At 35.0% G+C, this 132,387-nt stretch overlaps 2 protein-coding genes across 2 annotated transcripts; one reads left to right on the top strand and one right to left on the bottom strand.

Moving 5' to 3' along the window:
• Window positions 1–2,583: 2,583 nt before the first annotated feature.
• LOC129220653 (A disintegrin and metalloproteinase with thrombospondin motifs 7-like) lies at window positions 2,584–94,823 on the top strand. Its single transcript, XM_054855082.1, has 23 exons — window positions 2,584–2,628; window positions 3,420–3,509; window positions 15,268–15,398; window positions 19,749–19,898; window positions 24,334–24,480; window positions 25,223–25,367; window positions 29,785–29,877; window positions 42,105–42,250; window positions 48,616–48,679; window positions 52,764–52,869; window positions 55,045–55,172; window positions 56,135–56,255; window positions 59,936–60,177; window positions 68,198–68,327; window positions 69,210–69,336; window positions 70,940–71,162; window positions 71,958–72,107; window positions 72,976–73,228; window positions 73,355–73,563; window positions 74,755–74,925; window positions 75,778–75,924; window positions 77,012–77,162; window positions 92,867–94,823. The coding sequence occupies exons 1-23, from the start codon at window positions 2,584–2,586 to the stop codon at window positions 93,025–93,027; spliced, it is 3,330 nt and encodes a 1,109-aa protein (XP_054711057.1). The 3' UTR covers window positions 93,028–94,823.
• A 309-nt stretch (window positions 94,824–95,132) lies between these two features.
• Window positions 95,133–106,193, bottom strand: LOC129220654 (protein trunk-like). The gene is made up of 4 exons (XM_054855083.1): window positions 106,156–106,193; window positions 101,783–101,976; window positions 98,041–98,441; window positions 95,133–95,297 (listed from the first exon to the last, which is right to left on the bottom strand). The coding sequence occupies exons 1-3, from the start codon at window positions 106,191–106,193 to the stop codon at window positions 98,059–98,061; spliced, it is 615 nt and encodes a 204-aa protein (XP_054711058.1). The 3' UTR covers window positions 95,133–95,297; window positions 98,041–98,058.
• Window positions 106,194–132,387: the final 26,194 nt, after the last annotated feature.

Below are 132,387 nucleotides of genomic sequence, written 5' to 3' on the forward strand. Positions count from 1 at the left end.
ACAGCAATACTTGATCAATACTTACGTTTCACGGTGGTGTCAAGCTCACGCATAAAGGGTTAAACTGCATGCCGGGCTGACGCATAGTGCCAGACATTTCCCGGCGTGAAGGCACTTCCGTGGGTGATTAACCGTCTCCAAACTAGTGATGTGCCGGATCGTTAAAAAGGTAGATCCACGGATACGGATCATTAGTGTCAAGATCTACGGATACGGATCTCAACTTTTTTTTTTTACTCAATTCAACTATTCAAGTGTAAAATTTATTACAGAAGGTATTCCCGTCGGAATAATGGCACTGTTTCTTCAAAAAATGTCATCTACGGCGAAAATATAGTGAAGACTATGATTTACTCTTTAAAGAAATCTCCGTAAAAATTGAGGGGAGAGCTGGAAGGAATGGATCAGCATAAATGCAGTGCTGACCCATTCCACCCAACTTACTCTGACCGACGAAATAACAGAGCCAGGAACACCTTTACAAACAGTAAATAGAGTATTTAGTCTCACTTTTTTTGAAGGATGCCGAGAAAAACCAAAATGAATCATAACAGAAACCCCAAATCAATAACAAAAACTAATATTAAATTAAACATTATAAAAAGAACCTCATATGGAGATATTTAAGAATTTTTAGAATTGAAAAGATCCGTTTAAGATCCGTCAAAAAAAGTAACGGATACGGATACAGATCTTTATTTTCCCTCGGATATCCGCGGATACGGATACGGATATTCGGAACATCACTACTCCAAACTAAAGAAGTTAAAAACATAGACTTCCTTGGGAATGTGGAGAGCAGAAACGCGATAAGCAAATCAAGATTTCCTGGAAGTTAGGCGCCAGTTTTCATTTTAAATTTATTTCTCAGAGAGAAACAAACAACGCCACTTCTCCACTTGGTGAGTTTTTTACTAGTGAGAGTGAGAAATGAAAGATTGAAAATAATAGAAAGATGGATAATTTTCATCCTTAAACGTAAGAAAGACAAACTAAAAATTAAATTACTTTAACTCATAAATTGTTTGAATTTCATCTAAATTGTGAAAATTTACAAATGATTGAAAACAAGTTCAGGAACTGAGCTCCTATAAGCTCTGATATAATGATGTGTGATTGTGAGAAATATCGATGAAAATCATCGCTCTATAATGACCTTCATCAACCTTCTCGCGATGTTATTTGTTTTCTTACTGCGGGGACATCATCACCCCCGTTAATTAAAAAAGAAATGGCTTATTTTGTTTCGGTGTTAACCGATATACTGGGTAGAATTAATCGAATTAAAGATAACTAATAATTTAAATTTCGTGATTTTTTTTCCCATTAAAAAGATTATACAGTACTCTTCGACTCTGATTCATAAAAAAATCGAAACCGCAAATAAGAATGATTGCTAATGATGAATCGTGATTATTCCTTGAATAAATATAGGGTTCTCAGTTTTACAAGATCATTTTTTACCTCGCTAATAAGACTTGCCATTGTTTTTCGGTTTATAATATTTCAAGCAATCAAGGCCAGAGGCACAAAGGGTATTTTAAATAACAAGGTCAGTTTATGCAAAATTACGATTGTATGAATAACTAATTTAAAAATGTTCTGCGTCGGTAATGTAACATATAATTAACATGAGTTTCAAACTATACTGAGTGCAGTTACAAGCTTTTCGTTTTCTTTAGACGCATTACTATCAAAGTATATATATTTTTTCTTTTTAGTAATTTATTAAGTTGAATGGAATATCTTTGGCGTAGGTAGTACTAGAGCAAGATTTCGAAGTTAATTTTTTTTTCTTGAAGGGAATTATAAATTCCGGCTCTGAGTTCTATTTTGTCCTGATTCTTTGTTAATTTGCTATTTTTTTTTTTATTTAAGTTGTCTGCTGCTCTTTCTCGTTGCTTTTACAGAATATCTTTACATCCAAAAGCTTACTATTTTGATTTAAAAAGATGTTCATTGGAACTCCGAAACACGTGTCTGCAATAATCTAATTTTGTTCTACAAATCGTTGGTTATTTCCTTTTATTTGTCCGGTATTTTTATTCCGACAATCGCGTTGAAGCAATAGTCTATGTACCAAAACGGCATCTTTAAAAACTTTGATGCGTTGCTTGGTTGATGTTTGACGGTTTTAGTGGGAAAGAGCACAGCAGATATCATTTTCTTATTTTAGATTACATACAGAACATAAACTTTAATTATTAAAATAGTTCCATGTTCCATGAAATTTAAGTTAAAATAACAAAGCACTGATTGCACGAGGATATTTTTTTGCTACGTCACCCACTTACGGCAGCGATAAAAAGTTAGTCGTGGACTTTACTGTGTATACGTGGTTGGTTATTTTATTATTTTAGAATTTACAGAGAAAAATTTTAACAATTAAAATAGCTCCATGTTCCATGAAACTTAACTTAAAACAACAACTCGATGGTATGCACGAGGCTCTTTTTTTGCTACGTCACCCACTTGCAGCAGAGATAAAAAGGTTCTTCTCGGACTTTTCTGCGCACGTGATTGTTTTAGCATAACTTAATGAACTCGTCCATGGACATAAAACATGGCCATAGAACATAGAACATGGCTCAAGTCATGAGACCGGCAGCTGGGCCTGATAAATACATGGTTATCCTGCAAGCCCATGAACCTGGGCACTACAATTGTAGGGGCACCAAAATGGGGTACATTTCCATCCTTCTCTTTTTCTTTTTAGAAACTACTGCTTCGAAAATGTGGGGATTTTCTTGCGAGAGGGGGCACCAAATTTTTCCAGGATCTGTGCATCACCTTGGCTTTTTTCTTGATTAGACAATGGTTGTAATATGAAAATACACATTATTTTAATAGTATTGTTTAACAATTTGTTTTTAAACGATGGTTTCACTGTGTTCTCGCTGAAAAGGAAAACTATTGGGTGCATCACTTCCGGTGATAGAAATATGTTCTCAATTTCAAGTTGTTTCATAGATGTAAATATTTCTCTAATAAAGAAAGAATGGGAGGGATTGTGCGAAAAGAAAATGGCTATCCTTCAGTTTCGGAATGGATGTACTCAGAGAACAGGAGTCTCGATGGGAGATCACGTTATGTCACTGTGACTTTCAAAAATTTCCTTATTCAGAAATTTTTGTCTGACGATTTGGTAAAATTATGATCATTTGGGAAAATTTTGAGCTCTATTCGGAAAAACTATAATCATTCGGCCAATGTTGGAGTATTTTAAAGATCTTTAACAGTATAAATGATGTTTTGTGTGTGAAGGGGGGGGGGGGGGGTTGAGTCTAACTTAAATCTGGAAACAATAATTTTCCTAATCAAGTCTCCTATCTTTTTTAAACAAAAACTCCATGTGTGTTAATTAATACATAAACAAAATTTATTGCCATAATGCAGTGTAAATTATAATTTACTTTCAGGTATCATCTTTGTATCATGATGCAAGTATTGGAAACGCTATTAACATCGTCCTGGTCAGACTTATTCTTTTAGAAACGGAAGATCAAGAAGTAAGAATTTTTTGACTCTATCCCACAATTTCTCATCTTTGTCTGAAATAATGGTTGAAAATGTTCAAGCCGAAAAACAAGTTTAAAATTCTTTTTCATGAAGTTGAACTTTTGGTGCCATGTCGTAGCACCTTGTGAGGTGCAATGTCCCCACCTGATTTTTTTATTTTTTTTAACCTGGTGGGAGACGGGCTACCACCTTTTGCGATGTTACGGGATCGATCTTGGCGTTCTCGTTGGTACGAAAATTTATCGGTATCATTAGGTGACATAGGTTTAAAGCTGTAAACTTGAGCCATAAGAAACATTTCTCCCCAAGCAAACAATAAATAGCATTCTAGTTACTAGTATGAAGTACTGCCATATAACGATGGCAGAAAAATCAGTTTAATTTTTGAGACTGGAATACCCCTAGTGGTAAACTTTTGACTACTAGATCTCTGCTCTATGGGTAATTCTAAAGATTTATGCTAAACGATGTGAAATTTGGAAGAAAATAAAACTTCGTTGAAGCTCCCAAGCTGTTAAAACGAAACAAATAAATAAATCAAATAATTACAAGTTGTTCTCCATTCAAAAAAAAAAAAAAAACCTAGAGCGAAATAGTTCAATTTTGGTGAAAATTCATATCAAACGAATTGTAAAATATAACTTCTGATTGTTATAAGTAGGGGAGACTGGGGATACTTGATCCCCACTTTAGTTTTCAATTTTTTCCTCTGCTGCAAATTGTCAGTTTTTTTTTTTTTTTTTAAGTACATGAACAAAGGTGATTTTTTCCTGTATCTGACAGTATTTTTTTTTAGTTGAAATTAAACAGATAGTTTTGGTAAAATAATTTTTTTCAAAAATTTCATAAAGGGATCATGTATCTCCACATCAATGGATAAATGGTCCCTTCATGGGGGATACTTGATCCCACTGAGAAAATATATAGAATTTTTATTAGATCGGCAATTTATTGATGAATTTTAGTTTTCTATACAATGTTTCTAAAAAAATAACACCATTTCTAATTTTCTTTATTAAATTATAATAAAGTGAACACAAAATAGTATAGTTTCAAATTTCACTAGACATTAGTAAAAAAAAAATGTACACAACTTTCATGAACTTATGATGCTTTTAATCAGTTAATTATTATCCAATAGTTGTGGCCAAAAAAAAAAAAAAAACTATATTTTATTAATAAAACTAACAATTTTTTTAAAGTAGCGTAAGAAAGCTAAAATTAAAACAAATTAAACTAGTATGTTGTGGCCATCACGAAACTTTCTTCTATATTTTTCCTTTTTCTGATCCCTCCCCATGCTTGACGAGGAAGCAATATTCCCAACAAAAGCAAAATTACACATGCAAAAACTTGACGACCATCCCGATGTCTGAATTATTGCAAAAGCAAAGCAAAGAGCGAAAATTGAAAGTTATTTTAAAAGCCTTGCTTGAATTAATTACAAATATTTTATTTGTTAACAAACATAAGATGGCAACAGTTAAAAATTTTAAATCATTGAGATAATATTTCCGATCATTTCCATACAATTAAAATCACGAGAAATACGCAGACGACAATCTATTACGATTTATCTTTCTTATTGTTGCATTAATAAAGCTATTTTTATTCGCAAAAAAAAAAAAAAAAAATCAACACCTCTTGGAGCGATTGGCGTCAAAATTGAACCAAAGCCTGTTTACATATGGATTAACATATATTCCAAATTTCAACCAGAACGTAGCATTGCTTCTTGAGATAGGGCACTCACAATGGAAAAAAAGAACGGGCGATTGCGCTACCCCCTTTTTAGCTGTTGACACCAAAATAAAATCAGCTCTTATACCCACTAAGGGCTACTTGTCGATAAATTTTTCTTTCATTCCGTTCATTATTTCTTGAGATACAGCAGTCACAATTGACGACAAAAAAAAACGTTCTATAGCTCAACCCCCCTTTGAGTTATTGACACCAAAATTGAATCAGCACCTGCTCCTGTTAATGGCAACATATGGACCAAATTTTGTTTGATTCCGCCAGTTACTTACTGAGGAATAGCAAGCACGCGTAACTCAAAAAACGTCCCATTGCTCCACCCCCCTTGGAGGAATTCGCGCCAAAAACCAATGGGCACAAGTTCACATAGGGGCACATATGTGTACCAAATTTCGTTCGATTTCATGCGGTAGTATTTGCTGTAGAGCGGCCACAAAAAACTGGTCACACACAGACGTGACACACATACACACACACATACACACACACATACATACACACATACACACACACAGACAGACAGACATTTTCCAAAAATAGTCGAAATGGACTCAGCACACCTCAAAACGTTCGAATCCGTCAAAATTCGAAATTCGAAAATTTGCACGAATCCAATACTTTCTTCTACAGTGGTGGACAAAATTATAGACTCAATTTTTTTTTCTTTTGTTTCAATTATAACATGACTCAGTTTAAATTATCTTTATTGAATTTAAGATAAATAGTTGAAGAAATAGTTCTAAAATTAGTAAATCTTATCAATTAAATTAAATAATTCATGAAATTAGAAAATTTGCAAATTTAATATTTTATCATTACGTGAAACCTGGACAAACGTATAAACTCAAAGGTAAAAAATCCAGGATTACGAGAAAGCTTCGTTCGAAAATGTTAATTTAACGGCATAGAATGAATAAATGTTGCTATCAGTGATTGCTAAAAGTTTAGGCTTTGGAAATTAATGAGAAACATATAAATGCACCGCTGGACAAAATTATAAACTCATTTTTTTTCTCTCCATTTTTTCAATCATAATTTAACTCAGTTTTTTTTTTTTTTTTTTTTTGTTCCTGTTAAGATAAATAACTGACTTAATAGTCCTAAACTCAGTATAACTCATAAACTTTATAAAATAAATAATTTAATTAAAACAATTCTTAACTTTAATATCTTCATAGCACATAAAGCCTGGACAAAAGTATTAACTCAAAAGTAAGAAACTCTGAAGTTTGGTAGAATTTTATTCAAATACTTAATAATTTACTATCCAAAAATGAACCAATGCTGAATTACAAAATTATAAACTTACGATACTGCGTAAACACAATTATAAGCTGACAAAATAAAATTATTTGAGTTTAATTAAGTTACATTTGCAATTACTTTAGCAATACAAAGCAGAGATTTAGGAAAATGTAATTTTGCTATTAACAAGGACAAATTGAAAAAAAAAATCAATATTTGAAATGTTTTAAAAATTAACACTGCATTAAATCTAGCCATCAGTGTAAACTACTAACTTTTAAAAACGATTTGGGCCACCATTTTTCTGAATTACCTGGAATATGCGGCTAAGCATAGATTTCACGAGAGTTTCCAACAGCTGCAGTGGCATATGGTTCCATGCTGAAAGTATTGCCCTTTTTAATTCCTCTGTGGCTTGGTACTGGTGCCCATCATGATAAACTTTGCGAACCATGGTCCCCCAAAGATTCTGAATCGGAATAAGATCCGGACTACGAGCTGGCCCATTTGATAACTGATACCCCAGCGCTTAACCATTCTTTTGTACATTTCGCTGTGTGTACACTCGCGTTATCTTGCTGAAATAACTAGTTACTTACGGGAATCAGATGAGCAAAAGGTAATAGATGATCTTCCAGTATTAATTGGTAATCTTCAGCGTTCTGTCTTCCATTGAGAAACGCCAATCCTGCTTTACCATGCTGAGATAAACCAGCCCAAACCATTACAGAACCTCCACCAAAGTTTCGGCTAAATATGTGTTGTTCTTTCTTTCTAATGTCATGCCAATAGTATCTTAAGCCATCTGGATCATCCAAGTTGAATTTTTTTCATCGGAGCAAACAACTGAATTCCACATTTTTTTCCAAGACATATGTCTCTGTGCAAATTGAAATCTTTCAGTAATATGCCGAACCTCCAGCTTTGGCTGTGCTTTCATTTTTCTCCACTTCATATTCTGAGCTTGTTGTAGAACTCTTCTAACTGTCCTAGAGCTCACCTTGAGTTTTAAAGTCTTCAGAGTTTTGCTGGAAGAAGCTCCTGTGTTTGATGCTGTATGTAAAATATATCTTAAATCTCTCTCAGTTTCGAATGCCTCCCCGTCCTTTTTCTTCTCCCATAACTTGGGAGTTCCTTCAGTACATTTTTTACTGCCCCTTGGGAGCATTTAACTACATAGGCAATTTGGCGCTGGGTTTTACCAGCATCTCTGTAGGCCACAATTTTTCCTACTTGTTGCTCTGTAAGTTTTAAACCTTGAGGCATTTCAAAACTCTAAAAATAAAATTCTACCAAACTTCTGAGTTTCTTACCTTTGAGTTGATACTTTTGTCCAGGTTTCATGTGTTTTTCGCAACTCTAGAGCTCGAATATGCTACCTTGCGGTGATTAACAATACTAAAGAAAAAGGTAAAACACTCCGTTCCACGTGTTTTCTTTCGAGAAAATTACAGGCTTCAGAGAGTTTATGGTGTAATGTAATTTCAGAGGAATCGAAAAGAAAATTTCCCACAGGCACGATGAAATATTACTGTCATTCATTAAGCTTCAAAGCAAGTTATAAGTTACGGCATCTGCTTGTTTTATCTTTTCATCCGCCATTAGACAGTGGCTGCAGCGCCCCTATAGTTGATTGGAGTTGCGAATTAAGATATTAAAGTTGAGAATTTTTTTAATTAAATTATTTATTTTATGAAGTTTATGAGTTATACTGAATTTAGGACTATTTAGTCAGTTATTTATGAAAAAAAATAAATAACCGAGTTAAATTATGATTGAAAAAATGGGAAAAAAAATTGAGTTTATAATTTTGTCCAGCGGTGCATTTATATGTTTCTCATTAATTTCCAAAAACAAAACTTTAAGCAATCACTGATGGCAACATTTATTCATTCTATGGCGTTAAATTAACATTTTCGAACGAAACCTTCTCGTAATCCTATATTTTTTACCTTTGAGTTTATACTTTTGTCCAGGTTTCACGTAATGATAAAATATTAAATTTGCAAATTTTCTAATTTTATGAATTTTTTAATTTAATTGATAAGATCTACTAATTTTAGAACTATTTCTTCAACTATTCATATTCACTTCAATGAAAATAATTTAAAATGAGTCATGTTATAATTGAAACAAAAGAAAAAAAATTGAGTCTATAATTTTGTCTACCACTGTATATATTAGATATAGAAGAAAGTAAAAAAATAGGATGACAGGCATGAAAATCATCTTATTGGATTCTTGTCTTGCAATAATAGAATTAAGATTTTCATCAACTGAATTAATTTTTAAGAAGAGGGAAGAAAAATGTAAATATCAGTGAACTTATAAAAAAGAAAGTCTAGCTTATATGTTTTCAAAACCTGAAAAGTCAAATGCAAACAATTCGTTTGTTGTAGTTCTTGAAGTTCCGCTCAACCCAACTGGATGTGTGCAGCTTAACACATTTTGTCAATTTTTCAGGAAAAATAGATTGATTAAGCATATTACCTTTTACCAGAAAACTTATTTCAAACTCTAAAAATCCACTTTGCATTCTATCCGCTAATGGGTCTGCATAATGGGCAACTCACTTTTTTGTTGTAAATCCAACTATAGCAAAATCATGGTTTTTCTTCTTTCAAACAAAGATTTGACATTTATTTCAACTCGTTCAAGCTCATTTGGCTGATCAGAACATAATTTACTAGTAGAGTTAGTTTATGTTTAGATGTTAGAGGTGTTATGTGGGTTACAAGTGCAAATTGATATTTTAATTGTTTAGCATATTTACTGTAGTGATTGTTTAAATCTATCACTCAAAATATGATAAATTTTATCATGTTAACATGGTTTTGAATGTTTAAAGTTAATGTCAACTAAGTAAACAATATTTATATTTTTTTTATTGTGTTTATATTGTTATATGAATACTTGTTCCCTGGGATCATTGTTAGGTTTCAAATCTCTACTAAATGATTTTGGTACATTTTTGACTATGGGATCATGTATTCCTAGGGATCAAGTATCCCCAGTCTCCCATAATTTTATCATAAAAAGAAAAAATAGTATAATTCTTCATTCTTTATTTATCTTTCGCCTAATCGTGTATTATTTTAAACATATTTTTTGGCAACGGTTAGAGTTATTGTTTTCTATTTCTTTTTTGAGACTAAAAGAGAAAGGAAATATTTCGAGGATTTTCGTTCCTTTTGACGTATTATACTGAATGGGGTTGTTTCCTTCAGTCAATTGTAGTACTTTTAGCCACTGAAATTGATAGAAAAAGCCAAAAAAAAAAAAATAATAATAATAAAATAAAATAACATGGACCCAGAAAATTCCTTCATTTTCCCAACAGTTATTTTTTAATTAATTTTTTAAAACGTTCGATTTTGCAAACAAGGCGCATTCTTGATGACGTCAAAAATGATGCTCTTTGTCGCATTTTGTACCGCATTTCCACGTTATGATGATAATCAAGAAGCGAATTAAAATTGCTCTCTACGCTTGCTATCAACCATATTGTTGCCAGTACATATGAGTAAAGATGCGAATTAAATATTTTGCTCTGTGAATGGCAACACAAAATGGCATTTCATCATTTGTGATGTCATCGGCAAGAAATGTAAACAATGAAAGCGCATCGATTAAAATATGTTTTTAAAAATGAATGAAACTTAGTGAAATTATTTAAAAAATGGTCAGATCCTATGTTTTTAAGCATGCTCTTTCAGAAAAAAATACTTTTAAAATTTTGGAAACGAACCCATTATTGCACCGAGTATTTTGTGTAATTGTGTCTGTGTGTAGGGCTTTCTTCTCATAAAATAGTTTTTTAATATTGTAGAGGGTTTTTTTTTTTCTTTTTCTGAGGGTTTATAAGATTTAACTAAATTTTGATCAATGTTGGAAGAGTCACACAGTTCAAACACGTACTAAAATAAATCAGCTTAAGACAAAAAAAAAAAAAGGTAGGAGCAAAAAATCTTGAAAGGGAGTCGTTGACTAAATGTCTTTCTACCGACTTCGTCTTTTATACACTTTGCAGTAGCTCTTTTTATCTCGGCAAAGAATCAATACGGCTCTTAAGAAATCCCAGCCCTTGAAGAGAATCAGAGAAAGCTCTCAGACGCTGTAGACCGTGAAACAGAAACTTTAAAATGATAAAGGCTTTTGTTTAGGTAAGAAGAGGCCCGGGAACATTTTTATCTTCCTCGAGACTGTCCGTTCCTCCAAAAAGGAGAAGAGAAAGAGAAAAAACACCAAACCTCGAAAGGAAACTTTACTTTTGAGAAGATTGATTTGAAGAGTCGTGACGTCTCTTCTCATCTTGTTATGGTTCAGAAATTGTGTTTTCATTTCCTTAGAAAGAGATTGAGGGGAGGAGGGGGGGGGGGTCAGAATGCTGCAGTCTAAACCTGAACCCGTGAATTTAAAAATGTTGCATGAAGGTTTGTCCACAATAGATTTGATTAGGAAAAAAGCAATGGTGTACAATTTACGGAAAGTTTGAAGCGGTATAGAAAAAAAAAATTCTTTTTTTTTTGGAGGGGGGGGGGGAGAAGGTCAAAATACCGGAGCTTAAGCGTAACCCGTGAATTTAAAAATGTTTCGTGAAGGTTTGTCCACAGGAGTGTTGATTTGGAAAGGTCAGATATGTAAATTTCCCGAAACTTTTGAGACGGTGGAAAAAAAAGAGTTTTTTTTTTTGAGGGGGGAGGGGTGGGATTATTGAATAATTAAAGAAGCGAACTTTTTTAAATTAAAATGCGTTATAAAAGCTTTCTTTTCGTCGTAAACACAAAAAATAGTATATACTGAAAGGTATATATGCAATTCATATTATACCCGAAATATACACATTTTTTTTACAATTAAAAAAATTAGCCAATGGTTTTTTCCGGTCGAATTACCAAAATTATATAAATTAGTCAAATCATCAATCAACCATTAACTTTGAGACAGATGTAATTTTTGGGAAACGTAAAATCAAATTTTTTGACAAAAATGTGGTTTATTTATTTATTAATTATTATTATTATTATTATTTTGAACTTTGTTACATGCATTTATGTCTGTACATATGTATACACCAGTGGTTGGAAAAACTACATTTTTTTTTGTAGCGAACTACAACTACTTTGTTACAAATGTAGTTAACTGCAACTACAACTACTTTTTTTTAAATGTAGCAACTACAAACTGCTTTTGAAATGTAGTCGCTACTTTGCTACTTTTGAAAAAATAAGTAAATAAACAAAAAAGTGAGTGAGACTAGGGTATCTCACAAAAAATGAAAGCAGATTTTTCAAGTTACATACCCTTTTACATTTTTCCTGTTATGTAAAAACAATTGTGAAAATTTTTTTTCATATATATTATTTGAACAACGGCATTTCGTTAAGACATGCGTCTGAAAGCGTAAACCAGCACTTGTATGCATGGCCAAATCGAAATGAAAAAAAAAAAAAATAAATAAAATAAAATAAACTTGAAATTTCTGTTGATAAAACATTGCCCGCGTATACCCCACACCCACATGTACCACAAAAATGTTTATTCAAATTAAAAATCATTAAGACACCCTACATTTGGCCTAAAAATTATAATTTTCTTCAAAAATTGATTTTTTTTTTTCAATTTTTCTTTTAAAAAAATACACATAAATTTAAATAAAATATCAAGTTCAAAGATTATTAGCGAACACATTTTCAGATCAACATTTGCAAATGAATAATTAAAAAATAATATGTAATATGTTTAAAATGAAAAAAGTAACTAAACCTTGAAAAAATCCATATCTTTGAGTATTATGTGGGAGACTTCAATATTGCAGGAGAGCAAAAATTTCTATTTAACGCTAATTACTACTTTGCTGTAGGTATGTTTCAGCTTGAAAATTTCGAAAAAAGGCCAAGTGTGGGATACCTAAATGTTTTTTAATTAGAATAAATGTTTTTGTGGTGCATGCGGGGTATAGGGGCAAAGTTTTTATCAACAGAAATTTCGAGTTTCTAAAAAAAAAGTTTCTTTTTTTTTTTTAATTTGGTACTGATTGCCGTTGTTCAAATTATGTGATATTTTTTTTTCTTTACAATTGTTTTGACGTCAAAGGAAAAATATGAGAGGGTGTGCGACTTGTGAAAAATCAACTTGAGATTTTATTGAGGCACCCTAATATGTACACACACAGGCGCGCGCCGTAAGAGGATTGAACGAAAAAAAGTTTAGATTGATAAATTAGCTCACATGAACATGGAATATTAATAAGAATTATCTATTATTTCTTTTTTCTCTTTTTCCAAAAACGCTCGTTATCATAAAATCAGTGTAATGCTCTTATTCAATGTAAGCCGGCCAGGGAACTTCAATATCATCCTCTTCTATAACATTTACAGTAGCTTCTTTATTTGGTGAATACTGTAAAAGTATTCATTTTCGCGATACTTTAATTTTCGTGATTTTCGCGTGCTCGTCGTAACTACGAAAATTTGAGCTTCGAGAAATATTTCTGTTTTTCAACTTTCAGTCTGTTCATATAAAATTCACGAAATTTTCAACCCGAAAAATCACCGATATCTTCCTTTTCGCGAAAATAGGTGCTTTTACAGTATTGGAACAATAATCTCTTTGAACCTAATTGTTTCTTTAAAAAAAACTTTATTAAAAAGTAGTTTCCAGAAATCGCTACAAACTACTATTTTTTTGTTTCGAACCACTCACTACACTACTTTTTTTAAAAAGTAGTGCGCTACTACTAAAAAATGTAGCTACTACAGTAGTGTCGCTACTTGTAGCGCGCTACTTCCAACCACTGGTATACACATCAGATAAAAATATATATTAAAAACTTTTTAAGCATTTCTACTAACTTATATAGTTAATATTCTAATGTATTATCTAACTTTTTAATGCTACTGCTACTTTATTTGTATCTTTATTTATTTATTTTATTTTTTACACATTATGATTCGTAATGATATGTTGGGAGAAATATTTTCTTGCTATTCTGTTCTTCAATTTCCCTCTCGTAATGAACAACTTAATTTAATGTGTTCGCAATAGAAAGTCACTTTTATGGTTGAAATTTAATGAAAAATGAACCCTAACTTGATAAACTGAATTTAATAATTACATATTCTACACTCACTGCCAGAAGTTAAGCACGGAGAGGTAAAATGCGAAGCAATGGATACGTACTGCTTTGATTGACAAGAAATACGGCAGGAAGGTAGCAAATATGTTTATGCAATGAACAAAACAAAGAATTACGTACAGAGATGAAAACAATAGTAAATATTCATGTTATATTGGAGTCATTTACAAAATATTGTTTAAACTCAAACAAACAGCAAAAACTGACATCAACAGGGTACATGAGCACCCCTCATTTGCAGACGAAAATTAGACCGTGTAACCATGCTTTTTATGAGGTAATAAACCACCACAGATTTAAGTGACCGCCATTCCTCCTGTAGAGCAGTTTCCAACTCTGTGAGAGTTGCTGCTTGTGGGAAACGTGTACACACAGCACGGCCGAGGGTATCTCAAACATTTTCAATGGGTTTAAAGTCGGAAGTGTACGCCAGCCAGTCCATACGCACAATAACCTCGCTCTCCAGGTAGTCCTTGACGATGGCAGCTCTATGGTAACGCGCAATATCGTCCATTAAAACTAAAGCAAGACGCACTGCTGCAGCGTACAATCTCTCAGTTAGGATCTAGGACTTCGTCCCGATAACTTATAGCCGTCACAGAACCCCGTCTGCAGGTGTGCAGGTTGATGCGATACCCCAGCGAAATCCCTGCCCATACCATAACCGTGATGTTCTGGGTTGCGGCTGATTACGTGTGCCTTGTTTTCCCCAGACCTGAACACGCTTGTCATCGAGTTGCAGTGCAAATCTTGACTCATCTGTGAACATAACATTGTTCCAACCAGACATAGTCCAACAGACAGGTTGGCGACATCACTTTAACGGTGCTGCAACCATAGATGTCGCTTGTGCGGGGGCCGCTCTTCGGTTCCGCTTGGTACAACAGCAGTACATCGATCGTCCACAGGGCTCGTAACCCTTGGGCGACCGGTCACAGGTCTTCGGACCACTGTTTGGCTCGTTAGAAATTGTTTTCATTATCGCGAAACAACGGATTGATGAACGATAAAGAAAAGATCAACATTTGTGATTTATTGTCCTGCTTCAATGCGTACGAGAGCACGCCATCTCTCAGAATTTTTCGTTCGTCTTCTGGAAGCCATACAAACACGTCTGTCTTGAAAACGAATCGTACGAAATTTACAAGCACCTTTTATCGGCGCTTTCTAGCCAATCCTGTAACCCTTCACAATACTGTCTTCTTAAACGACTGTATATTTTGAATATTTCTCGACACGAAACAATGATTGGCTCTTACCTAACTCATTTGCATACTTCTGTCTACCTCTGCAGCGAATTGCAGCCTCTCCAATTCGATTGGCTTCCGGAAATTCAAATTTCCCTCTTCGCTTAACTTTTGCCAGTGAGTGTATATCATCAAATTTAGTTGCATAAGAGAGGCATGATTTGTTACTTAAAATAAATTTTAAATCATAAAAAGTCATGTTTTGACACAATTTGCAGCCTCAAATGATGAAGAAAATATTAATCTTATGCCAAAAAATCGGTATACGGGAAAGTAGGCTCATTTAGTACAAGATAGAACTTCTTGTGTTTTTTGTTTTGCAGCTCTTGAGTGTATTGAAAATAATATTCTTTTGCATAGAAAGCCGAAGATTTAACCATCAGTCAGCATGCAGATGACACATTACGCAGCTTCTGTAGGTGGCAGAAATTCGTCAACCCCAAAGATGACAACCATCCCAATCACCACGACGTCGCCGTTTTACTCACCAGGTACGAATGCGGTAAGCATACCATTCTTTTGACCATCATGATTTTAATATCAAGTCTACCATTCAATTGCGCAGGTCGCTTTTTCTGTATCTTTTATTAAAATATCATCACATGTTGTAGTTGTAATCAAATGTGACTTGGAGATTAGCAACGCAGAGGGACACTATTGTAAAATCTCTCCTAAAAAACAGGGTTTGAAATTGGAACATGAAAGTAAGTTGTCATTAGCAACTAGATTTTTTGGTTTAGTAATAAAGTGAAGCACCGTTTATACGTTTTATAAAGCACTGTATGGAAAAAGCGTATAAATGAAAATCCGTCTTATAGGTATACGGTATACGTTAAACCTGTATTAGACTCTGCAGAGACCAATTTAAGAAACGGATAATTGATAAAAACGTATAAAATAGAAGCGTACAAATGGTGCTTCACTGTAATAATGTAATGCGTATTTGGTATAGTAATGTAAGAAGTGGCTCACCTTTTTATGAAGAGGTTCACTTCCTGGAGCAAAAGTGTTCTGGGTTTCACTTTCAGTTTTTCAGCATACTGAACGCAAAAAAATTGGAGAACATTTTTTTTTTCTTTAAGCTGATTGTGTGACTTTTTACTCAAATAGCAAGTTTTTTTAAGTAAGTCTGAATAGTGGAGAAGTTGAGTGTAAGAAAAGTTTTTTGATTAAGAGCTCTAACAGAATACGAGCTGGGCAAGAGCTCGTATTTTGTTAAAACAGCACACTAGGGTCGATGACAGCAGACAAGTTTAAATCCATTGCATAAAGAGGACTTAATAATTTGTAGTACATACTAATAATTTGTAGCACAGACTAGTTGACACAAATTGAATTCTTCGGAAATATTGAAATTATCACTTGCATAATTTGCACATATATACTTAAATGCGCATTATCAGGGCCGAATTTTGCTCCATGCCGCCCCTAGGCAGATTTGAAATCTGCCACCTCCTGCCGCCTAAAATGAGCAAAATTTCCTTGACTCAAAAACAAGCAAAAAAGTGTTCCTGAAATTTAAACTGTCAAGTTTTTGAAGAAATGGTGACGTTTCACATTCATGGGCGCCCCGATGGGAGGTCACAGTGATCTCCCAAAAAATTCCTTATTTGGCAAATTTTAATGACGATTCGGCAATCCTAACTTTAACTTCACTTACCGTTTCCTACACTTAGTGTTTTACGCTGATCTGCAAGTATTATTATGGTTGAAAATCATTTGATTATCATAAGATGTGTGAAAGTAATCATTATTAAATTGCAAGAAAAAATTGTCTGTGTGGAAAATAAAAGAACGCGCTGATATTTAACTTTCAAGAATAAAAAATTAATTTAAAAAACGTGTGGTTGAAGCAAAATTTGTCGCCTCTAAAAATTTTGCCGCCCTAGGCAGCTGCCTATTCAGCCTATTGGGAAATTGGGCCCTGCGCATTATGTCTGTAACGTCAGTTTTCATTCAAAGCTAATGATTAGTACAATATTGTAGTTCAGACAATTAGTGAGCCAATCTCCTTGTCCATGTCATATCAAGGGTTCCTAAACTTTTCTGACTCGCGCACTTTGTGAAAAATTATATATCTATTTTTTACGGTACTTCAGTCTTATATACAGAATGTCTTTTAATTAACTTACAACTTTAAAGTGAAATAACAAATCACAGACTCGCTACATGGCTCTGCTGATTGATGCAGTGGCGGAGGGTGCAAAAGGAAACTATTTCACGTTGGTTTCCCGCCATTACGAAAATGTCTTCCAAAGTGCGATATTTAACCGAAGATCTTATATTTATTGTTAAAAATTGGTATTTATGTGGTGATATACAGCACTATTGCTGCGGAAGTGGGCTTAAGCGTACAAAAGCCGATCTAAGCCTTCTAGAACAATGATAGGGGATCTATAAGAAAATTTGAGGCATTTGGTTACGAGACAGATGATCTACAGGGAGAAGCTGGTGCAAAGATGACTGTTAGAACAGAAGGAGTGATTATTGCAGTAAAGGATACCATAGCAGATGAACCAAGCGCATCCTCTGCTCGTGGGCTGACAAGTTAATTGGATATCAGTTGGAGCACTGCAGCCAAGCTATTAAGGATGGATATCGAGCTTTTTCCTTACAAGAACCATACTTTACAGTTCATCCGGACTTTGCCTTCTCACAGCGTCGGGACTTCGCCAATGAGATATTAGGCCTTATCGATACCGGGATATTGGACTACATGAAGATATGGTTCTCAGATTAAGGACATTTCTGGTTGGGCTTACCGACAGGGAAACCGACCGCTCAGGCAAACCGACAAAATTATCATTTCTGGGGATCTTCTAACCCTGAATTTGTCAACGTAAGACCATGGCATTCATAAAAGGTAACAGTTTGGGCTGCTCTTTGTGTATCGGAAATTATCGGGCCATTTTTCTTTGCTTCAACTGTTATAGCTGAACAGTCGTTTTTTCCGCAGATTCGTGCTCTGAGTAAGGACACGAATGTATATTGGTTCATGGAGAATGGTGCCCCTCCACATGGAATAGGCAGAGTGTTTGACACCATTTACAGTGTGTTTGGAACCAGAGTTATTGCTTATCAATTGCCGAAAAAACATCCTGGTGCTTTGACTTGGCTACCGTATTCACCGGATATGAATCTGCGATTTCTTCTTTAGGATCACATGAAGAACTTAGTGCACAAGAAAAAGCCGACCGACCTTAAAAACCTCAAGAAGTCGATAACACTTGCAAGTGCTAAAAGAGAAACACTTGAACAAGTCACTGACGACTTCGTTGCGCCACTGTATCTCCTCTGAAGGTTCTCATTTTCGAAGTTCAATTCAATAAAAAAGGTTTTACAGTGCCTTCTGCAACGATTTTTGTGTTATTTCAGTTTAAAGTTGTAAGTTATAAAAGACAACCTGTATATTGATACCATAGTCACTTGGTGTCACACCTGCTTGCTTCTAAATGCGGCACCCACTTTGGAAACTTCTGGTCTATACGACGCCCGACTATGTTTCTAGATAAAGTTACGAGTACATACGAGTATTATATTGATCATATCTTGATGTCATCATATATATCACTATATATAAATCAATTAAGTAAGATTTTAATGATTTTCTTTGAATGTGAATAATAACTTTTAGAGTTTGACAGAGTTAATGAATACAAAATTGTTTTCTTACTTTTTTAAAGAGATTTCAATGAATCTTTGCGTGCCCCTCTTAATTCTCCGCCGTGATACACTATGCCAAGCAAGCTGTGGGTTGGCAATCCCTGGTATATTCGCGAAAATGCTCTTCTTAGGCGTAATTTTTGGACAACTCAAAAAGATTCAGTAGAACTGCAAGCTGCCTAATATAATTATTATTATGTATTTATTATTCTTATGTATTTGTTAAGAAGTGCCTCAATACATCATAGGGGGCCTGGGACAGATTTTTCCGGATATAAGTTCCCAAAACGCAGCTTTAGGCTATCGTTGGTGACTCGAAGAGAGGGAGGTCATGACTTCCACACTCATTCTGGATTCGCACCTGTGTAGAATCAATTTAGCGTTTACATCTCTTCTAACGATTTTTGCAAAACGAACTATTTGAAGTGTCAATAAACTTCACAAGGTTGGATGGAAAATTTACTTATTTTACTTATTAAAGCACTAACAATCCTAAATGCTTATGTTTATCACAAAATAACAAAAAAGGAATATCTTGACACTCATTTTCTACGAAAGTCGAGATAGTTGTACTATATCTAAACAACAGTATTGTGTGTGTGTTGTGAATCATACTAACCATGAGATTTGATCTTTCTTTCTGCTTCCAAGCTCTTCGCCGTACTTTATTCTTTCCGCAGTACGCAGTAGCAAAAAAAATGAGATGCCCGTTAAGTTATGGTTAGACAACTCTTGACTTCGTTTTTTCAAACCTTTTCTTAAGCCATAAGGTAGCACAGTGGGCTCATTCCAGGATGGACTACATAGTATACGAATTCAATTTTTAGCACTCAGCACGGTTTAACCTGTTTTTGTGAAGTGCTCAAGTTGTTCTATGTAAGTGCGTGAGCTCTTTTTTGTGGGCGCCCAAGTAATGCAGCGAGCAGAACGAAATTCGATGAACGAATGAAGACTAATAAAATTAAGTTTTGGCGCCAAGAAGAATGATGCAGTCGAATGCTATTCTCGTTTATTTTCATAACTACATTCGTTTAGAAAGTAAACGGTTGCGCAACCTCCTCATCAGTAGTTCATATAATTTTCGCATAAAAATTCTATTCTTTTCAAATTAACATAGTGAATACATTTTTGTAAGATGACCTCTTTTTTATGGCTTTTAAAATTCCTTTTTTTTCTAGGTACAATATCTGCACCAAAGTCAACGAGCCTTGCAGCACTCTCGGCTTGGCGGAAGTGGCGGGGATGTGCCAACCTCATAGGAGTTGCAACGTCAATGAAGACACTGGCCTAGCTTTAGCTTACACAGTGGCACACGAGATGGGGCATAAGTATGTAAAATTTTAAAAATTGCAGATACGAAACTTACTAGTTGCTAATTTCGCTTAAGTATAGTGTTTGTTCACTTTTTGAGTTTCTCTCTTGCAGCATTTTTATCTTTTACTTCACTTGTCGTGAATGATTTAAAGCGATCAGACGTAGCCAATATAAAAGTCGTTAAAGGTCACTTTTCTGTGTGGGTAAATGTGTCACGATCTACCTTTTGAAATGATTCGTTGGATGGTGAGAACAGAAATATGAATAAACAGTAAAGATTCGATACAGCGATGTACAAGAAATCTAGTACAATTATCGATGATGAAGGATATAACGTTGTATCGTAAAGTGATATAATTTTAATTTGAAAGGCAATTCGCAACTTCTGAGCCCGAATACGCTACTTTGTGGTGATTAATAATACTAAAGAAAAAGGTAAAACATTCCCTTCCACGTGTTTTCTTTGGGGTAAACTACAGGCTTCAGACAGTTTTTGATGCATGAAATACACCGCCAGTTCAGTCGATTCCAGCCGAGGACTGCCGTTTCGTGCTTATTAGCACTCATCAGCCCGGCATAGGAGTGACTGAGCTGGAGGTGGAAAACCTCTTAAGGAAGCCAAGATTGAGCTGGCGGTGTATTTCATGTATTTCTACCTTAGCCCTGGCTATTGGACGGTAACTTACTGAATAGTTTTTGATATAATGTAATTTCAGAAGAATAGAAAAGAAAGCTTCCCACAAGCACGATGAGAAATTACTGTCATTCACTAAGCGTCAAAGCAAGTTATAAGTTACAGCATTTGTTTGTTTTACATTTCTCATCCGCCATTAGACAGTGACTGCAACGCCCCCTATAGTCTACTGGAGTTGCGAATTTTGGGCTGATAGAATACGTTTATGTCATATTTCATTATAATAAGGATCAAACCATATCTGGTGGGCAAACCATTACTGGTTCGACGCCGATCAACTTGTCCAGTGGTCAGAGAAGTCTGACTGTGAATGGGGAGGTTCTAGGTTCGAATCCCGGCTCAGGCATAGATGCACTTTCTCTCACCCTGTCCTTGTCCTGTCTTTGTATGAATGTGTTGTTATGCTGTGAATGGTTGTCAGAATCGTCCCAAACGACCTCGTACTTTTCGAAATTATAGGCCGTAGGCTATTCAGGATGGTTTTGGTTGACGTTTTGCCTGACATGCCCCAGGCTTCTTTGTGCACTGAAGATGCCTGAGACATATCAGGCAAAACATCAGCCAGAAATAACCTGGGTGGCCATGCACTATCCGAGATTATGGGCCATAGGCTATCCAGGACGGTGGACATGGATAGGGATCTGATGCGTTTTTTTTTTTTTTTTTTCAAAATATCTATCTCCAAATTGCAGCTTGAGGCTATCTTCGGTTACTTAAGGGGAGTTATGACCCCATACCAGTAGCATTACTAAGGGTTGGCAGGAGTGGCTCTCGTCAGGGGGGCGGCATTTTGACTAATTAAAAAAAAGTTTTAAGAGTATTTTTTATCATTGAATTTGAAAAATGATTTAAAAAAAAAAAGAAAACTCGCAAGAAAAGGAGCTAGAGGGGATATATATATATATATATATATATATATATATATATATATATATATATATATATATATATATATATATATATATATATATATATATATATATATATATATATATATATACACACACACACACACACACGCATAACATCTACTGAGAAGGAACATTGGGCATTATTGAAAACAATTCTAAAGAAGAAAATATTCCTTTAAAAAAAAATTTTTTTTTGGAGGTCACAATGATCCCTGGTGACTTTTCATGTGGGCGACCTTGGGGAAGGGGGGGCGCAATTTCTTTCGTTCGCCAGGGGCGCTAGACCCATAGTTACGCTACTGCCCCATACCCCCTACCTCCATTCTCTGGATCCGCACCTACCGTAGTCCTCCGAACGTTTGAAACCTACTACGTATAACTGATGTATAATAGCGTATAAGCGGTATAAATAGTGGTACATCATTAAAAGTTTGCAAAAAAGAACTATTTTAAACTTAAAATGTACTCAACTAATTTAGACATCAAATGCACGTAGTATTCTAATCTATCGTAATGATAGGTGATCGATACATAGATTTACATATATATATATATATTTGAATATTGATGAAGTCAAGAAGTGCTACTTCATCTTTAAACTAGCAAAGAATCCGGAAATATAATTTGTTTTCCATCAAAGTATCTAGTTTTAATATAAAATGTTGATTATTTTTATTTTCCATCAATTTATTACATATCTTTGAGTGAAAGTGTCTTTGAACTCTCGTTTTCCCACACTGTAGCCCAGAATAATTACAAAGAAATAGCCCACAGTTGTCGCCATCATTAACCGCAAAATCTAATGGCATCTTTTCTTCTTTGCAGAACCTTTGCTACTCGCGGCGAAATTGATGATAACGGATGACTACGTGGATTACAAATGAAGTCGTTTTTAAATGTTGATAACGTTTTCATTGCAACAAGTTGTTTTAATGACAGAGTAGCTCAAGTATTGTTGTCTGCTATTAATTAATCGATGTTATCACTGGACGGTGCAATGGGCGGCTCTTTCAGAACTAGATTTGGGTTATAAAAGTATCCCCGGGATACGTGCACTTTTGCTTTCCTTTTTGGAATGCAGGGAAATTTTTAAAGTAACAATATGGTTCTTATTTTGAATTTTTCCCTTTTTTTATGTGTGTATGCTCTATAATAGTTGGAAATAACGTCAATGTTTATAGAATTACTCAAAGTTGTTCTGTTTTCTTTTTATTTTTTTAATGCCGGAAATTTCTTTTAATAATTTTAACATATAGTTTGGAAAAGCTATTGTTTCTAAATTTATAATCATCCATACTCGCTGAAAATGCACCTTGCATGCACAAAAATGCCAATAAGCTTAAACTCACAAAATAACAAAGTGGAAACAGGGGTGCCCATCCCCCTCCAAAAGCAAGGGTGCATCCCATAAATATCACGTAGACTACCAAGAGCAAGAGCCCTCCCCCCCGCCCCAAAAAAGAGAAAATTAAAATCCCTCAAAACAAACCGCTCTAAAAATTCCAATGGCGCGGTCTGCACCATAACTCCCCCCTCCCTAGATGGACACCCCTAGTACCTTCCCCCCCCCCCCCAAAAAAATCAGGTTTCCAGTGTAGTTAATTTTTTTTTTGCAAGTGTAGTCTAAGCATGGCAATTTGTTTCACGTAGCTGTTCTGACATTTTAGAATCCTTTATTTGCCGGATACTAGATCCTCAGGATTTGGATCTTGGAAGCTGAAAATTTGCGCAATGTTAGTTCCAAAGGTCTCTGTAAAAATATTTGTATAAAGCTTCATCAAAATCGGAGATGGTCGGGTGAGGACCACTAAGTCACTTAACATGGAATGACTCAAAACTCGAATTCTTTTCTGTTTTACTTTATGTGCCACCATTTTCTATGATGCTAAATGTTTGTTCAGATACGCTTGACGAAATATTTGAGGTTTACGTATTTCTGAGTTTGAAAGCTTGGTAGAGGCGTTAAAAATACGTATCTCCCACTTGCTGCTATTATAGTTTCTTTTCAAGACGAAACCTTAGACCATCCATCCAGTAGGGGTAGCAGAGGGTTCGTTTGCCACATGATATTACGTCACGCCACCAACTTTCAATGGAGTTATAATGCTATTTCTGCTTTTTTTTTCTCCTGTTTTGAAGTGTTTTGAATAAATAAATTTGACAATGTTACGAATGTTCGCCTATGATTATTGCACTAACTATAGTGCGAAGACCTGTCACGTGATAATGGAAAAAGTAACATGTCTTCTTGAAGCTTTCTCCCGACTTCTAAGGAGTTCTCTGTACTGGAATACTTCCTCCAAGAACATAACTTTTTATGCGAGTAGACGGTCACGAAATATGTTTATTCAATAATTACCTACTTTGAATAATTATATATTAGAGTGAACAGGGGATTTTTGTGTCTAACTTCTTTTTAAATATGTATATTTCCTTTTCTACCTAAGTGGCAATACTACCTAAGTGAGGTCTTTTAACACAATAATGATTAGCAATAGGAAAAATGAGTGTTGAGTTTGAGTAGAATGAATGGAGCATCAAGTAGGATCCTCCGTCAGAAGATTTGTATCTGAAAATACAGTCGAACCCGCTTAATGGAATAGGCACTTTACCCCAAAAGAATATTCTAATAAGCGGTATATTCCATTATCAAATAACACATTACAGTGATTTGGTACATTGTAAATGAAGTATTTTAAGCGGGATATTCCAATAAACGGGCTCGACTGCATGTACATATAAATAAATATTTGTGAGCTTTCGAAAAATGGTCTGTCGATCATCAGATAACATGACCACACTAATAACTTTTCCATTTTGTTAAGCTTTTTGATTCTCTTGTAGTTTTGGAATGGCGCACGATGGTCCTCACAACGGTTGCCAAGCTCCTTCCGGGGAACGACAGCATGTGATGTCTCCGCATCTCAACTCCGACACCAGTCCTCTTGTGTGGTCTAACTGCAGCAGAAATGAAATCACGAAATTTTTGGAGTACGCGTGAATTATCGCTTAATTCCTTTTGATTAAGTGAAATGAAACTTTCCTTTAACTTGCATTATTTTTGGAAAGTAGTGTATACTTTGTTTGTAGTATAAACCAGTGGTTCCCAACCGTTTCTTACCAGTGAGCCGAACCTGATACAAGATGAATCTCGTGGGCCAGAATAGATAAATATTTAAATACATTTTAGTATTTTTTATAGACAACATGGGAAAACGAGGAAAAGAAAAGAAGATTAGAAGCCAAGAACTGTTTTACTACATGCATTTTTTATTGACACGAAGTTTCTATCTGTATTTTAGGAACCAATTTCTAACTATTTCGCTACAAATTTGCAACAGTCACTCGCAATGCCGAAAGAACTGTTAGTATCACTACATGTTTACTTTATTGATAGGAAGTTTCCATCTGTTTTTTTTTTTTTTTTTTTGAAAACCAACTTCTAACTAATTGGCTACAAATTTCCAACAATCATTCGCAATATTGAATAAAGATTGGAACCTTCAGAAACAGCTGACAGAATATATTTTTCGATTCATAACATTGACTACAACAACGGGCGATATTAATCGACTTCTCGGGCCGTAGGTTGGGCACCACTGATGCAAACGATGTACCTATATGGTTAAAAAATGTGCTTAAATATTATGAATTAAATACTTTTGCCTTAAAATTGTTTGTCCTTTACTATTTGGCCAAATGATGGATCAACTGTCAAATGTTTTTCTTTCAGCCGTGATTGGGGAAACTGCTTGGACGACGAGCCATCGGACCACGAATTTTTTTTTCCTCAGCTACCACCGGGAGCCATGTATGACGCAAATCACCAATGCCGGCTTCAGTACGGTCCGGACGCTGAGCATTGCGAAGGAATCGAAGTAAGAACTCTTGCTGGTGAATTGCTGGAACCTTGAATTTTTTTCTTTACCCTAGTTGAAACTTTAAAAGTGACAACTATTAATTTATTTCCGATGCAAAAATGACACGTCACCAAGGCAGGGATGTTTGTGATGTGAAAATTTTGTGTTGCCACTTTGGGCGCCGGGAACTTTGGGCGCCAAGCATATTGGGTGACGGGAATATTGGTCCCAAAGTTCTCGGCGCCCATTGTTCCCGGCGCCCAAAATGCTCGGCGCCCAACCTGCGGCTCCCAATCGACGGCGCCAATCTTCCTAGACCGAATGGAGCAGTCTACTGCCACAGAAGTCTCTGGAACAGTTCTGAAGAGATTCCACGAAGTGAGTCCTTCGTCTTAGGGACAAAGTCCAACAGGGTCCTTGACTAGATCTTATATCATCCTGACTTTGACACTTAATCCCTAAGACGAAGGAATCACTTCATGGAATTCGCTTCAGAAGCGCTCCAGAAGTTCTTGCGGCAGTAATCTCGGGAGCAGTTCTGAAGTGAATTCCTCGAAGTGATTCCTTTATCTAATAGAGGTTAAGCCAAACTGGGACCTTGACAAGGACTTTTGTCTTTTAGGCTTTGACATAATCCCTAACATGAAAGAATCACTTCGTGGAATTCACTTCAGAACTGTGCCAGAGATTCCTGCGACAGTAGACTGCTCCATTCAAAATTATCGCGGAACAGGCGCTGCTAACAGTTGTCCTAAGATTTCCACATTACTGGAAACAGGTTGTATACACTGCTGGTGACTGCATTGAAGGAAGATAAACCGTGGTGGTTTGTATCATTTTTGCATTTAGGTGTAAATAAATATGGTCACCACTATTAAAATTCCAACCCTTGATTACATCGGAGAGGAAAAGCACAGTTACAATCGATGAAATGAACTACACTGGTGGACAATTGCTAAGGACGGATGGCAATATTAGCGTTCGGAACCACAAAATGGGAGGCAAGGAAATATGGAAATTAGCATAAGTGTGGGATACGGTAAGACGTGTTGTGCGTATGCAAATTTTAGATTCATGACGTTGTTCGTCACATGATAGCGCTGATAAGCAATATAAAGGATTTGGCGCGTGATGACTATTGTTGTTCAAAAGCAGAGTTTGACGGGTAAAAATAAATTGACGAACTTTAATTTTTCGGTATGTCTTCCCGACATCCCTTAGAAAATTTTACGGGTGGCCGTGTTGTTAGCAAGATTTCAGAAGGGCAAAAAGTGTCAGTTATTACCAGGGAGTTCGACGGTAGCCGCAGGATTGTTTCGAAGGTTTGGAATTAATTTCAAGCAAATGGAATGTGTAGCATATGTCACGGGGGAGGTCGTATACTCAGTATGACACGACGTCAGCAGAAGTTTGGTACATAGCGCTAGCAACAAAAAATAACCGGCGCAACGCAGCTACCGATGTAGCAAAGCAGTTTTCTGCTGCTACTAACTAGCAAATATCCCGTAAAACTGTAGCCAGACGTTTGCAAGCAGTAGGACTACACTCATGACAGCTTGTTTTGTTCACCCCATTGTCTACAAGTCAACATTTCGCCCGTTTGTAATGACGTCGTCAGCATCACAATTGAAGAGAAGTCGATTGAGCTTGTGTACTATTCTCAGATGACAGCAGGTTCAGTCTGTCGTCCAATTGTTAAGGACAACTAATCTGGCGCGAGAGTGGTACTGAATACAGGCTGGAAAACACAAAAGATAATGACAAATATGTTACTAGTGGTGTCATGGTGTGGACTTGGATTATGATCAATGGCCGTATGTCGCTCATGTGTTACCAAAACGACTATGGCTGGCCAGCAGGGTTGGCTTTCTGCCGGCAGAAACTAGTTTTTGCCGTGCCAGTGGCAGAAACTGGTTATAACCGGTAAAAACCGGCAGAAACTGGCAAAAACTTAAAAATGTCTTTAATAACTCAAGTATTTAGTAAATGATATTTGCTTAAGTAAACTAAAAAAATTAAACATCATTTCATCATTAAAATAAAATAAAATCCAATGCTAGTGCCCTTGACTTAGTTCAAAAAGGGAACTTTTCAATTGCAGAGGCTCATAGTATTTGGATTAGTTTAACAAAGGATAAAAAAATCATATTGGGGTGCTTAGGAAAGAGGAGTGACATACAGAATTGAACAGGCATTACTGATTGTAATTTGCTCACTTATATGCTTCCTCTAAATTGTTTGTGATTGAAATTATCATGTCATATGCTTCAAAAAGAAAGTGCCAGAATTTTACTTGTCTAGATTACCTTACCAAATGTCACAGTTTGCAAAACAAATTGGCCCCATTTCTCAAAACTTATTTTTCCAGTCAAATTTTTACCACAACCCCAGTTACTACATTGTGGACCAGTCATACAATAGATGAAAGTTTCACGAACATTGCTTGCTCCTTGATGCATTGTCTGCTAGCTCTTCCGTTTCAAGAATATTCTAAAATTTCTCATTTGTGCGTATTAAAGTGAGAACCTGTTTAGATTTTTGAAACCACCTTTTCTAAGAAGCAATTGCAGGGTCCAAACAATGTTACATTTGATTTTGAATTGTGATAACTTTGTAATAAAATTACAGTGCATTGGTTAACAATTATTTTTTCCATGCATTTTCTATTGTATATCAAGAAGTAATTTTTTATTTCGTGAGTTTTTGCCAGTTTCTGCCGCAAAGTGGCAGAAAGTGGTTTTTGCCATGCCGGTTTTAACCTGTTTCTACCAGTGGTTTTAACCGCCTCGGCAGAAACTTGCCAACCCTGCTGACCAGTGATACATTGAGGTTGTTCTGCTAACTCATGTTTACATGTTACGTGGTGCTGTGGGAGATAAATTCGTTTTCGTTTATGACAACGCAACATGTCCTCGAACAGTCGCTGTCTAGAAGTGTCTAGAGAGCGAGAATACTCAACCCATCGGATGATCAGCACATTCTCTATAGGACAACGCAACATGTCCTCGAACAGTCGCTGTCTAGAAGTGTCTAGAGAGCGAGAATACTCAACCCATCGGATGATCAGCACATTCTCTAGATCTGATTTCCATTGAAAATGTTAGGAATGCTCTGGGGAACAGTCTTGGTGGTCGACAACACACTCCAATAAACAAGGACACCATCATCCGTGACTGACAGAAGAATGGGATAAAGTACCTCAACAACCGCTGGATACTGTTGTGCAAAGCAGCAAGCGATGTGTGGAAGCTTGCATTGCTCCCCATTGTGGCCGTATCCCATATTGACATCTCACCCCGGAATGCCTGGTGACGGTAGTTACATTTTTTCACTTTTACGTATTCAGCACAAAATGACCATTTTGTACTTTGAACACTTTTCAACGCCTTCTGGATCTCAGAGCACAATAAATTATCGTCATTGTTGTGTTCTAGTGTTCTGACATTTGTTTATTTCACCTGCCATTGAATTACATTTACTTTTTTTCACGCCACATCGCACATTGTGATCCGTCTTTAGCAGTTGTCCAGCAGTGTAGCTAATATTCGGTTCTTAGGTGGAAACGGGTTTATTTATTACTTAGAAGGGGTGCTAGTTTGCCAAATTCGACGTAGGAAAACGGAGGCCATTTTTCTCGCGCTAAACACGGTCGAACAGCAATTATATTCAATTACTTATGCATTTTGATGTTCTGGGACAACCAATATTTCTATAGTTAAGCAGCGAAAGACCAACCTTTGAACTCTAGTAAAATCGTCCATTGGCCATAATTAACTTCATCCCTCCTGTACGGAATTTTCGCCAGAAAACCCGTGAAACGGAATGTGTATGCCTATTAATAAATTGTTAAACCTCCTATGTTATGACTGAGCTTTTGGAATTTGAAAAAATTAGAAGTGGTCTAAATTAAAAATTTTAGTCATAAAATTGATCTTTTCTACTCATTGACAGGAACTTTTACACTTTTTTTTTCTTTTATTTAGTCCTGATTGCTGAACAAGCATCACTTGATACAACTTTTAGTTTCGAGGTAGACCGTGATACGCCGCTAAATAATTAAGATGTGCAATCAGGGGCGTGGACAGAAATTTTGTGGCCCGTCACAAATGGCTTTTACGGGTCCCCCTCCATATTGTTTACCCCAATGTCTCTACATATATTTCAGCCCTCATTTTAGAAATCTCGAGCCCTCTTCAGGCTCGGGCCTACAGGTGTCCCCTCTCCTCCCTGTGCATTCCCCTGTGTACAATGCAATTTTTGGTGGTAAAACACGCTTAAGAAATCTTGCTTTTCCGAACCGATCATTTGTGAGAAACAAAAATTTTAAAATGTATCTTTCTCAAGGTTTTATTTTTTTTTCGCCTTCAGAACTTAATTGATGCTGAAGAGCCGAATATTTTGAATTCATGTCACTTACGAGCCATTTTTGTTGCAGGATGTATGCCAAACTCTGTGGTGCCGACAAGACAACAAGTGCGTCACCCGTCTGGAGCCTGCTGCCGAAGGGACGCTCTGCGACAAGAACATGGTGAGACGTCTTGTGATTAATCGATATTAAATGACATCGATTTACCATGAAAAACCGCTTAGAATGGTATAAATCTTCGTTCCGTCAAAATATATGCATCGTTTTCTCTTCGTTTTCGTAGGCATAATGCTTGAAAATTGCTCATTTTCTCCCAGGAATCTCCAGTATATCAAATATGTGGTTGTCTGCCTTCTGTTTGTCTGTAACCCTACTCCTCCGGACTGTTGCTATCTCTTAGGTCGAGATGCGTGTAGTTGGTTTCACAACATGCAGAGAAAACAAGTCTGTTATTTAGAGGGGGGTAATGAGGGGGAATTGCCCTTCACCCCCTTTTTTTTAGAAATCAATGTATTTTTATTTGTGTGGGCGTGGTTTTTGTTGCTTTTCGATGTAATATGCATTGAAAAGCGGGAGTTCATAACTAGTTCTCCATAAGCGTACAAAAATGTTGTCATTACCTAAATTTGATCTGGTTCATCGATAAAGACGATCAGCATTCATTCGGTTGCAAACATATCTTTCCGCAAGGCCATAACTAGACTTTTGTTTCGTTAGAGGTTTTTCAAAACAAATGTATTGAGAAATCTATATTTGATTTTAAAAGTTGAAAGAAAACGCCGAATTACAAGAAGTGATGTTCTCAATAAGTACAATAAATATCATTTACCTGCAACACTGCGCTTTGTAGATAAAATAGTGAAGAAGTATTTCTTTCTTTCTCCTCCTTCTCCTTCCCGAAAAAAAATTTTTTTTTTTCATCATTCATTCATATTATTATTTTTTTTTCATCCCTGAAAATGGTATGAAACTGCTGCAAATAAGGAATAGGCACTATTTAATGTAGGCCAGTATTTCCCAACCTTTTATGACCATCACGAAAACGAAAGGAAAAAAACTCCGATCAGTGAGGAGGTTTATTTAACAAAAAAAAAAACAAAAAAAAAAAAAAACGCACTAGATTAGTGTTAAAGAACTGTTTCATACACAGTATGATCTAAAAGTAACAGGACATTTTAGTGATCAAGGGCGCCCATATAGGGGGGCAAGGGGGGCTCGAGCCCCCCCCCTTAGAAATTAGAACTTCCTTGTTTTTAGAACATTTTTCTTTGCAAAAATGTAAAAATATTTCTTCTCCAGTCATTAATGAATAAGTGATTAAAAATGTCTAATTTTAATGACTCTGTCCTGAAATTGGTTTTCGTGGGGAAAATATCATGCTAAATCATGGTCAAAATTTCTGACCCCCCCCCCCTTACAATTTTGCATATGGGCGCTCATGTTAGTGATATAATAAAATCGGCGTGATATTCAAAAATGAGGTTCATGTCACTCAATACAACGTTTAGTACAAAAAAAAAAAAAAAAAAAATCCACACACTTCTTCAATTCGGTTTTGGAAATGTTTTTTAGCACCTGTGTCATGGATGCTTAAATGGCTGAAACATCATCGCAAAAAGCTCCTTTAATTGCAGCTTTCAGTTTCGGAAACAAAAATATAGATTTATATCCTCGATTTCTCTCCGTATTCACCTGCTACTCCGTATTCACCTTGCTCCGTTTCACCTGCTAATTCTCAGAGAGTAGCTTACACACGTGAAGAATGTCCTAGAAAGTTGAAATTTGGTATGTAGACTCCTGGTGGGGTCTAGTTTTGCACCTCCCCTTTTGGTTGCATTCGGATGTTTGAAAGGGGTCTTTTACATCTTTTTTTGGGGCTAATCATTGTTAATTTCAGTGCAAACTCATGTGGTGTTATAATTAAGCAAACACGTGGCGACACATCGCCAAGTTTTTTCGCCAACTTGGCGACAAATTTGGCGGTTATTTTTCTGGTTTCATTTTGGCCAATATTGGTGACATTTAGAGAAATAACCATAGAATCACATTAAAATGCCTAATATTGGGAAAATTTTCTGTATAAAACGTTTTTTTTTTTTTTTGCTTCAGTTCCCAACAAACTTGGGGTAAAAATATTTAAAGTGTTTCTTTGCTTACTCCAAGGCATTATTATCAATAAATTAGCGTAAAAGGAAGTCATGTGATGCACAAATCAGCTCGTTGGGAATTCTGAAAACCGTTGACAAATCGTAAACCGATAATTCACCAACAGATGATCGGGAGTTTTCTGTTCAACAATGTATTTTCATACCATTTAAGCAATCAGTTCCAAATTTTTAAGCTTAATATTTCAGAGCTCTACACTCGTACATTGGTCTTTAAAATTGGTTTCATTTTTAACAGCATTGCTCTTTTTATGAAAAAATACCGTTTTACCCCGCATTATCCGGCATGCCGCAAAATTCGGGGGTCACCAGATTTTTAATAACACTTGCCTGGTCCTTTCCGCTATGCCGGGAAAATCTAGGTTAGGAAAAAAGATTAATACTATAAAAAAATATATGTTCGGCTAAAAATTAATATAAGTTTTATCTCATTACTATTAATGAACAGTTTAATACTGTAAAAATATTTACTAATCATGTCATTGGTTATTTTAACAAGAAAAATATTGTTTAATAACGAATAGTTTTATAAAAATAAATTATGACTAAGTAATCAAACATATAAGCAGTAAGTTACCGACAGGGCCAGATCAAGGAGTCGGAGGCCCTTAGGCATTAGAAGTGATGGGGCCTCCTAGAGTCATCGCGAGGTTAGAAAGCAGGGGCGGGGGTCTGTAGCGTCTAAATTTTTCACACCCAACGTGCAAGCACATATATTTTTATTGAATACAAACAAGAAAGCCCCCCCCCCCCACTTTTTTGAAGAAAATTTAACTTTTTTTTTGTATTTGCAACTTTAATATTTCTCCGGGGCCCCTCAGAACCTCGGGGCCCCTAGGCTACTGCCTACATTGCCTATTTGGTAATCCGGCCCTGGTTACCGAGTGGTAAAAGAATTTACCATAACTATTCAATATATAAAAATTAAACTTACCTTTCTAAAAGGAACCTAAAATAATTTATTTAAAGAAATTATGAACAAATCGCAGTAACGTTGATTGCTTCTGAATTGATTACTTTATTGGCATATAATTAAATCCATTAATGATGACCTACCATAAAAATCAAACACATATTATATGCAATGCACATTTTTTTTTCTCAAAGAAGGTTACTTTCGGGATAAATTTTTTTTTCTTTACAGTGGTTTGCTTTCTGATTGGAAGCTGAATGGGGAAATTTACTTTTGTTTTGTTGCAAAAATTAAACTTAAATTAATCGGCATTCTGGAAAATTCGAATTTCCCAGCATGCTGCTCAACCTCGCTTTTTTCTGGCATGCTGGATAATGCGGGGTAATACGATAAACAAAAAGTAAAATAAATGAGTTTCAATATTTTATACATTTAATTTGCATTCCTTCATTCTGAAGCATAATTTTTATTATATCATTTGTGGTCTACCTTTCTTGATCAAACATAGATGGCAGCACTGAATTAATTTCAGTGAAGTAGTTTTTTTCTCTGCAATTCCACAATGTAATGCACCGTAACCATGGCTACTAAAACTTGGTTTTCTCTCCAAGATCTTGGGTTTTCAGCAGAAGTTCATGGGTTCTCCCATAGCAATGCATTTTTAAGAGGGTTCTTAGCGGGAAATAGAACTACAAAAAGTATTTTTCATGTTTTATGCCCTTAGGGGGAGGGGTGAAAATACGTAGAGCTGAAGGCAATGATGTGAGGGGCCCAAAAAAGTAATTTGTAACGAGCCCCAAAATTCCTATGGACATCCTGGGAGGGACCCCCTCGCAATTGCAACGTGGTAAATCCGCCAATCTGCGACTATTTTTGGCCCCGCAATCTTAGATTGAAGTTTCTGTTATGAATTTGCTGTGACTATTTAAAGTATGGCATTGAGGAGAAATGAAAGAGAGAGAGAGAGAGAAAAAAATAATAATAAAAATTAATTTGAATTTTGTCATCTTGAATTCAAATTATTTTTTTCGTAATCACGAGTGTGTGTTTGTATGTGTGTGTGTGTCGGGGGGGGGGATGTGTATGTGTGTAGGCATGTGTGTTTGTGTCTGTGTGCAGTCATGAGTGTGTGGGTAGTTGTGTGTATGAGTGTTTGTTCGCGTGGGGGCGGGGTATGTGTATGTGTGTGTAAGCATATGTGTTTGTGTCTGTGTGCAGGCATGAATGTGTGGGCAGTTGTGTGTCTTTGTGTGTATGTGTAGGCGTCTGTATGCATGCGTGTGTGTATGTGTTTGTGTATGTGTGTAGGGGTATGTGTGTGTATGTGTTTGTGTGTGCGTTGGTGCGTGTATGTATGCGTGTGTGTGTAGGATGTGGATGCAACCTGGAGACGGTTTTCGGTAGAGGAGCAGCATTGTGAGGCCGGCCGCCGCGACGGGTGGTGCTGGCAGAGGGTGGCGCCGCGCCGGTGGGAAAAATGATAGCACGCCAAAAACAGTCAAATGAAAGCAATAAGCAATCGTGATTGCTCAAAAAAAATTCCGCTCTGCCTTGGATGTTATTTTCTTGTACTATCAGTGTAATTGTATCCGAATATTGACAAAAGCATGCAGTGTACCGACCTCCCAGTTATGCCATCCAGAGACTGCAGCTTTGTCTTTGGATGGAGTTCAGTTTTAGAGTTTCGCAATGTAATATAAGGGGCATTTAAATGAAACCCGGTCACTAGTGTAAAGTAACGGTAACGGTTTTATTAACTCAAAAATAGTTGCCAAAACTGTTGACACACTTATCCCTTTGCGACATTAGTCTGTCGATTCCATCTTTGAAGAAGCTATAGTAGGCTGCTGACGGATCTAGGTCTGGACCCAATCACACTTCGTCGTCCGTTGTGAATCGATATCCGCGAATAGCTTATTTCAAAGGTCCAAAAACATCTGACCTCTGAAACATCTGACCCATTAAAGTCACACAGGGAAAGGCCTGGACTGTACTTTTCTCCACACCACCTCACTTCTTGTGGATGTTCCAGCGTTCTCACCGAAACTTCTGCAATGTCGTCTTTACCGCATGGGCCGCGTGCGGACACATTTGGACAACATGGCTGGCCGTTTCGACCTTTTCTGGCCCGTAATAAGGCTCTGTAAAGTGGTTTGACAACACTGAGCATTGATGGTGATTCCCCGTTCCGGGAACTCAACAAGCAGTGAAGCAGTGAGCCCTTGTGGCCAAAAACAAGGACATGTTTTGTAGTGGACGATAACTTGTGTGACCACCTTCTCTTCGGTGTGAAACATGCGTCAGTCTCTCTATTACGTGACACCCTCTAACGTCTATATGTTGTTCGCAATGTGAATGTTCGCAAAGTATGAATGCTTCTCCCTTTTCGAAAAACGTTACTCTGTCCGCTTTACGCGGCGAACGTGATGTGCGGACGATGTTTGAATTACGCTTTGACGCACTGACCGGGTTTCATTTGATTAAACCTTATAAATAAGTACCTCTTACCAGTGAGTCAGACCTCCTGCAAATTTTTTTTTTTTGTAATCCTTGTGTTATTTATTGAGATACAGCAGACATAGCAGTCACGTTCACTAGAAGGGAAAAAATCCTTTGGACTCTTGGAGCAATTCGCGTCAAAAAATATTGTCCTAACGGTTTCCATCCGCAAATCAACTTTGGGCTGAATCTGTGAGTTACTTGTTTAGGCATTTTAGTCACTCTTAATGAGAGCAGCTTTCAACTACCCATATTTTCCGGCACGATTGGCCTAGAAACTAACCAGCGGCAGCATTGGTGTAGTTGAAAAAATATATATATATTTGGGGGAACTCTCCTATTGATTTTAGCGGGTTCACTGAAAAAAAAAGTGTGATTTGAACTCAATCTATATTCATTTGCATAATCTTCATATAAATAATAGCTGATAATCGAATAACCCGCGTGTTTCAACAATGAAACTCGAGCAAATAGATGGAATGAACTGCCAGATCCTCTGAACACGATCCAGTAAACTGTTTTACTGGTAAGACTGCATCATTTCAGGGAATGAAGAAACGCAAAAGCGGTCAGCTATGAATGCTATCTACTGGAGTTTAGGGTTAATCCACTGGAGTTAGGGTTACAATTTCAACGATCAAAATATCACCAAACAGGCAATGGTTTCGTTCAAATGTAGTAGAAGTTTTCACCCGTCATACCTTGATGGACGACGTTCTATTTTTTATAATAAAAAATCAAATATTTTGGGGGACAGCTTTCCCCAACACTTCCTCCTCTCAACTACTGCACTGAGTAGCAGTATCCTTCAAGGTCCATCTGTATGCTAATTTTTGATTAAATATTATAGCTGCTTTTTCAGGCATTGGAGCCGCCCCTGCTGAGAGAAACATTGACTGTGCGAAATCCCTTGGAGCAATTGGTGCCAAACTCGAATCAAACTAAGCTCTCTGTGAGCTAATTTTCGTTTGAATTTTCCATTATGTTTTGAGGTATATCAGTCAAGTTTACGGAGAAAAATATTCGATTGAGCCGTCCCCCTGAAAGTGATGGGCGCCAAAAAACTAATTAGCACCAGTTCCTATGGGGTTGTTCCTATATTTCTTTCAACTCTTGAAAGAACTTAAAGCTCGGCTGACTACAAAAGTATTTATTTAAATTCACATATATTGAAAACTAAATAAATAATTTTTAAAAATAGTAAAAATGTATGTAATCCACCTGAAAAATGTTAATCCTTTGGAATTCGAAAACTTTCACGAATACAGTACTATTTCCTATCAGGGGCGGATACATACTACTATTTTAGGGGGGGCACGCTAAAGAATGACCCCCCCCCATAAACAAACTTGCAGTTTTTGCAGGAAATTTTCTGAAACTGCTTAGGTGTCAATAAAAATTGCCAAAGAATAAGGCATAAACGTTACAAATTTAATTGTACAAGCAAAGAAAAGAAGTAGTATTTAAAATATTTATTTTCAAAACTATTTAATGAATCAAAATTCTTCTAAAATCGTTAGCATCTCTGCAGAGTATAGAATGAAGTCTCCAAAAAGCGTCTGTTTGTTGAAACGCGCAAAACTCGAGAACTACCCGTCCGATTTGGCGGAAATTTTCACAGTATCTTTCTTTTAGCATTGTAAAGGTTTGCAGACCAGTTCGAAAAAAATTCGATGAATAGTTCTTATTTTATTCCAATTTAGGCCCAATTTTAACATAAATTCCCGAATATGGGGGGGGGGAATTACTTGCACATATTAATATTACATATGGTTGAAAAGGGTAGAATTTTCTGCGTTCTACGTAATTTGTTTCAATGCTCTAACTTAAGTGCGTTTTTAGCTCAATTTTCTTTTTTAAGGCTTAATTGAAATTTAGGCACGACTTTCTTCATTAAATGTATCAACAAAAAGTGAAGGAATTGTCCAACAGTTTTCTTTTTTACACCATTGGATACAACGACATTCTTTTATTACAAGTCTATCCCTACCTTCGGTCGAAAAACTAAGCTCCTATCTCCAAAGGAAAAAAGTTACAACCTTTTTAAATCAAGTTCGAAAAATTTCATCTCCATTCAAGTTGTTAAGCATTTAATTTTTGCGTTTCCGCGGTTACGCCTTTTGAATCCATTGTTTCTTTCCATCTTTCGCACTTTAATTTCTTAAACTAATTTTATTTTGTGTTTCTATGGTTATGCTTTTTAAATCCACCTTTCTCATTTTCATTTCTTTAAAATATTTTTAAATCTGTCGTCATTATTCGAAGGGAAATTTTGATTGATGTTTTTTTTTTTCTTTTATTTAAGCCTGATTGTTGAATATACGTCACTTGACACAATATTTATTTTCAAGGTAGACCGGGCAAAGCCAGGCAAGGCAGTTAGTTTCATTCATAAAGTGTTTGAACACAATGGGGACAGATACTCTTGTCAACGGTTTAGGGGTGGGGGGCATGATCCCCATGACCCTCCCCTTGTATCCGTCAGTTTCCTACCCACTTTTTTGATACATGTAGAAAATGATAAGAAAATAAGGACAACTGAATTTAATTAGATCATGAATCTCAAAACCTTTCAGTTTCAGTAATCAGTGCATCTAAACTTCACGCATGTTACCAGGCTCGGCTCCTGGGGTAGGCGACCTATGGCACCGCATAGGGCTGCAGATTTCATGATAGCAAAATGTAAAGAGGCAACAAATTAGAGTTTTTTATTTATTTATTAATTATTATTATTATTTTGCAGCAATACGTGAGGATATGCTCGATGATTTAAAAAAATATGTATATATTATTAAGACGAGGGGGCGGCACTTGAAAACATCGCCTAAGGCGGAAAAACTTCTAGAGCCGGCTCTGCATGTTTAACGCCGATGTCAGTCTGAATAGACTGGATTAATTCCGAGCGAACTTCTTAATTAAACTGCCGGAGATGTATAAGTATCATTTTGCTTTCAACTTCTCCAAATTGCAAAAGCAAGAAAATTATAACGATTACTAACCATCGGGGATAAGTGCAGATTTGTGTATTAAAAATCAAATGAAAGTAACTTTAAATCGCTCTGTTGTTATTGCAACTAGCTTTTAGCATTTTAATTTAGATTTCAGCAAAGCAAATTTAATTACGTTATGAGAATAAATAATGTCCTTTAAGTAAATTCTAATTAAAATTCGGCGTTCTAAGCATGGAAAAGTTGCTGAGTTAGATTAAACTAAAGCATAATTAAAAGAAACAGAACCATGATTAATTCATATTTTCTTTCGTCTGTTAACTAGAATAATATTTTCATTTTGAATTTCAAGCTTAGGTCTTGTCTTTACTTTAGCTAGAGAACGAAGTTTAATTCATTGCTTTCCCCTTTGTTTTAACTTAGTGATATAATTGAACAAATTGGTATTGATTGCACATGTTTCAATGTTTTTCGACCCCCCCCCCCCACCTTTCACGTATTGGTATTGTTCATCTGCTACAGGTGGAGCAACAGCAAGGGGGACTCGAGGCCCCCCTCCCCTTTGAAATTAGAACTTCCTTGCTTTTGGTATTTTTTTCTTTGCAAAAATGTAAAAACCTTTATTCTCCAGCCATAAATGAAAAAAGTTATTAAAAAATGAAATATTTTAATGACTCTAACCTGTCCTGAAATCGGTTTCCATGTAGAAAATACCCTTCTTTTCCATGGAGAAATCATCTGAGTCCCCCCCCCCTTACAATTTTGCATATGGGTGCCCTTGATATATCTTTACTAATAATAAAACTGAAAATCTGTCTGGATCTCTCTCTGTCAGGATCTCTGTGACGCGCATAGCGCCTAAACCGTTCGGTCGATTTTCATGAAATTTGGTACAAAATTAGTTTGTAGCATGGGGGTGTGCACCTCGACGCGATTTTTCGAAAATTCGATTTTGTTATTTTTCTATTCCAATTTTAAGAAATTTTTGACGTGGACGAAAAAATTACGAAATTATCATAACGTGGAACCGTAACATGGGCAAGCAAATGAATATAGCAAATTGGCGAAAAATTCATCATCCATTATTTGTAAACAAGCGAACCAAATAACTTTTAATTTCTACTACGGGCAAAGCCGTGCGGGTACCTGTAGTAAATACAGTGATCTCTCGCTTATACGCGACCTTTGTTATACGCATTTTTTAGTAATGCGCGATTTCCCGGCCAGTGATAAACAATGTTAACTCTTGTTCATTTATACACGAAACCTAAAATGCACCTTTCACTTATGCGCTATAAATTTTTTTTTCCCAAGTTTTAGTTATTTACGCTTTGTTTATCGGAAGATTTGTACACTTCTGTTCTGTCTCTTGGAATGCATTCACACGGCTTCTTTTTATTGTTCGGATTCTTCAAAGAGCGCATTCTTTTTTGCACAAATTTGCAATTGGGGATGGAATTAGTCTTGTAATTGACATCAAGAGGGGAGAATGGGTTACATACGAAAATTTTGACGTTACTAAAAGTCGAGGTCAAGCGGTAACTACTGACGTAACCTATCCAGGATCTTTTACATCCTCGTAGACTATAGCTCTGATCAGCTGACACTTTTTAGGTTTCGGGGAATTCGCTTACGTACTTCACAGTGTATAAAAAACGACAAAACGTACAATTTCAAATTTGCATTTTTAATAAAAAATTACAATGCATAAACAGAAATTATGTGCGTATTTATTCATTAGTATTAGTAGTCAACTATTAGTATTACTATAACAGATGTGAACTTGTTGCATTTAAGCTGACTTTTAGGTTTATCACTTACACGCGAATCTCACTTGTGCGCGAAAATTTCGTTATCTTCTTAGGTCGCGTATAATTGAGAGGTCACTGTATATAAAGGACGACGAGATTCTCATATTTTCTTTTTATTCCATTCACAAATCTTATCATTCAGAAATGAGGAACCGTATACAGTCGACTCCCGCTACAACGCGATTCGACTTACGCGAAATGGCTATAACGCGAGTTTTTCCCGAGTAACGAATTTTAGGGATAACGCGAATTCCTCTTCTGCTATACGAATTTTTTTGGAAGGAAGTATCGGTTTCCTTATTGTATCCTAAATATGGATTTCGTGAATATATTTTATCCCTATTGCGCCATTGATAGCGAAAGTTCCCTTCACCATACTATTCCACGCATCGCTTTATTACTGCATAAAGTAACCTCTCGACGTCTTTCTTTTTTCTTTCTAAATATTAAAGTTGATGAAATAAAATGGCACCTTAGTCCACTGTTTCATCTAAGGTTTGTAAAGATGCTTAACTAAAAAGTACGTCGACGGTAGCAGGACATTAAGTATACGTGATATACGTGCCATGTAGTTTTATTTTATGTCTTTCCCTGCCATTGATCATTTATTTTGTGCATCTTAACAGTTTTTTTTTGTTGAATGAAGCAGCTTTTTTATGTTTTAATTACAGTAAAAGTACAGTTCTTAATTATAAGAAACTTTAATGTTTTGTTGAGGAATGCTTTAAAGCAGTTTGAGGGGTGTTTATAAGTGTCTTAAAGAATTTGGTATGTTTCAAAACAATTTGTATACATACCCTCTTCTACAACGCGAAATTTCAACTTATTACGCGAAGAGTCTTGGAACGCATCCCTCGCGTAAGTCAGGACTCGACTGTACTTCATTCGAATGTAAGGGAATTATATATTCAATACGAGAAACTATTTACAGGTGACGCTACTAAGACAATTTTGGATGAAAGATAATGGAATAAACGCCAAAATTTAGCTAGATTACAACAAATTAATCATAAAAATAATTACTATTTACAGAATTTGTAACAATATATTGTCGCCTCAGACCAGCAGTATCTAATTCCAGGAATTACTGTAAAATATCCCACTGGTGCTTTGTATTATCTTTGATACATTATTCTATCACTTTTTTGCTCATATTATAAATTTAATGGTTGTCAGTGGTAGTATTCTATATTATCCTACAGTTTTGTTTTCGAATTCGATACGAAGATTTTTAATAACTCGAATTTTTTCGCATTCCCCGAAACTTCGACTTATCGAAGCTTTACTTATACGATTTTTTTTTTCTTTTTTTTCTGACGACGTTTTTTCAAAAATCCCACTCAATTCTTTTCTTATTTCGTTAGACAGATGGGATAGCTAATCAATCAAGTACGCTTCGATCGCTAACAGCTGGATTGCTCGCTTGGTGTGTTTGACGATAAACAATCGAGTTGCGGAAATATTTTACAGTTGGTAGATACTATTTGGTCCCTTTTTTGTTTATTTGGCGGAACATTTTAAATTGCAAAAAATAAAATAAAATAAAATATAAACAACCGCTTCACTCGCCAAAGGGCTGAGTTCATTGCCGTCTCTGTTGCGACGGTAACGCTGGGTTACAGTAGCGTGGTTGCTTGGCGCGTTAAGCGTGAACTATACAGTTGGAGGATTATTTTGAGTTTTAAAGCAACTGTGAATCTAATTTAATGTTTTGGTGAATAGTTTTAAATTCCAGAGAAACTTTAATAGTTTTTTTTTGAAAATGTGTGTACGCATCATACTTAAAGAAAAATGATCATTTCACATCAGAGGGAGAGGGAGGGTTAGATATGTATTTATTCAAGGGACTTCCTTTAATTATTAGCACTTGCATCGCCTTGAGGGTACTCTAGTATGATATGTGACGTAAGTACCAGCAATGACATTACTTATTACTAGATTTACTTTGAAATTGCTTATTCGTTTATTACATCTAATGTGAAAGGAAATTTCACCGCATGTTTTGCTGGAAATGTTTTTATTTGTCTTTTTGATATTCCTCCTTTTGTTCCAGTGGTGCCAAATGGGCCGCTGCACCGAAATCGGCGAACATCCAGAAGCTATCGACGGTGAATGGGGACAATGGGGACCCTGGTCTCCCTGTTCTCGGACCTGTGGAGCAGGAGTGACGCTTTCGCAACGCCACTGTGATAATCCAATGTGAGTATAGTGCAGTGGTTTCTGCTTATGCATTTTCTAGTCATTTTTTTTCTGGAAATGTAGAGAAGGAAGTTACGATTGTTAATTCATCCAATAAAAATGTTTTAAAACCTTATTTTTTCAAAGAATTATTCACTAGGGTTCTTCATTCATTAATCGTAACTCTTCTACAGAAATTATAAATCGAGAGTCTCATGTTAAAACTAAATATTTTTAACTGTGCAATACAACTTTTTCGTTATCAATTTTTTACTTTTCTTAGTTTTATTGACACTCAAAGTAAGTTTATTTATTTATTTAGTATATCTATATTTATTTTTTATTATTTAGTGTATTTTTTAGTATTTTTTATTATTTAGTAAGTTTATTTATTTATTTATTATTTATTTATTATTTAGTATATATTTATTTATTTTTTATTATTTAGTGTGCAGACATTGAAAGTAACTTTCAGCTGTACCGGTCAACGTTGCGTCACTTGCAATTTTTAGTTTATTTCCCTTTAAAATTGAAAAGAAAAAAAAAGTAGAAGGCCCAATGCTGCAGTTTACCGATATAGTTATGAAATAGGTTTATTACTCTTCATTAAAAAAAAAGGCAATATTGTGGTATATGTAACGAGAATCGGTGTGTCAAGGCCAAATAACTTTGCCACTGCATTCTGACTGTGAAATCTTATAAAATGACAGAAATCTTGCAATCTTCCAAAAATTACAGAAATCGCATGTTGCTGTGAAGTACAAAAGGAGAGTTTTTAAACATTTTGAAATTTTATTTCTCTACGTCAAAGTTGGAATGATTTTAATGCAATAATTTATTTTGTATCCCAAATCTGATGTGGCTCAAAGGGGCCCTCAATGACAGAATCACTTTGAACCAGTTAACAATTCCATTTAAATGGATTAAATCATCATTATTTCTTAATCTTGGATAAATATACAATACTTTAGGAGTTTTCTTCCGTTTTATATCAATAAATACAATACAGTAGAACCTCGTTTATCCGGACTAACTGGGAGCAAAGGCAATCCGGATGATTGAAAATACGGACAAAATGAGAACATTCTTAATATGCATACTTTTCCTTTATTATATACTAGTGGCACCCGCACGGTTTTGTCCGTAGTAGAAAATTAAAAGGTCATTTGGTTCGCTTGTATATTTACAAATAATGGATGATGAATTTCTCGCCAAATGGCTATGTTCATTTGCTCTCCCATGTTACGGTTCCACGTTATGATAATTTCGTAATTTATTCGTCCACGTTGTGATAATTTGCTGGGTAAAATTTTCTTAAAATTGGAATAGAAAAAATAACAAAATCGAATTTTCGAAAAATCGCTTCGAGGTGCACACCCATATGCTACAAACTAACTTTGTGCCAAATTTCATGAAAATCGGCCGAACGGTCTAGGCGCTATGCGCGTCACAGAGATCCAGACAGAGAGACTTTCAGCTTTATTATTAGTAAAGAAAAAACAGCCTCGTAACAAACTTTCAAGGAAATTTCAGGGACACTTTACTATTTACAGTTCAGCTGTAGTGGGGTCTGACTGAAGCTTCAAACGCTATGTTTGTTAGATTACTGTAATTTAGTGTATCACCTACTGTCTAACCACGGATTGTATAGAAAGACAAACATCCGGTTTACACGCGGAAATGGAAGCATCTATTAGTATTCAGGAATGTCAGATTTTGCAGATGTATGTTAGCCTCTAAATTAAGCAGAGTCTCATTCAAATGAGCGGAATCTGCGCATAAAATTTTTATTTTTCCCCTCATTCAGATGGAGTCGCCCTAACTGGATGTTTGCCAATTCCATGCAATCCGTGGTCAAACAGTATGTAGTACATTTTCTCAAAATCAAGAGCGAATGTTTGGCACATATATAATTTCTTTCTTGCTATCATAATTTAGATTTATCGTTTGAATGAATATATATATAAATATATATATATATATATATATATATATATATATATATATATATATATATATATATAAATAAACAAACTCGATAAATCTGATTCGGAGCTCCGGATAAATGGGAGCCGGAAAAACAAGGTCATCATAACTCTTAAAATATTATTGGGCAGTTTAATTTAGAGAAATTGGGGTTGAAAGTTACAGTGAATGACTGTAACTAATTAAGATTTAATCATGTTCTTAATGTTTAAATGAAAGCTATCTTATAAATCCAGTTGTTATTCGTATTATAATTATCCTATCTTGAAGATTTAAAGGCGTTGCGTCTAATAAGTCTACGCGAGATCACGTTAAGGTTTAATTATTATAATGGATTTGAACTGAGAGCTTTCAGCTCTAATGACTCTTTACACTGTTCTAATTGAGCTATTATTTCTGGTACCATGGTTAATAATCGTAATTTGCCGCGAGAAACTCTTCTAACAATAAAGTTCAATATCCTTTTTCTTGGTGGATATAAATTGACTTTTAATAGAGAAACTGAATCAGTTAAGGAGAATATTTGATGCGAATTTGGAAATCACGCCAGCAAAGTTTTTTTTAATTACCTATTTTGAAACGTATTGTTTTGAAAAGAAAGTGTGTTTGCGTTTATTCAGTGTTTCAAGTTTTTCTGCAAGTTCAAGATTTATCGTCGTGATTTACTTGCAAGGAATAAGTCTTTATATTGAAATAATGAATTATTGACGAAAATGGTTATTTTATTAATATTTTTACAATGAATGCTTGCTATTCACAAGAGAGAAGCTTCGCAAAAAAGAAAAAAATCTAACTATGTTGTGTTAACTTTATCTTCATTACAACTAATAGTGACACCGTTTACTGCTAAGTAATCGTTTCAATGTTAAATTGAGTTTGGATTTTCTGAACTCGTGTCTCGTATTCCGAAACACGGATTTTGGAAACATACATCTGACTTTGAAACTATTCCCTTTTAAGGCTAGCAAATATGATATTATTGTTCAAGTACTTTTTACGAAGGAAAATGTTTTAAACTAACTTTTTGTAGCACGCCAATTAAAATTTATAAATATATGAGAATAACAATATCTAGATCCCATTATTAATTTGAAAGAATTATTTATGCTTGGACTATGCAAGTCTAGAAGACGAAAAAAAAAAACTTTTAGCATTACCTCAGATTTTAGTATGTTTAAAAAAGGAAAATCAAGGAAAAAGGGAATTTAGGGGCGAAAAAAATTTTTGTTTTACTAATAATAAAGCTTAAAGTCTCTCATTCAGGATGTCTGGCTGTCTGGATCTCTGTGACGCGCATAGCACCTAGACCTTTCGGCCGATTTTCATGAAATTTGGCATAAAGTTAGTTTGTAGCATGTGGGTGTGCACGTCGAAGCGATTTTTCGAAAATTCGATTTTGTTCTTTTTCTATTTCAATTTTAATAACAGTTTACGGAGCAAAATTATCATAAGATGGACGAGTAAATTACGAAATTATCATAACGTGGAATGGGAGAGCGAATGAACATAGCCAATTGGCGAGAAATTCATTATCCATTATTTGTAAATATACAGGCAAACCAAATGACCTTTTAATTTTCTACTACGGGCAAAGCCCTGCGGGTACCACTAGTAAATAAATAAAACCTGAAAATGTTCAGCATTATACCAGGCTATAATATTATTTTCAATACACTTGCACAAAATATTGCATTTAAAAATTTTCAATTCAAAATTTTTAGGACAGTAAAAAATCAAGAATTTTTAACTTAAATGTAATTTATGAGCTTGAGTTTCGTAGTGGATGATAAAACGTTTCAAATTCAATCTTGAAAGCTACAATAAAAGGCATTCAATTCTTTATTCTTCAACACAGTTACACATTATGAAGTAGAAATATATACCACATACCAGTAGGATAAATGTATGTCTAATTGCTTTTTTACTTGCCCTGTTTTTTCATCAAAGTGAATTACAAAGAATGATAAAAAAATAAAATAAAACTTAATAAGGAGGGATTTAAATTAATAAGGTGGAAGTCCAAAATAAATTATGTGCTTAAACTTTTATCAGATAACTTGATACTTTTTGCTATCTGAATCATCAAAATATCCCTGTAAATTACAGATAAATCATTTAAGGATGTAAATTAATAATTTTTTTGATGGCAACTTAAACTAAGAAAACTTCCGCTTTTTAAATTTGATCTTGGAGTGAATTTGGAGCAAAAGCTTTGGATTGCTTTATCATAATAAATTCGTTTTCAGTAGAAGACGAAGAACAATGAATTAAAAATACAGCTTGTGTTTTCAAGTTACTTATCACTCTCTTATGTCTCGCCATATCTGCATGAGACAGTACCTGCAAAAATCCTTCATTATCAATATTGGAAAGATCATGTACAAACAGAACAAAATGCTTTAAATTCATACTTTTCTCTTTTCTGCACGGCACCATGTGCTGATCCTGCATCCATTTCTGTTTGCTTTTGCCATCACAAGGAAGAAAATTTCGTTTTCCGTGGCATTTTAATAAAACAAATTACTATTTACATTTTTAAAGCAAAAAGTTAGTGACTAAATTTAACAATTATATGTGCAAGAAATAATCCAACTTCACTGAATAGAAACACAAAGCAAACTGACTCTTTGTACTGTGAGGGCAAACTAATGCTTAAACCACACACGAGATAAGCACCATAAAAATAAATATTACTTCTCCCCAGGGGACAAATCATTTAAATTTGGTTTAAACAAATTTTTGGAACAAAGTGTTAAAATGTGGGTTATAACTCAACACATTGTATTTTGTTGTTTCAATTACTTATGATACCTTTCACCGCACCCCCCCCCCCCTTTGCCACAGAACTGCCATTTTTGAGGAGGGAGTACTCTCCCGTCCCCCTCTGGTTCACATATTTTTCATTTCTTTTCAAAGTGGAAAACAATAAAAAAACAACAGATCATATTGCTTTCCCCTAACTCTTTTTCTGCAAAATTTGCTGCACAACTGTTTTTATGTTCTTTATCATTTTATTTTTATGTATTTTTTGCAGAAGAGGAGTGACTGCAAGGGTTACAAAGTATAGATAAAACAAACAGCTTTATATTGAGAGCATGTGTTTTGAATAACTGCATCCCCCCCTTCTCCAGAAAAAAAAAAAAAAAACACCAGTGGCATTGGTTTTTCCGTTTCTTTTTAGAGAAAATTTCTCAGGGACTACAAAGTTTATTTTATTCTAAAATATAGGCATATTACCATGAAAAGTTTCATTTTTAGGTTGAACTTCATTTTTTTGCGTGTAATAAAGAAAATGTTAGTAATGTTAGGACAAAATACGAAATTTTAGGAATTTTAGGACAAAATTTGAAATTTTAGGACTTAGGACAACTCTTACCCCTGCGATACTTATTTGCATTACACTATACATTATTTATACACTTATCCATATTACACTTATTAATGCTAAAATTTTAAGCTTTGGCTCATAATTTCTATGTATATTTTAATCGGAAAAACCATTATGTATCATAATAAAAGGTACCAAGTTAAAAATAAATAGAACAAAATGTATTCATTTGTATTGGGTATTGTTAGTTTCAGTGATTGCTGTAAGAGTACTTATTTTCGCTACTCTTGCGAGTCCGTCATAATCGCAAAAGTTTAAGTCTCGCAAAATGTAGAGTTTTTTTTTTTTTTTCAGCTTTCGATTTTGTTCTTATTAAATTCGCGAAATCGGCGATATCTTCTTTTTTGCCAAAACGAAGAATGCTTCTACAATATATCTTTTAGAGCAATTTGTGTTCATTAAAACTATCTCAAAAAAATTTCCTTTCGTTGATTATGCCAGCATAAAAGCTTATTAATTTGTGGATCAATTTGACCAACGTTAATACATTTTGAAAAAAAAAAAAAAAGTTCTTACTGACTTAAATTTCGTCAATAAAGCTATTGAAATAATTATTTGATTGAAAAATATTAATAATATTACAGGAAATTTTGTTTTGAAACGTATCATTAGTAACAAAAATTAGAAAAATCAAAATGTAAAACGTGTATCAACTATGCATGGTCTCTCCTATTATTACTATTTCAAATATGCAGCAACTTACTAACACCAATTTAAGAGTTTCGTGCTAAAAACAATCCTGATTACACACATGAAATAAATCGTAAAACTAAAAACTTTAAAGCTAATATTATTTTATATGTTTTATTTATACATTCTTTTTTCACAGGTCTCTTTCGTTTAGAAACTGAAACAAGTTATTTTTTATTTGTACATTTAATATTCTCTTATTTTGATTTTAAAGAAGCATATTATTTGTTTTTCTTACGCAATAAAAAGTGGTTTTCCAACCGCATGTAAAATATTTATTTCCTGAAATACTTGTTTTACGTGTGCATGTATTTATTTTTAGGCCAGCTGGCGGTGGACGATATTGCATAGGAGAGCGAAAAAGGTACAAGATTTGCAATGCTGAGGTATATATTCGAACAATTTAATTCGTTTCAAAATTCATAGCTGATATATTTCTTAAAACATTTTTTTTTTTTTGCTCGTGAATTCCACGCTACTATTTCAAGATTTACATTGTTCTTGGAAAGACGGCGAGTCTCCTGAAGCTTCAAACTTTAGTTTTATTTTTAGTGAAGTAAAAAATGCTCATCTCAATTTCAGTACTTTAGCACAGAGATAATTATTTCTTTAGTAACATTTAAATGCCGTTTCAGAAGACAATACTGTTTGAAACATAGAGAGCTTCTGACGTTTTGTACTTGTTTTCGAAGTTATTTATTTTTGAAATTATTTATTTCAAAAAATCGTATTAAAATTGTCTTCACGTGCAATCTGTAATGCAATGATGTATAATATCTTGATTTTTCACCAAGTTTTATAAAAAATCAATTTCTAAATTGTATTTTGTTCAATTTTTCATTTTTCTTACATATTTTTTTCTTAGAAGCCGGTTTGATGATAAAACTAGTTTTCAAATTGATCTAATTACCTAAATTATGTTAGATTTCTTTCTTTTTTTCTTTTTCCCCTTATAAAACGTATTTTACCAGGAAAAGTTAAAATCAGAAAACAAATAGAATTGGAAAATAATTATTATTGTTTTTTTGCTACACGTGATGTATTTAAATTAAATTGAACATCTCACGTTCCAGGCCTGCTCAGAAAGTGCTTCAAGTTGCAACCTATAATGCAACAGCTATGCATAATACAGGGTGATTATAATTAAAGTTCCATTTTCAAAACGCTGTAAAAATAAAACCACTGGTCAGAATGACGTCAGATTTCAACAGCATTTTATCGAGGAAGGGGGAAAACGTATGGCAAATGAAAATTAAATAGTTGAAATTTTTAGCAATAGATGGCTCTGTAAGCATCATAATTTAATAGCGGTCGTTTATTCTTTCATCAAATTGGTCTTCAACCATAGGCGGATTTAGAACTAAGTTCCTGGGAGGGGGGGCAGCATTTTTTTTTTTTTTTTAGCATTAGCAGTTGCATTGATTACAACTGGCTGGATTTAGACTTAGCGTGCCCCAAAGCTATTTCAGGGTTTTGGTCTCTTTAGTAGTCTGGTCAACTTTTCTATCGGTGGCAAAAAAAAGGGCCATTTTTTAAAGCCCCCCCCCTCCCCATCCATTATACATAAGGTCTAAGGTGGAAAATGGAATCCCTCTTAAGTAGGAGATAGAATATCTCCAATTTTAGGGGGTTCGGGGTTTTTTCCCCGGAGGAATTTTTGTAAAGTAGATATAAAATTCTGCATTTTGAAGCCTTAGAAGGGGTAATTGGAACTACTAAAATCTCGAAGACAAATAGCAAAACACTTTTTTGCAAATTACGATAATACACAGTAGAAATGGTTTTCGGTTTGACAAATCAATTACAGCAGTTTTCAGAGAGAAAAAGCGAGAAAGAATAGAAGATTGTGCATTGTTATTTGCTTACTTTGGCTGTCGGTTCAATTCAATCAGTTTTTGATCACGCCTCCAACCCACCGACAAATACAACAATGAATTAAATACAAAATGATCCATAGTAAAAAAATGCTTTAAAAGAAATGGTGTATAGATTTAGAAAATAGGCACATTTGGACAATTCATAATTGATAAGAAATAAAGTTGAAGCACACTTTGCTTAGGAATTTCAAAAACTCATCGAATCCGTTTCAAGGACTCGAGAACAGTTAAAATTATTTAAGGCACAAAAATTGGCCTTTCCAGTTTCTGAAATTAAGTACTTGATTGTACTGTTTTACAGTATTGTTCTAACTTTGTAAGAAACAACTATTTTAAGTTTGGGGCCTCAGTGGTCGAGCGGTATCGCTCAGCAACTGCTTGCATGCAGAGAGGCACAGGTTCGATTCCCGCCCACTGCCCTGGATGTTTTTCTGATTTCCTTGTATTGTAATAAATCTGAATTGTGCTATCTGTCTTATGTGTCTGAGCAAAAGTCGGACTTCCACCTAAAATGGGGCTCAGTCAAACGGAAGCCACTCATATTAGCCTCAAAAGCGGATTAACGCCTTCGTTATTCATTACCTTGGGTGCTCCAAGGGGAATCAGAAACAACAACAACATTTTAAGTTTAAAAGAAAAAAAACTATTGATTTTTTATTACAACAACTTTTTATTTTCAATTACAAGTAGTGCAAAAAACGAAAAAAAAATAGAGGTAGTGTTTTTTTTTTTTCCTTCTGGGCTGCACAGAATAACAATATACAGAAGTAAGATAAACGCAAGTAATACAAAATAATTTCCAAAATTACTGCATTCAGGATTAAATAAACAGCAATATATGAAACATGTGAGTCACAAAAATTTATCTCAAGTGAAATGCTACAGAAACGTGAGAACCATGATTTTTATATTTTTGATGCAGGATGTGGCAAGGAGCTAAATTGGACACATTTCGGCATTTCTCCCCCTACAACCCATCAATTGTTATAAATTTTTAAATTTATGGTTTGTATTCACACTTTTCCAAATTTTCAAGGTTTTCAAGTACTTTAAAATGGAATTTATTTTTTCAAGTAGTTTTCTTCTTTTCTTTAAAGAACAAATCATGAAATTTTCCGGAGTTAGGGGCCTTCAACAAAGCGGGTGCCCTCAACTATAGCTTGTTTAGTTTGTAGGTAAATCCGTTTTTTTTTTAAATCTTTGTTTTAGTTTCCAAATTGTTGAAACAGTCGTTGATCATTTTAAGTATAGCGGCTGATTACTCATATTTTCACTCATATACTTGCTCTAATGGTTTTTAATTCAAAGTAGTCGTTTTCAACACATTTCAACAACCCGGTGACAGCTTTGCTCTTTGTAATACAGTGTATGGTCCCCCCCCCCCCCCCGTCAGAAAAGGACAGTCACTATTCTCTTCATTTTCACTTCTGAACTTTTCAAAAAAAGAAAAAAAAAGTCATGATTTTTTTTTCACATTTTTGAAATGTGTGCTGTTACCATGTATAAAGTCCTCCCAAGACTGGGGGGCATTGACCCCCCTCGCCCCCCCATAAATCCGCCCATGTCTTTAACTGTCGTGAGACTGGCACAAAAAATGTTCAATATGCTGTCCCCCATTTTCTGAAACAAGTTAAAATCGAGAAACAGTATGTTCCACAACTGATCGAAGTTTTTCCGGGCTAACGTTTAAAATGTGTTGCGCAATGCGTGCCATCAGCTCAGCTAAGTTTGCAATCGGAGCACTGAACACAACAGCTTTCAGCTAGCCCCATAGCCAGAAGTCACACGGGTTAAGATCAGGTGATCTGGACGGTCAGGCTGTATGGAAATGGCGGCTGATAATTCTAGCATTTCCGAAATGGCGCTTCAGCAACTGCTTCACTGGATTCGCGATGTGCGGAGGTGCTCCATCTTGCATAAAAACGACTTCATCATGACGTGGTTGCGCAAAAGGCATTCACAGCGCTTACCAGTTACGGTACAAGTAACAGGACCGGAGGCACCAGTCTCTTCGAAAAAATATGTAAATCAAGACAGCTGTCATGCGCATTAAATTATGAAGCTTACAGCGCCATCTATTACTAAAAATTTCAACTATTTATTTTTCATTTGCCATACGTTTTCCCCCTTCTTCGATAATATGCTGTTGAAATCTGACGTCATTCAGACCAGTGGTTTTATTTTTACAGCGTTTTAAAAATGGAACTTTCATTATAATCACCCTGTATTTTAATTTTTCACCAAGTTAAAAAAAAAATCAATTTTTGAATTGTTTTTTCGTTTAATTTATTTTTATTTTTACATTTCTTTGTCTTAGAAGCCAGTTTATTGATAAAACAAGTTTTTAAACTGACCTAATTCCTAAAGTTATATCATATTTTTTTGTCTTTCTTTTTTGTTTATCCCTCTCTCTCTCTTTTTTTTTTTTTTTTTTTTTTTTTTTTTTTTGTTGTTGTAGTTTTATAAAACGTGTTTTCCCTGAAAAAGCTAAAATGATTTGGCAGGAAATCACTAAGCAGTTGGAAAATAATTTGTATTGTTTTATGATACGCTTAATGTATTTGAACTAAATATGCCACGTGTATCATTCCAGGCCTGCCAAGAAAGTGCTCCAAGTTTCAGATCGTCTCAGTGCAGCACCTACGATTCGGTGCCTTACAAGGAGGAGCTGCATAGATGGTTACCTGTCGCCACACCAAGTATGCACTAGAATTGTTTCTAGCATTTTTAAGCGAGATTAGTTGAGTTCAGAATATACAGGGTACGATTGAAAAGTAATCGAACTTTTGCCGCCGCGCGGTTTCCAGGCGTCAGAAAAGAATGATTCTTTGGCGGAAAACGTCTGATTTTGTTCTTTCATGCCCAACACGAGTCGGTACGCTGCGAGCAGCGCAGAAGTCAATATCGCGCTACACGCGAAGGTTCTTTTTGCGGTCGGTTACGTTTTTCCAGTGATGAAAATGCAACAAATGAGATTGATCAGCATTACACAATCAAGTTTTGCGTAAAACTAAAAAAAATAAATCTTTACTTAGACCCAAGACCTGTTTAAGGAAGCCTTCGGAAATGATGTTCTGTCCCGGACACGAATTTATGAATGGCACAAAGTATTCGAAGACGGCCGGAAGGACGCCGAAGACGAACAACGCGCATGGAGGCCTTTGACTTCAAAAACTGACAAAAAAGTAGACTATGTTCGTGAATTCTTGAACATCGACCTTCGGGCAAACATCCGGGAGATGAGTAAACAGTTAAATCTAACTTACTACGGCGTTCAAAATATTTTGACCTAAGAATTCAGCATGCGAGGGTATGCGCGAAACTGGTTCTCACGGTTTTGATTGCCGAGCAAGAAGAAACACGTGTGCAAATGAGTCGTGAAGTGTTGAAATTCCAGAAATGTCTCTCCGGGACTTCTTTTTGTTCCCGCTCATCAAAAGAAACCTGAAGGGAAGGCATTTCCAGTCGATAGCGGACATACAAAAAAGTGTAACCAACAATCTAAATGCTATCCCGGAAGATGCGTTTAAAAAATGCTTTGAACAGTGGAAGGACCGCTACCGCCGGTGTATGAACCCAAGGGATGTATTTCGAAGAATATTAAGTGCATTTGTAAAAAAGTTCAATAAAATTGTTGTTCCAGCAAAAGTTCGGTTACTTTTCAATCGCACCCTGTACTTCTTGTTTAACTTAAGAATTATTTGCCATAATAAATTTACATTATATCTTTTCATCGTTGACCACCCTGTCATCCGTAGCATTTACTGTGCTATAACCAACGTAACGTAAAGACAACCGACACCTTAAAAAAAGAAAAAGTTTTACAACATTCATGTCATAAAATTTGATGACCATTTTTCCGAATTACGTAATGTAACCTTTTATTTACTTTGAAATTAAATTTGCTAATTTCCATAGCAACTACGGAAACTTCGTAGCAGTTGGAGGGAGGCTAGGGCTAGAGCCCTATATAGATAGGCCGACGCATCAGCTTAAGTTTAGCCATTTTGGATCGGATTTTTCTTTGTTGCACTGCTTAGGTTACCACAGCAAAGTTTTGGATTTCGCCAAATTTGCAGAAAATAATATTTTATTTTTAAAAAACTCATGTGTCGCTAATATTTGCGTGAACAATCACCAACGCGACAACTCGCCAGAAAAGACAATCACTCAAACACGCGCTCCGATCTAAAAAGGCTGATTTTAAGCTGCTGCGTTGGCTCGTATATATAGGGGCCTTAGCTAGGGCTAAACTAAAATAATCCAAATGCTTTCAAATGGGGACATTTTTTTTTTTGGAATTTGTAAAGAAATACCTTAAAAATTGTTTTGAAACGTTCATATAAGAGGCCAGTGACCTGTTCACGCGTTTGTGGGCCCCTCGTCGAGTTGCATTTTAAGGCTCCTTACTCTAATGTGAACAGTTTTTCATGCGCAGTTTTGGACCTCTTTCGGTTCCCTTAGGTCGTAGGGATCCCTTGCAACTGCGACATGATAAATTCCACCACCGTAAAAGATATACTTTCCAGTAAAAATTGAACCACAAACTCACGACAGAAAAATATGCCTTTGTGGAAAAAGATTTTCTTCCGATAATTTTCAGTCATTCATTCCAATAGTTTCAATCACTCGATGAAAGGAGATTAATAAAAGTAGAGCAAGATTTAACAATTATATTACTCATTTTTTGTGCAAATTTTCAACACTAATTTGATATTTTTCTTGAAGATCCAAAAAACAATGTTGAGATTTGAATTTCTTAACTCTTAAGTTTTTCTACCTCTGGGATGACAAACTGTTTAAAAAAAAAAGAAAAGATTTAATAACTGTTATTATCCAGAGAATGTTTCGATGATGTTCCTCTTCATTTTCAGTGACACCGTGTCAGCTGCACTGCAAGCCCGAAGGCAAATTCTTTTCAGTCATGCTTTCAGACACGGTAGCGGATGGCACAGAATGCAATCCTGGGACGAGAGATGTTTGCATCAATGGGAAGTGTAGAGTAAGTATTTGAATTTCTATTTAGCAAACCGTTCTAGGGCACAAATCCACATTAACTCAGTAAAAGAAAATATTATTACAACGTTAAATCGCACAAATTTGCAGTCCTCTGCAAATCCAGTGTAGTGAGCGAATCGTTAAAAAAGCAGATTTCGACAGGAAAAAACTGTATTGTAGCAAAATTACATACAACTGTTTAGCTGACATGAAAAAATATCAAAACATTTTCCGCATAATTTTTAACAAAGAATTGGAGTCGGACACGTGTGTCGTAAAAATAAAACACGAGCAATCTAAGGCTTTATCATTGTAGTTCAGCTGCAGCGGTGTTTGTTTTATACATAATTCTTTCTACAAACTATGCAGGCATGGGCGTAGCCAGAATGGGGCAGGGAGGGGCAACTGCCGCTCTCTTGAAGAGAACCTTTGACTCCCATGCTCTATCCAAATGTCAGCAAATATAATTTAAAATTGCAATTTTAGGACTTCAGTTTTGAAACATACCCAGGTGAGAGCCACATAACAGCTTTTTCTACCTTCGTCTGACCAAAAAAAAGCATTTTTTTTTAGAGGGGGAGGAGAACTCTAATTTCAAGCAGTTTCCGATGTTGGCACTGGGAAGTGGGAGGGGGGGGGCAACTAAAAAACACTACCCAGTTGCAACTATGCTTGCCCCTCCCTAATGGGATTCCTGGCTACGCCCGTGTACGCAAGAGCTCTACATTTAACGAAAATGAAAAGTGAATGTGCGTACTTAACAGTTTTGTTATCAGCTATAATTATTTAAAGCTTCCTATGTCAATATATTTTTAAATCTACAAATGTAGATCCGGATAATCTTGAGATTTGGATAAATGAGACCGAACAAGCGAGGTTCTAATGCATTTACAAAATCTGTAACAATATCTAAATTGCACTGAAACTGTTGCTGCTTTGTAAATTATATGGTGTGATTCTTTTTAGCATGTTGCCTGCGATTGGGCCATTGATAGTGAAGCTCAAGAAGACCGATGTGGTGTGTGTCACGGAGATGGTACTCAATGTCTGACGATGAGAGGGAACTTCACTCTTCGCATTGGACTGGGTAAGAAACTTCAATACATATAAAGAATGTTCGAAATATTCTAACTTTGCGTCGGAACAACATTTTTTAAAAACATTACTTTGTAGATGTAGATAAAATGTAGGGTCAGTTCGGGTAGCATATAAATAACCTTTACTCAGCTAAAGACGTTGCCGTAGTTTTGGGACTTATAACTGGCCAGTCGACGCCAATGTGTCGTCCATGATTTTTTTTTTTCTATCCAGCGCATGCGAAAAATTATCGTTCTTCAGAAGGTTTGAATTCACGTCTAGAAGCTATTGTATCAAAATTGAACAATAATTAGAGCATATAGAACAAGCTATAAAGGAGATGGAGGACGTTTTTACTTGAAATCCAATCAGCAGTTTTCAAATTTTGCATGGTCTCTAGCAAAGTAAAAGTTGTCCATATGCGTTCAGGTAACGAAAAACAGAAGTTTAGTGTTTTAAATTTAGATCAGCAGTTACTAAAACTAGATTGCTCCAATCTCATGTATCTGTGATACATGTAGAATCAAGTGCTTTTGCAATTTAAAAAAAAAAAAACCGAGCTGATGTGTGCATCACATGACTTCCTTTTGCCCCCATTTAAATATAATAGTGCCTCGGAGTGAGGGGAAAAAAAAAACACTTTAAATACTTTCATTCCAAATCTGTTGCGAACCGAAGCAAGGAAAACGTTTTATGCAGATAAATTTTCCCAATATTGGCCAAATTGAAACCAAAAAAAAAAAAACCCGCCAAATTCGTCGCTAAGTTAGTGAAAACACTTGGCAACCAAAAGCTTGGCGATATATTGGCAAGTGTTTGCCAAATTATAGCATTCAGGAAGATTTTCTGGTAATTGTTATTGTAAAATGGCGGGCTAACGCATCGCTGATTTTTACGGTAATTTTTACCGGAGAAATAAGCGATCCCAGCGCCAATTGGTTGCTGCGGCCTACCAAGGAAACCGTAAAATTTTACAGTAACATTTGATTTTTACGGTAATAGTTACTGGCAACATGGATGCCAGTAACTATTACCGTAAATATTCCGGAAATTTTTTAACAGTGCACCGCTTGAGTTAACATTGAAGTTAACAATGATTTTACCCCAAAAAAGTGTAAAAGACCTCCTTTGGAACATCTGAATGCAAAAAAAAGATGCACAACTAGACCCCACTTGGAGTCTATGTACCAAATTTCAACTTTCTAGGACATACCGTTCTTGAGTTATGCGAGATACACGCACATACATACGTACGTACATACGGACGTCACGAGAAAAGTCGTTGTAATTAACTCGGGGCTCGTCAAAATGGATTCTTCAGGTGTCTATACGTTCTTGGGCATGTATCCACGTGTGGTCGGGTTGGAAAAAAAAAAAAAAAAAATCAGTATTCATTCGGTGGCGAGCAAAATGGAAATTTAGGCGGATTTTTGAATGAAATTTTTTTCGCGAATACAATACTTCCTTCTTTTGTAAAAGGAAGTAAAAAGAATTTGATTTCTGAAAATCTGAGATGATCAGATTCGGATTTTTCTTTTTGATTGATTTTACATAAAAGGATTCCATGACGTAGGTACCATGGCACCACAAGAATTCTGATACCTCTAGGCGAATGCTGATAAACTGATCTTTTTACTTCCTTTTTACAAAAAATGAAGTATGGTATTCGCGAAAAATTTTCACTCAAAAATCGACCTTAATTTCCATTTTACTCACCCCCGAAGGAATGTTGAGTTTTTTTTTTTTTCGACTCGACCACTCGTGGATAAGTGCCCTGTATAGACACGCGAAATATCCATTTTGACGATTCACGAGTTAATTACAACGAGTTATCTCGTGACGTCTGTATGTACGTATGTATGTATGTGAGTATGTGCGGATGTGCGGATGTATGTCGCATGCGGAAATGCAGTATGTCGCATAAAGAACGGTATGTCCTAGAAAGTTGAAATTTCGTACGTAGACTCCTAGTGGGGTCTAGTTTTGCACCTCCCTTTTGGTTGCATTTTGCCATTTCTAAAGGGGTCTTTTGCCCCTTTTTGGGGGGAAATCATTGTTAATTTCGATGTAAACTCAAGTGGTGTTATAATTTGGTGGACACTTAGCGATATATCGCCTGTATTTTGGTCGCCAAGGTTTGTCGCCAACTCGGCGTCAAATTTAGCGATTTTTTTCTTTTTAAAATCTGATTTCAATTTGGTTACTGTTGGCGATATTTAGAGAGTAAACTATTGAATCACATTAAAAATGCCAATAATGGGGAAATTACATTAAATTGGAATAAAAGGAGGTCGTATGATGCTAAGATCGTTTGAAATCAAAATGCCAAATAGTTCAGCTTGTTCTCTAGTTATTCTACATGGGCGCCCATATGCAAAATGGTAAGGGGGTGGGCTCAGACATTTTCCCCATGGTTTAGTAAGATATTTTCCCCATATAAACTGATTTCAGTAAAGATTAGAGTTATTAAATTTTGAGATTTTTAATAATTTGCTCATTAATGGTTGGAGAAGAAATGTTTTTGGTGGAATCCATGTCAATTCAGTAAGGGGCCTAACGTGATGGTCTTGGATTTTTTTGAATTTAACATATATGTTAAAATTAAGAAAAAATTAATGTTTTTTTTTTTTTTTCGCCCAAAAAAAAAAAATCCTGTTCCGAGATACAGGCCACCAAAGATGGCGATCCTGTCATGATATCTCACTTGGGATTTTCATCAAAATTTTAAGGAACATTATCTCAGGAACGGTAGTACATATTTTGTTGCGATTTGTTTTATTTAAAAATATATGTTTTCTTGTTTAAAAACATATGCAACATTTTGAAATATGTGCTTTAGTTTTTTTTCCACAGTCTTTAAAAAAAGTTTAAATTTGATGTTTTTCAAAAATGTCAATTTCATAAATTTTCATTTTTTTTTTTCTTTTTGCAGGTTCTTTTTTTGCAGTTTTTTAGTACCACTGAGTACTACGTTCCCTGAAAAGAAGAGCTTCCACTTTTTCGTTTAACAGATTTTAGAGGCATTTGATAAAATGAGGAATTTTAATTAACTTTTACGTAATGGCATACCTGAAAATTCTTTTTTTTTTCAGCAAGTGACCAGACACACTTTTAATTTAGTCATCTAGCTAAACTTTCATTTTGTGTCGCCATTTTATTCAGGATATTGAATTTAGTGAGAACAAGATGGCATATTGCGCTCAACTATTCTTTCGGCGCTACGCAGAAAGGTTGCGTGGGGAAATGCAGCGAATCGGCTGTAGTTCGCGTTCTTGTTTTCATCTATACTAATAATATAAAGCTGTAGAGTTTGTTTGAACGCGCTAATCTTGGGAACTACTGGTTTGAAATGAAAAATTCTTTTTGTGTTGAATAGTCCATTCATTGAGGAAGGCTATAGGCTGTATAACATCACGCTATGACTAATAGGAGTTTAGCAGCAATAAAAAATGATATGAAAACGGGAAAATTTATATTATAATATAAAATGCTTGAAACACAAAATATGCGTAGCCACGGTGGCTCGACCTGAAAAGGCGGGCGCCGCGATCCAGTGGGCGTATGTTCGAGTCAGCCATAAGGCAAATCTTCATGTCAGCCATAAGAGGGGGGGGGTGAACCCCCCTCTCCTCCCCAATGGGCGCCGATGTTGCTCTATATTATTTACTAAATTGACTGTTGTTCTTGCAGGTTACGTTCAGATCATATTGGTACCTAGCGGATCCCGCAACATCCGGGTCGACGAGCAGAAGGAAGCCACCAACTACCTTGCGGTGCAGGGTGAAAGTGGCGAGTTCTACCTGAACGGGAGATGGTTCATTCAGTGGAGCGGAGAGTACAAAGCTGCTGGAACCACTCTTTATTATCAGAGAGATGGCGAAAAGGAATCCTTGCACATACCGGGGCCCACCAAAGAGAATCTCAGGATTTTGGTTAGTAGTTCACTTCACAGTTTGCTCTAATCAATTTTTAGCCTACTTTCCCAGTAAAAGTCAGAGAAAGAAGAAAAAAGCATGAAAGAAGGCTTAATGCATGTTAAAAATATCCCGAAAAACAAAAAAAAAGTAAAAAATAAATAAAATAGTTAGATAAATATTGAAAAATTAAAAATTGGAAAGTAGGGTATTGAGATGGGGAAAAATGTCTGTCTGTCTGTCCCCCCTAATAACTTTTGAATGAATAGTCCGATTCGAACAAATTTTTTTTTTGTTAGAAAGGAGGGGGAAAGTAGGGAAACGCTTTTGATGAAAAACGTGTATCAAAAATATCTTTTTGATTTGAACAAGTTTTCGTTAAATTTTGAACAGTTCAAATCTCTTAACATTAGCGCCTAAGGGGAAACTGAAAGTCAATATAGATTCCGAACTTAAAGGCGGATTTACTTCAAACATTGTTGGAAATAGCTCTTGACGACCTACTCCCGACTCCGACAATTTTGGCGCTCCTGACTCCGACTCCTGTGCCCGAAAATTACTCGAACTCTGACTTCCCGACTTTGAATCTGACGTCGTATCTTTAGCAAAAATTTATGCCCGGAGGAAAAATGGCTGACTCCGACTCTTGGATATTCGACTCTGACTCCAACTCCTGTATCAAATAATAAGTCCTACTCCGTCTCTGCTGGTAGACTTGCGGACTTTTGGGGGAAATGACCGATTTCAACTCCGAGTCTTTGAATTTAAAACTTTCGGCTTTCGAATCTAACTCTTCTCTCTCTTTCTCTGTCCAAAAATCAGATGGACTCCACAGCCGCGGTTTTTACTGTGAAATAATTGTTTTAAATATGTGTTGATTTTATTTTCAAGCTAAAGTTTTAATTTATGTATTCAGTTTTTGGCGGAGAAATTTGGAGTCCTTTATGTTTCTACATAAAGATATGCGCAGACGATTTTTTTTTTTCGACAATGAAAAGTATTTCTTTAAGTTGACATTTTATTGTTTTTATTTATTTTTGAAAGTACATTAATTCCTTTTTAAAAATTTTTTTGGCAACAGGGGAAAAACAAACAATTTTTTTGGCATGATTATTTTAATGAGATTTTAATTTGAATTCTTTTTTGAGCAATCACGATTGCTTATTGTTCTCATTTGATCGTTTTTGGTGTCCGTGCCTTTTTCAACTTGAACCAGAAGCCTTTGCAGCACCACCGCCCACCGTCCTTTGCTGGCGGCGCGGCGCGGCTGCTCCGGTTTTGAGCTACCCGCTTCTAATGGTGGGAGGCGTCCATGTCCTACACATACGCACGTTCACACATACACACACACGACTTCACACACATACACTCACACACACCTACGTTCATACAAACAGGTCCACGCACACACACAACTATGCACAAGTAACCGCCCAGGAGGAGAGGCAGACTTGGGGGGGGGGGACAGGAGCCGTTTCTAGAAACAATAACTCCAATGAGTAGGGCCCTGTCTCAGTTCGTGATTGCGAAAAACATAATTTGAATTCAAAATTTCAGAATTCAAATTAATTTTTCCCCCCTTTTTGAAAGCGGTTGAAGATTTTTTTTTTTTTTTTTTTTTTGATGGAAAAAATGTATTTAGATGCTTTGTTTAAAAGATGCTGCTATTTTATTTGTTCTTTTATTTATTTTTTACGTATCTACTTCTTTAGATGAGCGAGGCATGCTTTATTTCTCGAAATCAGCTTAAAATATTAAAAAAATAGGTTTGAAATAATTTACGGTTTTAGCTAATTTTGAGAATACTGATCAGATACTAGAAAGTCGATATTGGTATACGGGAAAGTAGGCTCGTTTAGTTCTAGACAGAACTTCTTGTTCTTTTTGCAATTGTATTTTAAAAATTGTTTAAAGAATTAGACAATTGGTCTCTCAGTTGGAAAATCACCAGGGCTTGGGAAGGAATCAAATCTGCACCTCAACGATCTACTAAAAGTCACGTTATCTCTACTTTGCAGGGGAGCCTAAAAACGTTCGTCTGGTGCCAAAGGTTCGGACACGCGCTCTTGTAACACTGGTAAATAATTATGAAGGATTTTCTTTATAGAATTGCCTTGCTATGGCTCAATGCGGAAAAAGTTTCTACATATAATTTAGTAATAACCTGAAAATTGGCATTTTTGAACTTACGTTAGTCCGACCAGTAGTACCTGCCGTAGTTACTGAGGTACATAAATCACATTAGAAGATTGAAATATAAAACGGGTGCTTACCAGGGGGGAAGGGTCATGGAGCAGACTGCGCTTTTGAAATATTTAGGGGGTTGTTTTTAGGGGTAATTTTCTCCTTCAGGGGGGGATTATTTTTGTCTTTGGGGTCTTTGTGGTATTGGGGGAGGGGAGGCTGTGTAAAATCCAGTTAGATGTTTCCACCAGCGTCTAGTGTCATATTTGAAGGCAGTTTTACTTTACTTACGTAAAAAACAAACAAATTGCTTGTCAATATTTTAAATTTTTTTAGAGACCCAGTCAAGAGTTTTTGTACCTACTTCTGCACCACAATTGAAGTAACACTCCATAATTCCTCTTTTTCCAAACTGCTGGATTGTGCAGGATATGAGTTCCTTCATTTAAAAAAATAAGCTCCGAATAGGGTTAAGTTTATTAGTATCAGCTTTATATCGGGAGAAATTGATTTTAACCTATTGGATTGAAATGTAAGTTTTCAAAAAAAAAAAAAAAAATCATTAAAGTATTATTTCTGAACATAATGAATGCTTTTGTGGGTTATTCGAAATTATTTTCGCCAACTTTCATTGATCAAACGCTCAGTTCCGGAGCTGACTTGTCAGTTATGTTGTATAATTTTTTATTATATTCGCGAACTGAGCAAACGCATTTCTCCTATTGCATTTGTTTAACAGTCAAACAAGTAAACTTGTTTTTGAGCTCATGACTCACATTATTTGGTTTTTTGAAAGCTCACTTGATTGTTGTGATGTAAATGTATTACAAAAAAAGAAAATTGTTAATTTTTTACAGCTAATGAAAGTAGCAAAGAAAAAAAGAAAGAAAAAAAAAGCATTCCAACAAGTACTTTTCGTCGGAAGTGAGCCAAAATGCTACTTACACTAGAATGCACACAGTAATAATTCAAAATTTCATTTCAAAGAAAAATTACATTTTTCCCTTTATAACAAGCATATAAAACTTTTAAATTTGAGCTTTTGGAGTACAATTTGTGGAAAGCTGCATTTATATTAGGCACATAATAAATGATTGCTGGGTCATTAATATCATTCTTCATTTTTTGCATTTGGACTGTTTCGAAAACCAGTGAAGCAAGAAATAGCTCCCACATTCGGCAATTAATTGTAACACGCATTTGAAACAGATTAAACTATCTACAATCTTAAAAAAAAAATAAAATAAACAAAAGAAAATCTTAAAATGAAGAACAGTTTTCTAAGAACATACAACCATCCTTTAGTAAAGGTGAAAATAATTCGCCAAACATAAATTTATTAAGTCTTTAAAAACAATGAAATTTTCAAAAAAATTGTAAATTTAAAACATAAGGGAAAAACATGACAACATAAATATTTTCCTGCTTCCACCAAGTGTAAACAAGTGGCAAAGCGCCTGTGTATTCTTATTCTATTATCTTACTTCATTGGAAATGTTCTTATTAGAAAAAAAAATCATATTTAACTACAAAAATTCTGTAATACTAGTATATCCAGAAAAATGGATGATTTCTGTAAATGTTGTTTCTCTGCTAGCGTACTATCAGTGCAGAGGAAACAAGACGTGTGTCGTTTTCGCCTTCACAGAACAGCGATTCTCAAATGGTCCGCAGATAAATTTAACCGGTATTCAGAAATTTTTTGCTCGTCCACGATTTGAAAAAAAACGAAAAAAAAAAAAAACAATGCTTTTTATGAAAGTAAAAAAATATAAATTAAAAAACCCCTCTCGAGTTTTGTGATTATTTTCGCAATATCCTATGATTTTCAGCAATTTTCATTTCCTTACGTTCTTCTTTTTGTTTCTTTTAAGTATTTTAGTGGAAATTTCGTGAAACAAAGTAAATTTTTATTGAACTATTTATTTATTTATTATGATTTTTCAGATAAGAAAAAGAAATCGCACTAGCGTGAAGTTCTTACGGGTCCCCGACTGTTAAAAAAAAAAAGCAACTTTTTAACGGTCTCCGCAATCGAATATTTTTTAAAAAATTTGTTTATTAATAACTATTATTAAGTATTTTTATTTTTTTACGTTAAAAACCTCAAAGAGCCGCGATTTTTTTTTCAAAAGCTTTTGCTGGTCTGCGGGTAAAAAAAAAAAAAAAAAAAAAAGGAAAATGCTGCAGTTAAACGTAAAAAATTTTAACATAAATTCTAAATGTTTAAAATCCGAACGCACTCCCATTAAGTTTTAGTAAATTTTTCTTAATATTCAGTAAACAATGAGAGTTCATTTTTGTTAAACCTTGCCAAGATGTTATACTATGGTTTCCTACTTTCCTAAATAGCATTTTCTTGGTTATTTTCGAAAATCTGAACAATTTAAAATTCGAACTACCTTTGGTTCCAATTAGTTTGAATTTTTGATGTTCTACTGTATTACATAATAGGGGAGACTGGGGATACTTGATCCCCTTTTTAGTTTTCAATATTTCTCTCTGCTGCGATTTTTTTTTTTTTTTTTTTTTAAGTACGTGAACAAAGGTAATTTTTTCCTCAATCTGACAGTATTTTTTTAGTTGAAATGAAACAGATAGTTTTAGTAAAATATTTTTTTTCAAAAATTTTATAAAGGGATCATGTATTTCCACATCAAGGGATACATGATCCCTTCATGGGGGATACTTGATCCCACTGAGAAAATATATAGAATTTTTATTAGATCGGCAATTTATTGATGAATTTTAGTTTTCTACATAATGTTTCTAAAAAAAACACAATTTCTGATTTTCTTTATTAGATTATAATAATGTGAACACAAAATAACATAGTTTCAAATTTCACTAGACATTTGTAAAACAAATGTACACAACTTTCATGAACTTGTGATGCTTTTAATCAATTACTTATTATCCAATACAGTTGTGAACAAAAAAAAACTATGTTTTATTAATAAAACTAACAATTTTTTTAAAGTAGCGTAAGAAAGCTAAAATTTAAACAAATTAAAAAAAATAGGATGACAGGCACGAAAATTATCATATTTGCTTCTTGTCTTGCAATAATAAAATTAAGAGTTTCATCATTTGAATTCATTTTTAAAAGGAGGGAAGAAAAATGTAGATATTGGTGTACTCATAAAAAAAGATAGCCTAGCTTATATGTTTTCAAAACCTGGAAAGTCAAATGTAAACAATTCGTTTGTTGTAGTTCTTTAAGTTCCGTTCAGCCCAACTGGATATGTGCAGCTTAACACATTTTGTCAATTTTTTAGGAAAATTAGATTGATTAAACATATTATTACTCTTTCGCTTCAGAAAACCTATTTCAAACTCTAGAAATCCAAATTTGCATTCTATCTGCTTATGGGTCAACATAATGGGAAACTCACTTTTTTTGATGTAATTCTAACTGTTGTAAAATCACTTATTTTTCCTTTCAAACAGAGATTTGACATCTATTTCAACTTGTTCAAGCTCATTTGGCTGATCAGAACATAATTTATTAGTAGAGTTAGTTTATGTTTAAATGTTTGAGGTGTTATGTGGGTTACAAGTGCGAACTGATATTTCAATTGTTTAGCATATTTACTGTAGTGATTGTTTGAATCTATCACTCAAACTATGATAAATTTTATAATTTTAACATTGTTTTGAATGTTTAAAGCTAATGTCAACTAAGTAAACAACATTTATATTGTTTTCATTATGTTTATATTGTCATATGGAAACTTGATCCCTGGGATCATGTATCTCTCTAAACGAAGGGATCAAGTATCCCTAATATGCGATTTTTACAAACATACTTGTTTTATTATTAGCAGTCAGTAGCAATTTACTGAAAATATGTCTCAATTATTAAAGACTGTCCATACTTTAACATTACACTTCGGAATTTTTTTTAAGTTGGATTTAACGGATAATGTAAACTTCGGAATGCTTTCCTAAAAAAAGTTTCACTTGTTACAATTTTGTTTTAGATCATTTCTTGAGCTAAAACAAAATGGCTGAAAAAAACAAAATGTTGCCAGTTTTTATGTACTATTATATAACTTTAATATAATTGTCAAGTTTCAAATCTCTACTTAATGATTTTGGTAAGTTTTTGGCTATGGGATCATGTATCCGTAGTCTCCCCTACAGACGGAATGCCGTCACTTGCATGAAGAAAAACATTTAGTTTTTAGGCATTGATTGAGGGGGGGGGGGGCAGGTTCCCAATATCAGCTAAGGCCATGACTCTTCCCACACTACCACTTGCAACAATCAACTTTTACATATATTTTTCTCTTTTTATTTTATTTCAAGGAACAGAGAAAAACTGAGAAGGAAATAACATTTTCTGTAGTTTTATACATCCATAGCATCAGATAATGTCTTTTGTAGCAAATCTTTTATTGCTTTTTTTTATTTATTTTGAAAGGCGAGGGAACTTCTCAAGTTGATATTTTCTTCAACGGTAACTTGTGTTCTTGTTATTTTGGATATTGTGATCAAGATAAAAGATTTTATTTCTTAACATTGTCAATGATTACGTAACTTCAGTTCAATATTGTCTTTCAAAACACGAAATTTCACTCGAAGTAATTGCCCTGCCCTATTTTTCTTTTTTCTAAAGAAAGGAAAACTTGAAAAATCAAAATGGCCAGCTAAGGAACTTGTGAATGGTTTTCGGCATTCCCCTCCCCCTCTTTTTTTTTTTTTTTTTTGCGCAAAAAATATCTTGTACTTTTCAAGAGCCAAAAGCAGTTTTCTTTTCAAGAAAACAAGCTCCCCTTTCCACCGCCAACAAAGCTCCTTTTTTTTTTTGCCATTATTTGTAAGCCGAACTTTGGAAATAATACTTGAAAATTCCTTGAATGCTTCTGCACGTCCTGGATATTTAACGCACACGTTCTAGTACTTATTTTTACGTGGCCAAAATATTCACCTTCGCAATGGAGAACACACAACGGCTTTTTATTTGCCATTTAAGAACCTTCTCGGTTGGATGTTATTTTAATGATCGTTTACTGAAAAACAAGTTACATGTTTTGACTGCTATTATAAGTTAGATGCTTTTCATTTTTAATGCAGATCAAAACCTATTTATTGCACTGATTAACAATTTTACTCGCTTGACTATTTGATTGATGACATAGAAAAAGATTTTTAAAAGCATCATTGAATTAAAAACTAAAAAATTTAACTTGAAATTTAACTTGAAAACTTGAACTTTAAACTGTTTGTGCGAATTTGGTCTTGAGTAATTTGACAAAGTAAGGCATAAATACTAAGTGTTTTACAATATTTTAATCAACGTTTCCAAAAAAACTCTAAGAAAAATTTTGTAGGATTATAAAAAAAATTAAAAAAAAAAATGTCGACTTGAGTTGTCAACTGCAAGGAAGCATATGACTTGTGTGTAGAATCATAAATCACAATTTTAAACTGAAAAGAAAAGACTGCCCTATTTGAACCTGGAGTCATAACTGTATAGCTTTCACGGGAAATGTTGACTAGATAGAAACAAAGAAATACGCCAGTTGGCTGCGTCAATCACGTGTTTGGTGTCGTCAAGAGCAAATTAGCGGCAAGCAGACGGCGAATGCAAATACTATTGATTAACCTTTTTTTATTCCAGAGAAAATTCCAAAAAGTGGCACAGTGGAAAACCAAAAGACAACCTATCAGTTTGTTTATTTTTGGTCTCTTTTTTTTCATGAATAGAATGTAGAGCCTTTTATTGAGCGATTCTTCGTCCTTACTCATTGCCCCAATAAAACGTAGTTTAATCAAGTATAATGGTTCTTAAATAATGTATCGAATGTTTAAATTGAAGTTAAAAAATACTCCACTGCTATTTTTACAGCTCTTATACCAGACGGAGAACCCTGGCGTAACATACGAGTATACCATTCCGAACAAGAATGTCACACGGAAACCAGAATTTCATTGGTCGCATGCAGATTGGACTGTTTGTTCAACTTCTTGTGGTGGCGGTAAGTATGACTCCCACACCTCAAATATTTGAATGAGCTTATGCCAACACATTACGTTGATGATGCACAATGCATGCGCTTTGTATTTGATACAATTTTTTCTTCCGATTTCCAAATCATCACTTAATCATGAAATACACCGCCAGCTCAGTCAATTCCAGTTTCGCGCTTACTAGCACTCATCAGCCCGGCTTTAGCCCTTGCTATAGGGCGGTAACTTACTGAATACATCCCTTAATCGTTTGCTTTTCCAACCTTCTATAGTTGGAAAAGCGCACTTTCTCCAAAAATATAATTCACAGTTTATATCATAAAGCGATCCGCAAGAACCTAATTATATTACTCAACTCACAATGATAAAACGTCAAATATTCGTTTTAATAACTTTCAAGGAACTTTTATTTACTTTTTAACTTCATTTTCCAGTCACCCCAGTCTCATTGAACATATTTTATTCCTTACAACAAACACTAACCAGTAAACGCCGCATTACAATTTTTTTGTGCTTATTGTAATATTATTGTAGTATTAGAGACTAAATCACTACTAAAAACTACTACTATTGCGTTTGCGTCAAATCTCAAACTTTCTGCAATGCTGCTGTCACTAAAAACCCTTTAAACTTCACTCGCTCTTTAAGTTGTGTCACTTTCCTTGCCGGAGTGCGATATGGAGGTCTTAATGAATCAATATGTTACATACAGAAAGATAAATTCCTCACTGGGACGTCAACTAATGTAGTGTGCCATTAGTTATTTTATTTATCGTGTTATTAGTCGTTCAAAATAAAACCGCTTAAAATTAACTTTGTATTTTTACTTTGATGCTGAAAATTAATGTTATATTTGTTCAGACTTGTTCATTTTCATCTTGAAATTTCAGGCTCTCAATTGGCTAAACCCAAGTGTGTCGAAAAAGAAGCTGGGTTAGTGGAAGATAAATATTGTGATGCTTCTATTAAGCCAGCGGAGAAAACCAGACCGTGCAACAAGCATCAATGCCCGGCGAAGTAAGACTCCACCATTTGATTTTTAGGGTATAGTAAAATGAGCAAGAATGCATTTAAAAACAATGTGAAAGAAAAAGTTGATTTGTTAAGCACTTTTATTATACTTGGCTTGATTATCACGGAAAAATCTGAGACCTGCTTTTGCTTATCTCTCATCAACTAGACCACTTAGAGACTTCGGGATTTCACAAAATGATTTGCTTTAATCTTAAGGTACAACTTAACGTTGAAAAATTGAAGTTCTAAAATAAAATTATTATTTCCGTTAGGATGGAAAACAGCAAATTTCATGCAATTTCCACATTAAATGTTTAAATATAAAACTCATTGTTAAAAATTTTGTTGCTCTGAACAGTAATGTTAATGGTAATCACAATGAAAATTTTGAATCAAGGCTTCTCTGGAGCAAGCATTATGCCCTGTCATTGCTCTCATCTATGCCAATAATTAGTAACGGTGCTAAATATGGAGGATCTTGAAGAGAATATACTAGGATCTTTATCACAAGTAACTTATATGTTGTGAACCATTTGTTTTGTGTATATCTCAGCAACTAGACCCCTTACAGACTTCGGAATTTCACTAAATGATTTGTTTAATCTTAAGGTACAACTTAACGCTAAAAATTAAATTCTAAAATAAAATTTTGTTTTAAAACGAAAAACTTTAAAATAACATATTTTTTTTTAAAAAATACTAAGCACTTTTCATAATGCACTCAAAAGGACAAAATAACTTTTCTGGGTCAGAAAGGACAATTTAAGTATTCCTGTAGTTTTCAATTATTCCAAGAAAAAGACTTCACAAGCGAAGAAAAGTGCGCTCAAGTCATTTCAAACCAAAGTTTCTCATTAAGAAAATTATGCATGTTTCAATACTCAAATTTAGAATTGAAAGCTAGATAATGATAAAACATTCTCTACAGGACTTGAGCCTACAGGAATACTTAAATAGTCCTTTCTGACCCAGAAAAGTTATTTTTTTTCCTTTTGAGTGCATTATGAAGTGTGCTTAGTATTTTTTAAAAAATCTTTTATTCCTTTTTTTATACTTTAAATAATTGGTTATTAATTATTTTACATGTCTCTTTCCTGCTTCGAAAAAAATGGCATGAATCCATAAGAATAAGAGAATTTATATGTTAAATATGCGGCATCACTCTACAGTACGTTCAGAAACAAGGAACAGTCTCACCGATGCCGTCACCTACCAACGTTCAAAGACACTGCGGTCGTTCTCGGGCGATTGACTCGATTGCAACCTCCCGCACCGCAGTCTCGACATGGTTAACGAGATCCCATGGTAATTTTTAGCCGATCTGGTCGTGTTTCAAGTTTTACTCTCTCCGATTAGAGCGTGGTCTGCTGCTGAACTATAACTACCGTGTTATAACCACGAGCGTTCACAAACAGCTGTTCTCCTGGGCTCACTAGAAAAATGCCAGTGACGTCATATCCGCAATCTAACTAACCATGCGGTGTAAACGGTGGATCGTATCCGAATACAGCCTGTATGTGCTCGATAAGTTTGAGCCCTTGTCTAGTCTAGATTGCATGAACACAAATAAGTTTGAATGAGATTGAATATACGTTTGGCTTTCTAGGTGGTGGGCTGGTCCGTGGCAACATTGTTCTGTGAGTTGCGGCCAGAACGGGATCCGAAAACGCACTGTGATCTGCGTGCGTTCTCTAAATCGTGATCAGCAAATAGCTCTCCTGGACGAGGACTGCGAGGCGCTGGTCAGACCCGCGGACACAGAACCCTGTCCTCATAAGAAGCCGTGTCATGGAGAACTTGACAGTTGGACTGCATCGCAGTGGTCAGACGTAAGTATATGCTTGCTTTCACAATTTTATTTGATTGCAGAAGTGGGTTTTGTTTGTTTCACTATTTAGCTTGTTTTTTCACATTTGAACCAGTTCACTTTGAACAAATAGTAGGCTCATTGTCAGGGCCGATTAAAATATAGGGTGGCTCTAGGCCAAGCACTTCTTTCGGTGCGCCCCTGTAGTTAAACCTTACAATTTTAGCCTTTTAGGGGCCCTTAAAAGTGGGGATACTAGGCGACGACCTAGTTGGCCTATTCGGTAATAACGCCCTGCTCATTGTGGGTTTTCAAAACAGGGATAAGAAACTTTCCTTAAAGGCGCGTAATCGAGTGCTTCATTGCAGGTAGAATTTTGGTACGAAAGCTTATCTGGTGCAAAGCGGGGTAGTAGAGAGGAGGATTTGGTCAATTGTAGGTATCTTAATGTAAACGAGTTCTATTTAAACTACCCACTCCTGGTAATTCTCCTGGTCATTTCATATCCTTTACGTAGTACGTGTAAACGCGCACTTAGTTTCTTGTATTTTTTTCAGTTGTCATCAACCTTTCTTGATTAGCGCACATTATGTTCTGGAATTGCTGATGCAATCTTCAAAGATTACATGATATTGAGTTTATTTTTTTGTTAGCCACTTAAAGAATTAAGTTCCAAAACATCTATGTGCCGTCTATTTAGTGACAAAAAAAAAAGTCCAGAAATCACGTAGAAATGCTTGTGTGGGTGTATTGTTTTTACAACGCAAGCATCTATATGGAAAAGGCGTTTTAAAAGGAATATTTTTCCCTTTTGTAGGTATGCAGCATGGATCCTTGTAACTTCCAGAGCCGGCACGTGTACTGTAGCCATCCTGACGGTCATTGCAAGGAGGAAGAGAAACCAATGGCTCGGAGGCCTTGCGCCAATGTTACCTGTGGTGTTTGGGTGGTTGGAAACTGGTCTGAAGTAAGTTCTTTTCTTTTACATTCCAAAACAATTAGTACAAATATCATTTATTCGTAGAAGTTGCTACAAGTTCTGTTAAGTCGCTTTTACAGCCTTTGCCCGCCACCTGGAAAAATTCGAAATGACGGGCCTGATGCGTTGTGATCAGAGTACTATCTTCAGACGATCCCTGAAGAGGGGTGGGACCAAAACAGGTTGAAATTTTCTCCTGTGGAATGGGTCTGGACATAACTCCTTGCACGAACATGTAAACATGCTATGGTTGTCAGTATAGTTTAAAGCAGTGGTACCCAACCCACGGCCCCTGGCTACAACCGGTCCCTTCCCCAAAGCTGATCCTTGTGGCCCGTAGGTTTGTTCAGCTCAACGAAACGAAAGTCACGATGTGTCACAATAAAAGAGAGGGATGGGGGGGGAGGCGGTTTCTCTGCACCTTTAGTTAAGCGCCTGATAGAGAAATTTGTGAATATGAAATTTGTTTACTCGAAACGTTAATAAAATAACCTCTATTGCCTTGGCATACTCGGAAATTTAGCCATATTACCGTAGCGATGATGATTAGTCACTTGACATGTTGATACAGAACTCAAACTGAAGATTCAAATGATGCAATGATGCATCGTATGGATCTAATTTATGCTTTCTGTGCACAGCCTATTTAATGATAAGTAATTCTCAATCAAACATAAATTCGTCAAAATTTCTATTATACTGTATTTACGTTTTATTGTAAACATTAAAGGGTGAGTAAGGGGGGAGGGTTGGTGTCATTTCAAACTATACAGGCTGCTTAATTTTTAACATTCAAAAGTTCTACAGCCACAGCTTTTAAACTTCAGTATTTGAGAGGAATATTTTATTTTTTCAGTGTTCGACTTCTTGTGGTAAAGGTATGAAGAAACGCAATGTGACTTGTCGTGGCGGCACACCATGTCATCAGGCGACGGAACCTTTGACAATTGAAGAATGTCAAAACCAAGCTTGTCCTCAGCCTGACGAAAAATCGAATTTTATATCCGAAGACGAAGTGATGCCCAAAAAACATGGTCACAAGCACAGGCACGGCCATGATCAAAAATCAAATCCGAAGAAAAGCTCTAGGCCCCGTTTCGTAGCGAAAGGTTAGTACGATCATACTGGAATTGTTTAATGCCTGTCAAATTATGCTGAAATGTTTGATCTTTTATCTAACGAATAAAAACTTTTTTTTATTAATGAAATTAATTTCAACCATTTCATTTCTTTAGACATTATACAGATACCGATAATTGAGTTGGAATCCAAGGAGTCCACAGAAGAAGAAGACAGTACAATGGACAACGAAATCGAGCCCCCGCAAATCCGGAAAGAGCCGGAACTAATTCCATACATCTTTGGCGATGATGACAACTATGAAGACGATGACTCGGAAAATAGCAACAATAAATATTCGTGGAAAGTGAGCGTTTGGACGAAAGTAAGCAAACATGTGTTGACCGTCTTCTCTTCCTAGTGATTTTTTCTTTCATTAAAGGCGGAAATTTTAATCAGACAGTTTCCTTTACATACAAGTGAGAAGAACGCTTCAAATCTCATACTGTAAATATAGACGTTACGATAAATATTAATTCCCCTAAAGTAGATTTAAAAAATATGTTGCTAACATTTGCAATTATTTCACTAATACCGGATATTAAACTACTAATCATAGTGTAGGTGTGGCGAGCCAATCAAATTTTCTTTATCGAATACTGGTTTGATCTGTCCTTCGAGTCTGCTTTACTTCAAGCATTCTTGAAAAAAATGTTCAGTTTTATGAAAAAACTGATATACTCATAAATAACGTCTTTACAACTGTTAAAAGATTTAAATTATTCCAGCAATTAAACAATTATCATGAAACACCGCAGTCACAACGATAAACATGCATTTACTACCCACTTCGATAAAACACTAAAAACAAAGTCACACTACGGATTAAGGAATATAGAATAGACTTTGCAACACACACACTGAGAGCTAAATAAGTCTCATTAACTGACTGGTGAACAACTAGAAACCTGAGTCAGATCCTTTTATACTCTTGGATTAATACGCCAGAAAGCTGAAATGTTCCAATAAGTTCTACAACTATACACATACGGTTTCCAAAAGTTGCCAAATGGATGATTTTGCGTCAAATTTTGCACAAAAGTAAAGCTTAGTTGACGATCACTCTCAAAAATCGTAGGGCTCTGTGATGCTAACTGCTTGCCAAAAAGGGAAAACAACTTTCTAGCAAAGTTTTAAAATGGAAGTAATTTTAAACAAAAATTAGCGGAGTGTAAAGGCCAAATTAAGCACGATTCCTTCTGATTATACACACGGAAACATAAAAATACAAATTCTTCTTAAATTTGTAACACAGTAAAAACTCGTTACAGCAAATACGAATAAAACGAAACATGTAAAGTAAGAAATAACAACGTCAAAAGCACAAATTGCAGATTTCTGCAGACACGTGTTTCGGCGTTATAGGGAACGCTTTTTTCAATGCAAAAAGGAATGACATCCGACAAAAGCTTTTGTCGGATGTCATTTTATCCATAAGCTCATTCCATTATACATTTTTTATTAATGTATTTTGAACCGGGCTCTTGTCTTTTTCTGACAAACGTTTTGCCTTAAGTGTTCCAGCCGCTGCGATGGGGGGTCCCGCAAAAGAGATGCCGTCTGCCTGGACACCGTGTCGAAGCACGTCGTGGTGGAGGAACTGTGCGATCCATTTCGCAGGCCCATCACTTTGGAGGCCTGCAACACGGAGCCTTGCCTCGACTGGATCATATCCGAGTGGAGCCAGGTAATGCAACATTTTACATGAGCCGATTTTTAAAAAAAAACGTGAACATTTTAGGCTTGCATGAAAGAATGTGGGAATTTTTTTTTTTTTTTTTGTGTTCATGGTACAGTACAGCTCCATTTATCCGAACTCCTATTATTCAAATCACTAGTTATTCGAATCGCTTTGAGAACTGCGATTCGCAAAATAATGATTATATCTCTCTCCACAAAACTAGTCTACCAGTTTTTCTTTGACATAAATATTCAGCAAGCAATGACTTTCATTTGAAGTTCAGTATATACTTCAAATGAACTAAGTACAGCACCTATAAGTATGCTAAACAAGTGTAAAAGTGTTAACTTTTTTATTTGATCAATTAAAAGCACTTTTTTTTTTAAATTAGTTTTTACTCTGTCATTTTCAACATACATTTAACAATTAAGAAGAGACTTTTTTTTACAAAATCCAATTATCCGAATGGGTCCGGTCCCAATTGATTCGGATAGTAGAGTTCTACTGCACCATTCAGAAGTTTGTGTATCATCTTTGTCGATCTCCTTTTTGCAAGCTTGACTAGTAATACTTGTGAAAGCAAACTTGAGCGTCTGTAAGATAAGTTTGCACATGCCTTCAGAATGCGATTGCCATTTCGAAATTGTATTTTATTAGAAAGATTTGTCTTCTTTCGAACAAAATTTTTTAACAGAAGTGAAAAGTCTTTTTTTCAAATTTGTAGTTACCTAGTTGCAACACTCACTCTTCCTCAATTTCCTGTAAAACTATTGCATTTTATAGCAAACAAGCTAAACAGGTGTGTCCCGCTAATAATATGTACGCGTATTCAAAACGTAATTTTTTTATTTTTCGAAGTGTTCTGCCAAGTGTGGGGAAGGCGAAATGCATAGAGACGTCAATTGCCCTAAAAGATACCACTGCAATCCGGACACCAAACCGGAAGAAAGAGCCACCTGCTTCCTCAAGCCATGCATCGATTGGGTGGATGGACCCTGGAGTCACGTAAGTTATTCAAATTCTTGACCACTGCGCATTTTCATGGGCACTTTCGACCCCGGAAAAAATCTGCTTTTCCCCGCATTCCGGTTATTTGCGGGATATATGTGGAATTTTTCTCCTCCTGCTTCCTTCTGGAGTAAAAGCGGAGTTTTTACTCAGAATGCATTACGAGAAACAAGAAGGTCTACTTGCTGGGTATAGCCGCTAAGGATGCTGGGTAAAAACAGCATTCGCTGGTACAATGGAGAACCTCTTTTTACATGTCAACTTGGAATTTTGCGGAGCCGGAGCGGTTATTTACGAGGTAGAAAAGTGTGTTGTGAACACGTGTGGCTGGTGTTAAACAAAAAAAAAAAAAGCGTATGAATATGTACAGTAGATCAAATTCCAGTTTATCCAGATTTCCGATTATCTGGATCAAAGTTGTACAGTTAAAAAAAAATTATATTCGCTTAAATAATAATTCTAAATTACGATACCAAGAACGGAACTATAAATTCACCAAATATTCTCTTTAGTTTGATTCAATGTGCAACTCCTGCTTAGGTCGTGCAATAAATTATAGTCATCTAATAAACAACATGGCGTATTTGGAACGTCAGTCCGACACTTTTGCAGCTGAACTATAAATGGTAAAGTGTTTGCGAGTAACAATCCTATGTAATTTTGTTACAAAGCATCGTTTTTTGCTGTAATAGTCTGCTTATTTATGATTGTGCTTTACTTATTAACCGGATTTTCGTTTATCCGGATTGCCTTTGGAACGAGTTAGTCTGGATAAACAAGGTTGAGCTGTATGTACGCTTGTACTGCGGGACAAATATTAATTCTTTATTGGCAGTAGGACAAAGTTAATAAATGATTAACTTTGGCAATAAAAACCATATTTTATTAGAGTTTTAAGGGGAAAAAAATCCGTGCAGTCAAATCAAAAAATGATATGACTTCAATGCGTTTTATTTTTGGTCCCTGACAAAATTTGTTAAACAATGAAACCTAAAATATTGCGCACATGTGGCGCGGAAGGAGTGGCATTTGATTTGCAAAATCTGGTTTTTTGATTGTGTATCATCTTTTGTCCTTTTTTCAGTGTTCGACCACATGTGGTGGTGGGGTCCAGATCCGACACGTGAAATGCGTCAATATGACGTCACAAAGTCCAGCAACCGGATGTTCCTTAGAGCTAAAACCAAATCACCGTCAGCCTTGTAATCTGGATCCTTGTCCCGATAGCAAGTTGGGTGAGTAACCTGACGTTTAGCCTTGTAGTACTTTTCCGTTTTTAAATATATACATAAAAAAAAAAAGTGCGAGCTAAATAACAAAATAGTTTCGTGAAGAAATAAAAACTTGAAAATTACTGGAGACCACTGTTCTTGGGCATCCTAAAATCATCCCAGAATTCCATCAATGCAACCACCTTCATGATGCAACTTTAATATCGCGTGGTGCATCATTTGAAGATCGCTCGTTTCCTTCTGGGTTAATGTATTTTTTTTTTTTGTGACAGAGTGTTTTTTAACTTTTGAACACAGATCAGTTTGCACGACTTAATCACTCCCTATGATTCTGGGCTGAAAATTTAAGTTTAAATCCAAGCATTGGAAAAAACCTAATGAGATTCAAATATAGCGGTAAAAAATAGTTGTTCGTTACTCCAAAGTTTAAAGCGCCCTCTACCGGCATTTTTTAAACTACATCTTCAAAATTTATTTTCAAGAAAATACTAACAAAAAGAATAATTTTAGTGAAAACCGCAAACGAATCAACTATTTTTCCGTTTTTTATTATCATTTGAAATTTGGACTCTAAACTTTATTGGCGTTTACCTCCTTCGGAAGACCTTTGGGACCCTTATTTTAGCTATTATATTTTTTGTCCTGATATGTACTATCACCCCTTAAAGATTTGCCCAAGAGTTCAGAAACACCCTGTATATTTTTTGCGATTTTTTTTTACTGAGCTGTGTACCTCCCGCAAAGCAAACGATATCTTAATTATGCAATGATTATATTACTAGAATTTATTGCGAATTTTCGTGAAATAAATAGTGATATTATTTTTTTATTATTCTTTTTGCGGTCTATGTAAAATAGAGTCCGTTAACTTTATTTACATAGGAAAAAATCTTTCGTTTTAATGAAATCTTGCAAATGTTAGAGAGTCACAAAATGATCATAACGAGACAAAGTGCTAAGGCGTCTACCGTAACAGTACATATTTGAATGACAGATGAAATTTGACCTACTTTTATCTCTCCATCTTATGTTTCAAATATTTGTCGCTTTTCGTCAGGTTTCTATTAACTTACTCATTTCCGGCGCCTTAGTGACATATTTATAGCTGTCACTCTGTTTCTCTCAGAAAGTCATTTAAAAACAAGTTGCCAGAAAGTATAATCCAATGCGTCTCTAAAGCAATCATCATGAGTACTTTGAACACGCAATATTAATGTTACGCTTGTACATTAGGTAATGTTTCAGTCAAAATGACAGAATTTCAAAAGTAGGATAACTGTTGTGAGTCGTGGACACGTTAAACTCTTATAAATAAATTATTTAAAGCCCCGGTAAACGTTTTTGGAGGAAGGGAGGAATGCATGATATGAAGGTAGCATGGAAATTTTTTTCACTTTTACTTTTATCGTGCTGGATTTTTTACAAAGGTTTTTGTCTTCATGAAGAAAATATGTCAGGAAATAAATCTTAAGAGTTTTACTAGGAAGTTATCTGAATCAGGATGTTGGCAGCCTGCTTTATTTTCTGAAAAGTAAAAAGAAAGTTGGATGGTAGGACAGTCTGAATAGTAAATGAATACCAAAATTTAATTTTCAGAATGTCATTTAAAATTCGCATTCGATTCACAACGGTGAAAACAATTTTGTCGGTGTGTGTAATTATTAAAATAAACTGTGAGATTTTTTCAGTTCTGTTTCATGTTTATGTGAGTTTAAATAAAAAGTGGTGCAGTAACTCAGTAAATGTATGAAGGTGTATAATCAGTCAACAAACACATTGTATAGTCCTTGAAAAATTGGGAAAAACCTTCTTTGTATTATGTATTTATTTTATAATCATACTTTATTTCATGCTCTCCACTTGCTGTTCTTTTTCGTTCCGTTGCTTTCAGGTGACTTTTTTCATCTTCACTTTAAAAAAATCTTCTCTTTCCTCTTCGTAATCGCATAGAAGAAAGTTGGCCAACTCATAAAAATAAATAAAAGAAAAAAAATCGTTTGAAACCTTTTCTTTAAAAATGCGTTACCAACTGTTCATAAACTGGGACCTTTTTTTCCTACATAATCATTTTTTAATTACTTATTTCTCTTTTTTCCCAAAAAATAAAATAATAACACTTTGGAATCTGGAATAGGATCAGGGCAGAAGGTTAAAAAATAGTCCAAAAAATAACTTTCAGTAGAAAACTTGAAATGTGAACTTTGTATTACATTCTATTCTAAGCTACATTACATTAAACAAATCACTACAAAATAATTTCTGAATGTTATAAAACTTCACCGTACCAAATTTGATGAAATTTTAACTAATTAAAAATAATTTTCAAATCTGAATGATTCTGTACTTTATTTTGTATACATAAATATTTTCAGAACTTAAACGTTAGCAGTTTACGTTTATTAGAAAATTATACTAAGTTAATACACTGCATTCACTAACTCAAATACCTCCGAAGAAGGGTCACCTCTGCTTAAGGTACAAAACGTCCAGCCCCCTTAGTCTCCGGTATTAAGAAGTCTTACTGTATTTTTGAAAATTTCCAGATGTAATCTGTTTACAAACCATCAATCTATAAATCGGTCATAAGAAAACAAAAAAGATATAAAATGGGCATCTATTCTTTACTGCAATCAATAACAAGACTTTTACTGCAATTACTTGATCATGATATGTTCATTTAATATTACATGATAAATCAGTGATGAAAAGCAATGTTTACATTATTTCCTTCAAGTCTTTTATCGGCGCTTAGCGTGCTTAGAAAAATCGAATAAAAGTATCTGAAATCGCTGATCGATGAGTAACTTAAAGTCATAAGATGGAGTTCGTTTTGAACAGCAGGTGACTAGGAAATCGTTACTTCGCAATTATTTTAAGTGTCGCGAAGTTGGTGTTTTTATAGACTCGTCGGAATAAACTTTCCCAGAATGCTATGGTAATGGATTGGGTTAGCCATTGTGCGAGTCTCATGGCGGTAGATTGAAGTACAAATTTTTTTTTTTTTTTTTGTTTATTATTTGGTTTTTGAAAGTAAATATCTGTGAATTGTTTTCGTGTTTTGATGCGCTTCAATTTTACTATTTATTTATTTATTTATTTTTGCGAGGTCATAAAAAATTTGTGAACCTGTGAAGAATTGTTGTGCAAACTGCATGTTCATACGACACTTTGTTGTTTTTCTATGATTTTTAAGGTATCACAGATTTTTCTGACATTAAAAGAATTAGACTAGGAATTCTGAAAAGGTAGCCACTGGCTACCAAAGTCACAAAAAATGATAGCCACTTTTGCTGCTTTAACAAAAAAAAAAGTATGTACGCGGCAGCGTATAAAGTGGATAACCTATTCCTCTATAGGTAATATTAACAAACTAAAGGATCATGCTATTCAACAACAATAAACAAAATGTCACTGGATATATTTTTTCCGAATAGCTTTGGCTAGGTGGAGTCGACTGATGTGCTGAACGAGACGGATAACAACAAGGATAGAATTGAAGCGTTTGTATCGCAATATTACTTTTAACAAATGAAAGAAAAACATGGTTTCCACATTTGGCAACTGGAACTTTATTCTTTGGTAGCTATTTTCAGTGAAATTGTCGCCATTTGGCGACTGGCTACCGCTAATTAGAACTTTATTGCACACCCATTAGAGCTTTATCGTACATTGAGATAAATACAGGGGACTCTCTCTATTCTGAACATTCATGGGGCCAAACAAAAGTGTTCAGATTATGAGGGTATTCCTCATAGATGGAGGCTGGATAATGCATGTTTCTTTATTCTATTGCGTTAATGAAGTATGATCAGTACTTTGGCTAGTGAACTATGCTAGTTTCTGAGATACAGGAGCTGAATTTTGTATTGGTGGCTATTGCAATGTCTACTTTAACTTAATAGGACCTAAACTCTTCCACTTACTTCATTCTTTTTTAATATAATAAGTTTTACATACCATTGAACAATAACATATTGAAATACTGCTATCGGTACAATATCTGGAGAGAAAAAAAAAAGAGTGATTTTTAATTTGTTTTTGCACTCATGCAAGGTACGTATTATTATACAAGTGAAAATGTTTCCGGGTAATTCTCAGCCGCATTTTACTTAAAAGGTCTTGAATGCCACTTGATACAATCGTTGGATTCTTGAAATATACACTCTATAACAAAAAAATCGACGCACCAAGAAGCAAGCATCCGATTGCTTTGAAATTTTTTATGCATGAGTGTTTTGACCAGATATGCAAATGATTAAAATTTGGTGTCCAATGAATGAATAGTTTGATCTCCAGCGCATCGAAACTGCTCATCCAGCAGATGTATATAAAGAGCAGTTCTTCAACAGTTGTTAAAACTCTCGGTTCGATTGCAATTCAGATTACTTTTCGACAACTTAAAAATGCCTCGCCGCATGGTTCGTGCTCATTACGAGCAACTGTCAGAATTTAAACGAGGTCATATCATTGTATTGAAAGAGGCCGGTTGGTCAAATCGGAGAATCGCTCGTCATTTGAGTCGAAGCAATGCCGCGATTCGAAGATGTTTGGTAAGGATGGGTGGAAAATGTCAGAGTTCAGCGTCAGGATGGTAGCAGTCGACCTTGGGTCATAACAGATCGTGATGACAGAGTGATTGTCCGATCAGCTGTCACAGCGCTTTCTTCATCTTTATGAACCATTAGACATTCAACCCAAACACCAGTGTCCATCATGACCATTTACAGATGGTTGGGACAACGAAATCTATCTTTGCGCCAACCGTTACGCCACCTGCCGTTGACGCCTCTCTCCCATCGAGAATGTCTGGGATATGATGGGATGGCAATTGCATCTGGCAAGGAATGTTGATAACTTCGTCCGACAAATGGAGTGAATTTGGCCAGAAATACCGCAGGACACCTTCCTAAAGCTTAATCGGTGTTTGTCACGCCGTGCTTCAGCTTGTATCCAGGCTAGAGGTGGGCCAATACCTTATTGAACTTATTACTGTAACTCTGACATAAATAATTCAATTGTTCTGAGAATTTAATCATTTACTATTCTGTGCATTGTCTTACTAACCACCAATTTTCGTCTCAATCGGAGCATTCATTCTTGGTGCGTCGATTTTTTTATTATAGAGTGTAGTTCAGTGGCAAAAACTTCAGGCTCAGATTGCTCAGTTGAATGACTTTTATGTGATGCAGTAATATCCACGAAAACACTTTTTCTTCAACCTCTCTCCATCTTCCCCGTAATTCCCTTCAATCATTGTGATAAAATTCTAAATGGATTTCAAGCTTTCCAATTTGGTTCGTAGGAATTCCCGAGTACCGATTGTGAACATGTTCAGTATATACAGAGGTAATAATTGAACGGGGTTAAAAATAGCGTTCGTAATACTGGGGTGTTCATATTATAGAGTGTTCAGAATAAAGAGGTTAGCCTATGTTAAGTCTATGGAGATTCGCCGGGACCATCAAAATGTGTTCAAAACATCGGGGTGTTTAGATTAGAGAGTGATCAGATAGAGAGAGAGCCAACTGTATAAAGATAGATAATTTTTTTTAAACATTTTTAGTAATTAATACTAATTTTTCCGCCTGAAGTGTGGACTTTAGATGTTCTTTTTCTAATCGGGTAAATTTATTCGTCAGTCATTCTTTTCAAAGTACCAGGGCGTACGACAAACCAAGAACCAGAAATAATTAAAATTTAAAAAAATATATACTAATCCTTCTTGCTGTGAGCTTCAAATTCTTTCGAACGCTGCCAGGAATCTTTTCAATTGCGAAGTGCAATAATCTCCATGCGATCGATTAGGCTTATATTAGAGTAATGAATGCCTTCCACTTGCACATCTTATTTCTCTAGGGAATCGAAAGTGAGGTAGGTAAACTCCATCTAGCTTATGCGAAGGATTTCGTTAGAGACCCGATTTCCAGACGTCAGTAAATGAAGTTAAGATATTAAACATTTTCAGCATTTTCCAGATCAATTTTGAGTGTGGTTCTTATTTATTTATTTATTTATTTATTGAAAAGCTGCAGTTTCTGAATGGGAAATTGGTGACGAAAATTAATAAAAGATAGAGGATCGTCGTTTTCTTTTTATCATTTTCCTTCTTCTATTGCGTTTGTTTTCTCTGCATTTCTCCCAAGAACTTTTCTTTTCTTTTTTGATTTATCTTTAATTGTTGGGAGTTAATGATTCTCTAAGTGCTGCTTAAAAAAATCATAGCAGACTTGGAGTTTATACACAGTCCAGTCACATTAATGTGACCATCTGTTAAAAGCCAGAATAACCACCTTTCGCAAAGCGGACTGCTGCGAGACGTGCAGGAAGAGAGTCACTTAGGTCCCTGAAGGTGTTCTCTGGGATGTTGAGCCGTGCCGACTCTAATGCCCTGGCCAGCTGCGCTAGATTACGCGGTTGAGGATCCATGGCGCGAAAACTCGATCGGGATGGTCCCACAGATGCTCGATTGGGTTTAAGTCAGGTGAGTTTGCTGGCTAGGGAAGGACAGTAAACTCATCCTGGTGCTCTTCGAACCACGCACGTACACCGACAGCTGTATGGCACCTCGCATTGTCCTGCTGGAAGATGCCATCATCCTGAGGAAAAACAATGCGCATGTAGGGGTGAACATGCTCCGCAAGGACAGATGCGTATTTGTATTGATACATCGTGCCTTCCACAATGATCAGTGAACCCAGAGAATGCCAGGAAAACATTCCCTAGACCATAATGCTCCCGCCTCCAGCTTGGACCGTTCCGGCAATGGTTGCAGGGTGGTTCCTTTCAGAGGTTTCACGCCTTATACGCCAATGTCCATCTGTCCGATGGAGCATAAAACGCGATTCATCTGAAAACGCTACCTGTCGCCACTCAGTGGACGTCCAGCTGCTGTACTGGCGTGCAAATTCTAGCCTTCGTCGTCGATGAACAGCAGTCAGCATTGGTGCACGAACCAGGCGTCTGCTTCGGAGGCCCAGCCGCAGCAATGTTCGCTAAATAGTAGTGTACTGTTGAAACGTACAGTACGCGAAACACCAAAACACATACCCAAGATCACATTAATTACAATTCTTTAAAGAAAGAAACAGCTTTATTCTTACTAGGTGGCATGGTTAAGATGCAGCATTATAACACAAATACAATTGCAAGAATAGTGCTTTTAAAAGAATTTAAAACTACTCCTTGATCAAATACTAACTCTAAAAATAACCCCCAATAAAAGTTAAAATACATTAGTTATCACACGGCCAGAGTTTCCGCCTATATATATTTACAAAAGCACCAAGCCCAAATAACTCTCTGCTTAAAATTAACTAATATGAAATTTGCATTTCACACACATTAAAATAACATCAGCCTATGACAATATAATACCACAATTTGCACAAATTAAAAAGTTCTTATGTAATACATTAAAACATTACTTCACAGGGGTTGAATTCTACGACGAGGCATCAAACACTAAAAATCTCACACGCTGTACAAAAGGCACCAATTCGACCTTGCTTCAAAGATCTAGCGTAGGCTGAATGATTTGAGGATTTGCCCGCTGCCGGTAGCTCCGAACTCCAATTCCTGCTACTATTTTCACGGGCCACAAGACTTATAATTTCCAACCATCCGATGCGTTCATTAGCTCCCAGGTCTGGTCCATGGGGCCTCTACTTCCGACACAGCGATGAATTTAGTCTGGCAGAAGACTCTGATAGTTTCTTGGTTCACTTATGTGATGCCGAGACTTCACATCTTAGCGAGGAACATTTATCTGCACTTAACCTTCCAAAGGGCCATCTTTACATTCACTATTTGAACGAAACTCGAGAGGCTGTTTCAGTCACGCACGCAAGGCGAGATGATATGCGTAAAAAGGGGAACTTTAGCTCTTTCGTACTGCCTTATATCCATTGCGTCATTTCCAACTGTTTCCACTACGCTTTTGGGCAGTACAGTAGTTTGGGAGACACTTTTGGTATCCCCTTGGTTCATTTTGGTGGTCAGTTGCTCAACGGTAGCCCGTCTATCTGCTCGAATGCATCTCCACAACCGTCGTTCGTCTCTGTCATCTATGGCCCGGTGCACCACATTTTCCACGTCGCTGATTTTGGACAGTCCCATTTTGCGATGCACGGTACACTTTTACCACGGCGGCACGCGAACAGTTTACAAACTCAGCCGTTTCGGAAATGCTTCCACCCTTGGCCCGAAAGCCAATGATCATGCCCTTTTGGACGTCGGATAAATCGCTTCGTTTCTGCATTACGCCAACGATTGAAATGTTTTCCAAAGCCCTCACACACCCTTTATATACGCTCAACTGCACTGTGCTGCCACTTGCCTTCTGTGATTGGTTATTTAACTCTGACGTGGAAAGTACGTGGTGGTCACATTAATGTGACTGGACTGTGTATTAAATGCCTCTTTTAAACTTTAAATCTTTTTTCCCTTAAAATGATTTTTCGTATCTTTTTACTTCCTTTTACAAAGAAGGAAGTATTGTATTCGCGAAAAAAATTTCACTCAAAAATCGTCCTTAATTTCCATTTTGCTCTTCCCGGAATGAATGTTGAGTTTATTTTTCAACCCGACCACACGTGGATATATGCCTAGGAACGTACAGAAAATCGAAACATCCATTTTGACGATCCCCGAGTTAATTACAACGAGTTTTCTCGTGACGTCTGTATGTATGTATGTATGTGTGTATGTATGTCGCATAACTCACAAGAACGGAATGTCTTAGAAAGTTGAAATTTGGAACGTAGACTCCTACTGGGGTCTAGTTGTGCGCCTCCCCCTTTTGATTGCATTCGGGTGTTTCGAAAGGGATTTTTTGCTTTTTCGGGGGAAATCCTTGTTAATTTCGATGTAAACTCAGGTGATGTTATAATTTGGTGAACACTTGGCGTTATATCGCCAATCTTTTGGTCACCAACTTGGCGATTTCTTTTAAAATCTGGTTTCAATTTGACCACTGTTGGTGATATTTAGAGAGTAAACCATTGAATCACATTAAAACTGCCAATAATGAGAAAATGACATTAAATTGGAGTAAAAGAAAGTCATATGATGCACACATCAGGTCGTTTTCTTATGTAACAACTTCTGAAAATGTATAAATAATAATTGAAAAGCCCATTGCAACATGTTACAAAATCCGAGGCTGATACATCTATATTTCATAGTAGACTTCTTAGACTTTTTTTTTTTTTTTGAGGAATGATTTAATTAAGTTAATTTAGCTGCTTTATAGAGTTGCGGAGTTAAAATTCTTGATTAATTACAAATGTTTTATGGTTTCTCAAATAAAAAACATAAAAATTGATATTTGTCACCTTTGTAGTTGTTTAAAATGTGTCTCCACAAGTAGCCTAGTAAACGTCTGTAGTTTATTAGACAAATGTTTAGTTATCTGAGGTTAGATGCAGAAACTTTTGCCGCATTAAGTTCATAAATTGTTTCAAAATGGCGATTCTATTGTTGCATGTCATAATTCAACGGGATTATGAAATCGATTTTGCAACCATGCTTTGAAAAATGTCTTTGAACCATATCTAAAATTAGCAACATTAATTCACACTATTTTTTCAATTTTAGATTACTGCATAAATGACATTACAACTTTCTGACACGTGTTACTGGATTGCATGAAAAAAAAAATTCAATACTAAAAATAACAATTTTTGAAAAAATACTAAGCACTTTTCATAATGCACTCAGAAGGGCAAAGTAACTTTTCTGGGTCAGAAAGGACAATTTAAGAATTCCTGTAGTTTTCGAAAACTCCAAGAAAATGACACCACAAACGAAGAAAAGTGCGGCTCAAGTCATGAAGAGAATTTCTTATTATCTAGCTTTCAACCATAACTTTGATTGTTGAGACATGCATATTTTTCGTATTGGGAAAGTTTGGTTTGAAATGATTAGAACCGCACTTTTCTTCGTTTGTGGTGTCATTTTCTTGGAATTTTCGAAAACTACAGGAATTCTTAAATTGTCCTTTCTGACCCAGAAAAGTTATTTTACCCTTTTGAGTGCATTATGAAAAGTGCTTAGTATTTTTTAAAAAAAATTCTGTTATTTTATTCTTTTTTGTGTAAATGTATTTTAAAATAGAATGATTTTATCATCAAGAAACTTCACCTTATTTTTTCATATAAATGCTCGGTGCTAATAGGAGAAAAACCTACTATATACGTGTCTAAAACTTTAAGCAGTTGGCACTAAAAACTAATCCTTGTTCCTCTCTAGGATTTATGCTTGCTAATTTCATGCTTGCTTCATAGAATGCTTGCTTCATTGATTCAAAATTTTCATTGTGATTGCTTTTAACATTACTGTTGCAAGGCTACAAAATTTGTAACAATGGGTTTTATATTTAAACATTTAATAGGGAAATTACATGAAATTGCTATTTTCCATCCTAACTGAAATAGTAATTTTATTTTAAAATTTTAATTTTTCAGCTTTAAGTTGTACCTTAAGATTAAGCTAATCATTTAAAGAAATCCTGAAGTCTCTAATTGGTCTAATTGCTGAGAAATAAGCAAAAGCAGTCCTCAGATTACTCCGTGATAATTAGGTCAAGTATAATAAAAGTGTTTAATAAAAAGACCTTATAAATGAAAAGAAATCTAACAAAAGCCATTTTTTATGCAGAAGTTTTACTTGTCTGCAATTCTTTTTGCCATTTGTGCGCTTTTAACGTCATAATAATGTTCTGAAGTTTATCGTATAGGAAATAAATATTTTATTCATTTCTAAAATAGTTTAGAAAGAGCCGTGATGGTTCGTCAAGGTTATAACGAAGCTAGCAGAAATCTCGTAATACCTCTTTCTCGAAAACAGAGTAACAATCTAAAAAGTAGGTCTTCCGAGCGATATAAAAATAAACAGATTGGCTAACACATCTAATTCCGCCATTATCCCCCCTCTCCAGCGAGCTTCAGTATATCAATCCGCTGTCAAACATTAATTTGGAATCGCACGACTATCTCCAGCTACTCATCGGGCCGAAACGGATGACGAGACATAATTTCATTAAACGCGATCGATTTTCGCTCCGTTTTCGATCGATCCTGGAGGTGATGTGATGAATGGATCCCGTGTTCAGCGACCGTCGACGAAAGCGCATCACTCCGCGGTTATTTGGATGTCGCAGCAGCACAGCAACTTCATCAAGTACCGCGGCGGGAGTGATCTCCAACACAAAAAGAACAGAATGAAGTCACACACGAGTGTTATTTTGTTACTCTTGGATGAAATAATCTCGTGGCTGTTGTTGTTGTCTCCTTGGTTGGGGTAGTCTAGTTACTGAACGGAGTTTCTCACGAACTTCGTTCTTTGGCTGAAATAATCTCGTAGTCGTACTTCGGGTATCGCTTTGGTCGAAGTAGTCTAGCAAGTAAACTAAGTTTCTCACAAACTTTGTTCTGCATTCAAGCAGAGTAACTGAATAAAGTTGCATGCGAACGTTATTCAGTTATTTTTGGAGGAAATATTCTCGTGCCCGTTCTTTGCACTTCTTTGGTCAAAGCAGTCTAGTAACTGAATGAAGTTTCTTATGAACTTGGTTCTGCATTCAAGCAGCGTAACTGAATCAAGTTGCACTCGAACGTTATTCAGTGTTTTGGGCTAAAATAATCTCGTGGCCGTTCTTGGTACTATCTCTTAGTTCGAATTCGAAGTAGTCTAGTAACTGGATGAAGAGTCTCACGAGTTTCATTCCGTGTTCAAGCAGAGTAACTGCATGAAGTCGCTGGTGAATGTCGTCAGCCTTCTCCACACGAGGCTGCTCCGTTGAATCAACTTTGTAACGGGTGGTAATCAGGATTCACAAGACAATCAACTCACCAGGCACATGTGCCGCTACTATTCTCATCCCGGTGAGTTGAATCAACTTTTTAGTTGATTCAACTAATCGGGACATTGCCAAGCGTTAGCTCTACACACGAGTAAACCAGATGAGTCAACTCGGTTCAGTTTTAACAGCGTTCTGAAGCAGCTACTAGAATTAATTCGGCTTATCAGAGGAAAAGTTGATTGAACTAAGTTGCCTCGTGAAAACAATGAAAAATGCCTGTCAATTAGTTGGCAGGCAATGTTTTCGAAAAGCTGATTCAACTAACCGCTTTATGCGTAGGAGGCCTAACTGAATGAAGTTGCACACGAAGGTCATAGAAATATTTTTACATGAAATAATATCGTAACCGTTTTTGGTATCTCTTTGGGCGAAGTTGTCTAGTAACTGAATGAAGTTTCTCACGGACTTCAGTCTGTGTTCAAGCAGAGTAACTGCACGAAGTCATCCAGTTGCTCTATATTGGACGGATCTTGTGGGTGTTATTGTGTAGTAGTCTACTATGGAGCTCAGAAACAGATATTTGCAAACTGTAATAAGCAACTTCAGTAATATTTTTAACTCTATGAAACAGTTGAAATCTATATTTTTATAGCGGTTTATCTATGTTTCAGACAAACTTAGTGGTAAATAGGGAAATTTAAGATTTATTGTTTGGGTATATTTTTGTTTTACATTTTATACAGGCTAGGAAAAGTTATTCGATTTCCCTTATCTCGACCTTGATTTCTTCCCTTCTCCCATGGCCTACATTGAAAGATTATTTTCGATTTCATGTGCTGACCCGTAAAAAATGAGAAAGGAGATAGTGGAAGGTGACCCAAAACGGCTAGGTTTTCGAAGAACGTTCGAAAATTGTAGTTTTTGGATTTTTATAGCAACAATTTCGGTTTTATTTTCTAGCAGGGTTATTGAACTTCAAAATAAAAATTGATTTTTGTATTATTTCAAACTCAATATTTATTATCTAATTTTACAAACATTTGAAAAACCCGCTTTTCCCTACCAGGAAGCCCAGAGCGGGTAATTTTAACTAATTGTGATTTGGTACATTTGCGAATCAAGTATGAAGTTATAAATGATAAAAATAATTGACTAGCTAACTGCCATTATAAAAAAATACTAGAGGACCCGACAGACGTTGTTCTGTTCAAACTTTGTAAATTAAAAAGTTAAAAAATTCAATAAACTATCAAGTGTTTGAACCGTTTTTCTGAAAAATTTAAGTAAAAAAAATGTTTTAAGTTGTGCTTGGTGTTAGAATGCGTATATTTATTACAGCTTGACTTACCTAATGCCCACTGAGCAGTTGTTTTATTAACTATTTTTTTCCCGTACTTGATGGTTTGTTCCTTTAGCCATACTCAAAGGATAAAAAGCGTCCTCAGATATTAAGTGTAAAAAACTAACTATCCATCTAGAACAAACAGGAAATCCCGCTGCAACATCCCCCATATGAAAAAAAAAAATAATAAAACAATCGAAAGGATATCGTTTTAAAAAATGATAAAGGTAAAAACAGTTCGCTGAAAAAGCGAAAATCACTCATCCCTCCCCCGCCCCTCCCGATGTAAAATAAACACATTCTTCAACTAAAATGACTAAAAACTCTTTAAAAACGAAAAGCAATACTTTGCAATTTGAAATCTTTCTCCAAATGAACAACAAATACAATAGATTACATCAACAGTAGCTTTAAAATGTAAACAAATGATCGCGCAACTCTATTCTTTATAGCCAAAGTCGCCAAGCCACCACGTTATTGTAATTCAGCCGATCAGTGAGCGAAGCCAACTCGGACCGATTAGTGGTCCGATCTTTTGAACGAAAACTTTTAAAACTTCATCTATTGCCTAGTTTGTTCTTTCCACCAAAGATAAAGATCTTCCACTGCACTGATCTTTTGTGTAGAGAACTACCCTGTTGTGATTTATCTGGACGAAAATAAAATTTGTTTCGTCTTTAAATTCCATCATCTTTTCCTTTAATAATGTACTGATTAGTTAGATAATCTTTAAAGTATTCTACACTGGTTCCAAAACTCAGATGGATTACAGCCGAGAAACAAATGTTGCTAGTTACGGTACTTTCTGATCATTTGTTTAGGAAAACCTAAAGACCGATCCGGTCACATGGTTCAACTACGACGACAGAACACACGTTTTGCGTGAACCTTCCAGTACTTTACTTTAAAATATATCGGACCTAAAATCGTTGCTTTCAAGAGAAATGAAGGCTTCTCTATATATATATATATATATATATATATATATATATATATATATATATATATATATATCTCTACGTTTTATCTATTCTCAATTGACACATCACAGTAGGAAATTTCATTGCAAAAAGCAGAGCTAGCTTTCTATTGTCCTTTGGCAACGGGTTAAATATTTATTTCAGTTCTCGCTCAACAATAGGTTAAAATAAATATTAATCATTTGGGGGATATAATCATCCAATGTTTAAATTAATTAATTAATTAACAAAAACGTTTCCGATTCGATCCATCTTGCTTCGAAACCATGCTTGCCACAACTTAATTACACACAAAAAAATTTGATCAAAATCGGTCCAGCCGTTTAAAAGCCTTATGGTGACAAACGTATGCACAGAAGATTTTTATATATTAAGATATAAAAAAGTTATACTTATCCAATTTAAAGTCAGCACATTTGTTTATAAGACATGAAGAAATAACTGATTAAATTAATAGACTAATTGATTGCCACACTAAAAAATAACTTTTTAAAGTTATACTTATCTTATTGAAATAGAAAATCTAAGTCAGCTCACGAGTCAAGAAATTATAAATAAATATATGATTAAATCCTATATCCGCTTTGCCCGAAGGCACACTTTTTATTTTCAATAATTATAACCTTAAATTTAAAAAAGAAACAAACGAAAAAATTATCGTAGTTTGTAGGTGTATTGTGTCAGAATAACGCAATGTTATTGACAAGCAAAAAAAAAAAACTGATCTTCGACTATTCACAAGTTACGAAACTGATTAAAACTCGGACTGATTAGAACTCGGGGTGTTCATGTAAACACGACAAACGTATGCACCGCCGCTTATACACCAGGGGGGGGGGGGGCATATGAAGGCCTACCCGCTTCGGACGACCTACCCGGTTTGGGTCATCCTCCCCTTATTCGGATAAGAAGACAATTCAGTTAGTCGGAGTTCTTATGATCGGCCCTATATTGCAATGTCAACTTAGAACTACTTGAATGGGGTTGTTTCCTTCAGTCCAAAGTAGTACTTTTTGTCATTGAAATTGATAGAACAAGCAAAAAAATAACATGGACTCAGAAAATACTTTCATTTTCTCAACAGTTGTTTTTTAATTAATTTTTTAAAATGTCCGATTCTTCAAACAAGGCGTGGTCTTTATGACGTCACAAATGATGCACTATGGCGCATCATTCTTCTACCGCATTTCCACGTTATGATAATCAAGCAACGAATTACAATTGCGCTCTACGCTTGCTACCAACCATATCGTTGCCAATACACGTGAGTAAAGATGCGAATTAAATATTTTGGACCGTGAATGGCAACACTGAATGGCATTTCATCATTTGTGATGTCATCGGCAGAAGCGTTATACGATGAAAGAGCACCGGTTTAAGTAATTTTTTTGAAAATATTAAACTTGAAGAAATTATTTAAAAAATGGTCACATTCTATGTTTTTAAGCATGTTCTTTCCGAAAAAAAAATATTTTTAAAATTTTGGAAACGACCTTATTGTAGTTTCAACTAAATTAATTCTGACTTCATGAATATAATAGTAAGGAATCTCCTTTTGAGTGATTTCTTGTTTTCCCTTTTGCAGCTTTCAGCGAGTGCAGAGACAAGATGGAGAGCAGCCTGTGCAAATCTCTGCGGCACATGTGCGAGACGGGATACTTCAAGGAGAAGTGTTGCCGCACCTGCACCAAGAGGAACAGACCCAAGAGGCCTCACCCGAGGGAACGGAACCACGTTCCTTCGTAGCAGCGCGCATACGGACTTTTTTTTTATAGAAATCATTTGTAGGAGAGTACATATTGTAGAAGTATCCTCGAGGTGTTAATAAGTGAATATAACGTCGCAAAACATGAAACTGGTTTTGCTAGGAGTTCTATGCTTGCGTTCGACGAACCTTACCGGTCGACCGGTGAGTAACCGGTTACTAACCGGAGCGATCTGTCGGTTACCTCACCGGTTACCATTTTAAGGTTATTGGTTGTTCAATTATTGGTTGATTGAAACACGTGATCAGTAGCTGTCAAGTGATCATTTAACCGGTAGCGACCGGTTGAGTTCGTCGAACGCAAGCTATGTATTAAATTAAAAAGTTTTGCGCACAGGCCAGACTCTTTTTTTGGTTTTTAGTAGGTTACTGTTACGGTTATTGCAAGTTTAAATAGAAAAAAAAGATAATCCAGTTTATTAGCATTTTATAAATATTTTAGTGATAGTTTAGGCAAAGTTACAGTGACGTGGTATTGGAGAGTTTTAAAAAATCTTGGTTCCACAGTAATTCCAAAAGGTTTAATTAAAATGCAAAATTTTATCGAATTAAAAAATTTAGGCCATCAACAGTTATTTAAAGTTCCGTTAATATATGAAATAATGCGTTAAATATATAAAACGAGCCATGAAGTATTGAAAATTTCATTAAAATACGAAAACTCTAATCAATATGTATCGCCAACCTCTCCAAGCAACCACATAATCGTAACCCAAGCATCGTTTACTAAGCAATTGCTTAATTTTACTGCTGATTTTCATAAAGTGAATTCGGGAAGAGAGAATTTGACGCCATACATGAGCGATCTCAAGTGAAAGCATAGACACATTTTGAAGCTTGAGTGAAAAAGTTTTACTCACGCTTGTAAGGCCCCTTATATCTTACGTAAGTATGTATCAAACCTCTCAGTTGTGTGAAGAAGATTCCAAAAAAAAAATCCAAGAGATACTTACATGAAGTCATAAATTTTGATTTTTTTTAAGGAATCGAAAATTTTCCTTTGATTTTTTTTCTTCTTCCAATTTAGGAAATTTTTATTGTGCTTGATTTATGGTGTTTAATTACAGTTGTTGACGTAGGGGCTAAAATCAAAGACATCAAGAAGTCTTATAACAATAAGTTTTAACAAATAAGGCAGTGAAAATCAAGGGGATGTAAGTGGGCATTTTCAGATTTCGAGTAAAACGGGTATAAAGGTAACGTCCTAGGTAGGTTTTAATTTTTTTAAAAAATCATGCTATGCAGCAGCACCTACCAGGGCTACAAGTACTAACGCTTGCCCCAAGGCAGAGGAGAGGTTCCCCTACTATTTGTATTGGTTATCTCCAAATTTTTAATTTCACCACTTAGATCCCTTTGCTTCTCACTGCCTCAAATAAGGTCATCAATAATGACACTCCTTTTACAGTGGAAAAAAAATACATTGAAAAAAAAATCTGAATTTTTGCGTTAATTTTTCTGTTTGCAATTATAAATTTGTAAATGTGCCAAAATTGTTTTCGAAGAAAGTTTTCTTTCTATGAATCGGTAGTATATATCTGAATAAATTCATTCAATTATTTGCTTCCCTTCTCTCTCTGGGGGGAAAATATTCATAACTGCATTTTTACTTCACTGTATGGGTTGAATATTTTTGCATCTCCTGTGAATTAATAAAACTATGTAAATGTGTATGTATGAAGAAATGGAAAATAAATGTACAGTTGCCTCTTATCAGAAGGATTTCATTTTAAATGCGCTATTGTAAAGGAGCAGACACAAAACGAATAAAAACCTGTTTACAAAATTTGTAACAATGTATGTATTTAAGTTAATGGAAAGTGAAAAGCATTAAGTATTTACTACAGTTGAATTGCGACTAAGTATTTTTCTTTATTATTTTATTTGATCTTTAGTTACATTCAAATTAACTTAAATTTTTTTATGCAACATGATATTTACAGATGAAGTTAGATAACATGATATATTTACACAACACAGGTACAGTTGTACCGTATGGATTATCTATATAACTCGTGTACAATTTTCACAAATATAACATGAACATAATTACATAATAGGTTACGCATCTACACAGTCAGGCATTCAATTACCGTGCACATGTAAAATTATTCACAAGACTCCTTTTACAGTAAATGCTAAACTTAACAATTTGCAAAAACATATTACACATATACACCAACGTTTCCCAACAGAGTTCCTGTGAGTCAGGTTGCAGAGGAAGGGATCCAAAAGTCTTGAATGTTTTTCTCTAAACAAAAAGTAAGTAAACAATAAGTCATTGTTGACAACAAATCTTTATCAGTGCCCTGCATTTTTTACTGAATTGGACTGTGTAGCAGAACAACTTTTCTGAGAAATATAAGAAAGATTTTAAATTTTATTTTTGCTTTTGTATGTATTCAAAAGATAAAAGAGTAATAACTTTTAAAGTGGCTTCTCATTCGTTCTAGTGTTCGATTTCCAAAGCAACTGTTTCGGGCTGAATTTACTGTGTCATTATAAACACTGCAGTTGACAAACAAAACCCGTCTTAGTGGGCAAAGTTTCTGAAGTTTTTTGTTTCTTTTAGTGACTTTCAAGTGTTTCACTTTTATCTTGTAGGATATTTCGCCTCTTTGGTGTATTGAAAAGACCTATCTTTTCAATTACATCTAAACAGTTTCTGATTAAACCTCAGCAGCATTCGTCAGAGCTAGGTTCTAACTATGAGAAGCACTCAGAACATAATAGATAGCTGTTTGATGAAGCTCTTGAATGTAAGGTTGAAAACCTCTGAATTTCCTGCTCTAGAAGCAGCAACGACATAGTTTTGACAACGATAACTTATGCTTCTATGGAGCTTTCTTCTACATATCTTATTAACGTTTTTGCTTGGTCATACCCTGTTATGGAGTTTAATGGCAAGCACTTAAGGAATTGAAGGGCTCGGGGCAGAAATGTGGCAAGCCACAAGGAGTGACTTTTCGATCATAAGTTTTGTCTCTCATAAGTAAAAGTGAAATAAGCATGACAATGGATTATGTCATTTTGAGAAAAACACATCCGATTTTAGTATTTCAGCATATATAATGTATGTATAATACCTATGAAAAATTCCACAAAAAATTTTTATAAGTTGAAATTGACCTACTGAAAAATTCACATCATGTGGCACATCGCATTCTTGCCCCCAGCCTTTCTATTGCTCACATATCTTGTGTTCTCCTGAACCCTTTTCGGTCATAGGTGTAAACAAAACTGCTCTGTTGTTAAGATGTCAGTCATTTCTTCCGCAAGAATGCTGAAAAACTATTTTGCTTGCATTGCTTTTGTTAATTAATAATAATTTTATTACATGTTTCCAATATACTTGAATATACAAACGCTGTTTAAGAACGAAGAATCCGTTCGAATAAACTCAAAAGCACACTTAAACACATTTTCAATGTGAAGGATTACATCACCTGTTCCTGCTAATCAATGGTAAGCAGTCGAAGAACGATACTTTAGTTTCTTGGAGACTGTAGGAGGAAGGAGGGATGATTTTGGTTGGAACAATTGCTCTCTTTCTTCTAGGTCTAGAGAGACCTTTAAGTGTCGTAGTAGCATTCTTTGAAGAATATCATCGCTGGGGATCGTACCATGGATCAAAGTAGGCAGGGTATACGGTTATCTTCGTTGACCATTTTAAACTCTAAGCATATTTCACGTCTGCATAATGGCATTTTCCAGCAGCATTTTCCAATACGACACGTCATGCGAAGCACGAATGATTCTGATAGCTAAGGAAACTGATGATGAGTTTACATTGCTTCTCTATCGCTGAAATTCAACCCGGCATTATAACACGAAAAACGAGGAAAAATAACAAAAACCAAGCCTATACATATGTACACTATTGATCTCTGAGAGGCGGGGAAAGGGGAGATAGCCCCCTCCCAACCCCCTAAATGACGGGCCTGGAGAGTCTCAAATCAATTCGAAATTCCAGAATATTTGAGATCAATTCGAAGAATATTCAATCTACGGAAATTTAATTGAACAGCTCCATACAGTTGTTGACGGAACTGGGCTCTGTATGATTCCAGTACCTATATAAGAAACTTATTGCCTAGGCAATAAGTACCAACACCTGATTTAATGCTATCTCCTCGTGTGGAAATGATATTCTGGATTCAAAAAAAACTAGCACGTTAAGCAGTTAAAATGTTCCTGTCTTTACGCTAAGGTACTTTTAAATTATAATGCAGTTTAAATTTCGAATCCCCAGTAGCTATTAATTTTTGCAACTTCAAGATTTGGTTACAAAGAAAAACATGCATTTTTTAAAAATATAGATGTCTTATCTTCTATATCTGTTACACTGTATATTACAAGTTTATGAAGTATTACTTCTAAAGCCATCTTCGATATTTGCAAGTAATGCGTAGCGAGCGACTAACGTGTGCGTTGGTATTTCACGCACGCATTACTTAGTTTCCATTCCGGAATTTGAAAGATTCGTTGAATAAGCATGCCTGTTCAGAATAGCACTCATCCTCTGCGCCAGTTTTGCTACGTACTTTCCTTTTAAGTACATTAATAAACGCACCCATTTTTAACCCCCTCCCCCCTCCATTTGTTTATGGTATTAACTAGTTTTGTTCATTCGTTTATCGGGCGACCCCCCTCCTCCCTTCTGTTGTAATTGTGCCTATGGTGGCCTGATCGGTGAAGAGTTGGTCTCGTTACTGGAGGGCCTCTGAATTCTCTAACGATGACTTGGACACTTTAAATGTGTCGTGGTCACAAAGTTCTTCCATTTCTTATTCCAGATCAATACCTGTGGTAGTGCTGGATCAGGGTTGTGGTCTGAATAAAAAAAAAACAAAGCTGTCTTCAGGACGCCTTCCAGCCCGTTAAACCACGTGTAGTGGTAGGTACGGGAGGACCTGATGTGTAATGTAGTGTGATGCTATTGTAATTTATCACACGAGTGTCGAAGAAGAGAACACTACTAAAGACACACTTACTTCCACAGGGCGTCGTCATCACTCTTCTGGTGCCTCCAGAATGCACTCGCAGCAAAAATTGGCAGCTCTCTCCTCGAAAACCCATTCTTCTTTCAACTCCGGTGGCAACTTGCTCTCACCCCGAACCTCCCTCATGGGGAAGAGTTGCTCTATCTGTTCATCGTCTGCCCAGCACCTGGTCCTTTTCCTGCGCAAGATGACGACGACGAATGCCTTGGGCCTGCATGTAAGCCGGCCGAACCAACATGTGGCTGTGCTGCAAGTCACGGACCGCATGAAGCGAGGGAAGGTGTCGGAGCCCATGTCCACCCAGTGAATGTACCAGGGACACGTCCAGGGAGTCTTTCCGGTCTTCACGTCCACAATGGCATTGCGAGGCAGAAACCTCTTTTGCCGAGAATCTGCGAGGAGAAACAGAATTTCATCAAAACAAAGCGCATAATCTCATGAGGTTTGAAACATAACTTTCAAGTCAATCTGAAAAATTTACAATAATTTATTCAGAAACAAACGTATTGAGCTTAAAAGAGCTGCCTCAAGTCACATTTATTTCCTTTTTTGTCTTATTTTTTAAAGTTTTTTTTTTTTTTTTTTTTTTTTTTGAGCTATTATGGATTGCTAGTTAAATGCATTTAATGAAAGTGACTCGTGATGCGTTCTGGGTCACTTTAAAGGTGATGTCTCATTGAACAGGTTATATTCAAAGTAAATGGGTGGGCCTTGGTTTTCTTTCAGCAGTCATTGGTCAGAGACAACAACGCCTCCAATAATTAATTTGAATTAAAAACTGGCGAGAGTAGGGTTGCAATAACGAATGCAAACTCTAATATATGGCACACGTCCTTTCTTTCTTCTCTACCTATTTCAAGGAATATACTAGCTTTCTCAAATGATTGACAAAGGTCATTTGCTCGCGGTCGGACTAGAAACGGTAGCATCTACAAAAATTAGTTTTTGAGATATTTGAAGAAAACTGTTTGTGATTCCCCGGGGGACGTGTCCGTAGAAGTAAAATGTGAAATATGGTCTCAAAAACCTGACTGGATGACCACCGCAGACTTTCCCCTTCCAATTCAAAGTATACCATTCTTTTGAAGAAAGGTGCGAAAAATCCATTTATTTAGAATTTTTAGTTTTTACTTTCGTGAAATTAATTAATTTACCCTACAAAAAAATCATTTTTCAATTAACTTTCATTCATTATTAACTCGGAAAAGTGAGGGGGCAAGGCCTCTTTGCTTTTGAAACTGAGGAGGCAGTTGCCCTCCGTGCCTCCCCCCCCCCCCTTGTTCGCCTGTGCTTCTCAGAGCAGCAGTGATCTGGGAATATTGGACCTGCAACTCTTTAATGCAGCTTGAATAAAAGAGCGGGTGGTAAAGTTTCACTTGACCACTGACAGATATCTCTGCGTATTTATCGAATGCATCCGACTCGGTATTTATCATTTAGTTATTCAAAATAGTGATCAAGGGAGGCGTCATTTTAGTACTTTATGAATCACCCTCCCCCTCCCAGACCTCGTACCGTGTGATTTTTTTCCTCTGAGGATACGTAAAGGATATTGTATTTATAAACCCTCCCCCCCTCCACCAGCTAATTTTGACAAACTGAAGCAATTGCTTTTGTGGCAGCATACACGCTACAACGTGTTTGTCTGAAGTTTGAGTACAAGTGGGATAATGTTCAGCTTTTAGGAGAAGGGCCCATTGAATACTTTCATAGTGATTAAAGAATGTAAAAAGAATAGTTGTTGTACCATTTTCACCCTTAGAAATATACACCTTTGAAGCCCTACTATTCTTTTTGAATCACCAGTACATCAAATGCATTTTCTAAAATATTCAGCAACGGTCTCAATGACATTTCTAACCAAACTTGAAAAGAAAAAAGTGCGAAAAAAGAGAATAACAAAATGAGTTTCCCACAAATTAAGCAATTTAGTTAATGAAAGTTACATCGAGCATGCAAGATACAATTAAAAATACATGTTTTGTGAAACACGATGTAAAAAACACTGGCTTTTTTACAGCTTTGAATGACGAAACCTGCACGAGAACAACATGACTATTTCATTAAAGTAATTATTTCGTTGTTTTATACCCTCACGCCATAAATACAACTAAAAGTTTCAACACCTTCAATGACTTACAAAAAAGTGTCGGCAGGAAACGCGACAAAATGTAGTCAAGAGCCCACTCATAACATTTCCCTAATAAAAAATGAATGATTATCTTTTAAATCGTTTATCAGAACGTTAAACATTCAAAGAAAGAAATTTTATTCGATTGACTAATTTGAATTTTCCTGTTATTGTTGTTGTATTCCTCACTTCTTTTTAAGTTCTTGATGGGTTTTTTTTTTTTCTGATAATTTGAAAAAAGCTAGGTTTCATTGATGTTAAGCTCATGGCCAGTCAACATTTATGAATTGAGTATAAACAGGACTTAGACTACTATAGTTAGGGCAAACCTTACCGGACAGCGTCGTAATGCTATGCTTGGGATTCGCGTAGATTTCACAAGTCACTGTCATGCTAACGGGTTCGGTTTGCCAAATTGAGAAGAAATAAAATGGAGGGAGCGAAGACTTTCATTCATGAAACCAAGATCACTAGTCACATGATAGATTTTAAAGCAAAGCATTGGAAGAAATAAGATTTCTTTCGCTTGTTTCACACAAAACGTGCCAACCATTCGTCGTTGTTGAGTCACGTGACTTGGGGAATTTGGGTCAGCTTTTGCTAAGCCAATGATTGGACTTGCTTCCTCCATTTTAATTCCTGCTCAAAGGTTTGCCCCAACTTATAGCAAGACGAGTGCTTGTAAAAGAATGTGGACTCTTCTCTCTATACTCCCACCGTTGCGTGAGAGATGGGTGCCTTGACTCACACAGGGGTTTGTCCTTCTAAAATAATACACGGTAGATGACAGCTCCAACTACCAACAGTCGAATTTTTAACCTAGAACAGACGCCAAACGAACCCTACTCCAGTATCCAAAGAGGTAATCTCAGGTTGGTGCTCAGGAATGCCGGCAGAGGAGAACAAGAGGGTGAACTTTGACCGCGTAGCTTTTAACAAACGAAATTGAATTGCAGTGAAACTCCGATTATCCAATCTCCAACTATCTGAATCGCTGATTATCCGAAGAATTTTCAGGATTCCAGAAGGGAAAAAAATAACAATAATAATCGCGGAAACGTACTGCGGTTCACAAAACAATGATTCTGTCACCGCGATGGTCGAACAGTTTCCACTTTCACCGACCGATATTCGGCAAGCAATGACTCATTTATAGTACCGTGCATACACACTGTAGTAATGTACAGCACTTTTTAAGTCCGCTTAACATGTAAAAGTGTTGCCTTTTCACATAATTAATTATAAGCTCTGTTCTTAAAAAATGTTTTTTCTCTCATTTTCAACATAAATACAGAAATTAATTAAAATAGACCCTTTTCTGGAAAAAATCCAATTGTCCGATCTTTTGATTATTCTAATGGGTCCGGTCCCAATTGATTCTGATAACTGGAATTCTGTTGTAGATAAAAAAGGACATAGTATATATATATTTATTTGAAGTTCAGAAAAAAAGTCACGAAAAATATTAATCTTTTGTTGAAATCTGCGAGTGCCTGCATATGATTCTGTAAGCACCCTTGAACACGACAAATTTTAGCAGCCACCTCCGGATTAAAACGACCATGCGTGGGCTTAATCTGAATGTTGGACTTGAACGCTTACTTCTCTTCGCAGATGACTGTGCTAAGGTAGCTGCTGCCTGAGTTGTGGACAAACGGAACTGATCCACCACATCCTGGTACTCTCTCAGCTCGCGGATGTAATCCTCCCTCACGTGCATTGGCAAGGGATCCATGGCTTCTTCTTCCATGCTCTCGTTGGCGTAGAAATCCTTTGGACGTTCAACTGACATGTACCTGAAAATAATAACAATAGTTTTTAAAATATGTACTGTCAGGCTCTGAGAAGTTGAGCTCCGACTGTGGCATTCTTTACCTCTGTTTCGGAAAATAGGGAGGGGTGGTGTTGGTGCTAAGTTTAGTTGAGAAACTTTCTTAGTAGTTTTTCAAAAATATTCCAACTAAACTCTGAGCCAATAACACGTCTATTTTTCACTAAACTCCCCTAAAACAGGTAAACATAATCAAGGTCACAGCTCAACTAACCACAGTTTCACTATACTCTAGTGGAAAGCATCTTTTGCGAATGTATTTTTTACTTCACGGCAGCATAAACACATCAAATCAAAATATTTAAGCCACAAAATCTTCTTTAAAAAGTGCAGTTTTTATTTTGGCATAAAAACGTATGTGAAGATTGACAGAATTATCATGTTTTCTTTCGAACATTTCTTTTTTTTTTTTTTTAAATAATCTAGCCATAAAATTGACGGAGTTACTCAAGCTTGTACGAAAAAGGTTTTGAACATTTGCTTCATGAAATTGGTAATTTGTAAAACTGCATGAACTCAGACGAAAGAGATTCGAAGTCGTGGAGTTAGAGTCGGACAGATTTGGGGGTAAAGGAGTCGGAGTGGAAGGCTTCGGGCCGGAATGGGTCATCTTCCCTCTCAATTCAAAACTCTGAATAAACTCATCACGACACAACAATTATGGAACAACTTATTGCATCATATGTTAAACAACAGTCGAAAACTTTGTACTAAGCTGTGAGTAAACTAAGACGTGTATCAAGGCCCGACTATCTAAAAGTGAAGCCCTAGGCCTACAACAGTTTGGAGGCCCCTTGAAGACTCAATGGCGGAATACAGCAGTTGATTTACAAGTTTTAGGGTTCGACGGAATGCATTTTTAGGGACCTCTTTCTCTATCACAGAGCTTTGTAAATCACTTATCACGTACATTTATGAATCCCCCTTCGGGGCCCCTCACAATTGTATATTCGCTATACTGGCAGAGTGGATAAAAATTTTCCTTCAAGATTTTTTTTTTCCAACGAACGTCATTACATTTTTATTGTTTTAAATTACGTGCATTTTTTGTACAATTATAATGCTGTGCACAAGTTAAGTATATTCGGGTCTCAAATGGGTCTAAAAATGTTACACCCCCCCCCCCAGGCCTAGTCGGCCCTGTGTGGTAATCAGGTGCTGCGTGTATAAAAGTACACTTAAAATCATTGAAAAAGAGATAAAAAATTCAGATGACAATTGTTTCGAGGCTATCAAAAATAATGCTCTTAATCAGATCATAAGAAAGAATGGTTCACATACCAAAATATTTTAAAACACTTTTTAAATGCTTTTATTTGTGCTTTCAGACATGTTGTCTTATTTTACTCTAATACATTGTATAATATATTATCCGGTATACAAATAAGTTTTAAAGGATTTTCAAGCGATGGCCTCTTAGAACTAGGCATTCTAGTATTAAATCGAAACGGACAATGCTGCAACTAACTTCATTTTATAACCTCATCGTTAGACTTTCATTTTCGGTTTGTGACATTTTGCTGAAGTGGGAACAACTTAGTTTTTGTGCGCTCTGAATATGTCGACTTTTGTGCCAACAAAACACAATTTGCGGGAAAGTTTTTATTCTACTTCCATGTGAAGAAAAGTGCAGCTGCAGGCCATCGAATGCTGAAAGAAGCTTATGGGGTACATGCTTCATCGATTTCCACATTTGAGTTTTGGTATAGGCGTTTTAGAAATGGCGATTTTAATACCAATGACAAAGAGCGTGATGAACAGCCAAAAAAGTTTGAGGATGCCGAATCGGAAGCTATATTGAACAAAAACATGTGCCAACTGCCAAATGCAAGAAGAACTAGCAAAATCATTGGAAGTGATTCAACAAGAGTTGATCCAAAAGGTAGGATATTGGGTTCCGTATGAGTTGAAGACGAGGGACGACGAACGCCGTTGTTTCACTTGTGAGCAGTTGCTTCGGCAAAATAGAATAGATTTTTGAATCTTATTGTTATTAGTGACCCAAAAATGAATCCATTACTAAGTCCAGACGCGCAAAAAATCATACAGGCCGCCCGGTCATACGCCAAGCCGAATATTTACGATGGCAAGGGCATGCTCTGTATTTGGTGGTGGACCAGTAGAATACGGTAGTAATTGGGTGGAAAGCTGGACATTGCTTTAATCTATGCCGTATGGACCTGGAATGACCATACTAAGTTTTCCCCCTTCTACTAAGTGAGCTTTAGCCGTTACGTCGAAATTAGTGACAAAAAACACCTGTTTTTAATTAATATAATAATATCTCAAAAATAACGCTTCCAATGGCCATATATATGGACAGATTGCTTGTAGAGATTAAAATTCTGAACAAAATGAATATCTATAATATATAACTTTGTTAAATACTAAGCGGGCAATTTAATTTCAAAGTTAGGATCAAATCACTGATCAAGCGCTTCAAGCCAGAACGTACCTTTTCCACTCCCACCGGCTCTCCCCGAGTACCCCCTGGAATAGAACGCCCTAACACTAAAATACTCGGTGGTGCTTTCCTACCGACGGAAGCAGCTACACAGGTACGTATTCATCAAGTTGACTTACTAGATGTTGAGGAAAACAATTTATTTAATTACAATGTAACAAAGAAATGAAAATAAAGGATATCTTCATACAGAACACCTTTTAGTTCTATACTTCGCAAAAATACTGATAGATTAATTCCAAGTACAACTATCCAGAGAAAATGACTGATTTTGAGTGACATAATTTGAATTATAATATTAGTATTATGTTCAAGGTAAAAAAGATTTCCAGTTCACTATTCTTGAAGTAAATCAATTTTTTAATTTACACAATTTGAAGAAAACTTAATTAATAACATTAAATGTTTTGCTGTGAGAAATGGTACTATATAGCTCAATCAGTGATTACGTGAGTGAACTATTTGGGAAAAACATGACTGACTTGTGTGTGATTTGGGATAAATTATATACGGAAAGTGAAGTGATTGAAGTCAAAGAACGTAGAATTCAAAAATTTGTTGGAAGCAGCCATAAAATACTACCATGTCAAATTAAGCGAGAAAATTTATGTTGTTTTCTACCACCATCTCACGCACTGTTAAACTTTCGCATGTTATCAAATGTTTTAGCCATGCTCAGCGTATTATTTTAGGTAACCCACGTGTATATTATATATTGTTCGTAATTTTTTATGCCTGATGACTTTCTCTATTATGTCCTTTGTACGTATCGTAATAACATATTTTTTCTATAATGACATGTCAAACACTTTTCTAATTACTCTTAACTGTATACGTTGAAGAAATTACGCACTGATGAAATTCAAAAGTTGAGCATTCTTGTAAATAGGTGTGATTTTTTTTTATCGTCTATCGTTTGTTTAGAAGATGAATATTTTTAATGAATTGCTGCTGATCTAGCAAAAAATATCTTAAATAAGAATCGAATGTATTTTCACAATACATGCTCTTAGAAACTGTTTTTGCATTTCTGGTAATTTTTTATGGCATTTTTTGCAAATTCTTTAGTTTATGGTTTATGTTTCTGAATTTTTAAAGCATTTCAGCTATATTTCGAAAACTACTTGAAGTTGCTGCGTATATTAACTTTTTGCTTTTAATATTTGCTATTTTACTCTGTTAATAAGAAAATAATAACTTTTTTGAAGTCCAGATGATTGCCGTTTGTACTTTAAATTCTTATTGTAATAATACATTTTTTTAAAAAATACTAATCTATTGTTTTTAATGCGCATTTCTTTAAGACTTTGAATTTGTAATATTTTATGTTGATTTCTTAAATCGCATCTCATATAATACCATGTCTCATAGCAAAACATTTATTATTAAAGATGAAATATTTAATATTTTTTAAAGTAAAAAATTGATTTACTTTAAGAAAAGTGAAATGGAAAACCTTACCTTGAACATAGTGGCTTTCTATTTTAAATTATATCACTCAAAATCAGTCATTTTCTCTGGATAGTTCTTGAAATTAACCTATCAGTATTTTTGCACTTCCTATTTAGAACTAAAATGAGTTCTGTATGAAGATAGGATTCTTTCTCATTTCTTTGTTACATTGTAATGAAATAAATTGTTTTCAGTAACATCTAGTATGTCAACTTGATGAATACGTACCTGTGTAGCTGCTTCCGTAGGTAAGAAACCCCCGCCATGTGTTTTAGTGTTACGGCACACAGTGGTTCAAAACGACAAAAAAGCGGAAAAAATACAATAACTTTGAATATTCTCAAAAAATGCTTTGGAAAATTGTTAAAATTGTTTCATGGTAATATTTATCTTCATCTTTGCTGATCGTATTCACTGCGGAACCCAGATTTTACGTCCCTCGAATCTACGTTTTCCCCACATTTTACGTTTTTTTATCATCAGGCCCCAGTTTTTCCGTACACTAATAATATTAATTTAACCTGGATGGAAAGTTTGTTATTTATGAATTTCCCGCATTTTACGTTTTCCCTCGACGGTTAAAAAAAGGGAAAAACTGTTTTAAAAATTAAGAAAAGTGTTTCCCTCTGTGCATTTTTAAACATAATCCACTCTGTTGAAAGTTAATCCATGGAAACAGAAACGCTTCTGCTCCATCCGTAGCTGACCTTATGGACTGAAGATGAACAAGAAGAGGAAACACAACTTGTCTCTTCTTTCAATAGTGCATTTAAGAGCTTCATAATAGTGAAAGACTATTTTCTTTATCATAAAGACCAGGAAAAAATTTTGCAAAATCCTGGAAGAAAAAAAGTTCTTTTACATCGTTTTTGTTGACATGGGAAAACGTATAAAGGTATGAAAATTACTAAACGAAGAATTACAAACACAGCATATACTGACACCCTGGCTGCGAAATGCCTTTTTTTCTTTTCATTCATTTTTTTTAGATGTCATAAAAACTCTTGAACCTGTGAAGTGTTATGGTGTAAACCGCAAATTCATACGACAATTTGTTGGTTTTCTATGAATTTTTTAAATGTGTCAAGGACTTTTCGGACACCCTATATTTTATTATCAGTATTTATATTACAAATCTCTTGTGGATAAATTCTTGCTGTCTGTTTTACCTACAATAGTAATGCATAATTGAATTAAATATTTCCAAGGAGCTATTCAATACAGTAATCCAAATTTGTATCCTTTTTTTTACTTATTTATTTATTTTCCCGCGTTTAATATACACAGTGCCAAAAATAATGATATAATTTCACTTTCTTTGATACAATAGCTTTACCCATCGAAAAATACATCTGCAAAAAGAACTTCATTACACTCGAACTTCAGTCTTCTCAAAATATTTCAAAAGATTTTTAAACAACATTAATTTTACTCCTTTTACGTTTAATTCTTAAAAAATCAAATGGGAATAGATGTATTTGCATTTTAAATAATATTTACTTAAAAATCCAATCTTTCCAAATTACTTTGCTTTGACTACCATTTCTCCTGAAACTGCATTTTCCGATTAACTTTTTCATACACCGTTACGTGACTTTCAGATTGTTGCCCCATTCCAGTAATTTAGTTTATTCTTAAAATTTACTCACCGTTCAGAAGTAATTTCGATTTAGAAAGCAATAATTCTTTCATTTTGAAATGATGATTTTTAAATTGCTACCAAAGTATTTTTATTTCTACTTTGAAGTGTTTATTCTTCCATTTTAACAGCCGTCAAAGTATCTCCTTTGGCGAGCATTTTTCAGTTCAGTTAAAAGTTCACCAAGAAGTTTAGAATTTCTCTATCCAATATTGACACTAAGTCAGTTTTCAAAATCATATCGTATGGGAGAATTTCTCAAAAATGTTAAGCAATTGCGGGGTTTTCTGCCATTTTTCTGATTGGAGACATAAGTTCCATTAAATGAGAAGACTTAAAAATGTAAGTAGAAATGCTATAACATCAATTTACGGAACTAACGAATCTAATTTGGAGCCGCAAAGTGCCAGTTGATATGTTGAACTGTTATTTGTAGGCGACTTTATTACCAAAAACATTAATGGGAACTTTTTTTACCTTTTTCCGGTTCACATAAATGTCATGCTTATGTTCGAAAATTCTGAGTTTAAGAATTTTTCAGAAAAAATTGCCCGGATTGGATTTTTAGCCAATCACAATGACTGTAGTCAGGCCTGGATTTTCGTAAAAGCTAAGCAAGCTATAGCTTAGGGCCCTCGCTTTGCTAGCCCCCAACTCCGTTGATTAGTATGATTCGTTCAAAAAAAAAAAAAAAAAAAAAAAAGGAAGAAAGAAAGAAAAGTACTTGAAAAAATAAATTTCGTTTTCTAATGCTTGAAAACCTTGAAAATTTGGAGAAGTATGGCTATAAACCACAAATGGGAATGGGTAGGGAGAATAAATGCCAATATATGTCAAATTAGCTCCTTGCTTTATCCTGCACTAAAAACGTAAAAACCATTGGTTCTTGCGTTTCTGAAACATATTACTAGTTTTTCTCTCTCACATGTTTCATATCTTGCTATTTATATAATTCCGAATGCAGCATTTTTGAAAATTCTTTTGGTGTTGCTTGCTTTCATCTTACTTCTTCTACCTATTGTCAATCGGTCTAGCACAGAAAAAAATACACTACCTTCTATTTCTTTTAGTTTTCTGTCCCACTTGTAACTGAAGAGAAGTTGTTGTCATGAGAAAAATACAGTTTAATTTCCTTTTAAATTTAAAATAGCATTTTGTTACAAAATTAGAACATGAATGTAAAAATTTACAATCAAGTATACTAAAATATCGGAGACTGGAAAAAACAAATGAACTGTGTGTTTAATAATTTTAATTGTTCTATAGTCCCTGAAAATAATTAGATGGGTAAGTCTTTGAAAATCCAAAGCAAAATTGGGCTCCAATTTTATTTCTTATCAAGTGTATAAATTATGAATTGTTCAAATGGGCAGTATGTTACTGTCTTGTTACCTATTTTCTAAATCTGTACACCATTTCTTTTAAAGCATTTTTTACAATTGATCATTTTATATTTAATTCATTGCGATATTTGTCGGTGGGTTGGAAGGGTGATTAAAAACTAATTGCACCTAAAGCCAACGTGAGCAAGTAGCAATGCATCGTCTTTTCTCTTCCTGCGCTCTTTCTCTGTCAATTTTGCTGTCAATGATTTGTCAAATCAACAACAATGTTTACTCTGCATTATCTTAAATTGCGAAAGATTATATAACTTTAAAAAATTGTTTGCCTATTTCTGTCTTGATATTTTTGTAGTTCCAACTGCATCGTGTAAGGCATCAAATTGCAGAATTTTACATCTATTTTTTTAACTTTTCTCCAGGGGAGAAACTCCCGGACTTCCTACGATTGTGGATATTCTATCTTGATACCATTCCCTCTCTTAAGGCTAATCCAAAAAGAACACCAGGGAAAAAAATAAAAAAAAAAGAGTAAAAGTATTGCTGCATGCAGGGCTGCGCCGTCCCTATGTGCAAGGTCGTGCGGCGCACGACGGCTCCAGAGTCAAAAAGGCGCCGAGACTTATAAAAAATGCTCCACCAAAAAAACAAAATTGAACCTTTCATGATATCTGATATAAGTGCTCACCTGGGGGAAGGGGGTCTCATAGTGCAGACTATGCCATTGACATTTTTAGGGGGGAGGGCTGTTTTGACGGGTATTTTTTCTCATTTTGGGGGGGCTTTTGGTTTTGAGAGGGTTTTTGCAATATTTTGGGGGGTGCGTCCTTGCTTTTAGGGGGGCACTCCTGGAAATTATGCTGCTCATTGAAACAAGCAATCCGCCTTGCTGCCTTTATCTAAAACGACAAGTGTTGTGTGTGAACGTTTTTTTTTTTTTTCAAAAGCGCAATCTTTTACACTGACAGCACGTGATGCTTAATGCATACGTTAGCATTTTTCTTCGTAATGTGGAGCCTATTTCGGTATGTCTATAGTACACAAGGTCGAGCATACGAGGAGCAAGAACTTCGCTATTCCACAATTAGGCTCTTGTGGTCAATGATGTAGCAAGGATTTCATTTCGGAGGGGTTCCGATTTTTATATAAATTTTTTTAAAAAAAAAGAGAAAAGCCTATATCCAATACCAGATGTCCTCAAATCCGATTTTGACAAAAATCCTTTAAGAAGCTCATGTTTCTGAATTTTTAAACGTTTTTCAGACGTTCTCAGACTATGCTTTGGCTTGGAAATCGCTTCCTTACAAGGAGGAATAATTGTCATTAGTCGTTAACGCCGTTTTTTGTGAAATCCTCATTTTTTTTAAATGAAAATAAAGGGAGGAAAAAATGTTTCGTGTTTTCAAATTCGATTGATCCTTGCACTATATAAGATGTAGAGGAAATATATAGAATTCTCTGCACTCAAATTCGAGTTTTTTTTTTTTTTTTTTTTTTTTTTTTTGTACTATCCAAGGAAAACTACGTGTAAAATATTGATATTTTCCATTTTTGAAGTTTCACTCATTTCGGAGAAGGTCTCGACTCCCTGAACGCCTTCCCTTGGCTACGCCTCTGCTTGTTGTGAATATGTTGCATTATAATTTGTGCAATACGACACGTATTTTTGTGATTTTTAACTATTGTTCAAATTCGACAGCTTCATGTTATAACATACACAAAAATGGTAAGCACATTTGCATGATATTTACTTGTGCCTAATATTTACATAGTGTGGACAACAACTTCCGTTTTCTTTTTATAGTTTTGTAAAATGACGACTTGACCATGATTACTCGATTCTCTCCCCCTCTTCTTCAACTATTTGTGTAGTAAATTTAAAAAAGAGCTTTAGAATTACTTATTTTGCTGGAAAACATTTTAATTTCAGTTTTCAAAGTGCTCCTCTGTATTTATATTTTTTAATTTAGAAATATAATTAGTACTCTGTTGTAATTCTTTGACAGGCATAAAAGTTTAAACAATTATTCATTAATTAGAGATTAAAGCGATATTTAGCGGCGTTAATTTTAATATTAGAATATTTTCTTTTTCCAAAACGCATTAACATATCAGATGAGCTACACATTGTTCTTAATAAATTAAATTTCAAACGTATTTTTCCACACTATATTTGTTTACAAAACCTCACTTCAGGTGTTAACTAGATTTTCCTCGAACGCCACTGCCCTAAGGCGCTCAAAAGACGTTTGCACGACGGCGCCGACCAGGCTTGGCACAGGCCTGGCTGTATGTAGCAGATGAAAGCGACAAACATAGTAAAGGGGAAAAGAATAAAAAATTGACTCTTACACCACCGAGAGAAACGTTGTTCAAACTACACAAGGGTGCCTCATACCTGAAATGGCTTCGAGTCCCGTTAAGTCTAAATCCGGCCCTGGCTGTAGTGACGTCAAATACACAGATTACATATTTTATTTTTATTAAAAAAAAATAGTGACATCAAATAGTGTTAAGTTCACAACAAAAAATAAATTGTTAATTTTATGTGAAAGTATCTCTGCGCAATAAAAAAGTATAATAAAAAAGTATACCTAAAGGGTCATAAAAAGGAGGGAGGGGCCATGATACCGATAATTTGCAACTAGGGGTAGGGAGGGGTTAACAAGAAGTATGACGTTACACATTTGTATTGCAATATGTTAAAGCGTAACAAGGGGAGGGGGTAATTTAAAGTGCGACACTTTGCAACAAAGACGGGGGGAGGTTAGATATTACGGGAAGGGGGGGGGGACATCATTTGTGGACAGCCCCTTACTTACGTTAGGGTTACAGTATAGGAGGAAGAACAATATTTTTAAGCATACATCGTGCTGGCAATTTAGCCCGAGATCACTGGTGTATCGGTATTTTTTTTTTTTTTTTTTTTCATCACTAGGAAAGGTAAAGAGATAACGTAAAACCATTAATAGTCTTATTCAGGTAATACACTGCTTAGAAATTACTGTTTAGAAAATTTTAGGTTTCTTCACATTGAAGCAACCTCTCTAGCTATTTTGGATAATATAAACATTTTTTGTATTTACGAATACAGGATCCTTCTCAACTACTTCCATTCTTTAAAGTAAAATCAAAATATATATTTTTTTCAACCGAAAGAAATAATCATAGATAAAATATCTTTGTAAACAAAATCTTAGAGAAAAGTAATTGAAGTCGTTCCACTAAAAATTTGGAAACCGTGATAGATGTAACCAAAGTTGAAAGATTTCCATTTTCTTTGCGGCGAATGAATTTCTTATTTTCTATATGAAAAGCTATAAACATTACATGAGAAATCTTTTGTCATAAATATTGAAAATGTTTCCCTTTTTGAACACTATCCAAATGTATATAAAATCCATATCTCACGCCCACGGTTCTTAGAAAACGACCGATTTTAGAGAAAACCGAAAAAGTATGTTAAGGTATCAAAGGAAAAGAAAACTATGGTATTCAAATTGGTATGTGAAGACCACAAAATTGATAAAAATGTGAGGGTTTGTTAGGTGGAAGAGGGGGGGGGGGGGCGTGTGGTGTGTGCTTGGGTTGATTTTAAGTTGGTGAGAAATTATATTTCGCTTGTAAGATGCATCGTTTTATCGATCCAACTTTCAAAATAAATTACATACGCGTATTTGCGGGGAATTGGGGGGGGGGGGGCTCAAATGAGTTACATTCTTGAAACCTTAAACTAGTATATATTTTCTCTGATAAAAGGATGTCTCTTAACCTTCTTATTAAAAGAACTTGTAAATATCAACATGCAAGAAATTTATCTGCTTTTGTCATTTCTAAGTACCCCTGTTTTAGATTCATAATGAGTAACCATTTATTAATAGCCTTGAGAATAGACTTTCCTATAAAACATCCTAAAAAGCAGCCAGGAAGGGTCCGATGTCCCGGTTGAACATTTCAGAAATCTGGCAAGCCTATTTTTATCTGATGTTGAAAATACAACGAAGTAAACTAATTAAGTTAATGAAATAATTAAATAGAAAAATTTCTTTACGGAAGACTCATTTCAGACTAATTGCTTTTTCCTTAGAGCTTCATTTTTTCTCGAAACATTCCAAATACAATATCTCATTTCATTTTTCTCAGAAATGTCTTGTCCGCTGTCCAGCGATACAATGTTTTGATTTAAGATTCGTCTCAAGCCGTCACGCAACATTTGAAATGCCCCATGTCAACAAATGAATCGTCATGCAAAAGGCCTCTTTAGTGTCATTGATCTTACTTGACTTTCTCGGGTATCTTGGCCACAGTTTAGTTGGAGCTTTAATTAATATGCAAGGGAGGTGTCTCATGTTTTATTAATCGCAATGTAATAAAAAGCTTCTATTCCACATGCAATGTTGGTTTTCCTCAAGGGCATTCACCTTGCACGGTAATGTATAAAAATGTGAAAAAAATCGGAATTTGTTCGACTTTTTTAGGTACCGTTAGAGATTCTTGTCGAGTGTCTGGTGTGTCTCCTAGGAAGAATTTTTATGTGATCGAACCAGGGATTCAAATTTCGGTTCGAAATACATATTCACTTAATACGTATTTTGTTTTTTAACAACTTATAAATATTTTCTAATTTAAATTCAATCATGTAATTTTCATCATTACATTGCTACATGTGTGATATAATTATGCCTTTATTTGTTGTTGTTATCTTGTGCCTTCTAGGCTGGCCATTTGGGGTGCGCTGCTTCACTTTTCCAACTGTACCGTAATTTGGTGTGAAGCCCGACTTCCACAGTACACCTCATGCCATAAGGACCCGTTTATAGGGTAGGCAACCCAAGTACAACATAACACATTCACACAAAGAGAGAACGACGACAAGAGAGAGAAAGTATATCCGTGAACCGGGATTCGAACCCGGGCCTCCCCATCGCTGTCACATTTATCTGACCACGAGACAAGGCGGCTGGCTATGTCTTTGGTAAAATAGGAATTTTTAAAATAAGATTATTCATTCGGAACTGAACCGAAAATCGTTATTTTTGGTGAAACGAAAACTGGAACTGAACCGGAAGAAGAAAAATCAGCTTATTTTGGTGAAAATACAATGAATCATTTTGTCACTTAAACCAATTTATCAATATTTTATCATTTAAAATCAGTCATATATTTATTATCATTACAGTGAAATCCAGTTACAACCAATACTAATACAACGAAATATCCGTTTCAACGAAAGAAATTTTTAGTTCCGATTTAATTTTCATTACATTGCTTGAATTAAATTACAACGAAATTCCCGATACAAAGAACAAAATTTGCGGTTCCTTGAAGTTCGTTGTAACGAGATTTCACTGTGCATGTGTTTGATAGTATTATAAAAATAAGAATATAAATAAAATAAATTTATTCGATCGGAACTTAATCGAAAACCGTTAGTTTTGGTGCAACGGAAAACGGATCAGAACCAATCTATATTTTTTTAGTTGGGCTGGAACGAAACAAAAATACGGTTCGTCGTGGAACGAACCATAAGTGCCAGTTTTGCTCGAGAGCAGATGCTTCCTTGAAAATTTTCAACCCTATTTCATTTCATTCTTGGGTTGAAAGCGCAAAGTTCAAACATTTAATAGCAAAATGTGAATAAAGTTTTTCTGACAGCAATAATGAAACATGGTTATTTTCATAACATAAACAAAAAATAAAAAGTTTTTACATTGCTAGAAGTAATGACCAAGTTGGTACATTTTAGCTCCTGGCAGAACCACAGAGAGTCAAGGCGGGCTCCTTGTCAGTTTTGTCACCGGGCCCCTCCTGCCCTCCCCCCCCCAAAAAAAAGAAAAAGGAAAAGGAAAGGGGGAAAACAAGAAAAAAGGGGGGAAAAGAAAATGGAAAAAAGGTGAGGGGGTATTAAAACTGGTTCCTAGAAAACAATTAACTGTAAAGAACTTCTTCCTTTCCTTTTCGCTTTCCTTCTTTCTTTTTTTTTTTTGGCGTTAGTGTCAGCCCCCCCCCCCCCCCCAAGGGCCGGGCCCCTGACTAGGCTGATACTGTTTGACCAGACTGTATGGAATTGGCAAACATCCAGTTAAGGCGATTCCAAAATGAGGGAGAATTTTGAATGAGGGGAAAAATAAAAATTTTATGCACGTATTCCGCTCATTTGAATGAGACTCTGCTTAATTTAGAGGCTAACATACATCTGCAAAATCTGACATCCCTGAAAACTAATAGATGCTTCCATTTCCGCGTGTAAACCGGATGTTTGCCTTTCCATACAATCCGTGGTTAGACAGTATGGCCTCTCATTGGGCCTGGCTCCTGGAACATCATGTTATAAGAGTGGAAGCAGTGTGGTTCCATTTACAAAAGATCTGATCTAGATAATACCCCTTCTCAAAACATGAGAACAGTTCACCTGTAGCAAAGTTAAACCTTAAGTCCTTGTATGATAAGAATCAAGTTTTTTGCCAGTTTTAACACTGGAACCAAAAGCAAATTTCTAAAAGCTGCTTTTATGTCTGAAGTTTTAAGATCACAAAATCTGTTACCACATTTCTGTATCGTAGTTACTGAATAGTGACTGTTAAAAATGGGTAAGTTAAAGGTTTTTCGAGTGCCAGTTGCAGCAATAACTAAAACTGCCATGTGTCAAATATCTGTCAATACAGCAAGAGCCATAAAAGTATATTTATCGTCGCATTTACTGTAATGATTTTAAATTTAGTACGTTATATACCATTTTTAAAACAAGCTTAGGTAACTATTAGAACAAGCACTAATGCGGCGAAGCTCATTTTTGAAAATCTCTTCAATTTCTAATGCTCCGAAATATTCAATTTTCCATTTAAATGTTTTTATAAAATTTATTTTTCTTGGATTTTCTTCCCCTCACTTCCGAAACAAAACTACATTTTTTACTGCTGCTGCATATTCTTCCGTGTATGAAAAGCTTTCAATTTCTTATAATAAAGATTTCGCTTTTTTTCTATTAATACTTTTGTTCAAGGGAAATAAAGAAAGTGGAAGCGAAAGCGTTTGATAAAAACATTGCATTTTCCCTTTTAATGTTTCCTTGCAGAAATTGATTTTTTCTCCTCATTATTTTCATAAGACAAAAAACAATTAAGTCCATTTACGTACTTAACATTTTTTTTCCGAAATGTATTCAACAACAGAAATAATTTTACTTTTTTATTCTTTTTTCTTGTTATTTTTTTTAAAGCTTCAAAACTCGTTAGCTAATTCGAAGCAAATGAGTTCTTAGGAATAAATTGAAAATTTCAGCAGACTACAAAAGTAAAAAAATTTAACGAAAAATAAATTTCTGTCTATGAACATGACGTGAAATTTAAAGTAAAACGTTAATCCCTTATTCTCGGAATATTAGTTAAATTTAGCAATTTTTTCGTAACTAAATCTGGCGATATAAATTTAAAGTCAATATTTCTTACACCCACGCACATCAATTTTTCAGCTGGGACAAAATTGCTGTTTTTATGTGAAGTTGTCTTAAATCAACACTGAACAAGTCTTTGGGAAGGAAAAATCAATTGACTCCGCTGTCCAACAAATAGTATCGGGAAAGTATCTGAGATTAAATTCAGCTTTACATTTCCCCACCCCCCACATTTTAGCACCGAAGTCGTAAAAATAAGTTTGAAAAAGAGCTTGGAGAGGTTAATTTTTATTCAATGTGTGAATCTGCTCAGGATTTTTTCTCGCACAAATATAATTAGGAAAAGTTATGATTCTTTTGTTTTGGTTTATTTCTTATTGTAGCTGGGGATTGATGAGCGAAGCGAGCAGGGGAAGTGCGATCTAGAATCTAAAAGAAGTGCAATTGCAATCTCGCTTATAATTGCTCAAAATGGCTTTTACTAAATGGCTGTTTTTATGATTTGACACAAGGAGTAGGGTGAGAAGGTGGCTGATGTGTCACGGGTTGAACCATTGTCGTCTTGAACTTGCCGACACGGCAATGATAAAACACATACGAGTAGTGATTGCAATACCGGTATACCGAATACCGGTATTTAGAGCAACTTTGCAATTACGTAATACCGGTATTTGATGAGGTAAAATACCGGTACTTTCGGTATTAGATGAAAATAATAAATAGTTTCAATTAAAGAATTTTCACAACTGAACTTATTAAATATCTACTTATATTTTAAATGTATATCTCTTTTTCCGTGATACAGAACTAAAATGAATTTATTGATATAAAAATTTGGCTTCAAAAGCACGAACTAATAGAATATCGTTAAACAACAGTAGTGGAAAGATTGCAAAATGATACTGTTATTACTAGATGGTGAGATGAATTGTATTTTCGTGCGCTTTTGTGCACCATGATTTTTTTTTTTTTTTTTCCACTTCTTTGATCACTCACTTTCATTTTTGGGAAAGTTTATTTCGAGTGTAATTTTGAATGCATTTGTCCTGGGAAAAATTTATTCCAACTATCAATTGCATCAACTTTGTCTCAACTGTAATAAATTTTGACAAAAATTTTTCCTTGTTAGCATAACAAATGGTAGTTTGTTATCACCAGTATTGCTTTGTTGTCATGTCTCGCTATTTAGCTTAGTACTTGAAAGATAATATTTAGAAATTATACAGTGCCTTGAAATTTTTCATAGAGAGTTTTTTGCATAGAGAGAAATTTTGCAATCAGAGTAAGTTAAATCAATTGAAACATACTTTTAGAGATTTACATGATTATAATTGTAAAGATTTTTTTTTTGGGGGGGGGGGAGAGCGAAAACGAATAAGAGAAACCAACCAGATCAAATTTAGTCAAGCTTATCGAAATTTAAGTCAAAGGGCTAATAAAAAGCAAAGACAAACCTCTCCTGTTCAAGAGAAAATGAAGTTAATAATGAAAAGGTATCGTCTCTTGGAAAGGAATTACAACTAGCTATAAATTTAAATAATAATAATAGTATGCAATACACAATGCAAAAGAAACACACAACGCACACAAAAGAATTTATACAAAAATAACAAGCAAGAGACGGAATTATTTGAAGCTGAAGGATTTCTAGAGAATTAGAGGAGATGAATCACACATTGTTAAAAGTACCATCGACCTGCGTGATTTCAGAAAGAGTGCTTTCAACTGCAGGAGAGTTGAGGACTAAAATGACTTAAAGGCTTAGACAATTCAATAAATGCATTATGTTTTTAACGAAAATTGATTTTTTGTTATGACATTTGTTTCTTTAATTTATATTTATTTACAATACATTTTCCTAAATAATAGTTTTTTGTACAAAATTATGAAGTGTGGCAAAAGAACAATATGTTTTGAAGCATTTTTTGAGAAATTTCAAATACCGGTATTAATATCTATGTTCCGGTATTACGTTTTAAAGATACAGAATACCGGTATTGAATTTTCGGTCCGGTATTCTAATCCCTACATACGAGCAATGTCATGCGAAAGTAACATTTGAATAGGGCTCCATCTCCTGTTCTTTTACGCTCGCCAACTCCGTCTGTCGCCTGCGGCAGCTGATAATTAATAGTTTTAATGCTTTTATCTCTGGATATCTAACCACTTTTTAGGTTTAGAAAAGCGAGGACGGTTTTCCCTTGGTATCCTATATCCACCAATGATCCCAGTATTGACCTGGTAGATTTTGACAGTCTGGATGAGAAATGGTTTGAGACACGCAGACACACAAACAGACGCACACAGATTTGAGAGTCTTATACCTTATCTCAAAATTTACATTTAAAAAAAAGATCAAAAACTAAGTAATTAATATTTAGAGTTATCCTCATTCTTACTCAATGAAATTTTATTTTTTCTGTTTAACTTGTATAGACTTATTTTCCCATGGAAACAGCTGAATACGATTAAAACCTTAAGAAATCTAGCACTCTTTTTAATGTAGAGAAAAAAAATATAATAATTTCACATTCGAGACATTCTCTTGGAGCGTAACCTTCTCAAATGTCAAAAATCAGCTGTTTTATTTATTTCCTAAACTTCTATAGGAGTAAAGCCAGTGGCGGATCCAGCTGATTGTTTTGGGAGGGGCCATCCGAAATTTTTGAACAAACTCCCCAGGGCCGAATTTAGCTCCATGCCGCCCCTAGGCAAATTTGAAATCTGCCACCCCCACTCCCCTAAAAGAAGCAAAATATCCTTGACTCAAAAAAAACGTAAAAAGTGTTCCCCAGATTCAAACTGTCCAACTTATGAAGAAATAATGGCGTTTCACATTCTGAGGCGCCCCGATGAAATAATCATAGTGATCTCCCAAAATTTTTTTTATTCGGCAAATTTTGCTGACGATTCGGCAAATACCGTGATTGAAAAACATTTGACTTTCATAAGATGTGTGAAAGTAGTCATTATTAAATTACAAGAAATAATTGTCTCTGTGGAAAATGAAAGAATGCTAATATTTTACTTTCAAGAATAACAATTCAAAAAATGTGTATTATAATAGCAAATCTGCACCCCTGAAAAGCTTGTCGCCCAAGGCAGCTGCCTACTCTGCCTATTGGGAAATTGGGCTCTGATAACTCCCCAAAAATTTTATTAAAATGAAGTTTTAAAAACTCAATTTTCGGAGTATTGAGACATTAGGTGAGGGGGTGGATTTAGGAATCTCCTTCGAAATTGTTTCAAAATTTAAATTTCCGTGTAATTTTTGAAAATTAGGAAACTAAAAACGTATTTTGTCTATCTTTGATGATACGGAGAAAGTGTCAGGTTTCGGGCGCTGGCCCCAAAATACTTTTTGAAAATAAAGCTTGGAAAACAAAATATTCTGTCATTATACATTGAGAAGTTAGATGAGGAGGGGTGCTCTTTTATCTCTTCAGCTGTCCAGCCTAAAAATGCACCTTTAGGTAATATTTGCTTACATTTAAGGAAGTATGAGGGTGCTTAGAATCCTTCCTTTCTAAAAATATTTTGCCTTTGAGGCTCTAAAAATTCGATTTTTAACTATACTTATACATATTTTAGAAAGGGATGGAAGATTCGTGAGCTCCTCTAAAAAACCTCCTTTTAAAGCTATCATCACGATATAAACTAGGGAGAGAGGGGGTCCTATCAAAACTCGCTTGTAATTGAAGTCCCAAAAAATTCCTTTAAGTTGCTTTTAAGCAAGTTAAGTGATAAGGGCTGGATAAGCTAGTTTCCGTTGACATTTTTTCCGAATAAAAGACTTAAAATGGAACTTTTTGCTACATTTCAAGGCATTTGTGAAAGGGCATGGGAAAAAGGGGTTCTCCCCCTAGTTCGAAATTAAAGCCTTAAAAACGAAAATTTAAGCTCTCTTTGGTCTTGTGAACAATAGGTATAATTTGAGAACCGCAGCATTTAGAGATCGTCCAAGTGTCTGTAGTTGGAATCAAGAAATGATGTAAAAGATGGAGAAAATTTTCGGAAATAAAAGTTTTGTTTTGAGGATAGGGATATAAGTTATCTCCCAATTAAGGCCTATACTTCTTTTCCAGTAAAATACATGTGTTAAATTTCGTTATCTTCTCATATTTTATCTTTTTTTTCCCTTAAAATTTTTTTTACAATCACAAAGCTTTGGAAGGGGCCATGGCCCCCCTCTAGATCCGCCCCTGAGTAAAGTCACAAGGAAAACATTCTTCTCTTCCCCATGTTCACAACAAGTTTTTCCCGTGTAGAAAACAGAACAGTATTATTAGGCAGTTAAGCATAAGTCGTGTGCCTTTTGATGCTGTCTCCGAAATGGAAGGAAAGGATTGTCAATACGTTCTAGAGCACAATAACCAAACCCATGGAGCGAAGAAACGATAAGGCACGTCCTAGGGGACGAGGGGAAAGGGCGAATGACGAATGCCAGGGATCTTAGTGATAGAGACCTCAGACTTCAAATCTCATGGTTTGTAAGCTGACCTTCCAATCTAAGTTATGAAAGCTCTCAACATCATACGAAGAAACAATTAAAATGTCAAGCATTACCGTAATTAGTGACACTGCTTCATTCTTGTCAGATTTCTATTATTGTAAAGATTCAAATATTAGTATTATATTTGGATAAATCTGATTCATTGAAGCCCGTTATGACGCTTCTTTACTTGGATAGTTAGAATTCATCTTCTGAGGGAGGGGGTTTGCTTATCACAATCCTCACGTGCATCAAGTAAATACCGTACTAGGATTGGAAACATAACTTATAACCAAAGGTCTTGGGAGTTAACTTGCTTTTCACCCTTCGCTGTGCCCAATATTTTACACCAAAAGGATTTTTCATAAAATCGTAGTTTATGATGCTTAGTAATTGGAAACTCTTAATTTTATTTTATGTAGCTTGTTTTTTATTTTTTATTTAATGTTTTCTGTGCTTAAATGCTAACGATTTAAAGTGTTAGTTAATAGCTATCAACAATATAAAAATGTGCAATAAATAGAAAATTTTGATAACAAATACATTTTCAAAACTCTTTAATCCATTTACTTTTTATGTTAATATATATATATATATATATATATATATATATCATTCCTCGAAAAATTATGTTTCTATATATTGATTCATTCTTTATCTACCCTGTTTTTTCCCCACTCTATTTCTGAATTTAAAACTGAAAATCAAAAACTATTTGTTAAAAAACTCTAAACTGGATGTTCCAAAATATTATTGTCCAACAGTAATTTTAACTATCGTTACATAATAGTACAAAAAAATTGAAAATCTATTGCATTATTTTTTATTACATACAAAACACACTTGTCAAATTTCAACTCTTGCTTTGCACGTAATTCATAAAATAAAATTAAAGGCATAACATTTATTCATATTTTATTGTAACTATATATTTTTAAACGCATTTAAAAGAATACTTTTCAAGAGAGTGGAGAAATAAAAACGTTACCTTGGGTTAAAAGCTGGACCGAGCAAGGTTCGCAGGTACCTTTTTTGGAATTGAACACATGGAACTTCGAACTTCTCGTGTTCCGGAATTTCCCGCCTAAATCGAGATAGCAGCGACATATTCACACGCTGTTGTTTGCTAATCCATACACTTTGTATTTGGAAAGACATGAAATTTGTATTTTTCACTATAAAGACAATCAGAAATAGGTTCACAAGCAAAGAGATTGCGGCGCACCACCCCGAAAACGCCATTTTAAAATGGCAGCTTCAAGGGGCTGTTAGTTGGGATTCAACAGTGAACAAAATATCTTCAGCCACCAAAAAAAAAAAAAGCTGTTAGTAGTGCCCTCTTCCTCCCTTCATTCTTATCAGACCACAGGTGCATTGTCTGCAAAGTGTCCCTGGGGAGTGACCAGTTGAAATTCTTCCAGTTTGCAGTGTACGTTGCATTATAAGATTCTTCAAGCGAACAGCATTCCCTGATTCAAGCTGTCTTGATCTTGACATTGAGTACTTTCAGATAATGGACAACAATGACACAAATTTCGAACTGTTCTGACATTTCCGAGATTCAGCAAATGCGTTGGAATTAATGGTGCGACATCTATGGAAAAAAAAACATCGATGTTTCAAGGCGTCGATATTCAAAATTAAAATATCGATGGAATCGATACATCGATTTTCTTAAACATCGAGGTTTTTAATGTGCATTACTGCTCAACAAACTCTTAATAATGTTTTAATGCAAGAACTAAATTCGCACTAATCAATTTTTTTAACTAAGAAGATTTTTGAAAAATCAAAGAAAAGCTAACAATAATAATAACTAATTTTACGCATTCCAAATTAAGTACTGCAAAGGTCTAAATTAAGTACTGCATAAATAACTCAAACACTTAAAACTAAAAAAAAATTGAAACATCAATAAGCATTGGAATAATTTCTCAACATCTTTTAAATTTCGATCTGAATAATATTAAAACAAAAACTAAGTTGTTTAATCAACGCGAATCAGTTAGAGAAATTTGTTAAAGTTTTCAAAGTAAATGCACCCACAAGAAAGAAAGTGAAGAACAGAAAAAGGAATGTAATATATAATTAATAATTGCTCTAATGTGCCTACCTACATACAACGGAAATACATGGAATAATTGAACACAAATAGTATTTAATTAAATAATTTTACCTCTCTTATTTTTTAACGGTCGATTTTGCACAAATAACCAAAAGAATAATTCTCTAATTAACTTTCTACTACGATCCTCGTGTGAATAATACTAAAATGTTTAACATTACATACTTAAAAATAGTAAATAACATCGTATTACTGCACAAAAATTGCAGATTGTTACGTTTTGGGGTTACAAGGAACCCCTTTCTTAATGCAAAATAAATGATCCTACGGATAAAAAGGCATCGGACAAAGCCTTTTCATTCATAAAGCTCACTTATTTTGCATTAAAAAAGGGGTTTATTCGTTTATTGCTACCCGAAACACGTGTATGCAGTAATCTGCAATTTTTGTGCAATAATACGTTGTTATTCACCATTTTTATTTTTCACGCGCAAAGGTTTTGATTCAATGCGTAAAGGTCATGGACATATGGGGCCCATGTCCAGGGCACCAAAGTTTGAAGGGCACTAAATCCGTTTCAAAATTTTAAAAAAAAATTAAAAATGCCACTCCAAATAGTAAAGATTAAAGCTAAAAAGAAAAAAATTGGTAATCCAAAAAAAAAAAAAAAAAAATTCTTCATTATAGTGTACGAAGGGGGGGGGGAGCGGCACCAAATAAATTTCGTGCCCAGTGTCTTCAAAAGTGGTGAAGTCACCCTCGTGCAAGATATGTGTCCTATATACTGTCTGAAGATCTGAGCTAAAGTATCTCTCTAACTCTAAGAGCTTTTCTAAAGATAGCGCATGTAAATAAATGTCACATTATTTATTCACAAATTTTCTCATGCTTGAAAGGAAAAAGTTTTGCATTCCACAGTGATTAATGAAAAGGAAAATATTTCCGCTGACATTTTAATCGCGGCTCCTTTAATGAGCTTTTTCTAAATCAAAATTGAAGTTATTTAAAACCTCATTAACTCAAAAACGTTCTTTTTCAAGAAACCTAAACATTTGGAAAGTAAATTAAATAAATAATTCTCCTGAGGAATGGAGAGCAGATGAATTAAACATTATTAGAAAAAGGTCTGACATTAAGTTGTAATTTTTATTCGCTCAACTGCACATGTTGATTACTTATTTTTAAATTCTAATATATGCATTTTTTTAAGTTGAAAAGAGGAGAGAAAAAACTTTAAGTGAATCTGCGCGTACTATAAATTTGAATTTCTTTTGCTCGATTAATGCTTCGAATGAGTGACGAGATTTTATTTTCCACTTCCTATCTGTTGTTAAAATGATTTATAAATGTATTTAAAACCTTTTCACAAAATCTGAACCAGGACAAAAATTTGTTCCTGTTTTTTAAAACTTGTCGTTGTACAATCAGAGCCGTAATCAAACTTTTGTTTCTTTTCGAGTTTCACTAAACACATTTTTCGTGAAATATATATCATCAATTATATTAGGGTTCATTCATGTATCCTATTGAATTTTGTTACAATTTTAAGCAAATGTAAATGGTGATGTATCTATTTAATAAAGAAAAAAAATCTGATGTGTGTACACCACATAACTTCCGTGTACATATAATTATCGATGTCTTTTTTATCAATCAAGAGAATAAATGCGTGGACTCATAAACGCACATTCGAAATAATGGGGTCGTTTCCAAAATTTTGAAAGTATATTTTTCTGAAAGAGCATGCTTAAAAACATAAGAATTGACCATTTTTTAAAATAATTTGACTAAGTTTAATTTTTTTTACCTATTATTTTAATCGGTGCGCAGATTCAATTTCATTTTATACGCTTCTGCACATGGCATCTCAAATGATGAAATGCCATTCACTGATGCCATTACGCAGAGCGCAATATTTAATTCGCTTCTTTATTCACATGTACTGGCAGCGATACGCAAGATAGCAGGCGTAAATTGCAACGCTTAATTTGTTTCTGAATTATCATAATCTGGAAACGCGATGGACAGCAATCGTAAGCATTTAGGGCGCCAAAGTTCATCACTTGTGACGTCACAAGGACGCCTTGTTTGAACAATCGGACATTTCAAAAAATTAATTAAAAATCAAACGTTTTGAAAACAAAAGTTTTTCCTCGCTCCATGTTATTATTACTATTTATTTATTTATTTATTTTTTGCTTATTAACCAACTTCAGTGACTAAAAGTAGTACTTATGACTGATGAAAACAATCCAATCTTCTTAGATTTATATTTTTTGACAGTAATAAGAATATGTTGAAAATATAATTATTTTGTAAGGAATTTCGATGCTTTGAATCTGAAGAAAAACGCTGTATTTTTTTTGCAATCAATGATGTTCGCAATAACTACAAATAAATAAATAAATGCTTCAGATGTAGCATTCAGTTGGTACAATTTTTCGATAAGTAAATATTTCATTTTTCAAATGAAATAGAGAAAAAAAAAACATGAATTGAAAAAATTAAAAAGTAATGATTTATTCATCAAAAAAATCTGATAGAAAGCACTTTTTGGAATGCATTTGAAAATTTCTTCGGGGGACTGAACCCAAAAAACCCACCCCTTGAATTCGACCCTGAGTACGGCAGAACCTCGATTCACTGAAGTGATTCGTTACAGATCACCTTCGGTAAATCGAAAATTCCGGATAAAAAAAGCACTTTAAAAAGGCTGTCAGAACGCCGAATAAATTTTAACCTTGAATGTACGCATTTACAAAATGATTGCAATACATATGAAATTTTTTTATAGCTACATTACAATAATTATTTTTAAAAAAATTATAAATAAATGACAAATTAGAAAATGAAATTTAAATTAACGCAAAAAACAGCAAACTGTAATTTTTATTATGTTATTGATAATGCAGTTAACTAGTTATTGTTCTGTAGTTATAAACATAGAAACGTAGTAGAAAGTTAGATACGGAATACCTCAATACTTTACTTTGAGATATGGTCTTCATCGAATATAATAGCATGTTTTAAAAACTAGAATTATTTAGTGTTCCAAAAATTTGCTTTGGGTACGTAGCATCGAAAAAAGCCCCATTTCATTTATTCCGATTGCACCGATTGGTTTGTTTATATTGCTTTCTACTTGTAGAGGAAAAGGAGAAATTCTAACGTTGGAACAATGCGAATAATTATCGCACTACGTTATCGGCGAAGCAGAGAGGTTTTCCTCTCTTCAATCTCCAACGGAGTTCAAATTATCAGAGTCAAATTATAACTTCCTGTTAGGCAAAAGTATGTGGCGTTGTCGAGCTTGTTGGTAGCAATTATATTGTAAAAACAGAATTCTATTTCTGTTTTTTTTTTTTTTTTTCCTCCATAAAAGTTTTGACATTGCTAAACTTCAACTGCAATTTATTCTGTCGAAACGAACAATAAGTCATTACAAACACACGCACATCCATACCCCATTTAAAAGTAACCATCCCTTTAAAAGTAAATCATTCAAAATACGAAAATTTTGCAAATACGCCAGTGCTTTCTTCCATGACAGATTCGTCCAAGTAGGAGAAAGTATTAAAACTAATAAATCCAACACGGGGTGATTCAAAAAGAACTGCAATGTTTCATAAAGCTACTGATTTGGAAATATAGGACCTGCACCTGCAGCTCTTTGGTGGGGCTTCAATGAAAGAGCGAGCTGTAAAGTTTTAATTGGCTACCGCTTGATGTCTTAGCGCGTTATCGTATGTGTCCCACTTGTTATTTAGTATTCACTTAACCTTACACCATGTGAGTTTTTCATGTGGAGGATTATGTAAATAATACTGTATTTATTCCCCACTTACCTGCGTAGAAGTTAAAAAGTGTACGCTAGGAGTTTGAGTACAAGTGGGATGGTAGGGCATGAATTGAAAAAATTAAAAAGTAATAATTTATTCATCAAAAAAGTCTAATAGAAAGCACTTTTTTTGAATGCATTGAAAATTTCTTCGGAGGACTGAACCCAAAAAACCCACTGACCCACCCCTTGAATTCGACCCTGAGTACAGCAGAACCTCGATTCACTGAAGTGATTCGTTACAGATCACCTTCGGTAAATCGAAAATTCCGGATAAAAAAGCACTTTAAAAAGGCTGTCAGAACGCCGAATAAATTTTAACCTAGAGTTAGGAGACTATGACATAGGACATCTTTAGAACGATTTATGTACGTAAAAAAATCCTTTTTGTACTATTTTTATTCCTACGAATATGTATAGATTTGACTCCCCCTATCCCATTCTTTTAGAATAACTCTGTAAATAAAGATACAAAATGTAATTTTTAACCGCATTACATAACCTTTTTATAGGGTGGACATCATGGAACACTGATTTTTGTTGGGCCAAAAAAAGGTTCGTTTGTTTTACTTAGCCAGTTTTAGTTTAAAAAGCAGAGCCCCCCCCCCTCACGGCCAAAGTGGTTTGATATCCATTACCATTAAATTTGGGTTATTTTAACGATGACAAACCGAATATTTCTGGAGACGGAATCACAAAAAAGTGCTTGCTTTCTTTGTATATACTACATTTTCAGAAATCTTATATAGTGTACATATCTATCACATATTTCTATACATTTTACAAATTTATTTCTCCTTTGTAACTTTTTTCCCCACAAAAAAATTATTTTCTTAAGCCTCCCTTCTCCCCTCCCTTTCGTATTAATTTAATTTTTGCTTGAACTTAAAATACGCATTCCTTACATAATGAGCTATTTCTCGAGTCGATTTCTTTAAAAATGTGCGAAACGACATAAGAAAATGCTTTCATTTTCAGGCACATTTTGCCCGGCATTAAAACAACGCATAAAAATTTATGACTCACTAACTCAGCCGCTGTTAAAATCGCTCTCTCTCTCTCTCTCTCTTTCAATTTTCAAAGAGTATTATAAATAATTCTTTCAGACTTAATTTTCCATCGCATTTAGCACTTTCTCTTTTTACATCGAATTTTTTTCTCACATTAGCTTCTTTATAATGTTCATTTTTAGTAAATTCTTTTCTGAGTTCCAATCTGCCTAAATAGGCACAGTCAGGGAAAAAGAAAAATACTGAATTTGGTGCTAATCTTCTAAAATTAAAGTTTTTCCCCATTCCCTCCCTTTTCATACAATCCAACTGGAAGTGTCATGGAAATAAATTCATGAGCTAGAAAAGTAGTTTCTAAAATCAAAATTTCAACATAGTACTTTTCAGTACAAAAATTATATTAGTAGCAGTTAAACTATATATAACTAATAAGAATAAGATAGCTAACTACTTTTTAAGCTTTTCTATTTTTACCGATTTCGACCTTGATACATTTTCGGTTCTCAGAAAGGTGATTAAATTCATAAAATGTTTTTTTTTTTTTTTTCAGAATATACTTTTAAAGTTTTTACCGATGCTCATTTTTTGAACCGAAAAGACTGAGTTTAGGAGTAGGGTTTTGTTTCTACCAAAAGAAGTGCACGAGTCCTATAGTCCCAACAACTTATTTTTATGTGTAAATAGTCTGAATTTTGTCTGAAATGTAAAAATTTGCATAATATTGAAAAAAAGTGCAGGAGTTTAACCAGGGGCGGATACAAACTACAATTTGGGGGGTGGTCACGCTAAGGAATGACCCCCCCCTTACTTTTACGAACGAACCTATGATTTTAGGAGCAAAAACGTTCTGAACCTGCTTGGGGTGAGTGACAATAAAAAGCAACAAATCGATCACGAATAATGAACCTAATAGGACAAAAGCGTTACTAATTGTCTTTATAAGCGATGAAAAAAAAAGTAGTAGAGGAATATGGGATAAAGTGAAATAGAGGGGCAAAGTGAAATGTTCAAATATTTACTCTGCTTTTAAAGCCACCTGCCTAGTAATATTTTAACTATGCAGTAGCACGTGTAGTCTCTTCCAGTCAAGAAAAAAGTACCTCGGAAAATCAAAGAATATGATAATACAAGCAATTTTCAAAAATTGATACTCAATTGGTAATATTTTGTTGTGAGTCAAGTTTTTTTTTTTTTTTTTTGTTATTATTAAATGATGAAGTTATTATTTATATTTTACATATTAATTGAGATCTACTAATATATGATGCAGTATTTATTTGCTTAATATTAAGCTTATTTGTATTTCAAATACTTTGTACAGTTAGTCAAGTGCATGAGGGACAAAGTGAAATATAGTCCCCCATTTTATTTACTTATTCAAACTTTTATAAAATCATTTATGTATTAGTTAATTAGTTGTTCTATTCACATTCTTTCATTAGAAAATACCCTTATTTGTTAATTCATTCACTTATTTTCTTCTTCATTTGCTATCTTATTCATTCATTTAATTCTTCTCGTGTATTAATTTATTTATACATTTATTTATTCGTTTATTGTTTTATTTTATGTTCATTTCTTCATTCATTCTTTTATTTAATCACTAGCTGCTTTGCCCGATCTACCTTGAAAATAAAAATTGTGTCAAATGATGTATATTCAACAATCAGGCGTAAAAAATAAATAAAAAGAAACATCATAATTTCCCTTCCAAACAATGACAACAGATATTAAAATATTTTTAAGAAATTAAATCCAGAAAGATGATTTAAAATGCGTATCCATGGAAACACAAAATAAAATAAGTTTAATGAATTAAAATGCGAAAGAAAATGGTTCACAATTTGAATGGAATCGAGGTTTCTTAAACTTGATTTAAAAAGGCTTGTAACTTTTTTTCCTTTCGAGATAAAAGCTTATTTTTTCGACCATAGGTCGACTTAGATCTGGAGTAAAAAAGGTCGCTTTTTCCAATGGCGTCAAAAAGAAAGCTGTGGGACAATTCCTTCACTTTTTATTGATTTATTTAATGAAGAAATTAGTGCCTAAATTTCAGCTAAGCCTAAATAAAATCGAGCTAAAAACGCAAATAACTCCCGCCGTAATAAAGTTAGAGCATTGAAACAAATTGCGTAGAACGCGGAAAATTCTACCCTTTCTAACGACATGTAATACTAATATGTGCAAGTAAATTTTCACCGCCATATTTAAGAATTTATGTGAAAATTGGACGTAAATTTGAATAAAAGGAGAACTATTCATCGAATTTTATTCGAACTGGTCTGCAAACCTTTTCAGGACTTAAAGAAACAAACTGTGAAAATTTCAGCGAAATCGGCCGGGTAGTTCTCGAGTTTTGCGAGTTCAAACACACAGACGCTTTTTGCGGACTTCATTTTATACTATGTAGAGATTTGTTCAAAAATATCTTTAACAATCGAATAAAAAATATTTCATTGGAAAAATATTTTATTTTTCACTTTGCCCCATGGAAAAAAAGATGGAAAAAATTTCCACCTTTTTTCAAAGGTGCAAATTTACTGTCAAAAATAATGTTTCAGTGCAAGTTTTATTATAAAATATAATGTTCTTTCTTTATGTCCAGTAATTTTCAAAACAAATTTCCAATTTGTTCATTTTGAAAAAAGTAAGTAATTTTAACCATTCCACTTTTCCCCATATTCCCTTACTTCAAATGCGTACTTGAATTTCTTTAATGCATTAAAAATATTAATGAAATCGTTTACGTTTTATTCATAAATTGTTTGTACACTATGTGGATGCATAACTACTGTCGATAGTTTAGGGGGAGGGGGTGTCATGACCCCCATACCCTCCCCTGTATCCGCCCCTGTACTCCTATGCAAAATAAGCCCTGCTTTAAGGCATGTAGCTAATTGTAGAATGTTATGCATACACGTAAGAACTGGAAGACTGTAACTACTAATCCCCCCTTCCCTCTCGATGAGACAAATATGGTTTCGCTACGTTTACAAAGTGAACTACAAGTGTCCATGTAACTTTTATGAATCAGGGTCGCTTGACCATTAAATAAAAGTACATAAGAGCAATTTCACTTTCAGAATTTTATGATACTGTTAAGAGCTGTAATATTTAGTACATGATATTAAAAAATATTTTTATTCATGTAATTTTTTTTTTAAATCTGAGAGAACTTTAATAGTTCTGCTTCAGTGTTTTCTTTTATATTTCTTTGATTTTTGCTATAGATGAAAATTGCTGCAGCAGTCTAATAAATACGTCCAACCAAGGGTGGACAATCAGATAATTTTCTGGTTGTTTCCTTTTGGAATTGCATAGAAGGAAGTTACTGTTGGTTGAGATCACTGGAAAAGATGAGGAAGTTATTGAAAATCGTTGCAGCAGTCCAATAAAGAAGTTCAACCAGTGGGTGTAAAAAACAGATTATTTCCCATTTGTTTGTGTCACCACACACAGATACCCTGTAACAAATATTTTTCGGAAATCCTCAAAAGTGGATTCAGCTATTCAGCACACATCAAAAATCAGAACTCGAGAGTTTTAACGAATCAAATAACCTTCTATACATATCAGATATAGAAGAAAGTAAAAATGATTTACGAAAAATAATTGAAACACCTTAAGAACAAACTGTTCTGCTTCCTTCAGCAAAAACCAACATCACTGAAAGTTGTAATAAAAATCATCTAATGATGAATCGAAACAATCAGTTTAAAAATGAAAGAGGAGGTGATAGTAGAGTGAAATGAAAAATTCTACATAAACTTAAGCCAGTTTATGAAGAAAATATAGTAATTGTCGATTGGGGGGATTAAAAATATGCTATTCGCAAACATCAAACTAGTTCTTAACGATTGTCAAGGTGCAAATTAATCAATGAAAGACTAGAGCATAGTGGTTAGAATTATTGAAAACAATAAATAGAGAAGAGGGAATTTTTTTTTTTTAATTTAGTAATTTTTTATCTCTCTCCCTCTCATTACTGTCACACGTATTCATCAAGCAGAATTGTGCTACCCCTTCCAGAAAATTTATAAGAAATTAAAAAGAAAGCAAATCATCTGATCCGGCTTTGAAACGGACACCAACTCCTTCCCGTCTCTAAAATTCCCTTTATTGGAAAAGAGACACGGTCATTAAATTTTGGAAAGAGTACGTGAAAAAAGTATTATTTATTCATCTATTTCTTGTTAAATAAGTTTAAATATTTTTTCCTTAAAAAAATCCAAAATTTCATGATCTAAAGGGAAAAAAAACATCTAGAACCCCCCCCCCCCCCAAATTTTGATGGGGCAACTTGCGCCATAATCCCCCTCCCCCACCTCCTCCGTGTAACATGTTGCATTACTAACGTAAAACATCCCTCTGGCTCAAAAGCAAGTAAATACTGTAACAAAACTTTGTAATCAAATCTGGCTTCGATTAACACTGGTATGTTCTCGATTTCGGACTCCCGGCTAAAGCGCGTCTTTTCCTATGGGGTCGAGTTAGGGTTGAACTGTCCCTGTAGCCCCATTTGCCCGAGTCATTTCGAGCATCTAAAACTGGTAAACTACAAACGCGGTAGGCGCGGGGAGCTTCGGGGTGCAATGCAGTGCGGGTACCCCTGTGTCGGACTACCCTATCCTCAGTCAGATGAAGTTTCAAGAAGCAATTTTTACCAGAGTCTGTTTTTGCCTT

The sequence above is a fragment of the Uloborus diversus genome, chromosome 4, assembly GCF_026930045.1.
Source record: "Uloborus diversus isolate 005 chromosome 4, Udiv.v.3.1, whole genome shotgun sequence".
Lineage (NCBI taxonomy): Eukaryota > Metazoa > Arthropoda > Arachnida > Araneae > Uloboridae > Uloborus > Uloborus diversus.

Excerpts from the sequence above, each read along its gene's own strand:
- LOC129220653 (XM_054855082.1), top strand. The coding sequence starts at position 2,584 with ATGGCTCAAGTCATGAGACCGGCAGCTGGGCCTGATAAATACATG. Across the intron at positions 73,564-74,754 it reads AAGTGAGCGTTTGGACGAAA|TGTTCCAGCCGCTGCGATGG; the intron begins GTAAGCAAACAT and ends TTTTGCCTTAAG. Across the intron at positions 74,926-75,777 it reads TCATATCCGAGTGGAGCCAG|TGTTCTGCCAAGTGTGGGGA; the intron begins GTAATGCAACAT and ends TATTTTTCGAAG.
- LOC129220654 (XM_054855083.1), bottom strand. The coding sequence starts at position 106,193 with ATGGCGGGGGTTTCTTACCTACGGAAGCAGCTACACAG. Across the intron at positions 101,977-106,155 it reads CTACGGAAGCAGCTACACAG|GTACATGTCAGTTGAACGTC; the intron begins GTACGTATTCAT and ends TATTATTTTCAG. Across the intron at positions 98,442-101,782 it reads ACAGTCATCTGCGAAGAGAA|ATTCTCGGCAAAAGAGGTTT; the intron begins GTAAGCGTTCAA and ends TTCTCCTCGCAG.